At 44.8% G+C, this 144,179-nt stretch overlaps 1 protein-coding gene and 1 long non-coding RNA gene across 7 annotated transcripts; one reads left to right on the top strand and one right to left on the bottom strand.

Moving 5' to 3' along the window:
- Window positions 1–34,111: 34,111 nt before the first annotated feature.
- LOC147113671 (uncharacterized) lies at window positions 34,112–67,482 on the bottom strand. Its single transcript, XR_015079256.1, has 2 exons — window positions 67,094–67,482; window positions 34,112–34,766 (listed from the first exon to the last, which is right to left on the bottom strand). It is a non-coding gene; the product is annotated as an uncharacterized LOC147113671 (long non-coding RNA).
- rhobtb1 (Rho related BTB domain containing 1) lies at window positions 54,832–140,805 on the top strand. 6 transcript variants are annotated; one of them, XM_085994949.1, is made up of 10 exons: window positions 54,832–54,920; window positions 91,025–91,226; window positions 92,428–92,531; window positions 104,085–104,270; window positions 127,891–128,876; window positions 130,207–130,325; window positions 133,666–133,816; window positions 135,575–135,663; window positions 137,884–137,989; window positions 139,734–140,805. In XM_085994949.1, exons 2-10 carry the CDS (start codon window positions 91,035–91,037, stop codon window positions 139,898–139,900), a joined length of 2,100 nt encoding a protein of 699 aa, XP_085851075.1. In that variant the 5' UTR covers window positions 54,832–54,920; window positions 91,025–91,034; the 3' UTR covers window positions 139,901–140,805. The 6 variants fall into 6 exon arrangements, with proteins under 6 accessions (XP_085851075.1, XP_085851074.1, XP_085851080.1 ...); XM_085994948.1 differs by lacking the exon at window positions 54,832–54,920 and adding an exon at window positions 66,903–67,151; XM_085994951.1 differs by lacking the exon at window positions 54,832–54,920 and adding an exon at window positions 87,045–87,106.
- Window positions 140,806–144,179: the final 3,374 nt, after the last annotated feature.

The raw sequence follows: 144,179 nt of genomic DNA, 5'->3' as shown, positions 1-144,179 counted from the left end.
ATACCGATAAAGACCGATTTCGACATTCAAGTCAATGATGAACCCAGCAGGCTGCCAGAACAACATTACTCGGAGCTGACAGAATTCAGCAGGTAGGGCACCACGTCTGTCAGTATCGGAGTCAGATAGTCAGTGTCATGTAGACACATCATAGGCATCAGTTGAAACACGACCGGAGGCATCAGTCGACACGTAACCAAGCTGCAACTCAGCCTTGGCCAACAAACCCACCTCTTCTGTCTAGCGGGCAGAGTAATTCTGGAGAATCTCCTTCCACAATAAAAATAAATATTAATTTTTAACACTGCTCATTCAACTCATCAAAGAGTCACCTCAGGAACAAATCTCCATGAAAACACAATAAAAACATGAAAGCAACACTTAGATTTCTAGAAAAAAACTTGCATTTATATAACACCTTTCCCGACCTCAGGACGTCCCAAAGCGCTTTACAGCCAATGAAGTACTTTTTGAAGTGTAGTCACTGTTGTAATGTTGGAAACACAGCAGTCAGTTTGCGCACAGCAAGCTCCCACAAACAGCAATGAGATAAACAACCAGATAATCTGTTTTAGTGATGTAGATTGAGGGATCAATATTGGCCAGGACAACTTCACTGCTCTTCTTCAAATAGTGCCATGGGATCTTATAAGTCCACATGGCAAACTGGCAGACAGGACATCAGTTCAACAACTCATCTGAAAGATGGCACCTCTGAGAGTGCAGCACTCCTTCAGTACTGCACTGAAGTGTCAGCCTGGATTATGTGCGCAAGTCTCTGGAGTGGAGCTATGAACCCATGACCTACTGACTCAGAGGCAAGAGTGCTACCACTAAGCCACGGCTGACATTAGTGGCCAAATTAGCAAACAAAAAAGCCTCCTCGCTGCGACTCCAACATGACAACAGCCTACAGAATTAAATTTGTGGATGATACAGCAGCCACTGTCTCTCAACGAGGGTCTGAGCTCAAAATAGAATTCATTGCTAAACTGGTTTAAAATGACTGCGCATTAAAATAAAAGATATGTATATCTAATTCATTTTTAAAGTCTGATTTCTGATTCACAGCACAATCAGTAGGTTCTTTAGCGCTCCACACCTATTTCTGAGTAAAGGCTCGAACAATATCTAACTTCACAGCGAGTGGCTAAGAGATTACTGTTTCGGGTATCTGCAGACTGTTAACGCACTCATATGAGATTTCTATGACCACTATTTTAGTGAAGGGACAAAGCCATTTGAAATAAACAGGGTAACACCAGCATTAAAACAACAGATGGAGGAGTGACACAGAAATGTGTAAACTGCTTCTCTATTAGACGTCAGCTGTCAGCCATGGCATAGTGGCAGTGCTCTCACCTCTGAGTCAGAAGTCCGTGGCTTCAAGCCCCATTACAGACACTAGAGCACATAATGTTGCACTGGTAGAGATGTCGGCTTTTGGATGAGACGTTAAACCAAGGCCCCATCTGCCCTCTTAGGCAGACATAAAGGGGTCGATTTTAACTCAGGTGCGGGGAATTGGCGGGTTCCCCGAATTTAGTGATTCTCACACGATTCTAAATGGGTCTGTGAGATTGATGCAATTTTAACTCAATTGGCCAATTGATTTCCAGCATGTGGGAAGCCTTGGCAATTGAGTATTTCCAGTCAGAAAGTCGCAGAATATGACGTCATCATTGCTGCTGCTTTTAAGGTCCACAGCAAGCCTTGCTTCCTCTGCAGGCTCCCAAACTTCACCATTAAGATGGCACAGGAGCCTGCAGGAGCAACGGCCAGCAGGAGGGCCAGATCTGCCCCCAAATTTGATGAGGCTTCACTCCAGGCATTACTAGATGGTGCTAGGGCCCACAGGGAGGTCCTGATCCCTTCTTCAGAGGGGAAGAGGCCTCCCAGTCAGACCAAGGCTGTGTGGCTACAGGTGGCAGGTCAAGTCAACTCCTTGGGGCTCACACGAAGAACGTGGTTGCAGTGCAGGAAAAGATTCCATGACCTTCTTCGCACTGGAAAAGTAAGTACTGTATGAAGTTTCCATCGCCCTCAATCTGATCCCCATTGCCTTTCCTCACCAGCACTCAGCTTTAGCAATCTCTTCCTGCACATCCCACTAGACACTCACATCCATGCACCCTTACCCATTCCCTCTCTCTCTATGCCCACATTCACAGAACTATTCCACCATGCAGCCCTCACACTCCCTCTCACTCTGATGCTTTGAACACAACTGACAACACACAGGGAGGGCCCTTGGTCTTGCAACCTCACTCCATTTTTGTCTCCTTCTAAGTATCTATGCTATGCAATCTCTGCACTCACTCCTTCATTCTCACTCAACCTCCACTTGTCTCCCTCATTGCAGGAAAAGAGAGCTCACAACAGGAGAGAGCGAACCAGGACAGGAGGAGGGCCGCCCTCAGTAGCCCAGCTCACCCCCTGGGAGGAAGGCGTCCTGGAGATTGCCGGGGCTGACCGAGATGTGGCAGTTGGGGAAGGACAGACAGGAGCATCCCCGCAAGCTGGTGACAGAATAGTTTTCCATCTCTCTCATTGGCATTGCATGAGTCGCTGATAATGATTCTGAAGCTACATCATATGGACTTATGATCATCTGCAAAATGCAATGTGCGTGTAACCTTGGCATCACATCTCTAACTTATTCCTTGACTCCCCCACAGGACCATCGAGAGCCCCCGTCCCCAGTGTGCAGGAGGAAGAGCCTGAGCAGCCAGACTCCTCAGAGGAATCTGCAGCCTCTGAGGGCGCAGCGTCAGCAGAAATAAGCGCACCCAGCACCAGCGCAGACACTCACACCTTGGTGGGACCTTCGGGACATAGAGTAGAGTTGTCACCTGGTGTATCACAGCTCATAAGTGAGCATCAGCAGATTGTGGAGACAGGGACAGCAGTGGAGGGTCCTCGTCGGAGGGCGCAGGACTCTGCCAGCTCAGCTCAGCTGCATATCGACCCTCTGCCTCTGGGTCCATCCGTAAGATCAGAGGTGATGGAACTCCATGCACAGATGCAGGAGTCTCTGGCAGGTTTTGTCTCCAGGGTTGCTGCAAGTGTGGAGCAAATGGAGGAGTCCATAGCGAACATGAGCAGAGCCTTGGTGGAGTCAGTGGCGCATGAACGCATCAACACAGAAAGGATGGCTACCTACATGCAAATGATTGCTGCCTCCATGGTAAGGCTGGCTACTGTAGAGGAGAGGCTGGCTATGGTAGAAGAGAGGAGGGCTACGGTAGAGGAGAGGAGGGATACGGCCATGGAGGAGGTTAGTCGCCAGGGTATGGAAAACATGGTGAGTGTTCAGAATAGAATGACATCTCTTGAGGAGCAGTGGGCATCTATTGAACAGAGAAACCAGACCTTCATGGAAGTCCTACTGAGTAGGACTGCCATTGTAGATACGGGTCCCCATGGCCCCCCTGATGTGCAGCAAGCTGCTCTCAAACCACTTGCAGGCACTGAGGGGGACCTGACCCATGAGAGGGAGGTTGGTGGCAGACCTCAAGGAAGTGGGGGCTCCTCTCCAAGCGCTCACACTTCCATGCCACTGCAGAGCCCTCGGTCAGAGCCCCGCCGGAGTCCACACCCAACGGAGATAGAGGTCCCAACTCCTGCACAGCCGCAGGAGCAGCAGACTGCTGGCGAGCCCTCACAGGCTCGCCACCCCAGAGGACGCCCGCCAAAGGTGTCGAGACAGGAGCAGCAGGAAAGTGAGCAAGGGGCCTCCACATCTGCTGAAGCCACAGGGGAACCACTACGTAGGAGCACGCGTAAGAGGAAAATAAAGCACAAATAGTCACAAGGGTAGTCACTTGGGTGAAATGCTGTGCATTTTGTAAAAATGCCATCAGTTTGTTTTTCATAAAAATTCTGATGGCAACTTCTGCTGTTGTGGCGTGTGTCATTTCGCGAATGGGGCTGGAGGTCCTCTAATGCCAAGAGGGGAAGGAAAAAAAGGCCTCCCATGCTTCTGGTAGATGCCTCAGTTGAGGAAGCGCTGAGTGAGGGTGGCGAGAGGGGTCTCGCAGGAGGTCACACTGGAGAAGTGTGTGAGGCTCCAACCTTCCACAAGTGTGGTTAGGCCTGGTAAAAGTTGCCCCAGACCTGAGACAACAAAGTCCTGCCACCTGCAAATGATGACTGATCAAATATCCTCTTTAATGTTGGACCTGCAGCTGATAGTCAGCAAGCCAATAGTGTTCACGCCAGGTTTCACAGGCGTGATCCCCACCAGGCGCGTTTTACGTGGGAAAAGGGTTAAACAGGCAAGCGCCTGTTAAAATGGGATTATAAAGGCCAATCAGTGCTGTTTAAGGGCCCTAAAGACCAGTCCCGCCTGTTGCAGGCGGGACTGATTCGGGTCCATCAGACACACCTAGGTTAAAATGGCGTGGAGGCGGGAACCAGGCGGGGGGGTCCCGACCCCTAGGTTTTGCGATTTTAACCCCCCACACGCCTAAAAGCCCGCCTGTCAGCTGCGTTAAAATCGAGCCCAAAAGATCCCTTGGCGCTACTTCAAAGAAGAGTAGGGGAGTTCTCCTGCTGTCCCGGCCAAACATTTATCACTCAACCAACATCCCTAAAATAGATTATCTGGTCATTTATCTAATTTCATTGCTGTTTGTGGGACCTTGCTGTGCGCAAATTGGCTCCTACATTACAACATTTTCAAAAATATTTCATTGGCTGCACAGCTCTTTGTGAATTCCTGAGATTGTGAAAGATGCTATAGGAGCACAAGTTCTTTGTTTCCAAATATTGTTAACAGTAATTGTGGACTCCTGTCTGTAAAACCAGTTCACACCAGTTGTGCAATTAACAAAGTATATGGCTGACCTTCTTACATTCTAGCTCCGTAACCACAGCAGCTACAACAGGGAATGTAGCCTAGGGATAGAATGCAAAGAGACGGGAACAATGGATCTTATTGTATTGGTAAATGTCGATAGCTGGAATCGGGATCTATGCTGGCACTTCTTTATTACAAATGAGTTGGACATAGGCAAAAGAGGAATGATGTTCCTTAAATATATTCAAGAAGGAGTTGGATATATTTCTTGAGGCTAAAAGGATCAAGGGATATGGGGAGAAAGCAGGGACAGGGTATTGAGTTTGGATGACCAGCCATGTTCTCATTAAGTGGCGGAGCGGGCTCGAGGGGCCGAATGGCCTACTCCTGCTCCTATCTTCTATGTTTCTATGATGTTGAAGTTCACTGCTGAGACTAAAATAAGGGGCATGGCAAACTGTGGGAGGAATGCATAAGATTGCCAGAGGACATTGACAGGTTATTGGAGTGGGCAGATGGGTTCAATGCAGAGAAATGTGAAGTTATGGAAAATAGGATTGAAAGGAAGTATACTCTAAACTGCAGGAGGGACAGAGAGATCTAGGGATGCAGATACAAAGACCATTAAGGGTGGGAGAGCAGGTAGAAAAGCTTGGTTTGATACATAGAGACATTGAATGTAAAAGCAATGAAGCAATGTTGGTTAGGGCACAGTTGGTAATACTGTATGCCGTTCTAGGCACCTCCTCACCAAGGTTCCCTCGAAGCTGCCTGGCTGCGCAGCCGAGTGCCGGTCCCGCACAGCCCGGGATCGGCTTTTCCAGTGTTAAATTTCACGCGTGCATGAAACTGTGAATGGGCCGCACACCCAAAAACAAATTAGAGGGAACATTGCTCCTCACGGGAAGGATATTAAAGCCATGGAAAGGACGCGATGAAGATTCAGTAGAATGATACCTGGGATAAGAGGTTATAGTTATGAAAGGAAGCATGACAGTTGTTACACACTGGAACAAAGAAGATAAATGAAAAGAAAGAAAGACTTGCATTTATATCGTGCCTTTCGTGCACCCTTAGATTGGATGATGCTTGGCTGTCAGTAAAATCAACCTTTTTCCCATCTTCAGTATTTTAATAACTGTTCAAAGAAAATGATAACAAAAACAGTTATTCTTTAGTACCCCTATGATTTTTCTCCCGGGTTTTCTCCCAGCAGTGTCCTGGAGATTAATCTTCAATTCCTGGAGACTCCAGAGCAATTCTGGAGGGTTGGCAACCCGACTTGGGAGAGGTTCGAGCAGGCAGCCAGTGCCTAGGGGACCACAGCCCAGCAAAGGCCAGTGCCTTCGGGAGATAAAAATAAAAAAGCAATAAAAACAAAACTGTACATAACCAGAACAAATTCCAGTGCATCTGTGTGTTCAAGTTTGGTGTCTTCAGTAACGCTTCCAGCAGTGAGTCAGCTATCTGGCTGAAATTTCAAACAAGCTCTTCTGCATCTAAAACACGTCCAAGCTTTAATGATACAGTTGGAGCCAATCTGCTACTTTTGCCACCATTAAATTTGGCTGCAGATAAAATTCGACCAGGGGGGAATACATTTATTGGCAAGCCTGCTCCTTCCAGGCAATATTTCAATGCACTGGTGAGTTTGCTTAATTTTTCAGTTGCCATTCTTACTTTCTCAGTGTGATTTTATAGCACATTTGCTTCTCTTTTTAAATATCTTGTAAACAGTGTAGGGCTTTCAGAGGGTGATTGTACCACATGGAATGGCTGCAATGTCATTTCGACCAAGAAGGTTTCATCCCTAGTTTATGCTGAGTTAACCAATCTCAAAGAAAGATTTGTATTTATATAGCGCCTTTCACGACCTCAGGATGTGCCAAAGCGTTTTACAGCCAATGAAGTACTTGTGAAGTGTAAACACTGTTGTAATATAGGAGACGTGGTAGATAATTATTGGCCAGGACTCCGGGGAGTATTCCCCTGCTCTTCTTCAAATAGTGTAATAGGATATTTTATGTCCACCTTAGAGGACAGATGGGGCTTCAATTTAACATCTCACCTGAAAGACGCCACCTCCGACAGTGCAGCACTCCCTCAGTATTGCACTGTGAGCGTCAGCGTAGATTTTATGCTCAGGTTTCTGGAGTAAGACTTGAACCCACAACCTTTTAACTCAGAGGCAAGAGTCCTACCCACTGAGCCAGAGCTGACACTCTTAGGTAGGGCAGCAGTGGGAATAAGAACATAAGAAATAGGAGCAGGAGTAGGCCATTTGGCCCTTTGAGCCTGCTCCACCATTCAATAAGATCATGGCTGATCTTCTACCTCATCTCCACTTTCCTGAACTATCTCCATATCCCTTGATTCCTTTAATATTCAAGAATCTATCGATCTCTGTCTTGAATATACTCAACAATGAGCCTCCCCAACCCTCTGGGGTAGAGAATTCCAAAGATTCACTAGCCTCTGAGTGAAGAAATTTCTCCTCATCTCAGCCCTAAATGGCCGACCCCTTATTCTGAGACTGTGACCCCTGGTTCTAGACTTCCCAGCCAGGGGAAACATCCTCCCTGCATCTACCCTGTCAAGCCCTGTAAGAATTTTGTATGTTTCAATGAGATCACCTCTCATTCTTCTAAACTCTAGAGAATATAGGCCTAATCTACTCAATCTGTCCTCATAGGACAATCTCACCATCCCAGGAACCAGTCTGGTGAATCTTTGTTGCACTCCCTCTATGGCAAGTATATTCTTCCTTAGGTAAGGAGGCAAAACTGTACACAAAACTCCAGGTGTGGTCTCACCAGGGCCCTATATAATTGCAGTTAAACGTCTTTACTCTTATTCTCAAATCCTCTTGTAATAAAGACCAACATACCATTTGCTTTCCTAATTGCTTGCTATACCTGCATGTTAACTTTCAGTGATTTGTATACAAGGACACCCAGGTCCCACTGAACACTAACATTTCCCGATCTCTCACCATTTAAAAAATACTCTGCTTTTCAGTTTTTCCTACCAAAGTGGATAATTTCACATTTCTCCACTTGCCATGTTCTTGCCCAATCACTTAGCCTGTCTATATCCCCTTGAAGTCTCCTTGCATCCTTCTCACAACTTACATTTCCACCCAGCTTTGTATCATCAGCAAACTTCGATATATTACATTTGATTCCCTCATCCAAATCATTGATGTAGATTGTGAATAGCTGAGGCCCAAGCACTGATCCTTACAGTACCCCACTAGTTACAGCCTGCCAACCCGAAAATGACCTGCTTATTCCTACTCTCTGTTTTCTGTCTGTTAACCAATCTTCAATCCATGCTCGTATATTACCCCCAATCCCATGAGCCCTAATTTTGTTTAATAACCTCTTGTGTGGCACCTTATCGAATGCCTTCTGAAAATCCAAATACACCACATCCACTGGTTCCCCCTTATCTAGTCTGCTAGTTACAACCTCAAAAAACTCTAACAGATTTGTCAAACATGATTTCCCTTTCATAAATCCGTGTTGACTTTGCCCAATCCTATTATTATTTTCTAAGTGCCCTGTTACCACATCCTTAATAATAGATTCTAGCATTTTTCCTACTACTGATGTCAGGCTAACTGGTCTGTAGTTCGATAGCAAAATACTGCAGATGCTGGAAATCCGAAATAACAACAGAAAATGCTGGAAAAACTCAGCAGGCCAGGCAACATCCGTGGAGAGAAATTAGAGTCAACGTGTAGTTCCCCTATCTGTAGAATGGCAACAGTTAGCCACTGAGACCTTGAGCTAGGGAGGGAGCAACAAAAGGCCCTGCTCTTCAAACAGCAAACCCTACTAGAAGAATGGATATGTAAACAACACAGGCTCAGCTGTGAGGCTTTCCCAACACCAAACCGTACTGTCCAGACCACACAGATAAAGAATGGTGACTTTGGGAGAGGGGAGTTGCTGAAGAACAAGGAGTGTTACTGCTATAACGGTGAACCTTGTATCATTCATTGCCCGAGAACTGACTGATGGGCAGCATCAAATTAAACCTCCAGAAAAGCTGACAGCTGCACAAGACCCCTGAACAAAAGCATATGACTTGTGAAAGCAAATCATTACATGGGAAGTGCAGTGGGACACAAGTTTGTAACTCAAAACTGCAGGCACACCCAACTCTAAGTACACAAACCCTGAAAGAGGTTTGTGTACTTAGAGTTGGGTGCTGTTAAAGGCACCAGATTTATTTTCTGAGGGAGGGAGGGTTTGGGACATGTTCTCTCTGAAAATTTGGATGTTTGTCATTTTATTTGATGCATTTTCCAGTATTTCGAAAAAAAAATTAAAATGTGGGAATTGCCGCTTTTTGAACGTTATTAAAAACTACTCTCCAGTTGCCATTTTGGGGAATAAAATCATAGAATCATAGAATGGTTACAGCACAGAAGAAGGCCATTCGGCCCTTCGAGCCCATGCCGGCTCTCTGCAAGAGCACCTCAGCTATCCCACTCCCCACCCTTTGCCCATAGCCCTGCAAAGTTTTTTCCTTCAAATACTTATCCAACTCCCTTTTGAAAGATAAGATTGAGTCTGCCTCCACCACCCTTTCAGGAAGTGCATTCCAGATCTTAACCACTCGCTGCGTAAAAAAGTTTTTTCTTATGTCGCCTTTGGTTCTTTTGCCAATCACCTTAAATCTGTGTCCTCGGGTTCTCGACCCTTCCGCCAACGGGAACAGTTTCTCTCTATCTACACTGCCCAGCCCCCTCATGATTTTGAACACCTCTATCAAATCTCCTCTCAATCTTCTCTGCTCCAAGGAGAACAACCCCAGCTTCTCCAGTCTATCAAAGTAAGTGAAGTCCCTCATTCCTGGAATCATTCTTGTAAATAATTTCAGCACCTTCTCTAAGACCTTCACATCCTTCCTAAAGTGTTTTGTTCAGAATTGGACACAGTACTCCAGTTGGGGCCGAACCAGTGTTTTATACAGGTTCATCATAATTTTCACACTTTTGTACTCTATGGGCAGGATTTTCATTGGGCCGTGGAGCCGGGATTGGAGGCGTGCAGGTGGCTAAAATTGCAAAAACTGGCAGACGGGCCCGACCCCGCCTCCATCCCGCCTCCACGCAATTTTCAAAAATTTGTGTCTGATGGTCCTGTCTCCGTCCCGCCTCCAAGAGGCAGGATAGGCCGTTAAGGCCCTTAACAAGCACTAAATTGCCTCTATAATGCCATTTTGAATGGCCATTGCGATTTTAACCCTTTTCCCACGTGAAACACGCCTGTTCTGAAACACGGCGGTGAAACCTGGCGGGAACACAATTGGATTGCTGACTATCAGCTGCAGGTCAACCATTAAAGAGGAGATTTGATCAGCCATCATTTGCAGGTGGCAGGGCTTTGTAGTCTCAGGTCTGGGGGAACTTTTAGAAGGCATAACCACAGCTGTGGAAGTTTGGAGCCTGACACCCATCTCCAGTGTGACCTCCTGGGAAACCCCTCGCGCCACCTTCACTGAGCGCTTCCTCAACTGAGGCATATTCCAAAAGCATGGGAGCCATTTATTTCCTTCCCTTCTGGATATTAGATGAGGCCAAACAACAGCAGCAACAGCAGCAGCAGCCCCAACAGCAGCAGCAACAACAACAGCAGCCCCAACAGCAGCAGCAACAACAGGCGCGCCAAGCTGCTGCTCACCCACCTGAAGATGCACAGGCCAGAAGGGGCCAGCGCATGGAAGCCCGTCGGCACAGGAGATACCCCCCAGACAGGGTCTACAGACACGGGGTCAGCTATTTCAACATGTCTGAGCAGCAGAGCCAAAGGCGGCTCCGACCTTCGCGAGAGGTAGTGGGTGACATCTGCGCAATGCTACAGCAAGACCTGCTGCCCAGAGGACCAGGTGGACAACCCTTACCAGTGGCCGTCAAAGTCACCACCGCACTCAACTTTTTTGCCTCAGGCTCATTCCAGGGGTCAGCAGCAGACATTAGCGGCATCTCCCAGGCGGCTGCACACACTTGCATCACGCCCTCTTTGCCCTCGCGCACAATCACATCCATTTCACCAAGGATCGAGCAAGTGTCACGGTGCGTGCAGTTGGATTAGCTCATCTGGCAGGCTTTCCAAGGGTGCAGGGCGTCGTTGACTGTGGCCCTTAAGGCACCCCATCGCAATCCAGGTATTTCTGTCAATCGCAAGGGCTTCCACTCCCTTAACGTTCAGCTGGTGTGTGACCACAAGAAGGAAATTTTGCATGTTTGTGCCAAGTACCCTGGCAGTTGCCATGACTCCTTCATACTGCGCCAGTCTAGTGTGCCTCCGCTATTCAGTCCGCCAGACCAACTTAACGGATGGCTACTTGGAGACAAAGGCTATCCCCTGAGGACATGGCTAATGATGCCGTTGAGGAGACCATCCAACAAAGCTGAGGAGAGCTACAACTCCAGCCACATGTCCACCAGAGCCATAATCGAGCAAACCATCGGTTTGCTGAAGATGCGCTTCAGATCTTGGAGAGATCAGGTGGAGCCCTGCAGTACTCAGCAGCCAGGGTCTCCAGAATCGTCGTGGTTTGCTGTGTACTTCACAACATGGCACAGCGTTGTGGCTTGCAGATTCCTGAGGACCAAATGGCTCCTCACATATCCTCCTCAGATGAGGAGGAGGAGGAGGAGGAGGAGGAGAGCAAAAACGAACATCCTGCAGGGCCCATCAACCAGCGGCAGCAGTACGCGAGAACATAGCTGCCCGGGATGCAAGGAATGCACTAATTTTAGCCAGATTTGCTTAGCCTAGCCACTCAAACACTTTTGCCTCGCATCTTCTTACCTGAGCATCGACAATGGCCATGAACCAGCTGATTCCTAGCAATTTGACCACCATACTGACAATTGCAAGTAATCCTAAGCCCTCAATGTGGAAGTCCCATTCGTGAAATGACACACGCCACAACTACAGCAGTCGCCATCAGATTTTTTATGTACATGATTCATATGATGGCTTTTACACATAAAACATCAAATTTCACCCAAGTGATTACCCTTGTGACTATTTGTGCAGTATCTTTCTCTTACGCGTGCTCCTACGTGGTGCGTCCCCTGTGGCTTCAGCAGATGTGGAGGCCCCTTGCTCAGTTTCTTGCTGCTCCTGTCTTGACACCTTTGGCCGGCGTCCTCTGGGGTGGCGAACCTGTGAGGGCTCGTCAACAGTCTGCTGCTTCTGCGGCTGAGCAGGGGTTGAGACGCCAATCTCAGTTGGGTGTGGACTCTGGTGGGGCTCTGACCGAGGGCTCTGCAGTGGCATGGAAGTGTGAGCGCTTGGAGAGGAGCCCCCATTTCCTTGATGTCTGCCACCAACTTCCCTCTCATGGGTCAGGACCCCCTCAGCGCTTGCAAGTGGCTTGAGAGCGCCTTGCTGCGCATCAGGGGGGCCATGGGAACCCGTATCTGCACTGGCAGTCCTACTCAGAGGGACTGCCATGAAGGTCTGGTTTCCTTGTTCAATAGCTGACCATCGCTCCTCCAGCGATGTCAGTCTATTCTGAACACTCACCATGTTTTCAACACTCTGGCAACTTAGCACGTCCATGGAGGTTGCCATCCTTTCCATGGTGATGCGTTCATGCACCAATGACTCCACAAAGGGTCTGCTCAAGTTAGCAAGGGATTCCTCCATTCGCTCCACACTCGTAGCGACCCTGGAGACAAAACCTGCCAGAGACTCCTGCATCTTTTCCTGGAGTGCCATCACCGCTGATACTGTGGATGGACCCAGAGGCAGAGGGTCGACATGCAGCTGAGCCGAGCTGGGAGAGTCCTGCGCCCTCCGACTAGGACTCTCCACTGCTGTCCCTGTCTCCACAATCTGCTGATGCTCACTTGTGAGCTGTGATAAACCAGGTGACAACACTACTCTATGTCCCGAAGGTCCCACCGAGGTGTCGGTGTCTGCGCTGGTGCTGGGTGCACTGAATTCTGCTGACGCTGCGCCCTCAGAGGTTGCAGTTTCCTCTGAGGAGTCTGGAGGCTCAGCCTGTTCCTCCTGGCTAGTGGGGATGGGTGCTTGCGATGGTCCTGTGGGGGAGTAAAGGAAAGAGTCAGAGATGTGATGCCAAGGTTACATGCACATTGTATATTGCAGATGATCATTAGTCCATCTGTTAGAGCTTCCAAAACATTATCAGCGACTCATGCAATGTCAATGAGGGAGATGGAAAACTATTCTGTCACCAGCTTGGTGTTATGCACCCGTCTGTCCGTCCCCCACATGCGCGTTGTCCTCCACTCCTACGATCTCCAGGACTGCCTCCTCCCAGAGGGTGAGGTGGGCTACTGATGGTGGCCCTCCTCCTGTCCTCGCTCATTCTCTTTTATTGTTCTCTTTTCCTGCAATGAGGGAGACAAGTGGAGGTTGAGTGAGAATGAAGGAATGAGTGTAGAGAATCCATAGCATAGATGCTTAGAAAGAGACAAAGATGGAGTGAGGTGTCAAGACCAAGGGCCCTCTCTGTGTGTTGTCAGTTGTTTTCATAGCATCAGAGTGATAGGGAGTGTGAGGGCTGCATAGTCGAATAGTTAGGTGAATGTGACCATAGAGAGGGAATGGGTAAGGGTGCATGGATGTCAGTGTCAAGTGGGATGTGGAGGAAGAGATTGCTAAAGCTGAGTGCTGCTGAGGAAAGGCAATGGGGATCAGATTGAGAGTGATGGGAAATTCATACTCACTTTTCCAGTGCGCTGAAGGTCATGAAATCTCTTCCTGCACTGTATCCAGGTTCTGCGGGTAGCCGATAAGGAGTTGACCTCCTCTGCCACTTGCAGCCACGCAGCCTTTGTCTGCTGGGGAGGCTTCTTCCTCCCTGATGAAGGGAAGAGCACCTCCTTGTGAGCTCTTGCTCTGTCCACTAAAGCCTGCAGGGCAACATCGTCGAAACGGGGTGCAGACCTCGGTCTTTCTCTGGCCATTCTGCTTCCAGCTCAGTGTATAAGCAAATGCCAAAAGGTTGGCAGTCTGCAGAAGAAGCAAGGCTTCTTGCAGACCTTAAATGCAGCAGCAATGATGATGTCATCAGAGGCGACTTTCAGACTGGAGAAACAACAACAGAAAATGCTGGAAATACTCAAACGTTGACTCTGATTCTCTCTCCACGGATGCTGCCTGGCCTGCTGAGTATTTCCAGCATTTTCTGTTGTTATTTCAGATTTCCAGCATCCGTAGTATTTTGCTATTATTTCAGACTGGAGAAACTCATTTGCTATGGATTCCCACACGCTGGAACTCAATTGGGCAATTTAGTTAAAATAGCATCAATCTCCCACATCAAATTAGATTCGTATGGATAACACGAAATGCGGATTACATGACACCAACCCGCACCTGAATGAAAATCCAGCCCTATACCTCTATTTATGAAGCCCAGGATCCCGAAAGCCTTCTTACCTGCTTTCTCAACCTGCCCTGCCACCTTCAATGATTTGTGCACATATACCCCCATGTCCTCTCCCCATTCTTTCTACCAAAATGTATCACTTCACACTTTTCTGCGTTAAATTTCATCTGCCACGTGTCCACCCATTTCACCAGCCTGTCTATGTCTTCTTGAAGTCTATCACTCTCCTCCTTACTGTTCACTCTACTTCCAAGTTTTGTGTCATCTGCAAATTTGAAATTGTGCCCTGTACACCCATGTCTAAGTCATCAATATATATCAAGAAAAGCAGTGGTCCTAGTACCGACCCTTGGGGAACACCACTGTGTACCTTCCTCCAGTCCGAAAAACAACCGTTCACCACTACTCTCTGTTTCCTGTCACTTAGCCAATTTCGTATCTATGTTGCCACTGTCCCTTTTATTCCTTGGGCTTCAACTGTGTTGGCAAACCTATTATATGGCACTTTGTCAAATGCCTTTTGGCAATCCATGTACGTTACGTCAATCGCATTACCCTCATCAACCCTTTCTGGCAGTTCCCTGACTGGCGGGTTAGCTTAAAATTGCTCCGTTAATGTCACATTTTCCTCAGAACTTCATTCCACTCAGAATAGAGACTGGCAGCTCCAGAATATGCTGAGCCATTTCAATATAAAGATTTTTGGAATGAAGGCTCAGGTCAAAGACTTGGCACTGAAGTGAAGTTTGACCAAGACTGTAACCCTGTTAGTCAGAGAAGAGGCCACCTACAAATTCACACAGGTTAAATTGCTGACCTGCATGCAGGACCTCATCAAGCTAAGTCGAAGGAGACAATAATGACCTCCGTTTTAAAAACTGTGGCTTTTATTAAACGATGACAGAGAATTAATTGAATTATGCCTGGATGGTGTTTTCAGCTTGCCACACTTGGGAGATCCAGCCGTGCCAATGAAATCAAAGCATGGACATGGCAGAGGCAGATGCTTTACAATGAGACAACAGCATCTCTACAGGATCTTCTGAAGCAATTCTTACTGTTGGATTTGTCATCTAATGGGTGTCAGTCTATATGTAAGAGCATAGAGATTGGGACACAATCCCCAAAGGACTATGAACCAGGATATGGAGGCTACTTTACAACTACTGAATATTTACCTGAAAAAAATGTTACAATAATAGTAAGGCTCCATCCCATAGCTTGGCAAACTTTATGTTTAAATTATTGGCTCTGAATTCACAGTTGCCTTTGAAACTGCTGCCTTTGAAATTGACCCCGTGCTTGCCCATGCGCTAAATCCTGAACTTGCGTTCTGTCAAGTTCTGACTGCACATAGGCTTCGCTGCACGTTTCACCTCCTCATTCAAATCAACATGCTGGCAAAAAGTTGGGCTAATTGCCCACCTACGGCGAATTAATTACCCTGAAAATGTTTACGTCTGGTGCAAACAAGCGCAGGAAGCCCGTTGCACAGCGTAAGAGGGGGAGGATGAGAAAACTGTATTACAAACCTGTTCCAAACAGTGCTCCTGTCACACAAAAAGCAAATTTGTTTCCAGTAGATTAGGTTATTCATACTGAAAGAAAGAGATTGTGTCCATTATCCCAGCTGTGTTTTGCTTTTGGAAATAGTGGTATTCTTGATTATTGGATAGAAAATAGCTTGAGAAAATTGAATGGGACTAATATCACCGCTACATTTTATTAATGGACAGTTGTTTTATGAGGTGAGCCATGTTCCCCCCTTTTGGAAGTCCGATGGGATCGAACTGGGCCACCTTACCCGATTGAAGGGTGCCCACTTGGGGAAGCGAGTTGATCCCGGCAAAAGCTCTCTGTGCATTTATGGCAGAAATCGGCCGAGTAAATACTTATTTCTATTCAGCAACAGAAGTTGTGGCAGAAAGTAAATTACAGACAAGGACAGATGCTCTTTAGAATCAGTGAGAAGGATAGAAACAACATAAAGGGATTCGCTGAAAAGCGGAAGTAAAACATGTTCCACACATACTGTAACTGTGTGTTCTAAACATGCATTTTGTGAAATAAAGAAGTAAAATTAAGAAGAAAGCTTACAGTGAACATTGAAAAGAAGCAAAGACTTTAAAATAACAGAAACTGGAAGAGTAAAAATAAAGAATTGAGCACTGAGTACTATTCACTTCTGTAACTGAATGGCATGCATGTTTTTAAATAGCCTTTTAAAATGGGTTGTGGGCAAATCAGCAATCTCCTCTGTTTCCTGATTGGCTGAGTTAGGAAGTGAAAGGAGCACCGTTTCATTCGGATGTCGACGGCGTACCCCTTTAGTTACGCTGCCGACTGCGAATTCAGGGCCATCATATAAGTTGTATCTCCACACAGAGGGGCACTTGTATAAATGTTTTTCTGTTGCTGACACTGGAACAACACAATGTCTCCCTAATTGGTCAATTCAAAATAGGCATAGCTTGGTAGCTATTATTGAATGTGCGGTGCTTCAATGTGCAGGTTCGCCACTTGTTGTAAGGGAGATAGCCACTGAAAGCTTCTACCTACAATTTTTTATCCAGTGACGCTTTAATAGGTTTCCTGTGGATCATAACGATATGGAAAGGAAGAATCTAAAAGCCATCAAAGTTGAGTCCTAATTCACACCAAGTCCCGTTCACCCATCACCTCTGTGCTCACTGATATTTGCTCCCGGTTAAGCAACACCTCAATTACAAAATTCTCATCCTTGTTTTCAAATCCCTCCATGGCCTCGCCCCTCCCTATCTCTGTAATCTCCTCCAGCCCCACAACCCCCCAAGATATCTGCACTCCTCCAATTCTGCTCTCTTGAGAATCCCTAAACCTGTCCACCTCTCTACCTCCCTTTCCTCCTTTATGACGCTCCTTAAAACCTACCTCTTTGACCAAGCTTTTGGTCACCTGCCCTAATTTCTCCTTATAGGCAGATCGTGTTTGACTAATCTAATTGCATTTTTTGATGAAGTAACAGAGAGGATTGATGAAGGGAATGCAATGGATGTTGTCTACATGGATTTTCAGGAGGCATTTGACAAAGTACCACATAGAAGACTGGTTAACAAAATTGAGGCTCATGGAATAGGTGGGTCAGTGGCAGCTTGGATAAGAAATTGGCTTAAGGACAGAAAACAGCGAGTTGTGGTAAATGGCTGTTTTTCAGACTGGAGGATGGTAGACAGTGGTGTTCCCCAAGGGTCAGTGCTGGGGCCACTGCTTTTTTTGATATATGTAAATGACCTGGATATTGGAATACAGAGTAGAATTTCTAAATTTGCCGATGACACCAAACTTGGGGGTGATGATCCCAATCGACTGCAACAGGACATAGAAAGGCTAGCAGAATGGGCAAACAAGCAGCAGATGGAATTTAATACAGAGAAGTGTGAGGTGATGCATTTTGGCAAAAGAACACAGAGAGGCAATATACACTTAATGGCACAGTTTGAAAGAGTGTGCAGGGACAGAGGGACCTGGGAGTTAATGTGCATAGGTCCCTGAAGGTGGCAGGACAGAGTGGTTAACAAAGCATATGGGATCTTGGGCTTCATTAATAGAGGTATTGAGTTCAAAAGTAGAGAAATTATGCTGAACCTTTATAAAGCGTTGGTTAGGCCACAACTGGAGTATTGCGTCCAGTTCTGGTCACCACACTTTAGGAAGGATGTGAAGGCCCTTCAGAGGGTGCAGAGGAGATTTACCAGAATGGTTCCAGGTATGGGGGATCTTAGCTACAAGGACAGGTTGGAGAAGCTGGATTTGTTTTCATTAGAGCAAAGGAAGTTGACGGGTGATTTGATAGAGGTGTACAAGGTTATGACGGGTTTGGATAGGCTAGACGGGGAAAGGCTGTTCCCACTAGTTGATGGTACAAGGACGAGGGGACACATATTTAAGGTTTTGGGCAAGAGATACAGGGGGGATGTGAGGAAAAACTTTTTTACGCAGCAAGTGGTGACCTGGAATTCGCTGCCGATGGAAGTGGTGGAAGCGGAGACACTCAGGGGGCTAAATTCAGTTGATTTGTGCCTGCCGTTAGTGCCCTAAGAGGGCGCTAACGGGGCACAAATCAACTAACACCTGGGCACGGCGCCGCTAACGCCTCCCGTGAAATTCAGCAGGAGGTTAGCAGCGGCACTAACCGTTAGCGCCGTGCAGTGCTGCATCGCCGGCGTCATCGCCATACGCAGCGCCCCGCTCGCGCCCCAGCTGTAATATTGGGTGGTGCCCGCTGACTTACCGCCGGATGCTATGTCCGATGGGGTCAGGGGGGCCTACCTGCGGCCGGGGCGGCACTAGTTAATGGGAGGTGACGGGTGGCCATTTTGTTGCTGTCCGCCTGCCAGCACCTGCCCCCGTTGCTGTCCTCAGCCCCCGTGAAGCCCCCCGCAGGGTGCCGGCTGCTCTCCGTGAGCCTGGCACTCCTCTTGAGTGCCTGGCTCATTTGCCGGCACTCCCGATCCCTGGTGGCCCAGCTGTGCAGGCCCCACCCCTTTAAGAAGGGGAGGAAGGCCTGCAGTACTGCAGCATGTAGCATCGCGGTTTTGGCTCGCAGCGCCCCAAGAGGGACGTGGGGCGATTCCAGTAGCGCCTCTCCTCCCTCTCGGGGCGCTACCTGGGAAAATTGGCTGCGGGGGGGCCTACCTGCGGCCGGGGAGGCACAATTTAAAGGCGAGGTGTGGGGCGGCCATTTTTGTTGCTGGCTGCCTGCCAGCACCTGCCTGCGTTTCCATCCCCAGCCTCCTGAACGGACCCCCCAGGCTCTTTTGCCGGCACTCCCAATCCCCGGGGGCCCAGCTGGGCCCCGGGTCGCGCTGTGCAAGGCCCCTCCCTTTTAAGAAGGGGAGGAAGGCCTGCAATACCGTGGAGCTACGTGTCGCAGCGCCGTAGTGCTGCGATATTTACTCGCAGCACCCCAAGAGGGATGCAGGGCGCTTCCAGTAGCACCCCGCTTCCCTCTTGGGCCGCAAACACTCAAGTTCCGGCACGGAGGAGCTCATTTTTCTTAGCACCCTGGCGAATTTAGGGGCGCTACTCAATTTTTAGCCCTATGACGGCTGGATTTTCCTTAAGCTGTCGGGAAGGAGGCGGGTCTACAACTTCCGGGTTTTAGTCCTGCCTCCATCGACGTCCGGCCAATCGACGCGATTTTCCCTTGGTTGACCTTGTTGAGCCCGCCCAGCGGACTCAGCAGGCCAATTAAGGGCCACCTGGCAACAGGTGACGTCACAGACTGAAATTTCATCTGTCAAGAGTTTTTGACAGATGAAATATCAGTGTTTCACAGCTGTTTGAAGCTGTCAAACACTGTCAGACTGACTTCTAACCTGAGTCCTTCTACGCAGACTCAGTTAGAACTGTCACCGGCACTGAAAGCTGAAGGCAGTCACTTTTGACAGATCGCAGCCGTTCGGCTTTCAGTTCCGGCTGAGAGATGGACTCCCGCAGCCTAGAGAAAGAAAGGCTGTGAAGGTAAGTACAGATAAGTAAAACTTCTTTACACACTTTAGACACACCAAACACACTTACCTTTGCACTCATGCACCCATCACTCACCTGAACACCGACATCGCAGCCCCTCCAAGTCCTTCAACCCGACGACCCGCCTGCTCTAACCTGGCGTGGTTTGGAGCCGTCGGGAATCCCACACGACAGCCCTCAAAATAGGGATTAGGCTAAAAACTGCCTGTTAACTACCTGTTAACAGGCAGTTAATTGGCACTAATCCCTTCCCGCCTTGGGTCGGCGGGTCCCAGTGCGGGGCGGGTACCCGCCTCCTCTGAAACTTACGTGGAGGCGGGTTTTGGGCGGGATGGTGTCGGGACCCCCGAATTCAGGATTTTTGCCCCCCGCACGCCTGAAAGCCGGCCTCACGGCACCCTGAAAATCTGGCCCATGACTCTATGTGGCTCGGTGTCAAATTTTTTGTCTTATAATACTCCTGTGAAGTGCCTTGGGATGTTTTACTACATTAAAGGCGCAGTATAAATACAAATTGTTGTTGTTGTTGAGTTAAATCAGCTTAACAGACGAACCTCTTTCGAACGTGCACTGATGTTGGCAAAATTCCCTCAAACTACATTGCTGATGACTAGTTGGACATTCCATTCTTTATGATTTTTAAAGGACTTACTGAGTTGTTGCATGTCTTCCATTGTCTTGAATGTCCTCATTACAAGATGTACAGCTAGCCTTGCAGATGTCCTTGGAATAATCAAAGGACTACACAAACAATTGCAGTCAATTACTCAGCCACAGGTGACACATGCAGTGACACATTCAATCTCCTCTCTGCCTTCACAGAATATGCCAGTGATTTTGCCCTATCTCCTCACATAACCTATTCCTTTTCACAAGTACATTAGAGTCGTACGGCAATCACTACTGACAGACAATACGCTAGCCACATATGCAATTAAATACCTGCTGGATAACTTAACGAATCCCTTGTCAAAGATGTGAAAGACTCAGGCACCTTTAGCTATTCTTTGTTCTCTCCCTGAAATGATACATAACCCTGGCTCAGAAACAGTGTAAACATTCTGCACCCCCAGTCATTCAACGCCTTCTGATTCATCTCAGCTGCCAGTGGCTGGGTCCAGCTTCCTAGCAAATTTTCTTAATAAATTTGATGCTGACAAATGACTCTGCTGAGGCACTTCAAGCTGTCCTAATACAGGGAAAGGGAAATTATATCACAAAAGGAAAGGGAGGTTGGGGTCTGATCAAGAGTCCAGAAAAGCACCATGCTTCTGACAAGAACTAGAATTAATTAACAATCTGATGGTAAGGGAATATCTTGGGAATAAAGACCATAATATGATTGTATTTGAATTCCACTTTTTTTTTTGCATTTGTGGAAGCCTTTTATTTTAGATTGATTGGGCTAGAAATTCATCATAGCCCAAGAATGAACTATGAGTAAAATTAGAAAAGATGGAGAATTAGCGCCAGGCGCTAATGCTTTAGACAGCACGCAAAATTCGTGCTCACTGCTCAAAGAAATGATTGGAGCGCTAATTCAAGTCTTAAAGCCCAAGCTCACTGGCGTTACACCGAAAGGGTAGACCAATATCAGGTGCAGTCTAATCGCAAGTCATGATTTTCACAGGTTCTTTTTAGTTCTTAAAGGGGAAGTTCATTGATGCTGCAGAACCTCATTCTCAGCATTGCTGGCGGTGCAGCTGCCTCAGCAAGCAGCAGCAGGTCAAGGAGAAGGAGCCGGAGAACTGAAGCAGCTGTACTCATGGCAGATCCACGCCCCAGGGAGAGAGCCCGCAGATTCTGCGATCAAGCATTGGTGGCGTTGGTGTTCGATGTGGAGATATGAAGGGCGGTGCTCTACCTGGCAAGTGACAGGAGGCCCTCTCACCGCAAGTGTTCCGAACCATGTGGAGGGAAGTAGCGCAGCACATCTCGAGCAGTACTGTGGTCCCCAGGACCCACACACAGTACAGGAAGAAATTTAACGACCTCACTCAGGTGGTCAGGGTGAGGGAATGCTTCAACAAGTGCTACATACCACCATCTGAACCACAGTCTTCACACACTGCTCAAAGCACCACACCCCCAGCACTCACCTACCAACAATCTCTACCTACCAACACTCACATTCACATCTCACACCTTGCACACAATGACAGCTATTCAACTATGGCAGGCACATCACCCAAACACATTGCTCCACACTCACTCACATGCTTTCCTTTCTCTTGCAGACCAAGGTGGCTGTGGTAAACCACTGTTATTGTTGTTCACCGTTGTTGTTGTTGTTGCACACTGTTGTATCTATGCATGCCTCAGCTGGCTCCGCCCCTGGCTCCACCCACATGCCCAGGTATAAAGGTGACTGCTCTGCAGCCCCCCTGCCTTCTTGGAAACCAGTCAACCACGAGAGGCATGCTCTGTTCTTTGTTAATAAAAGCCTTTTAGTTACTCTCCTAACTCTCCGTCTTTTATGAGTAATTGATAGCGCATCAATTTTATTAACAAAAACAAAATGTCGGCACCAAACGCTGAGCAGCAGGCGCTGCAGCAAATGACGGCACCAAATGCTGAGCAGCAGGCGCTGCTGCATGCCCTCAGACCAACATGCCTGGACCTAGACCCTCAAGAGGCGGGTTCGTCTACCAAGTTCGCACAATGGCTGCATTGCTTCGAAGCCTACCTGGAAGCCTCAGCCGTGACACTAGATGGAAACAAACTAAAAATCCTGGCCTCCAAGGTGGGCCACCAAGTCTACACGCTCATCCAGGACGCGACTACCTATGCAGCGGCTATCGATCTGCTAAAAGGACAATACACACGCCTGGTAAATACGGTTTATGCCAGACACCTCCTGAGATCCCGCAAACAGCAGTCCGGGGAATCGGTGGAGGCATTCCTACGGGCACTACAGATACTCGGCCGAGCCTGCGATTGTAAAGAGGTATCGGCCGCGACACACACGGAGGGACTTATCCGAGATGCTTTCGTCGCGGGCCTCAAGTCCGACTACTCCCGGCAGAGACTGCTGGAGAAGGGCGAAATCGACCTGAAGAAGGCAGTGTCCCTCGCGCTCTCGCTAGACGCGGCCCACCGGAATATGGACGCATTCTCCCCTAACCGCTCCGCACCGTGGACGCCGCAGCCTTGGGTCATGGGACCGCCACCCCCGGCACCAACTGCTGCAGCGATGTCCAAGGGCCCGAAATGTTACTTTTGTGGCCAGGCAAAACACCCCAGAGCACGCTGCCCAGCGAAAAACGCTACCTGCTCTGGCTGCGGGAAGAAAGGACACTACGTCAGCGCCTGCAAAGGTAAAACCACTAACGCCAGCAGCGCCGCGTGTGAACCGTGGGGGCAGCCATCTTGTCCGCCATCTTGGACACCTCCAGCCGCGTGGGGATCGGGATCATGGGCGCAGCCATTTTGTCCGCCATCTTGGACGCCTCCAACTCCAATCGCGGGTGACCCGGACTCAACCACCGCCTCGTCTGACGACCACAGCGACTCGCTCGACCATACGCTGGCCTCCGTGACGCTGGACCAATCTCTCCCTCACCAACTGTCCAGGTCCATGATGGACATTACGGTAAACGGCCGCGCCACTACCTGCCTTTTCAACAGCGGGAGCACGGAGAGCTTTATCCACCCCGACACGGTGCGCAGTTACTCTCTCCCGGTCCTGCCAACGCGCCATCAGATCTCTATGGCTTCCAAATCCCATTCAGCAGACGTCGGTGGCTACTGTGTAGTGACCCTTTCAGTAAGGGGCACAGAATACAAAAATTTTAAACTTCTTGTCCTGCCCCATCTCTGCGCTGCCGTTCTACTGGGGTTGGATTTTCAGTGTCACCTTAAAAGTGTCACATTAGCATACGGCGGACCCCTCCCCCCACTCACAGTCTGCAGCCAGCAGCTTTTAAATCGCCCGCCGCGCACCATTTGCAGCCTCTCCACGCTTAAAGTCTCCCCCCCCCCCTTGTTCGCTAACCTCACCCGCGACTGTAAGCCCATCGCTACCAAAAGCAGGCGGTACAGTGCCGGGGATAGGAGCTTCATTAAATCCGAAGTAGCAAGACTCCTGAAGGAAGGGATTATTGAGGGTAGCACTAGCCCATGGCGAGCACAAGTGGTGGTAGTGAAGACTAGCGAAAAACAGCGCCTAGTTATTGACTACAGCCAGACGATCAATCGCTACACCCAGTTAGATGCATACCCACTCCCCCGCATATCTGACATGGTCAATCAGATAGCACAATACCGGGTGTTCTCGACGATTGATCTGAAGTCGGCATACCACCAGCTCCCCATCAGGGCTGAGGACCGCCAGTACACAGCTTTTGAAGCTGACGGTCGTCTCTACCACTTCCTCCGAGTCCCCTTCGGCGTCACCAACGGGGTTTCGGCCTTCCGAAGGGAGATGGACCGAATGGTTGACCAGAACGCGCTGCAGGCCACCTTCCCCTATCTAGACAACGTCACCATCTGCGGCCACGACCAGCAGGACCATGACGTTAACCTAGAGAAATTCCTCCGTACGGCCCAGCGGCTGAATCTAACATACAACAAGGACAAATGTATGTTTCGCACCACGCGCCTCGCCATTCTTGGCTGCGTAGTGGAGAACGGAGTCATCGGCCCCGACCCCGACAGAATGCGCCCCCTTATGGAGCTCCCCCTCCCCCACTGCCAAAAAGCACTGAAGAGATGCCTAGGGCTTTTCTCTTACTATGCTCAGTGGGTGCCCAACTATGCGGACAAAGCCAGACCCCTCATCAAGTCCACCTCCTTCCCCCTGACAGCAGAGGCATGTGCAGCCTTCACTCTCATAAAAAGAGATATTGCGAAGGCCACAATGCACGCAGTGGATGAGTCCATCCCTTTCCAAGTGGAGAGCGACGCATCCGACTTCGCCCTAGCTGCAACCCTTAACCAGGCGGGGAGACCCGTGGCCTTTTTCTCAAGGACCCTCCAGGGCCCCGAGATTCGACACTCCTCTGTCGAAAAGGAGGCCCAGGCCATTGTGGAAGCGGTGCGACATTGGAGGCATTACCTGGCCGGAAAACGATTTACCCTGCTCACTGACCAGCGTTCAGTAGCTTTTATGTTTAACAATAAGCAGAGGGGCAAAATCAAGAACGACAAGATCTTGAGGTGGAGAATTGAACTCTCCACCTACAATTACGATATCTTGTACCGGCCCGGGAAACTCAATGAGCCCCCAGATGCCCTATCACGTGGTACATGCGCCAACGCGCAGGTTGATAGACTGCAGACCCTCCACAATGACCTCTGCCACCTGGGGGTCACCAGGTTCTTCCATTTCATCAAATCCCGTAACCTGCCCTACTCCATCGAGGAGGTCAGGACCATGACCAGGAACTGCCAAATCTGTGCCGAGTGCAAACCGCATTTTTATAGGCCAGACAGAGCAAGCCTGATCAAGGCCACACGCCCCTTCGAGCGCCTGACCGTCGATTTTAAAGGGCCCCTCCCCTCCTCTGACCACAACGTGTACTTCCTCAACATAATTGATGAGTACTCCCGTTTCCCGTTTGCCATCCCTTGCCCAGACATGACCAGTACCACAGTCATTAAAGGTCTGAATGACCTTTTCGCCTTGTTCAGCTTCCCTAGCTATATCCATAGCGACCGGGGCTCATCCATTATGAGCGACGAACTCCGTCAGTACCTGCTCATGAGAGGTATTGCTACAAGCAGAACCACCAGCTACAACCCCCGGGGGAACGGCCAGGTGGAAAAAGAGAACGCGACGGTTTGGAAGGCCATCCTCTTAAACTTAAAATCTAAGGGCCTTCCGACCTCTCGCTGGCAGGAGGTCCTCCCTGCGGTGCTCCACTCCATTCGGTCACTGCTTTGTACGGCCACCAATGCCACCCCCCATGAAAAAATGTTCACTTTCCCCAGTAAGTCCACATCGGGGACCTTGCTACCGACATGGCTGATGTCTCCAGGACCCGTCCTACTGCGGAAGCACGTGAGGTCCCATAAAACGGACCCCCTGGTCGAGAGAGTGAGCCTCCTCCACGCCAACCCCCAGTATGCTTACGTGGCATACCCGGACGGGTGGGAGGACACAGTCTCCATACGAGACCTCGCACCTTCGGGTGCCCCTGAAACACTACCATTGCCATCCACCACTACCCACAACCCAACCCCTGTAGACGGCATGCCGCAGCCCCAGGACCCATCATTGACCACCCAACCACTCAATGAGACGCCAGATTCAACGTTGGATGCTGCACCATCACCGCCGCCACCATGACGATCAGGACGGCATACAAGGCCACCTGATAGACTTACTTACACGAACCTTTAGTACACTTCACCCCGCCGGACTCAATTTTAAATAAGGGGTGAATGTGGTAAACCACTGTTATTGTTGTTCACCGTTGTTGTTGTTGTTGCACGCTGTTGTATCTATGCATGCCTCAGCTGGCTCCGCCCCTGGCTCCACCCACATGCCCAGGTATAAAGGTGACTGCTCTGCAGCCCCCCTGCCTTCTTGGAAACCAGTCAACCACGAGAGGCATGCTTTGTTCTTTGTTAATAAAAGCCTTTTAGTTACTCTCCTAACTCTCCGTCTTTTATGAGTAATTGATAGCGCATCAGTGGCACACAACAGGAGGGAGGAGGAGCGCACAGGCAGGGGACAAGCCAACACCCAATCACTGCGCTGGAAAATAGAGTGCTGCAGATTATTGGGCACCAGGTAGTGGGTACCGTGGCCACTGGTGACGATGATCCCCTTGGGGACAACAACGGTCTGTTCATCCCTACTCCTTCCTCTCACATCCCACTTCCCCCTCACCCCAAAAGCGTTTCGCACTTTCCAGCTAATCATGCTGTATGCATGCATTTCTCCCTTCCTGCCCCCCTCCCCTCACCTTAACCCAACTCTTGTGCCTTTATGCTTTCAGATAATCAGCAAGCACCTGAGCAGCCTGTCCCTAAGGGCACCGTAGAGAGCGAGGTGGGAGAAGAGGAGGAGGAAGAACACACCGCATCACTGCATGTCTCACCCACAGGCACCAGCTTAGATACTGGCAGTACGCATACTTTAGAGGCCAGGAGAGTAGCGGGATCTGCACGGGGTGAGGCACCGGAGACAAGTGGGCTGCAGCAAGGCCAGGGGAAAGGGTAGCGCGGGGGCCAGCTCCCCGGAGGGCGCGTTCGCGAGCGAGTTCTGCTGCACAGGACTGATGAGGACCTCGATGGGGAGGCGTTTAGAAGAAGGGCGATGGGTATGCACATGGTGATGATAGGTGCAATGGCAAGGGTGCCCGAGAGCCTCTCGGCAATGGTAAGGAGCGTGGAGGAGTCTGCCTCCAACATTGTACAGAGCTCTGCGCACACCATGGAGCCCATCATTTCCAGTCTGCAAAGGATGTTAGACTCCCAGAGAGACCATGGTGACCCAGACCTGATGCCGTATGTGATGGGTGATCTGGCAGCTTCCATTGCAGCACAAGCGGAAGCAATGCAACGTCTTAGTGCTGTAATGCAGTCTATGCTTGGTGGCATCCAATCTCAGACTGCTCTCGTGCAGTCTCAGATTGATGCCGCGCAAGCTCTCACTGCTGCCATTGTGGCTGGATCTACCACTGTCAATCGGGGCTTTCACGGTGTCACAGCAAGCCAGCAATCTGTGCCCCACCAGTGCTGGGACCTCAACTATTTACAATCTATATTAATGACTTGGATGAAGGGACCAAGTGTACTGTAGCCATAATTGCTGATGATACAAAGATAGATGGGTTAGCAAGTTGTGAGGAGGACACAAAGAGTCTGCAAAGGGATATAGATAGGTTAAGTGAGTGGGAAAATATTTGGCAGACGGAGTATAATGTGGGAAAATGTGAGGTTATCCACTTTGGAAGGAAGAATGAAAAAGCAAATTATTATTTAAATTGAGTGAGATTACAAAATGCTGTGGTACAAAGGGATCTGGGGGTCCGAGTACATAAAACACAAAAAGTTAGCATGCAGGTACAGCAAGTGATTTTGGAAGGCTAATGGAATGTTGGCCTTTATTGCAAGGGGTATGGAGTATAAAAGTAGGGACGTTTTGATGCAACTTTACAGGGCGCTGGTGAGACCACACCTGGAGTACTGCGTACAGTTGTGGTCTCCATATTTAAGGAAGAATATACTTGCACTGGAGGCAGTGCAGAGAAGGTTCACTAGGTTGATTCCTGGGATGAAGGGGTTGACACATGACGAAAGGTTGGGCCTATACTCATTGGAGTTTAGAAGAATGAGAGGTGATCTTATTGAAACATATAAGATTCTGAGGGGGATTGACAGGGTGGATGCTGAGAGGATGTTTCCTCTAGTGGGGGTATCTAGAACTAGGGGGCATAGTTTCAGAATAAGGGGTCGCCCATTTAAGACGGAGATGAGGAGGAATTTCTTCTCTCAGAGGGTCGTGAATCTTTGGAATTCTCTACCCCAGAGAGCTGTGGAGGCGGAGTCATTGAGTATATTCAAGGCGGAGATTGACAGACATTTGAACTACAAGGAAGTCAAGGGGTACGGGGAGAGAGCGGGAAAGTGGTGTTGAGGCCAAGATTGGATCAGCCATAATCTTATTGAATGGCAGAGCAGGCTCGAGGGGCCAATTGGCCTACTCCTGCTCCTGTTTCTTATGTTCTTATGTTCTTATGCTGATGTGCTGCCCTGGGGAGTGGCAGTGGGTCAGTGGAGCAGGAACCTGCTGTCTTCTCTCAGGATGACAGCATTCCTGTTCCCACCACTGCCCTCGATCAGCTCTGGGCCTGTCATCCAGCCAGCCCAGACTGCCGCCACCCATGCTGAAGTGGTGCAGTCTACAGCCGAGCCTTCCAGGCCCAGAGCTGATCGAGGGCATCCTGCAAGGCCATCTGAAGTCTCCCGCACGGACACTCAGCTGGCTTCCACCAGCCGTGCTGCAGCCACTAGTGGGCCAACACTTCATAGGAGCACTAGAGTAGGCAAAGGCACAGTAACGAGAGGCACTAAGGGATTGCACAAGAGTGAATAGTTCATATTTTTGTTGTAAATATGTGTCCACTGATTTTTGATAAATTTATGAATTCAGTTTGCATTATTTTGTGGTGTGTCTCATTTCAGCTTTGTGTTGTGATATGGCCTGCGACAAGGATGGAATGATGGGGATGTGGTGAGCAACGGGGATCTGGGGTTTAATTCATTCGAACCGCAGTCTAATGAGGCGGTCACGGACCACCCTTCCGTGAGTAGCTGCCTCCTCCCTCGCTCCTCATCCTCCTCGTCCTCCTCCTCTCCCTCTTCCTCCTCCTGAGGTGGTCCTGCAATCCCTGGTAGCAAGGGCTGGGCCCTCATGATGACCAAGTTGTGGAGCATGCAGCAGACCACCATGAAATGGGGCACCCGCTCAGCCAAGTACTGGAGGGCTCTTCCCGAGTGGTCAAGTCAGTGGAACCGTTGCCTCAGTTGGCCGATGGTCTGCTCAATGATGTTCCTGGTGGCAGCATGGCTCTCATTATATGAGTGCTGGGCAGGAGTGTTGAGGTTGTGGAGTGGAGTCATGAGCCAGGTGGAGAGCGGATAGCCCTTGTCTCCAACCAGCCAGCCGCGAGCTTGACGTGGTGGCTGGAAGAGTGCTAGCACACCGGTCTGGCGCAAGATGAAGGCATTGTGGCTGCTGCAAGGACAGTGGGCATTGACATTGAGGATTAGCTGTGTGTGGTCGCACACCAACTGCACATTAAGTGAGTGGTAGCCTTTGCGGTTACAGAAGATCTCAGGATTGTTATGCGGTGCCCGCAAACCCACGTGGGTGCAGTCAATGGTACCCTGCACTATGGGGAATCCCGCTATCCTGGCAAAGCCACATGTACGCTCGTCCTGCTTCTCTCTGGTGATGGGGAAGGAAATGTAGTCCCTTCTCCTACTGTAGAGAGCCTCTGTGACCTCCCAGATGCAGCGATGGACGGCAAACTGTCAGATGTTAGCTATGTCTCCTGTTGAAGAATCCACTGGTGAAGAAATTGAGGGCGACGGTGACCTTGACTGCCACTGAGAGAATCGTGGTTGCCCTGATCTGAGGCTGGAGGTCTGGTTGCAGGAGGTGGCAGAGTTCTGTGACCACCTCCTTGCTTAATTGGAGGTAGGTCGGAATACCCTCAGAGGGTAAGGCCTTCTTTTGAGAGCCCTGATGGCCCTCCTCCTCCCACTGGGCACATGTTCCAGTCTTTCTCACTGCTTCCGCTCCCTCCGTCGTATATCCGGGAGGGTGAGGTCGACTGCCAGTACAGCCCCCACTAACCAAGTGTAACAGTTTGATTTTTTTAAGAATAAATGTAGCTACTTTTTAGTTGCCACAACACTCTTGATACTAAATAACCTTGAAATTACAGAATCAGACTGCTGGACTATGTGAAACTGACGTCATGTTCCACCTGGCGTTGAGGCTCCTGGCAATAACTATTAGTGGCGGTGCTGGCGCTAATGGGAGGCTCTAAGGTATCGAATTTTTCCCCCATACTGTCTCTGATTGAGAGTCACAAACCAAAGTTTTAAATTTAAATAAGGCAAACTTCAAAGGGAATAGAAATAAATTGACTAACAGTAAACTGGGCTGAATTGTTAATGGGTAAACCTACAGACAAACAGTAAGAAGTATTCTTACTCCTATACTCTAACCCCCTTGCAATAAAGGCCAACATGCCATTTGCCTTCCTTATTGCTTGCTGTACCTGCATGCTAGCTTTCTGTGTTTCTTGCACGAGGACACCCAAATCTCTCTGAACACCAACATTTGAAAGTTTCTCACCATTTAATGAATATTGTTTTTCTATTCTTCCTATCAAAGTGAATAACCTTACATTTCCCTACATTGTACTCCATCTGCCACCTTACTGCCCACACACTTAGTCTATCTATATCCCTTTGCTGACTCTTTATGTTCTCCTCACAGCTTACTGTCCCACCTACCATAGGCAGATGATTCCATCCTGGATATCCCAGCCAGAAAGGGGCTGTCTGGGTTGCATCCTTCCTTCTGCTTCCTCCTCTTCTGCGTCATCTTCTTCTGCGTCTCCCTCTTCTCTCTGCGAGCGGATGCTGCAAATCTGAAATAAAAGCATAAAATGTGGGAAATACTCAGCAGGTCAGGCAGCATCTCGACATGAGACATGAACTCTGTTTCTCTCTCCACAGATGCTGCCTGACCTGCTGAGTATTTGCAGCATTTCTGTCTTCTCAGAGGCCTTCCTTTACCATCCGAGGCCTTGCAAGCATCCAGCAGCACTCTCTGCACACTTTTAACATGTATTGCACCAAGCTACTACTTCAATAAAATATAAAAAATCCAGTCCAAAAGCTTAAGTGCAAACTTGTCTGAAAGATGTGTGTGTCCCTTTAAGAAGTGCTGACAGCGTCTGTCAGTCTGCTGCACGCTCGCTTTTCAGAGTGAGCTTAAGACCCAGCGCCAGAGGCAGTCATTAGAGCAGGGGCTGCCATTTTTTTCCACGATTGCGGCACAAACAGGTGGCAGTAATAGCCAAATTTCTGGACCATAATCTTAAAATTAGAGCTAGGCCAGGGAAGAGTGAAATGAGAAAGCACTTTTTCACACAAAGAGCAGTGGAAATCTGGAACTTGCTCCCCCAAAAGACTGTGGATGCTGGGGGTCAATTGAAATTTTCAAGACTGAGATTAATACATTTTTATTAGGTAAGGGTATTAAGGGATATGGAGCAAAGGTGAGCCTATGGAGTTGAGGTACAGATCAACCATGATCTAATAGAATGGCAGAACAGGCTCAAGAGGCTGCATGGCCCACTCCTGTTCCTAAATTGTTGTCTACACTTGTTGGTGCAGTTTGTTGTAACACCAACATGCTATGACATCTGTCGCAGTTAATTATTTCTTATTTTCTTCATTTTTTTTTGAAGCAGGAGAGAGTGGCCACAAAGAACTACATGTATTTATGAACTAAAATACATCTGCAAGGATGGTGTGGGGAGTGGGTTATGTGGGGAGAAATTTCATCAATTTATTCTTAATCAGAATCCAAAGGGGATGCAGACCATTCTTCGTGAGATTTCTGCTTTTGCCAATTTCTACAGTGCAAAATAACTTTTGAACAATCGACTTCTCTTTAGTATATAGGCTGACTGTGCGTTTTCATGATGTTGATTGTCACTCAATATATTTGCGTTAGAATTGTTAACCCTTCACCACGAGAGCCAGTCTGACTGCATCGATGGCGCCAAATGCTGTCCGTCAACAGCCGCCATGACAAGTATTGGCGGAAAAAAACCCAAACCAAGGTAAAATTATCCCTCAAATCTCCCGAGTGGATTTTATAGCCCTTGAGATTGCAAGAGTCTGTTCCCTGCACAGTGTCTCATTCGACGAGAGTGTTGATTGGTGAATTGAATGTGGATGTCATTGCACCTTTTTCCGATTTTCCGATCACTGATTTTAAAGGCAGGAAAATCAGGAGCACCATGAATCATGCAGCGAGTTGTTGTGATCTGGAACACACTGCCAGAAAGGGTGGTGGAAGTAGGTTCAGTGGTAACTTTCAAAAGAGAATTGGATAAATACTTGAAAAGGAGAAAATTGCTCGACTACGGGGAAAGAATGGGAGTAATTGGATAGCTCTTACAAAGAGCCAGCACAGGCATGATGGGCCAAATGGCCTCCTTTGTGCTGTATGATGCTATGATTGTCGACATTAGTGATTATTACCATGATCTGATGAGGTATTGTTATTGCAACAGTGTGGTTGCTTCATGCGAGAGGATGCTTATCATATCAGATTGGTAGAAGCTGATAATATCATGCTGACTAGAAGAAAACAGACACTTTGACCCCTGTGCAGCAGGCAGGAGAATTTATACTACTGCAGATTGAGTCGAAGGCTGGTGAGCTCCTTCATACACAGGACATGGCCAGTATGGTTTTACCTTGTGTTAACTCTGGGCTGCGCTTGCACCGCACTATTTTTATACTCCAGCTCTTGACTCGATGAAGATTTTAATTAGCAACAAATGCTGATTAAAAAGATGCATCATGAACAGGGATGGAGGTGATAATTTAACTTAAAGGGGTCTTGCCTGCATGAAAAGGTGTTTGGCAAGTCTTTTATTTCTTTACAACAACCACAACTTGCATTTCTCTAGCATCTTTAAAATAGTAAAACATCCCAAGACGCTTCACAGGAACCTAATCAGACAACATTTGACACGAGCCAAAGAATGAGACATTAGGATAGGTGGTCAAAGAGATAGGTTTGGAGTACTGTCTTAAAAGAGGAGAAAGAGGTAGAGAGACGGAGAGGTTTAGGGAGGAAATTCCAGAGCCTAGGGCCTAGGAAGCTGAAGGCACAGCCGCCAATGATGGAGTGAAAGAAATCAGGCATGCACAAGAGGCCAGAATTGGAGGAGCACAGAGATCTCAGCGGGTTGTCGGTCTGGAGGAGGTTACAGAGATAGGGAGGGCCATGGAGGGATTTCAACACGAGGATGAGCATTTTAAAATCAAGGTGTTGGTGGACCAGGAGCCAATGTAGATCAGCAATATTTACACACAATATGATTATGCAAATTGCGACAAAATGTACCATCACAGTGTCACTTGATCCTGTTGTGATAGAAATGTTTTCTTGGATTTTCTCCCTTCCGTTGAAAAGAAAAAAATGGATCTTGCCAAATATTTGTTGATAATAGCAGTGCCACTTTAAAACCGGAAGGGAAGGTTTTCTGTGTATAGTGACCACGTTTGCAAAGAAACCTGTTCAAGATTTTGCTATGCATCATGCACAGTAAAAAAAAATCTTCCTCAAATTCTTTGGAGTTATAAAAAATTGCCAAATAAGTATTGATTTCCTGCCAAACTTCAGAATACAGAGGATGTTTTCTGTGATTCACCAGCTGTCTTGGCAAAGTCATGCAGGAAGTTGCGCCTGTACAAGACACTGCATGTGTACATTTTTATTCAAGGTGCATGGTATGCTGTTTTAGCTTGTAGAGTGGTTATAAATGATTAGGCCAATCAAACCTAAAGGTCCTGACACAATAAAATGGCTCCCACTCACACGGAATAAACTCCGAAGCTCCGGGCCTAGTTATTTCTTTTCTGTCTGACGGATTTTTCCCTCGCCTTTATTCCTGACACATAAAGGGTCTTTTTCCCCCCCCTCCGATACCACCCACTGCGGCGATTTTAATGCCAGGTGGTTGAGGTGTCTCCCTGTGTCAGGCGGACGCCTCATTAATATACACTAATTGGGGTCCTATTGCTCAGATGCAATTTTAACCGCCTACAGGCCGGACCAAACACTGCAGCCGGTTCAACCAGATAAACCTGCCAGACAGCCAGTGGAAACCCCAATAGGTGAGTGAAATAAAGAATAGATTGGCCTTCCAAAGCTAGGCTTTATTAACTTTAAAATCAGCAGCATATCTTTCCACATCCAGTCCCAACTAAAGCTAGAAAAGGACTGAATTTAAGGTAGCCACAACACATCATGTGATCATCAACTACCAATGAGATTACAACACATATCCCAAGGCAGTTAACAAACAACGAATCACAATACTTTTATTAATCAAGGAATAATCACCACATTCACCCCTCCTTTTAAAATATACTCCAACCTAATAACTTTTACAATTTACAATTAATTATTTACAACTAAACTATGCACGAGAATAAAACTATTTACATAACACAATACTAAATGAACAACAACAAATAATAACATTACGCATAAGTATTAAGTATCTCTCAACTAAAACAATATACTATAACATTTCAACAATTTTTAAAACATTACTATCAATTTAAAAGTCCATTTTCAATCGGTCGACTGGATATCTTGTTCGTGTCGACCTTCTTAACCTTGGTGAAATTCCTTGCCCTCCCACGCCAGAAGGCACAGAAGTATCTTCAACAGGAAGGCTATCCATATCCCGATTCTCAACGGTTTCCGGATTAGAAATCCCATCAGAAGATGAACTGGGACGGTCATAAACATCTATCAAAGGCTGACTAATAGAAGTATGATTATCTGCAATCGGATTGGAAATATTCGTAGTATCTGTAACAGCATCCACATTATCCGAATCATGACCATTATTAATATCCTCAGAAGAGGGCTGGCCCCCACAAGGAGCCAAGTCTTTAATTGAAACAGTACTTTCTTTCCCATCTTGGAATCGAATATGAGCATATTGGGAATTTGCCTCCAACAGCTACACCTCCTCCACCAAGGGGTCATATTTTGACAATCTAACATGGCGTCGAAGCAACACAGGTCCCTGCATAGTAAGCCATGAAGGTACCGAATATCCCGTAGTAGATCTCCGCGGATAGTTAAAGAGCCTTTCATGGGGGGTCACATTAGTAGCCGTTGAAAGCAATGATCTAATGGAATGCAGGGCATCAGGCAGCACCATTTCCCACTGTGTATTCTTAAGGTACCGGGATGTCAACGCCAACATAACTGCCTTCCAGATCACCCCATTGTATCGTTCACACTGTCCATTACCCTGGGGATTATACGGGGTAGTTCTACTAGTAGAAATTCCCCGACTCTGAAGGTATTCCTTCAACTGGGAAGACATAAAAGAACTTCCCTGATCCGAATGGATATACGCAGGCATCCCAAAGATGACAAAAAGTTGAGTCAAACATTTAATAACTGTAGCAGCTGATACATCTGCACAAGGAAAAGCAAAAGGGAACCTTGAAAACTCGTCCACAACAGTAAATATATATCGGTTTTGAGTAGTTGAAGGAAGAGGTCCCTTAAAATCGACGCTCAAACGTTCAAAAGGAGAAGTAGCCTTTATAAGATGAGCTCGTTGAGGCTTAAAGAAATTCGGTTTACACCGAGCACAGATAGAACATGATGAAGTCATCCGCTTGACGTCTTCAACTGAAAAAGGCAAGTTCTTACAGCGTACAAAGTGTATCATCCTCGTAACCCCAGGATGACATAAGGCATTGTGAAGATTAATAAGTGTATCTCCGTGAATCACAGAACAATAAGCCCTCGACAGTGCATCAGCAGCAACATTATCCTTCCCTGGACGATAAACTATGTCAAAATGGTAACATGCCAACTCAATCCTCCATCTCATTATTTTATCATTTTTAATCTTTCCAAAATGTTTAACATCAAACATAAAGGACACAGATTTTTGATCAGTTACCAACGTGAAATGTCGCCCCGATAAATAATGTCTCCATTTACGCAATGCTTCTACTATTGCGTATGCCTCTTTTTCTATTGAGGAATGTCTTTTTTCACTATTATTCAAAGTACGTGAGAAAAAGGACACAGGTCTTCCATTTTGGTTCAAGGTAGCCCCAATTGCAAAATCCGAAGCATCCGTCTCAATCACAAAGGGAACCTGCTCATCAATGGAATGCACAACTGCTCCTAAAATATCCTTTTTTAAATTCTCAAAACATGTCCTGGCCTCCCATGATAGAGGATATGTCGTAACCCGAATAAGAGGCCGGATCTTCCGTGAAAAATTTGCAATCCAATTAGAATAATAAGAAAACAGTCCAACAACTCGTTGCAAAGCCTTAGAATTAGTAGGACAAGGTAAATCGATCAATGGTCGCAGACGTTCTGGATCTGGTTTAATCTTATTTCCCGAAATAATATACCCCAATAGATTGACCACAGTAGTCGAAAAGATACATTTCTCTTTGTTAAAAGTTAAACCAACTTTTTCCGCAGCTTGAAGGAATCTTTTTAAATTAGAATCATGCTCCACCCTTGATTTGCCACACACTGTGATGTCATCTAAGTATGAAAAGGTGTCAGAGAGGGAGTTATCACTTATAAAAGCATCCATTGCCCGTTGAAAACAAGCAACACCATTAGTAACACCAAATGGTATTCGGCAAAACTGATACAGCTTTCCACCAGCCTCAAAGGCCGTATATGGTTGATTCTTCTTAACAATAGGAATCTGATGATAAGCACTCTTTAAATCAATAGTGCTAAAAACTTTATACTGAGATACTTTATTGATAAGCTCATCAATCTTAGGCAAAGGGTACGCGTCTAATTGAGTATACCTATTAATAGTTTGGGAATAGTCTATGACCATTCGTTTCTTGTGTCTCTCATTAGTCGTGACAACTACCTGTGCTCGCCAAGGCGAACAACTAGGTTCAATGATTCCTTCCAATAAGAGACGTTGAACTTCAGAATTAATAAATTCTCTATCCTGACTACTATATCTTCTTGACTTGGTAGCAATTGGCTTACAATCCGACATCAAATTGGAAAAAAGTGATAATGGAGGAATAGATAAAGAGGTTAATCCACAAATAGATAAAGGTGGCTTAGTCCCTCCAAATGAAAGACTAAGAGACTCGTGTAACTGAAGCACATCATGTCCAATCAAAATATCCGCACAGAGATTAGGCAAAACAGATAGGCGTATATCAGTATACGTATTACCTAGAAGAACCATTTTCACAAAGCAACAACCAGCTATTGGTGAAGTAAGGGTCGTCTGAGCCATACACACCTGATACGTAACAGGCGAAATTTTCAAATGCTTCTCCTTCGCAAACTGAAGACTTATAAAACTCTCAGTACTGCCCGTATCTATAAGGGCCTTCACTTCCAACCCATTAACTTGAGCCGTAACTATAGCTTTGTTTAGGCCATGAGCAAATGCAGCAGAAATTGATGCAATAAACGCCCTATCTAAAGGCTGAATAGTCACAGAAGAGGTAGTGGAAGAAGACCCTCCCACACCAGGAGAAGGGAAGGTAATTGAACCTGATGATTTACACACACGTGCATAATGACCTCTCTTGCCGCATTTACTACACACAGCCTCCCGAGCAGGACACTTCAGACGAGGGTGCTGGATATTCCCACAAAAATAACACTTCTGAATCCTAGAGGCAATGGCCGCCGAAGTAGAAACTGTTTCAAAATCTAGTAAACCACTCCCATTAAGTCCACATAATTCCTTTTCATCCGAAATTGCCGAAACCATAGTCGCAGGCCGATTAAAAAGAGCATAAGAATCCGAACTTCTCTGAGCCACATCCAATGTAGAAGCTTGCTCAAAAGCACTTTTAAGATCCAGAGTCTTATTTTCTAACAACCGCTGACGAATTGATCTAGACAGTAATCCATTAATAAAAGCATCCCGTACCGATTCGTCCTTATATTCTTCAGCCGTCACAGCCTTATAATTACAGTCAACACTAAGGCACCGAAGTGCTTGTAAATAAGTATCCAAAGATTCTCCCACCTGCTGCCTACGGGCAGATAGAAGATGACGTGCAAATACCTCATTCTTTGGTTTAACAAAAATCTTTTCCAATGTAGAAATAGCCTCTTCATAAGTTTTACAGTGCAAAATATATTTATATACATCCAGGTCAATGTAGTTGATCAGCATATTCAGCTTATTTAGAGCCTCTTGATCCAACACGCCCAAAAAGTTTTTAAATGTACAATACCAATGTTTCCATTTATCATCCACTCCAGCAGAATTGGGGTCAGCCTTGAATCGTTCTGGTTGAACATATCGCTCCATTCTAACATAAAGTTAATAAATTGAAATAAAGAATAGATTTGCCTTCCAAAGCTAGGCTTTATTAACTTTAAAATCTGCAGCACATCTTTCCACATCCAGTCCCAACCAAAGCTGGAAAAGAACTGAATTTAAGGTGGCCACCACACATCGTGTGACATCAACTACCAATGAGATTACAACATATATCCCAAGGCAGTTAACAAACAACCAATCACAATACTTTTACTAAACAAGGAATAATCACCACATTCACCCCTCCTTTTAAAATATACTCCAACCTAAATAACCTTTACAACTTATAATTAATTATTTACAACTAAAACTATGCACAACAAGAGTAAAACTGTTTACATGACACAATACTAAGTGAACAACAACAAATAATAACATTGCACATAAGTATTAAGTATCTCTCAACTAAAACAATATAATATAATATTTCAACAATTTTAAAACATTACTATCAATTTAAAAGTCCATTTTCAATCGGTCGACCGGATATCTTGTTCGTGTCGACCTTCTTAACCTTGGTGAAATTCCTTCCCCTCCCACACCAGAAGGCACAGAAGTATCTTCAGCAGGAAGGCTATCCATATCCCGATTTTCAACGGTTTCCGGATTAGAAATCCCATCAGAAGGTAAACTGGGACGGTCATAAACATCCATCAAGGGCTGACTAATAGAAGTATAATTATCTGCAATCGGATTGGAGACATTCGTAGTATCTGTAACAGCATCCACATTATCTAAATCATGACTATTGTTAATATCCTCAGAAGAGGGCTGGTCACCACAAGGAGCCAAGTCTTTAATTGAAACGGTACTTTCTTTCCCATCTTGGAATCGAATATGAGCATATTGGGAATTTGCCTCCAACAGCTCCACCTCCTCCACTAAAGGATCATATTTTGACAATCTAACATGGCGTCGAAGCAGCACAGGTCCCTGCATAGTAAGCCATGAAGGTACCGAATATCCCGTAGTAGATCTCCGCGGAGAGTTAAAGAGCCTTTCATGGGGGGGTCACATTAGTAGCCGTTGAAAGCAATGATCTAATGGAATGCAGGGCATCAGGCAGTACCATTTCCCACTGTGTATTCTTAAGGTTCCGGGATGTCAAAGCCAACATAACTGCCTTCCAGTTCACCCCATTGTATCGTTCGCACTGTCCATTACCCTGGGGATTATACGGGGTAGATCTACTAGTAGAAATTCCCCGACTCTGAAGGTATTCCTTCAACTGGGAAGACATAAAAGAACTTCCCTGATCCGAATGGATATACGCAGGCATCCCAAAGATGACAAAAAGTTGAGTCAGACATTTGATAACTGTAGCAGCTGATATATCTGCACAAGGAAAAGCAAAAGGGAACCTTGAAAACTCATCCACAACAGTAAAAATATATCGGTTTTGAGTAGTTGAAGGAAGAGGCCCCTTAAAATCGACGCTCAAACGTTCAAAAGGAGAAGTAGCCTTTATAAGATGAGCTCGTTGAGGCTTAAAGAAATTCGGTTTACACCGAGCGCAGATAGAACATGATGAAGTCATCCGCTTGACGTCTTCAACTGAAAAGGGCAAATTCTTACTGCGTACGAAGTGTATCATCCTCGTAACCCCAGGATGACATAAGGCATTGTGAAGATTAATAAGCGTATCTCCGTGAATCACAGAACAATAAGCCCTCGACAGTGCATCAGCAGCAACATTATCCTTCCCCAGACGATAAACTATGTCAAAATGGTAACATGCCAACTCAATCCTCCATCTCATTATTTTATCATTTTTGATCTTTCCAAAATGTTTAACATCAAACATAAAGGACACAGATTTTTGATCAGTTACCAACGTGAAATGTCGCCCCGATAAATAATGTCTCCATTTACGCAATGCTTCTACTATTGCGTATGCCTCTCTCTATTGAAGAATGTCTTTTTTCACTATTGTTCAAAGTACGTGAGAAAAAGGCCACAGGTCTTCCATTTTGGTTCAGAGTAGCCCCAATTGCAAAATCAGAAGCATCCATCTCGATCACAAAAGGAACCTGCTCATCAATAGAATGCACAACTGTTCCTAAAATATCCTTTTTAAAATTCTCAAAACATGTCCTGGCCTCCCATGATAGAGGATATGTCGTAACCCGAATAAGAGGCCGGATCTTCCGTGAAAAATTTGCAATCCAATTAGAATAATAAGAAAACAGTCCAACAACTCGTTGCAAAGCCTTAGAATTAGTAGGACAAGGTAAATCAATCAATGGTCGCAGACGTTCTGGATCTGGTTTAATCTTGTTTCCCGAGATAATATACCCCAATAGATTTACCTCAGTAGTCGAAAAGATACATTTCTCTTTATTAAAAGTTAAACCAACTTTTTCCGCAGCTTGAAGGAATCTTTTTAAATTAGAATCATGCTCCACCCTTGATTTGCCACACACTGTGATGTCATCTAAGCATGAAAAGGTGTCAGAGAGGGAGTTATCACTTATAAAAGCATCCATTGCCCGTTGAAAACAAGCAACACCATTAGTAACACCAAATGGTATTCGGCAAAACTGATACAGCTTTCCACCAGCCTCAAAGGCCGTATATGGTTGATCCTTCTTAACAATAGGAATCTGATGATAAGCACTCTTTAAGTCAATAGTGCTAAAAACCTTATACTGAGATACTTTATTGATAAGCTCATCAATCTTAGGCAAAGGGTACGCATCTAATTGAGTATACCTATTAATAGTTTGGGAATAGTCTATCACCATTCGTTTCTTGTGTCTCTCGTTAGTCGTGACAACTACCTGTGCTCGCCAAGGCGAACAACTAGGTTCAATGATTCCTTCCAATAAGAGACGTTGAACTTCAGAATTAATAAATTCTCTATCCTGACTACTATATCTTCTTGACTTCGTAGCAATTGGCTTACAATCCGGCATCAAATTGGAAAAAAGTGATAATGGAGAAATGGATAAAGAGGTTAATCCACAAATAGATAAAGGTGGCTTAGTCCCTCCAAATGAAAGACTAAGAGACTCGTGTAACTGAAGCACATCATGTCCAATCAAAATATCCGCACAGAGATTAGGCAAAACAGATAGGCGTATATCAGTATACGTATTACCTAGAAGAACCATTTTCACAAAGCAACAACCAGCTATTGGTGAAGTAAGGGTCGTCTGAGCCATACACACCTGATACGTAACAGGCGAAATTTTCAAATGCTTCTCCTTCGCAAACTGAAGACTTATAAAACTCTCAGTACTGCCCGTATCTATAAGGGCCTTCACTTCCAACCCATTAACTTGAGCCGTAACTATAGCTTTGTTTAGGCCATGAGCAAATGCAGCAGAAATTGATGCAATAAACGCCCTATCTAAAGGCTGAATAGTCACAGAGGAGGAGGTGGTAGAAGAGGGCCCTCCCACACCAGGAGAGGAGGAGGTAATTGAACCTGATGATTTGCACACGCGTGCATAATGACCTCTCTTGCCGCATTTACTACACACAGCCTCCCGAGCAGGACACTTCAGACGAGGGTGCCGGATATTCCCACAAAAATAACACTTCTGAATCCTAGAGGCAACAGCCGCCGAAGTAGAAACTGTTTCAGAATGTAGTAAACCACTCCCATTAAGTCCACATAATTCCTTTTCATCCGATACCACCCACTGCGGCGATTTTAATGCCAGGTGGTTGAGGTGTCTCCCTGTGTCAGGCGGACGCCTCATTAATATACACTAATTGGGGTCCTATTGCTCAGATGCAATTTTAACCGCCTACAGGCCGGACCAAACACTGCAGCCGGTTCAACCAGATAAACCTGCCAGACAGCCAGTGGAAACCCCAAAAGGTGAGTAAAAAGCTTTTCTTTGTGGAGCAACAAGGGTCAGCAATGCTTTCTCCTGGCCCCACAAGGAAAGCCTAGGCCTCTCCCGACCCAGTCTCCCCTCCTTCCCACCCATGAACATTGCCGAATTCCTGCCCCCCCCCCCCCCCATCCCCAGGTTTTCCAATCCTCCAGGTTTGAGCTGGAGTCTCCAGGAGTTGAAGATTAATCTCCAGGACACTGCTGCGAGTAACCTGGGAGGAAGATCATAGGGGCGCTAAAAAAATTGTGGGTTTTTCTCATTTTCCTTGAACACTTTTGTTTATTAGCTATAAAAGTATTGGTGATGGGGAGGAAAAGGCTGTTTGACTGAGAGTCAAGGATCATCCAATCCGATAACAAAGAGTCTGGTCGTTTTTCAATTGGAAAGGCGGTGCGCTGTGAGGATGGGCATGTCGGGTGACCAATGGCGTGAGGGTGGGGTGATTGGAGGCAGGAGGTGATGTGCTGGAACTCCAGGAATACATCCAACCAGAGCTGGCAACCCTGCAGCTCCTGACTGACCTGAGTGCCTGTTGGCGGCCTCTGAACCACTGGATCTTCACACGCAGCCTATCTACACCCATTTTTGGCCAGCGGGATAAGATCCGGCTGTTTCAAATCATCCGGCCCTCCCACAGCGACTCCTGGGTGGGAGATTCAGCTTTTCCCCCCGGCTTTCCACCTCAGACTTAAAATTCCACAGGCATCAGTACTTCACTCAAGTGGCTACAATTCATTGGTGAGCCTTGTCAGCAGGCTATTCAACCGCTTAATTATGTCTTGCATAAGGCATTTCTGACAGCATGAGGCTTTCGTGGAAAAGATATTTTTCTTGTGGAAAATTCTGCAGTCAGGCCCTTCCCCGCTAATCACATGTGGTCTGGTAACGGAAAGATCAGATAAAGGTTGCTGGGCATTTTTTTCCAAATGGGTAGTTAATTGTTGGGTTTAGTAACTTGACCTTTGCCCACCTATTCACTTAGGTTTGAGGTACTTCAGTCCATGTTTATATCCAGATTAATATTTTTTAATTATTTACTTGTAATGTCTCTGGCATTGTGAAAAAATGGATAATGCTGGTGAATACAAAACCTATTCACGCTGAACTTACTTAGTAACAGGGTGTGGAAATAAAAGGGGTTTTTAGTGAGTATTTTGGAAATCCATAATCCTCTTGTCAGATGCTTCTCACACTACCTATTAGCAACAACAACAAAATCACGCCCCCTCCATCTACCTCAGGACAGATGGAGGTTCTGGGATCTTCCTGGACTGTGTGGCTCAGTCCCACACCATGCGGTACATTAACCTTAGTGAGCCCACTGGGTAAGCTGCAGTGTCAGACTTTAACCAATCTTACTGAGCACCTTCCTCTCAAACACCCCCTCTTCCTTTTAAAAATCAGCAGACTCAGGATCACATGCTGCTTCTGTTACCTCGGTAACTTTCAAAATGTCATCAGATTTTACCTAAGCTCCTCAAATGACACTGGGCTACATTTAAAAATTCGAATAACTTTATTAATAGTAATAGAGACCTAGGGGTTCACACACATAAATCTTTGAAGTCGGCAAATCAAGTTGACCAGGCTGTTAAAAAAAGCATACGGGATCCTGAGCAGGTAGGTCAAGCTGCCCGAGAGATGTTCTGCTGATCCCCTCAAACACCCACATCTACAGACTGAGGTGTACTTACCTAGCTCGGACAGAAGTTTTTTTATTATTCATTCTCGTGATGTAGGCATCCCTGGTTGCCCTGAGAGAAGGTGATGGTGGACTTTCTTCTTGAATCACTAGGTAGCGGTTTTGATACAACTGAGTAGCTTGCTAGGTCACTTTAAAGGGAAATTAAGACTCAAGTGCATAAGGGCGGGTAAAGATGGCAGGTTTCCTTCCCTAAAAGGACATTAGTGAGCCATGTGGTTTTTACGGCAAGTTTAAGGACTTTACCTTTAAGAAACCAGTGAATTATATGTACTGAGGGTGACATAGAACTTCAAGCATCAGGAAATATTGTACAATGCTATATAACATGTGTAAAATTGCAAAGGAAGAGTGATTGTATATGCCAAATATACTCTAACTCTGCTGCAGCTGTCAGTGTAAGCCTATAAAGACTATGCCATATGCTACTTCAATACTACTGGCATACGATTAACCCTTGCTGTGCTTCTTTATTAAATGCTTTAACTTCACTCTTGGTAAATTTTGTTCATGTAAAGGAAAAAATTGCAGGGCTATGGGGAAAGAGCAGGGAGAGCTCTTTCAAAGAGCCGGCACAGATGCGATGGGCTGAATGGCCTCCTTCTATGCTCTATGATTCTATAATTCTGTCATCTACAAACAGAAGGAACTTGTATAGACACTGAAACATGACCAGAACTTGTAGGCTAACATCTGGTACTCACTATAGATTGTACTTCCCCAAACTATCTCCAAAATGAACTTTGATTGTATAGGGGCCACACGTACTGTACTTAAACCAGCCCGACTACCCATCATTTAGAAGCAGTGTAGCCATCAATCTTCACAGTCAGGTGACACATCAGCCACATCAGATAACATTTGCTCATTATGTCCTTCATCATAGGGAAAACCACCTAACATAACCAGTCATCTGCCCCTGTGGGCTGAGCTTGTAATAAATGACTGTTAGGCTTCAATTTAATAAGAGGCGAATGTAATATTAAAGCATCTAATCTTCCATAATTCCTATATTTGTTTACGAGAGATCTGTAAAATATTATACTTTCCCTTGGCAAAAAATTAGACTTGATTTTTTTTGTTGTTGGCAGGAACAATTTAACCTACAGCAGGCATATTTATAGGAGCTGCAGCAAACGGGTGACTCCTAAGCAATCAAGATGCATTGTTTTCACATGGAAGGAAGACTTGAAAAATCACCCATTTTAATGGTTATGCATGTGTGATCTCCATCTGCACGGGTGTGCCAGTTATTCTGGCTGCAGCCTTTGCTGCAGTTATCAGATTTAGTTATTGGGCTGCTGAATGTAGGTCAGCACAACACTGTTACATCCCCTTGACTTAAGCGGTTATGCTTGAATGCTGTACTAAAAATATACTTGAACTACTTCTAATTTCTTCTCCTATATAAATCATGATGATTTCCTCAACTTTTTTACTTTTACCACCCGATATGGTCAAACTCCAAATACAATAGTATTAAAAGCTATTGCTCATAATTATATCAGAAATTGAAATATGGCAACGAGCTTTTTGCTCTAAAGTATGCTTTGAACACATTTCAGGTGTGCTCCATTAATATCCTAATTGGTAGCACTCTCGCCTCTGAGTCCATTTGCCCTTTCCTCTCCTGCACAGTGTCCGGGGGTTATTTTGGCCAAAGGTGAAAACAGGCTCTAAATGGGTGCTGTGCTAATAAGACACGCCTGTTTAAAAGTCTGGATTTAGCATGCAATTTTGGTCCTAATTGTGATTACCATAATTTGAACTTGCCTGGAGGTGCTAAACCAGACATCTGCAGGTTTAGCACTCAAGTGCTGATTAGACGCAATTTTTGTGGAGCGGTTATATGTGGGTTCCTTGCACCAACTTCCACTGAAGGTGTGGGGTGCGCTGGCTGGCACAGACGGTACGTTGCAGGATGGCTCAGGGACTGAGGGAAAGGGCACACTGGTTCTCAGTCACTGCACTGGAGGTCCTGGTAGAGGAGGAGGGATGTCCTGTAGCCGCAGGGAGGAGAAGGACACCACCTCGCCCTCCTTGCCCTCCTCGCCCCTCTCTCCTGCAGCAGCTGGTGCTGCTCTGCCTGGCTTCATGTGCTCCTCCCATTCCTCGTCCAGGCCAAGGGGGACCCCTAGCAAGGTGCCCATGACCAAGCACTCCCTTTCTCCTGGTGAGTCCTAGAAGGTGTCCAATAAGGCAGAGTAGCACAACACTCACTCTTTTTAGGTGAAGTCCTCAGAGAATTTACAGAATAAATGTTCCTAGAATGTTGGTGAATTCTTGTAAAAGTGTCCTAGAAAGTCTCCCGATGTGCTTCAGAGGTCCTCGTCACAGCTCCAGCACCAAGTGAACATGAAATGGTGAGTATCCCTTTAAGTAGCGCTTGAAATCCACATCAACGCCTCGTTTACTCCTAAATAGCGGGTCGCAGTTAGGAGAGGGCGTTAGGACAAGCGCTAGCCACCAAAATGCCATGCAGCCTCTTTAATGAGCACTAGCAGGCATTTTAAGTGGCAAGCAGCCACTTAATGAGCCTCCGGGCGGCCGTTCCTAGCGCATGCTTCAACTCCACTACCAAGATGGTGTCTTGCGCTAAACATGGGCTAAACCGACGTTTCAGCTCAAGACCCTATCTTGGCCACCTCGGAGGATTGTTAGCATCTGACCGCGCTGCTGAAACTCGCCCCTCCATCTTTTGTTTCACTTGGTTCTGTTCAAGATTTTGGGGGTAAAGGGAAAAGACAATTATAAGTTACTGGAGCAGGTGAGCAGCTGCCAACAGGTATTCCGTGTACAGTGAGTTAGGGTATCCCACAATCCCATATATTCTGTGAGCATGTGACGTTTGTAAACACAGGCTCAGTGGTAGCACTCTTGGCTCGGAGTCAGAAGGCTGTAAGTTCAAGTCCCACTCCAGAGACTTGAGCACAAAATCTAGGCTGACAATCCAGTGCAGTACTGCGGGAGTGTTGCACTGTTAGAGGTGCTGTCGTTCACATGAGATGTTAAACTGAGGCCCTGTCTGCCCTCTCAGGTGACTGTAAAAGATCCCATGGCACTATTCAAAGAAGAGCATGGCAGTTCTCCTGCTGTCCTGGCCAATATTTACCCCTCAACCAACATCATTAAATCAGATTATCTGGTCATTATCTCATTGCTGTTTGTGGGAGCTTGCTGTGCACAAATTGGTTTCTGCGTTTCCAACGTTACAATGGTGACTACACTTCAAAAGTACTTTTAAAGTTTGCGTAGACTGGAAAGGAAGCTAATGTAGACCCCATCTTTAAAAAAGGCAAGATGGACCAGGGTAACTATAGGCCCATCAGTTTGACATCAGTAATAGGAAAGATGCTTAACAGAATCATTAGGGTTGCAATTGCTTTGATAGAGAGGGACATATTAAGGACACCCAACGTGGCTTCAAAAAAAGGAGGCCATGTCTTACAAAATTGATTATATTTTTTGAAGAAGTCACCAAGTTGGTGGATGAGGGAAGCCATTGTCTACTTAGACTTCCAAAAAGCTTTTGACAAAGTACTGCTCAAGAGGCTTCTGTCCAAGATCGAAGCCTTTGGTATTAGTGGTAATATATTGAACTGGACTGAGAATTGGGTGGGAGGATGTAGGCAGAAAGCAGTTTTAGATGGATTTGGATCTGTTTGGAGATTCACCAATGGTGTCCCACAGGGATCGGTGTTGGGATCGTTGCTCTTTACTATTTTTATTAATGATCTAGATGTAAGTGTTGGGGGGCACGATCTGAAAATTTGCAGATGATACTAAGATCTGTGTGAGGTGTTAGGACTATAGACGATGCTCGACTGCTTCAGGCGGATCTTGATGTTTTGGGGGATTAGGCCCGTGACTGGCAAATGATGTTTAATTTGGAAAAGTGCAGTTTTATGCATGTGGGCCGGGCGAATGCTCAACATACATACACCCTTCAGGGAAAAGCATTAAAGAAGATGGAGAAAGAAAGAGATCTGGGCATTCTAGTGCCTAGATCTCTAAGGTTCATGAGCAATGCAGTGAATCAATTGCTAGAGCGAATAGGGTGTTCGGGTGCATTTATAGGACAATTGACTATACGATGAGGCATACTATTTTTCATCGTACAAGATCTTAGTCAGGTCTCAGTTGGAATACTGTGTCCAGTTTTGGTCTCCTCAGATGGTGGGTGATATTGAGACTTTGGAAAGGGTGCACAGGAGGGCCACTAGACTACTCCCCAGTATAAAGTGGAACTCTACACTTTAGAGGAGGGTAGACTTACGGGTGATCTGATCAAGGTTTATAAGATGATGAAGGGAATAGATTGTGTGAGAGTTGACAAGTTTGTTCCAATTAAATAGGTTAGGGAGGATCGGGGTCACAATTTTAAGTTGTGGCCAGATCTAGGTTAGATGTCAGGAGGTTGTTCGTTTCCCAGAGAATAGTGGACCGCTGAATTGCTTCAAGTGAGAGCTGGACCTGTTTCTGGTTGAGGCGGAGGTCACCTCTTAGAAAATGGAGGTACTGCAAGGAATTCAAGGCTGGGGTGATCTCCTGGACTAGTTTCAATCGCCAAGGGGGATCGGAGAGGAATTTCCCAGATTTTTTTCCCCCAAATTGGCCTGGGTTTTTATCTTTTTTTTGCCTCTCCCAGGAGATCCCATGGTTTCGGGTGGGATGGAGTGTATATATTGTGATACACAGGTATCACACTTGTGTGGGACAGGGTGGATGGACCAGAGGATCATCTCCTGTTGGTCATTGTTCGTATGTTCGTACTTCATTGGCTGTAAAACGATTTGGGATGTCCAGGGGTGGTGATAGGTGCTATATAAGTGCAAATCTTTTTCTGTAATTGTGTCATTACAATCCTCGCTTGCAGCCAATACCATGGTGATAAAATGATTGACAGAATGGGAAAGAATGACACAAAGTAATACATGAGCCCTTTGGCAAAATGCACATCCATTTGGACAGTGACTTGCTTGACTCACATTTCCTTAAGATGAATGGCCCATTTATATATCTGCCATTCTTGCCATTTGCTAAGTGATATTAATGTGCCATTTAAACTGAATGTAGCACATAAACAACATTACCAAGGAAGTTATTATATTAATCCAATCTGTTTACTGTGCTAGGCTGTTACATCTGCTTTGATAATGCTGTTGCCTCAGAGATTAACCCTGTTATTTAAAATAAACTCCTATGGAGACTGCATGTAAGCCTATCTTACCCTACTCACTTGTAGTAATTAGTGCGAACTAGTAAGAATTGCCGCTTCAATCACTTGAAATGTGATCCACAGACAGCTCGACAGGTGGGGCCCTGCCTCGCCTAGGCTTCCAGTGTGGAAGTTGTAGTTGTGTCTCGGACTCAGAGTGGCTGACTGTTCCACCTTTTGATGGACAGGTCATTTCCGGTGCAATTGGTTTTCTTGTTTTTTGCCCTTTCATCGCGAAAACGACCCGAAAATGGCAGGCAGATTACCGGCCTGCGTCCTAGACTGTGGCACAGGGTATATAGCCATGACCGAAAAGCCGGTTGCCATGGAAACAAGCTGGCTTGGTTAGATATGCATATACCTCACCTGTCCAAAAAGGTCACCAGCCTCCCCCTTCTCTCTACCCCTCCCCCGTAGCCATGTAATCTCCTGGGAGAGGCAAAAAAAACAAGGAAAAAACCCAGGGCCAATACGGGGAAAAAAGTACTCTGGTCAATTCCTCTCCGCACCCCTCAAGCAATCGAAACCAGTCCAGGAGATCACACGGACCAAGTGTTATCTATAGAGACACTTAGCTTCTATATGATGCAAACTCCGCCCCAGTCAAGAACTGTTCCAGCTCCCTCTTGAAGGCATATGCTGTCGGGGAGACACAACTGGGCCAGCACCAGCACCTGTTCACATATAAGTAAGGTGGGAGGGGCCACTCTCGGCCGACTGCCTCTGTTTCCTGTTGCAGTGTCCATCGGGGGAGGGGGCTCAGACACAGGAGTGTCCCAAGAAGCTGGCAATGGGCTTCTGTCAGGATGTCCCTCAGACCCTCCTGTGTGAGGATTGCGGGGTGGGGCACCGCATCAAGCCAAAGGAGGCTGAAAAAGTCAATCCCAAACTACTTCCCAGCAGATCTTGGGGCCTTCTGGATGCTGTTCTCCAGCAGTAGCCAGAATGCCTTGAAGCCAGCGAGCAGGACCATGGCTGCAAAACTCTACACTTTTTGTTGGCCAGGGCGTGGGCCTGCACTAGAAGTGCAATCGGGCCATATTAATGGCCCAGGACACCAAAATCGGTGGCACCTTGGCCTGGACAGACCTGGGTAGACAGGCCAGAAAAATCACCCTCATGCGCCCCAACTGAGATTCTACAGTGTTGTATAATTTAAACTTTGTCTTTCCCACTGCACTAGAGTGAACAGAGATACCCGGAACTATAAACTGTTTGCTTTCAGTTGGTGGGGATGGGGAGGGGGACTGTGCTGTAGACTTTTCCGTTGGCTCTTAATGCCACTGTGTGATTAGCAGAAAAGAATCATGCCTGTCCGGGTACAGCTAGTCTTACACTGAGATGGAGCAGTCCACTACCACAAAATTCTCCACTTCATCACCTAGACATGAGCAGGTTGAAGTTGAGTAAAGTCTGAGTTAATGCTAGGACTGAAATTTGAACATGGCCCTTCTAAATGGGAATCCAGTCTACACCACATCCCCCTCTCCCTGTGCTTTTCCAAACTGCTGATATGCATAGAACTAGAACTTTAAATGTAGTTTTTTTTCGTTCATGGGATGTGGGCGTCGCTGGCAAGGCCAGCATTTATTGCCCATCCCTAGTTGCCCTTGAGAAGGTGGTGGTGAGCCGCCTTCTTGAACCGCTGCAGTCCTGTGGTGAAGGTACTCCCACAGTGCTGTTAGGTAGGGAGTTCCAGGATTTTGACCCAGTGACGATGAAGGAACGGCGATATACTTCTAAGTCAGGATGGTGTGTGACTTGGAGGGGAACTTGGAGGTGGTGGTGTTCCCATGCGCCTGCTGCCCTTGTCCTTCTAGCTGGTAGAGGTCGTGGGTTTGGGAGGTGCTGCCGAAGAAGCCTTGGTGAGTTGCTGCAGTGTATCTTGTAGATGGTACACACTGCAGCCACGGTACACCAGTGCTGGAGGGAGTAAATGTTTGATGTGGTTGATGGGGTGCCACTCAAACGGGCTGCTTTTTCTTGGATGGTGTCGAGTTTCTTGTGTGTTGTTGGAACTGCACTCATCCAGGCAAGTGGAGAGTATTCCATCACACTCCTGACTTGTGCCTTGTAGATGATGGAAAGGCTTTGGGGAGTCAGGAGGTGAGACACTCGCCGCAGAATACCCAGCCTCTGACCTGCTCTTGTTGCCACGGTATTTATGTGGCTGGTCCAGTTAAGTTTCTGGTCAATGGTAACCCCCAGGATATTGATGGTCGGGGATTCGGTAATGGTAATTCCGTTGAATGTCAAGAGGTGGTGGTTAGATGCTCGCTTGTTGAAGATAGTCATTGTGTGGTGCGAATGTTACCTGCCGCTTATCAGCCCAAGCCTGAATGTCATCCAGGTCTTGCTGCATGCAGGCGTGGACTGCTTCATTATCTGAGGAGTTACGAATGGTACTGAACACTGCAGTCATCAGCGAACATCCCCACTTCTGACCTTATGATGGAGGGAAGCTCATTGATGAAGCAGCTGAAGATGGTTGGGCCTAGGACGCTGCCCTGAGGAACTCCTGCAGCGATGTCCTGGGGCTGTGATGATTGACCTCCAACCACCACAACCATCTTCCTTTGTGCTAGGTATGACGCCAGCCAGTGGAGAGTTTTCCTCCAAGTTCCCATTGACTTCAGTTTTACTGGGGCTCCTTGATGCCACACTCAGTCAAATGCTGCCTTGATGTCAAGGGCAGTCACTCTCACCTCACCTCTGGAATTCAGCTCTTTTGTCCATGTTTGGACCAAGGCTGTAATGAAGTATGGAGCCGAGTGGTATGTATACACTTAGAGCACTTAGCCGTGTGTATATCAAATGTGGGGCAGCCTTGAATGTATCTTGGTTTAGTGATCTATCGCCAGATCTGGCTGGAGCACATCAAGCATTATTGGATCCTGCTCTTCTCAGCGAAAACTGCTTTCTATCCAAGATCATCCTGGAAAACAAAGATAACCCCACTACAAAGATAATGCCTTATTTGCTCCACTACTAACCGTCTCCTTAAACCCCTCCCCCCTGCCCCCATCTCCAACATGTGGGAGAAGCTCATGGACTTGTTTGTCACTAAGATTGAGAGTATTCATTCAGCTGCCTCTGGTGCATCGCCCCCTTCCCCTAGCCCACCAAGCCAAGCCCCCAAGGTTTCCCCCGTCCTAGCCCTGAACCCACATCTTTCTATAGTTTCTCTCCTATCTTCCTTATGTCCTCTCTGAACTCATCTTGTCAATGAGATCCACCTCCTGCTCTCTGGAACTCATTCCCACTAAACTGCTGACCACCCAACTTTCCTTCCTGGCTTCTATGCTAGCTGACATTGTAAATAGTTCCCTCCCCTCAGGTACGGTCCCCATCCCTTTCAAAACTGCTGTCATCACCTCCCTCCTCAATAAAAACACCTTCAACTCCTCTGCTCTTACAAGCTACCACACCATCCCCAACCTCCCTTTCCTCTCCAAAGTCCTTGAATGTGCTGTCACCTGCCAAATCCAAGCCCATCTTTCCCGCAATTCCATGTTTGAATCTCTTCAATCAGGTTTCCGTTCCTGCCACAACACTGAAACTGCCCTTGATTAAACTCATAAATGACATCCTCTGTGACTGTGACCATGTTGCATTTTCCCTCCTCATTCTCCCCAATCTGTTTGCAGCTTTTGACATGGTCAACCAAATCCTCCTCCAATGTTTCTCCTCCATTGTCCAGCTCAGTGGGACTTTCCTCGCTTGGTTCCACTCTTAGCGAGTTACATCAAGTCTACAGCACAGAATAGACCATTCGGCCCAACTGGTCTATACCAGCATTTATGCTACGCACGAGCCTCCTCCCACTATCCAATAATCCAGTGCATTTCCAGCAATAGCTTCTCTTCCCATCCCCACACCGTTATCTTTGGAATTTCCAAGGATCTATCCTTGGCTCCTTCCTCTTCCTCATCCACATGCTGCCCCTCAGTGACATCATCCGAAGACATGGGATCATGTTCCATAGGTATGCTGACAATACCTCACCACCACCTCTCTTGACACCTCCTCTGCCTCTGTGTTGTCAGTCAGCTTGTCCGGCATCCAATCCTGGATGAGTCGCAATTTCCTCCAGTTAAACATTGGGAAGATTGCGGATCCTGCTACAAACTCTGCACCTTCGTCACTAATTCCATCCCCCTCCTCAGTTTCAGGTTGAAGCCAGACTGTTTGAACCTCAGCGTCCTATTTGATGCTGAGCTGAGCTTCCAACCCATATCCTCTTTATCACAAAGACCACCACTTCCACCTCCGTAACGTTGTCCGTCTCCATCCTTGCCTCAGCCCATCTGCTGCCAAAATCCTCATCCATGCTTTTATCACTTCCAAACTTGGTTATTCCAATTCTCTTCTGGCTGACCTCCTATCGTCTACCCTCTCTAAACTTCAGCTCATCCAAAACTTTGCTGCCTGTATCCTAACCTGCATCAAATCCCATTCACTCATCACCCCTGTGCTCGCTGACCTATGATTGGCTCCCAGTGACCCAACATCCCTTGATTTCCCTCCCTAAACCTCTCTGTCTCTTTTCCCTCCTTTGACACCCCCCCACCCCCCACCTCCTAATATCTCCTTCTTTGGCTCAATGTCAAGTTTTGTTTGATTACACTTCTGTGAACCACCTTGGGCTGTTTTTCCACATTAAGGGCACGATATAAATACAAGATGTTATTGTGAATCAGGTTTCACAGATCAATCAGTAAATAGGACTGCTGATTAATGGAGTAGGCCCACTGTCCTAACCTTAGATTAGAAGGGCAATATGTTTCATGAAAAAGAGGACTCAGGTGATCTAAAGCTGCACAACTGCATTCATGATGTTAATTATAAACAGATCTTCTGTTGACTTATTCCTGAATCAGGCTAAGATATTCAGCCGCTTGTTGCTAACTGTTTTGCAAGAGTGAAACAAAAAACCAGTGTCTGGGTCTTGTATTTTTAAACTGTGGTCAGTTCACTTAATGCTCTGCATTTTGATCTAGCTAATGCTGTGGCCCTGTTATGCCCTTAACTCGCTACTACATTAATATTCCTTCTCAAAGCACAGTATATGTCTGACAAAATGTTGAACTGAGACAATTATAGAGCCACAATTATATCTGTCATAAATAGCCACTTAATGGCTTTTCAACAGTTTAGCCCAACCAAAAAAGATTATTACAGCATCCCCATTACCAAGTGTTTTCATATTTGTAATTAAATATCACCTTCATCTCTAATCGTCATTATTATCAGCTAATGGTCTTTTGAGTTATCTTCATTGTGACTGTAAGTGTAGAAATCGCTTCAAACAAAAATTAAGCAGGGTGCATCCTTGTTGCTGAGTCAGAAATTGGGCTGCTTTATATCTGCTTCAAGCTCAAGGACAGTGAATGTGAGACCTAATAAAATGCCTGTTCCGCAGCAATACCGAAATAATAGGGCCACCCTACTTAATCTTTACTTTTATTGGAATGATGGAGTGCAGTAATCTTTTAGCATAAAGTCTAATGTGCAGGTTTTTGCAAGAAGCTGAATAATGGGGGATGTGGTTACGCGTAGAATCACTAACTTTTCAGAAGGCTGGTGCAATCGGGTAACCTCAGCTTTTTGAAGACGAAAAAACCCGACAGCGTCAAATTGTTCTAGAAAAAGAGCAAAAACCTTCAATCAGGACGGTTGGTTTTACAGTCAGCAGAGACTGGCGATTGACGTCACTGGAGGAACTGATGTTGTCCCAGACCACATGTGGAGCTTATGTCCCCAGCTTCAAGCAAAGGAGAAATGACAGGATGGAGCAGGCAGCACTTAACACAAGATGTTTATCGGGAAGCAAAAAAAACCTTCTAACATATTTCAGGTCTGTTCTGGGGATGTAAATGTTTCCGTGGGAAATAGGGTGAAATTGACAGAGATTGTCACAAGGTGCAGAGCACTTGCATATTGATCTCGCAGTTTATTTATATCTCGGCATATTTATCTTTCACTATATTTATCTCTCGGTGTATTTTACTGTATTGTTCATGAAGTGTATAGCACAAAGATAATTGAAAAGTAAATATAGAATTATATCTGCCGGTTTGTTAGTGACATAAAATATAACTGAATTGAAACAATTGTAGGAAGATTTGTGTACATGGGGACATGGTCAGAAACTGACTGAATAATCATTTGGACTGTTTTGGGATATGCTGATTTGCCCTTTTCCGGATCAGTTTAATGCACAAGAGTATTGTATTTCCAGCGCCATTCACATTTAAATAATTAAGGTATCAGCTGGATCGCGTGGAACTTGTAAAAGTCCAAAGAACGATACCATTCTCCCAGGATCAGAAAACAGGCCTGTTCAAGTGCGAGAAAAAATGATTTCTTTTTTACTTTCTCTTCTTCTCCTGGAGTCCAGTTGCACATGCTGGGAGCCGTCCAATGTCTGGTCCCAGGGAGGTTGTTCTTCATTCTTCATTGTTCGACCGAGAGCTATTCAAATCTGGCTGGGGCAGGGGGACGGGTGAGCTTGTCTTCAATCAAAGTGCACGCACACTCTTTTACAAGCAGGGAGACTGGGGCTGGGGCACCTGGCTGATTTTCACTTTCCCTAATGCTGGGGTCGATTGAAGCTCCACTATCCCGGCTCCAGCTGGGATCTAACCTGCGGCTCAGTACCACAGCGGGCGGTGCACCTACTCAAATTCAAATTCAAATTCAAATCGCTTTATTGGCATGATAAGGTACATCTTATGTTGCCAAAGCATCAAAATACATTCACGGTTGAACACATAAACGCAGTTCTATTCATACAGTGTATAAACAGGTATATCCCTGAGTGTATAAATATACATTCGCATTATTTATATATACTCTTTTCTTAGTTTACTGGTTGTCCCTCTGTTCATGGCAAGCTGTAACATAGTGTGCTGCCAGTGTTACACAGCTTCTCTCCTCCCCCAGTAGGAATGGGAGTTTTTGGTTGTCATTCAGATTTCTGAATTCAGGGCATTTTTGTGAGAATTTTTGGTAGAAATTCTCCCTGATGCCCTGATATTTTCCACAGGCTGTGAGGAAGTGCATCTCTGTCTCCACTACTCCCTGGCTGCAGTGAGAGCATATCCTGTCCTCTCTTGGCAGCCTGGTCTGCCTGTGTCTGCCTTTTTCGATCGCTAGGCTATGTTTGCTAAGTCTGTACCTTGTCAAGGTTTTTCTCAGTTTGTTATCCTTTACCATGGTCAGGTAATCAGCTATGTTGTATTGTCTGTTTAGGGCCAAGTAGCAATTGAGTTTGCTTTGGGTTTTTGTTGTTTCTGCCCAATATGTCAGATATTTTTCCTTTTGCTTAGCGACGATTGTGTTGGGTCGGATTCTTTGTGTTACGCTGTCACTGTCCTGGGGCTGGTTATTGTTAGTATTGTTAGTAGTTACTTTACTGAGTCCCAGGACTAGTTGACTGAGGGTATTCTTCTTTATGGTCATCTCTTGGCATTTCAGGGCAGCGTAGTGATAGCATTGGTGGTTGCTCATTTGTAGGTGATTCCAAAATTTGGTGGCTCTTTTTTGGATAGTGATTATTAATGGATATTGGCCTAGTTCCGCCCTGCATGCATTGTTTACTGTTTTCCTTTGAGTCCGGAGGATACTTTTACAGAATTCTGCATGTAGGATCTCAATTGGGTGTTTGTCCCATTTTGCAAATTCTTGTTGTGTTAGCGGTCCCCATACCTCACTGCCATAGAGTGCAATTGGTTCGATTACTGATTTGAAAATTTTTAGCCAAATGCTAATTGGGATTTAGAGTCATAGAGTTTTACAGCACAGAAAGAGGCCCTTCGGCCCATCGTGTCTGCGCCGCCCATCCATCCCTGTCCAGTCTAATCCCATTTTCCAGCATTTGGTCCATAGCCTTGTATGCATTGGCATTCCAAGTGCTCATCCAAATGCTTCTTGAATGTTGTGAGGGATCCTGCCTCTACCACCCTTTTGGGCATTGAGTTCCACATTCCAACCACCCTCTGGGTGAAAAAGTTCCTCCTCAAATCCCCTCTAAATCTCCTGCCCCTTACCCTGAATCTATGCCCCCTTGTTATTGACCCCCCTACTAAGGGGAAAAGTTCCTCTTTGTCTACCCTATCTATGCCCCTCATCATTTTGTATACCTCAATCAGGTCCCCCCTCAGCCTTCTTTGCTCCAAGGAAAACAACCCCAGCCTGTTTAGTCTTTCTTCATAGCTGAGGCGCTCCATCCCAGGTAACATCCTGGTGAATCTTCTCTGCACCCTCTCCAAAGCAATCACATCCTTCCTATAGTGAGGCGACCAGAACTGCACACAGTACTCCAGCTGTGGCCTCACCAGCGTTTTGTACAGCTCCATCATAACCTCCCTGCTCTTATATTCTATGCCTCGGCTAATGAAGGCAAGTATCCCATATGCCTTTTTAACCACCTTATCTACCTGTTCCGCTGCCTTCAGGGATCTATGTACATGTACACCAAGGTCCCTCTGACCCTCTGTACTTCCTAGGGTCCTACCACTTATTGTGTATTCCCTTGCCTTATTTGTCCGTCCAAAATGAATCACCTCGCACTTTTCAGGGTTAAATTCCATTTGCCACTTTTCCGCCCATCTGACCAACCCATTTATATCGTCCTGTAGCCTGAGGCTTTCCTCCTCGCAATTGACCACCCCACCAATTTTCGTGTCATCTGCGCACTTGCTGATCATACCTTTTACATTCTCATCCAAATCATTTATGTAGATCACAAACAACAAGGGACCCAGCACCGATCCCTGAGGTACCCCACTGGACACAGGCTTCCAGTCACAAAAGCAACCTTCGACCATCACCCTCTGCCTCCTGCCACTCAGCCAGTTTAGGATCCAACGCGCCAAGGCACCCTGGATCCCATGGGCTCTTACCTTCTTGACCAGTCTCCTATGCGGGACTTTGTCAAAGGCTTTACTGAAGTCCATGTAAACCACATCCACAGCATTTCCCTCATCCACCCCCCTAGTCACCCCCTCGAAAAATTCAATCAGATTTGTCAGACATGATTTACCCTTGACAAAGCCATGCTGACTATCCCCGATTAATCCTTGCCTCTCCAAGTGGAGACTAATTTTGTCCCTCAGAATTTTTTCCAATAATTTCCCTACCACAGATGTTAGGCTCACTGGCCTGTAATTCCCTGGTTTATCCCTGCTACCCTTCTTGTATAATGGTGCTACATTAGCTGTTCTCCAGTCCTCTGGTACATCCCCTGTGGCCAGAGAGGTTCTGAAAATTTGTGTCAGAGCCCCTGCAATCTCCTCCTTTGCCTCCCACAGCAGCCTGGGATACATCTCGTCCGGGCCTGGGGATTTATCCACTTTTTGGCCTGCTAAAACCGCTAGCACCTCCTCCCTCTCGATGCTAATATGTTCAAGTATGTCACAGTCCCCTTGCCCGATTTCTATGTCTGCATCGTCTTTCTCCATAGTGAACACAGATGCAAAAAATTCATTTAAAACCCCGCCTACATCATCTGGCTCTACACACAGATTGCCACTTTGGTCCCTAATGGGCCCTACCCTTTCCCTGGTTATCCTCTTGCCCTTAATATACTTATAAAACATCTTAGGATTTTCCTTTATTTTGCTCGCCAGTGTTATTTCATGGCCCCTCCTCGCCCTCCTAATTTCTTTTTTAAGTATGCCCCTGCACTTTTTATACTCCTCTAGGGCTTCTTCCGTCTTTAGTCTTTTGTAACTGCCAAAAGCCCCCCTTTTATTTCTAATGCATTTTTGTATATCCCTTGTCATCCAAGGTTCCCTTTGCTTGTTGGTCCCACCCTTGACCATTACAGGAACATGTTGGTGCTGTACTCTCTCTATTTCCCTTCTGAAAGTCTCCCACTGTTTTGATGTGGATTTTCCTATAAGTAGCTGCTCCCAGTCCACTTTGGCCAGATCCTGCCTTATCATATTAAAATCGGCCTTCCCCCAATTTAGAACCCTTATTTCCGGGCCGTCTTTGTCTTTTTCCATGACCACCTTAAATCTCACCGAATTATGGTCACTGTCGCCAAAATGCTCTCCTACTGATACTTCCACCACTTGCCCGGCTATTTGGATTGATTTTTTAATGGCATAGAAAGCCCTTCTTGCTTTCTCTTTCAGTTCATTCACAGCCACTTTGAAGTTTCCCGTAGAACTGATTTTTAAGCCCAAGTATGTGTAGTTAGTGGTTTGTTCAATTTTGGTTGTTCCTATTGTGAAATTTAATTTGGGTCCCTGAGGTCTGGATCTTTGCTGGAACACAACGACTTTGGTTTTTTGGGGATTTATTGTCAGGGCCCAAGTCTGGCAGTACGACTCCAGCAGATCCAGGTTCTGCTGTAGACCCTCCTTAGTTGGAGACAGCAGAACCAGGTCGTCTGCATAGAGGAGGAATTTAACCTTGGATTCATATAGGGTGAGGCCGGGTGCTGTAGATTGTTCAAGTAGTTTTGCCAATTCATTTATGTAAATATTAAAAAGAGTGTCGGTGAGATTGGCGAGCCCTGCGTCACCCCCCGCCCCTGTGGGAAGTATTTTGTTCGTTTGTCTCCAATTTTAACTGCACATTTGTTGTTTGTATACATTGATTTAATTACATCATATGTTTTTCCCCCTACCCTGCTTTCGATAAGTTTCAGGAATAAACCGTCATGCCAGATGGAGTCGAAAGCCTTCTGGAAATCTATAAAGCATGCGTAGATTTTGCTTTTGCTATGGTGAACATGTTTGTCAATTAGGGTCTGTAGGGTGAAGATATGATCTGATGTTCTATAGTTTGGCAGGAATCCAATTTGGCTTTTACTCAAGACATTGTGCTCCTCAAGGAAGTTTATAAGTCTTTTGTTTATGATGCTACAGAATACCTTCCCCAGGTTACTGTTTACACAGATGCCTCGATAGTTATTTGGGTCGACTTTGTCCCCACTTTTGTATGTGGGCGTTATGAGTCCTTTGTTCCAGATATCAGGGAAGTAACCGACACTCAGAACCAAGTTGAAGAGTTTTAGGATAGCCAGTTTCATTTTGTCGTCTGTGTGTTTAATCATCTCGTTTAGTATGCCGTCTGTCCCGCAAGCTTTTCCTGGTCGCAGGTCCTTGAGTTTTTCAGAAAGTTCTTTTTCTGTTATTGTGGAGTCTAGCGGGTTTTGGTTATCTTTTATGGCCATTTCTAGCTTTTCCAGTTTTACTCACTGAGCCTCTAGAGCAGCATCGCCCCCACAAACTTCATGCCTATTTTTGATTGGATCAATAAGGGTGGTACTAGGTTGCCCCAGTTGCCCAAGATGTTGTTGTTAAAACTGTTTAAATATAAAGTCTAAATAAACTAAAACAAACTTATAATTCTAAATCATAATATTATCATGTCAATTAGACATTCTATACTGTGTAGTGCCCACCGGTTGATGAAGGCCCCAAGCATACCAGCGGACACCACATGCTCCCACACCAGGGCCACCCAGGCACGGACAAGGGGTAGGCAGCTAGAGGACCCTCCCCACAGGCCGCGCTCATCCTGGACCTGTGAATGGCTGTTTTAGCCGGCACCAGGAACAGACCCACAGGAAGATCCTCCTCCAACTTACCGCCCCCCCCCCCCCCGCCTGTGCCCAAAGATCAGAAGTGTGGGGCAGAAATTCAGCCGAATCCCCGTCCCCCACGTCATGTGATTTCTCATTAAAGGATAATCTCACCCTACCCAAGTAATTGGATCAGAATCCTTCAGTACACTGGGACTGCCAATAGACCGGGATTTGGTACAGTGAGATCATACTTTGTATGGCATTATTTATTTATACTTTTGTTTTGAATATCCAAATTTTGTTAAAGTGTCGGGTACCTTTTACTGTGGCTTACACTGGCACTTGCTTCGACAGAGGAAACAGCTTGGAGTTATACTGTGCCGCTTGCATCCTTCTCTGGGCAGGGGAAAGCAGAGCTTTGTGCATTCTCACTTGAAAGCATATGCAGAATTTTCTCTGACGTCTGGTGACATTTCTTAACATTGGAAGAGAGCTGAGATCTATTGGACTTGTGCTATAAATTCGGAATTGGTGCGATATGAAACTTGCATTGACTCCATGAAAAATGTGTATTATAACTGGCCTATAAATACACATCAAGTAAGGTTAGTAGTTGATGTATTTCACTGACTCCACTATAACTTACAACTATTCTTTAATCTCACTTCCTTCAATAACAGCAAATTCCACTTATATAGTACATTTCATGTAACAAATGTCCCAAAGCACTTTACAGGAGATCAGAGAACACCAAGCAGAAAATTCAGAGAAAAATGACAGCAAGTGACTGAAGATGCAGTTGAAGAGATGGCTTTTGAGGAGGCTTTTGAAGATTGGGAAAGAAGTGGCAAGCTGGAGGGGCTGAGGGGGAGAGAGTTCCAGCGTGGTGGGGCATGGTGGCTAAGGATCTGAGAATGGACTGGAAGTTGGGATGCAGGGTCACAATAGACCAGAGTCAGAAGAACAGTGGGTGTATGCTGGGATATAGGTCTGGAGAAGGTAGCTAAGGTAAGGTAGATCAAAGCTATGGAGGGATTTGAAAACTTGGATTAGGCTTTCAAAGTTGATGCAATCGGGGGGGGGGGGTGGAAAGCCATTGGAGGTCAATGAGAACAGGGGAGATAGGTGTGTGGACATAGTATATGGATAGCAGAGTTCTGGATAAATTGTTTCTCCGCTTTGGAATTTGCTGCTCATCTCCTCTGCATCTCCATCATTCTCTTCTCCTCAAAAGTCATCTCTTCCACCACACTTTGGGTCACTCATCTTAATCTCTCTTTTCATGGCTCAGCATTAAGGGCATAATATAAACAGAAGTCGTTGTTTATGTAGGATGGAGATTGGGAGGATAGCATGTGAGAAATCAGGAGAAGCCATCTCCTGTAATTTCTCTCCTACTCTATTGCTTGTTGTCCTCCTGTCTCCTGTAAAGTGAGTTGGGACATTTGCTACACAAGAGGTGCAATGTTGTGTGGATGAGGCTTTCAGTAGCAGAGGGGTTAAATAGAGACATAGGCAGGCGATGTGACACAGATGGAAGTAGACCATCTTGATGATGGATCCAAAAGGTAGGGCTGAAGCTCAGCTCAGGGTTGAGGATCCCAAGGTTGCTTCTGGCCTCTTGCGCATCCCCAATTTCCTTCACTCCACCATTGGCGGCCATGCCTTCAGCCAGCTAGGTCCTAAGCCCTCGAATTCCCTCCTTAAACCTATCCACCTCTTTCATCCTCTCTCCTCCTTTAAGTCACTCCCTAACACCTACCTCTTTGACCAAGCTTTTGGTCATCTGTCCTAATATCTCGGTGGCTCAGTGTCAAATTTTGTGGCTCGGTGTCAAATTTTGTTTGATAACGTTCCTGTAAAGTGCATTGGGACATTTTACTATGATAAAGGTGCTATATAAATGCAAGTTGTTGTTGCACATTGTCAGGTTAAGCCTGAATGAGCAGTCAGGAAGAGGGCTGGAATCAAGATCAGAAACACAACGTAACTCCTAGGAGCTTAACAGAACAGCTTGCATATTGCCAAAAAATGCTAAGTAGTTATTTATGCTGCATGTGTAGTTTGAGTTTTTGTTATGGTGCGAGAGCCAGATTCCACCAACGATTTTTACTGGGAGATCTGCCTTGGGCTTAGTTCCATAAAGTTTTTCAGATTAGCGTTGGCCATAAATCATCATATTTTCAAAGAATCATAACATGGTAATATATTGGTTTTATTAGGTCTGGGCATGTTTAGTTCCAAACAATGTAACCTCAGTACATTATTTTAACTGGCATTTAAATGCTAATAATATCATTTCCAGCTGTTCATATTTGATACGTCTCAGTTCATCATATTAAAAGAAAGGAGCGTCTTTCACTAAAATAGGCTCAGAGAGCTGGGTCTTTTTACTGGAAAAAAGTGGTCTTTGGGAGGATTTGATTGAGGTCTTTAAAATAATAAAAGGGACTGGATTGTGTCCATTTTGATAGAGTATTTGAATTAGATAAGTTAGGGAGAACCAGGCGACATGCGTATAAGTTATGTAAGCATTGAACAGGAAGGTATTTCTTTTCTCAGAGGGTCATAGACCTCTGGAACAAGTTGGCGGCTCGGGCACTGAGTCTATATTTGCAGAAAGTGCTCAAAAAGGAGCATGATGAGTTGCTGGCTGTGGCTGATAACACAAAAGGTATGCAGAGTATTAGGTGATGTGATTCATGGTCACTGTGGTCTCCTGGAACTCGTTTTGATTCCCAGATTTTTGATCCCTGAATTGGCCTAGGGTTTTTTAAATATGACTTTTGCCTCTCCCAGGAGATTACAGTGTCAGCCTTAGCTTAATGGTAGCATTCTCGCCTCTGAGTCATAAGGTTGTGGGTTCAATCCCCACTCCAAAGACTTGACTGCACAATCTAGGCTGGCACTTCAGTGCAGTACTGGGGGAGTGCTGCACTGTCTTTCGGATGAGACGTTAAACCAAGGCCTAGCCTTCCTTCTCAGGTGGCTGTAAAATATCCCAGGGCACTATTCGAAGAAGAACAAGAGAGTTCTCCAAGTGTCCTGGCCAATATTCATCCCTCAGCCAACACCTAAAAGGGATTATTTGGTCATATCTCATTGCTGTTTCTGGGAGCTTGCTGTGCCCAAATTTGCTGCTGTAGTTCCTACATGACAACAATGACACTTCAAAAGTACTTCATTGGCTGTAAAGCACTTTGGGACATCCGGTGGTCATGAAAGGTGCTGTATAAATGCAAGTCTTTCTTTTTCTTTCCTAACATTGGCTGCTGGTGGGTGCAGGGGAAGGCGGATCAAGACGCTCAGTTGCACCATGACTGTATGGGACAAGCTCGATGGACCAGCTGGTCTTTTCCTGTCATCATTTTCATATGTTTGCACATCCTCAGGACATTTTAAAATACTCCAGAGCCTATGAATTACTTTTCAAGTGTAGCAACTATTGTTTTGTAGGAAAATGCAGTAGCCAATGTGCATACCTGGTTGCACAAACAGCAATGGGATGAGTGACCAATTAATCTCTTTTTGATAGTGATGGGTGAGCAATGAATGTTAGCCAGGCCACAGGAAGAACTCCCTACTCTTCTTTGACAAAGCACCATGGGATCATTTACATTCACCTGAACGGGGCTTCATTTTAATATCTCATCTGAAATAGGGCATCACCAACAATGCAGCACTCCCTCAGTATTGTCCTGAAGCATCAGCCTGGATTATTTGCTGAAACCCTGGAATGGGCCGTAGAACCCACGATGCAAGAGTGCTACCACTGAGCCAAGCTGACACTTAAAGGTTAATCACATTGGGGCTTGATTTGTATGGAAGAAATTCAACCTTAACTATAGCAAGAGGATTAATGTGTATGAGCTGGTAGTCTACAATAAGCCAATTATTCAACATATTTTATATCATTTTGCAGGTTGTCTATAATGACTGGCCCCTCAGTTCTCCACTAACATTAAAATTTGACAGGTATTTGGATGCCAGCCTGCGCAGCGACACATGCACAGCGCTCTATTTTCCCCACACTAGACAGCGACACAGGACAGTATACCTCGGCTCAAACCAACAAAACGTTCTGATAAAATAAATAACGTTCTTCCATTTGTATAGCACCTTTCACGACCTCAGGGCGTCCCAAAGCGCTTTACAGCCAATGAGGTACTTTTTTTTGAAGTGTTGTAATGTAGGAAACGCTGCAGCCAATTTGCACACAGCAAGCTCCCACAAACAGCATTGAGATACATGACCAGATAAATCTGTTTTAGTGATGTTGATTGAGGGATAAATGTTGGCCAGAACACCAGGGGATAACTCCTTTGTTCTTCTTTAAAATAGTGCCAAGGGGTCTATTATGGCCACCTGAGAGGGCCATAAAAATTCCGCACATCCGACAGTGCAACACTCCCTTCATATTGCACTGGAGTGTCAGCCTTAGAACATGTGCTCAAATCTCTGGAGTGAGACTTGAACCGACAATCTTCCAGACTATTGCCGCCTGAATGATTAGCATGAAATGATTTGACCTGGAAATATTTCTCCTTTCATAATGAACCAAGAGGGGTGAGATACTGAATAAATTAGTAATTACAATGAATCAGAATCACTTCACGTAGCTGTCTAACAGGAGAACAGATCTAAGTATTTGTGGGGAAACAGACTCGCAGTCTATGCGGAAACGGTGTCAGCCCCACATCTATTCTGTAAACACAATGGATTGGGGAGGGGGCGGGGGAGCGAGTCACTGCTCAAATATTTAAGCAATTTATAAATAAACTATACGTGCAGTCTTAAGAATAGTTGATTAGACGGCGTCACTTAATCTTTGTGAATCTCTACAGTTTGATAAAATATGTTTGCAATCTTTGACAGTTTTTAGTGACATTGCCATTTGATAATTGCATTAAGGTTTATTTTTTGCCCTTGGACGTTAATGTTTTTTTGTCTGGATTTTTTTATATAACCAGAGGCAGATGCCATGTGCATTTTGCAAAGTAAATTTAAAGCTGGAAGAAATCCCATTTAAAAAAACTGATCATAAAAGGTGGTGATATCAGTAACAAAATGAAAGAGGTAACAATTTTTGGGCGGAGCGTGCGACATGAAACCTTTACTCGTCTTTCAGTCCAGTCGATCAGACTGAAAGACTTTAACTGAGGAAACACTAATCTTTTAATGCCTGTGGGTGACAGACGTGCTTCAGCGAGTCCACTCCATGGCTGCAGACAGAACGTTGCCTCCTAATAAAGCTCGACATTTATAGCCTTTGGTGATGAGGGTGTCTCTCGGATATTGGCATCATAAGCGAAGGAAGAAATGGGATGCCACGGGATAGCAGCTCGGCTGCACAGAAGGGACAATAGCTTGGGCATTGTTTACACAAATAAAACACATTTGTTTTCTTTTGCGCTCTGGATTTTGCTCAATTGCCCTTGGGAGTGCAGATCAGACAAGGAGCGTTCCGATTTAATTATTTTAAAAAATGTTATGAATTAGTTAAATTCTCTTCTAAATTGGCATAGTCTGGCGGTAAATGTCACAAATTATTAACGCCGAGTAAAATGACAAATCTAACGCAAGGTCCCTCCTATTAATAATCTACACGGATAAACAATAACAGTTTCGCTAAGTTTATGATTGTTCGGCTAACTGGACCCAAACGAAATGTAGCATTACTTTAGAATACATTAATTTGCAACAAATGCGGAAAGTATTAAAGGAATTTGACTTTTGAGAGTTCTAAGTACACCTTTTTTTTAAAAATAGCCCTGAATAACAATATATTGCGCCAGATAAGGATGGATGTTGACGTTCCTTCTGATTTTCAGGACAAGCAATGCTTGACAATATAAGCACGAATTTGCCGATTTATACCCTTGAATTTGTCCATTACTCGGTGCTCGGGTAGTTATTGTTAGACCCGATGGAGTGAAGCGGTAGATTCTGCATGTAAGGCTTCACTTGTAACAAGTCCTAACCGATTAACGCTTTATTAGCACGCAACGCACAAATGTGAGAGCGTAAATCAGGGGAATTTCGGGCTTTAGTATTGCCCAGCACCATTTGCAATACACCCGTCACATTCATGCTTGCCACAACCACTCAGTCCCCCAACAGCAGACCTGCAGCACGCACGCACGCACGCTTTTCATGAATGGAGCCGGGCAGCGGGTTATAAACAAGCGGGCGGCGGGCGCTGACGTCACAAAGAGCCGCGCGCCTGGCTGGCTGGCTCGCGCCCGGTGCTGAGTGACGGCAGGAGCCGCGTGCGCCGGGCGGGAGCGGGAGCTGGTTCTCCCACAGCCGCGCGCCCCTCCCCCCTCCCCCTGTGACAGGACAACAGCTCGCGGATGCCATCCGTCCACCTTTCACTTGACTTCGGCTGAGGGGTGGGAGGGAGGAGAAGGGAACCGAGAGCGGCGGCGGCGGAATGAGCCGGGCACGCTGACTTGACACCCACCCCCACTCCCGCCGCTCATTACCTTGCTACGGTCCGAAGTGGGGGTGAAGAGAGTACATCGCGGACCTGAGGAGACGACGGTAAGGCGGGATGTTGAGGTGGTGGGGCGGCCGCCCGCCGAGAGGAGGAGAAGGACGATGAAACTCGCCGGGAACTACTCGGCTTGGGAGGAGGGGAGTTGATTTGTAAAAATTGATCAAAGTTTGTGCTGTCACGCGAGGCGGTGACTGAGCCGCCCCGATCCCCCCGGTAAACTTGTTGCTCTACGGGGGGTTCGAGGGGCTGCGATTCAAGGCCCTTCCCCCCCCGGGACTGGGGTGTCCGGCCGGCCGGTGGGAGCGGCGCGCGCTGTGTTGTGCGTTACTGTGGCAACCACCGCCGGGCAGCGGTCCTGCAAGCTCGGCTGCTGCAGCCCTGGACCACAGCTGGGGATGGATGGATGGGTGGGGTGGGTGCATTGGAAGCGCTGCTTCCTCAATTTTGGCCATGCCCCTTGTTCGGGCTGTTAACTGCGAAGGGGAGTTCGCGACGTTGCGATCGGCCAGTTTGAGTTGACGGGATATGCCCCGGGGTAAACCCCAAGGCGATTTAAATGAGGCGCAGATAGTTCTTTTTGTAATCGCTCTCGTCTTTTTTACCCCTGGGTTGTCGGCAGATTCGGGGAAATGCCAGACAATTCAGACCCGCCACTTCTTAAACTTTTCAGCTGTCACGCTGACCTTTTAAATAAACACTTATTACAGTAATAACGTTTCTCAAATCTGGAGTAACTTGTTACTGCAATAATTCCGTGTAGCAATTTTAAACACTTCTACTTTCCATTGATATCAAATGTAGCTACCCTATTTATTTTCTTGAAATAATAAGCTTAAAATACCCAAGTTACTTTATTCTGATCCTCTCCCATTTTGGAAGTGGGAGCATCATTTGGGAAACAAGTACTGAATAGAAAGGGACAATTGCATTTGTCACCTTGTGAGATCGCCCACGGTACACCAAGAGTTAAATTAAACTGCAGATAATGTTAAGAGTTGCATTCCCTAGGGGACCTCTTGAAAATAAGCAGCCTCTCAAAAGTTGTGACAATATTCTTTCTGAAGTCATGTTGTATGATATAGATGGAAGTAATTCTGCAAGACAATGTTTACAAAGAAAAATTATTACAAACCAAATCAAATACTTAACAGAAGGCACACCTATAGTTCAAAAAAGAAGGCTGAATAGACGCTTTAATTGCAGTCAGCAAATGTTAATATTAAAGCTGAATCTGTTAATTTAAGAGAGTTTTCATTTGAATCTCACTGTGTATTTTTAGAATTTAAAGTTCAAATTGGCCTTGCTGTAATAAACACACAAGTGTGATGATAGTCAAACCATAGTTTTATTTAGTAAAATTGTTGTCATTAATATATTGGCCTTGAAGTTACTGTGGGATGATGGGTTTGAATTCTTAGTGTTTGGAATTCCTCTTGCTATTTTAGCAGCGGCATTAATCTGTTTGTTTTAAATGGATTAATGCCTCCACTAAAGTTGAGAGAGGAATTCCAGGAGAACATGTTGAGTGTCTGCACCCATTGCCCTGCAGCACAATTTAAAGGCCATTGTTTTTATTTTGTGATACTTTTTTTGATATAGATTAGCACTTGGAAAATTAGGGGCTGATGGAAAATCAGCAAAGCCAATAACGTCCATGAGAAACAAAACAAGGGATTACCGTTGGTGTTCAGTGCTACCTGTGACACCTGTGCTATTGGTGGGTTATTGAGCAGTAAATTTGGGACTGCTGTTTACCACACACTTCCCACCTATTATTTTTCTGCCAAATTGCTCTTCTGTGCTGTTCAACAATAAAAGCTTCCATTAGGGTAATTAATTGTTATTACCGACATAAATGGTTAAAGTTGAAAGCAAGCCATATTCAAGTGCTAATGCATCACATCTAAGGTGCATTGCTTGCCCTCGTGTGACTAGTGTTGCTACAGAGTCTGTAATCAGTTTACTTGACTGATTACTGAAAGGTGAGCTCAAGCCTACACTTTATTTGGATACAATGGGAATTGGATTCAGTGCTCCGCTAGCACTGCAACTATCGAAGCAGCAAGAGTAGGAAATGACTGCACGTGATGTCAGGTGGAAACCAAGTGTACAATACCAGGTGCAGTTACTTGGGAATGAAAGGAGCAATGCCTCAGTCAAGGCTGCGGTTTAGCAAGGAGTTGTGCCATCTCATGTAGGAGGACCCATGGACAAGATGTAACATTAAATGACGCTGCTAGTTACTGTTAAAATCACTGTGGCTGTTAATGCTTGCATCTGCTAGCACTAAGGATATCTGCAGCGTTGACCAGTTTGCTGTCCACAGAAGGTCAGGGAGGTAATGTATGCATTATTGAGCATGGACACCAACCTCACCGCTATCATCACTGTCCAACAGCAGCCGTGTGGTGGGACATTCACATTCCTACAGATCTTTCTTTGGCTAGGTGATCATCAATTGCACCCATATTGCCATTGCCCTATATGAACTAAAAATAAATTTATTCTGTGTCCAGCTGGCATAAGACCACTATCTCATCATGCAGGGGCTCTCTCAAAACCTTTTTTAAGGCAATCATCTGTCACCCTTATTTGAAGGGGAGGGAAAAGAGGAAGCATGGCTCTTGGGAGACCAAGACTATTTTCTGCAGCTATGGCTTACGACATTTTTACATCAACCATGGACAGAAACTGAGCGTAGGTTAAAATAAGGCTCATACTACAAACAGAATGATTTTTGAACATGCTGATGGGATCTTAAAGCAGAGATTAGGATGACTTGACTGAGCAGGAATACCTTACAGTGTAGCCTCCATAACATCATCCTGCACAGGCCTTATCCTGCATGTCAATGAACAGGGTGGTAAAACTCTGGTAGAGCAAGAGAATTCAAGTGACAATGAGGAGTTAGCTACTGAACCAGCAATGCTGCAAGGAAGACTGGTGTGCCTTTTAATAAATGCCACAGCTACAGTATTTCTTTAAAGCTTCAGTCCATAATTGCAATGTAAACTTCCCAACCGCCACCTACTACACCATCCTGTGCAGGTCCTCAAATACCATCTATTCTCATCTTTTGTTGGGCTCCTGCTTTATTCTAACCAGTAACACATAAATATTCAGCATGATGTTTAAATCTATTGTAGTGGCTTTATTTCATCCATTGCACAGTGTGCTAATATAGTCAGCATGATTTTCAATGGTGCTTCCCCTTTCGGCTTGTGCTTTGTTTTAGATGTATCACCTAATCTACTCCTTGCAGAATATTGCGATGCTTTTTGCAGATGATATTGTGCTGGGGATCTAGTGTCCACTACGCACCATCTTGAGCAACGGGCTAACCAGTGGGATGTGGCCGTGGGTACCGGCGATTGCTGTGTTACAGCATTACATCACTCGAGAGAATCTTAAAAGTTAATTTGTTGTAAGATTCAAGAGGCACTAGTCCTAATTGAGGATTAATTTTGATGCCAGTGTCAGCTTGGACACTGTCCTCTGGCAGTGGAGGTCATTTCCTTCAGTGATGGCAAAGTTTCAGTGCAGGTTAAGTTTGTGGCATATAAAGCATGTTCAGACTTTTCTCCTTCATGGTTCAGAACTTGTAGGCATGCAACAAAAGGGCCCATGAATGAGTTCCAGGACCAGAGATTAAGGGGAAAAAGGGAAGCAGTTGGAGGGTGGAGGACCTCTAGCCTACAACAATCTGTCAACAAATATCTTGGAGAGGGAGAACAGCCTCACAGTAAGCATGTCTTTTTGCCAAAGCACCTCGTGATGACCTGTGTTAAGCAGTTAGTGATAAGTAAGGCTGGTATGCAGCACTACACTTGGGCATCCAGAACTTGTGCCTGGCCAAACACAAGCTGCCTGAACGTAGATGTCCATCATTTAGCCAATGAGGAAACTCCGAAACTTGGGACAACAGCTGTTGGAAGAGGCAAGGTACGAGAACACACACTTGTATCTAAGGCTCAACACCTGTCATGACTGGGTCGCAGAGAGGCAAGCGGATGCAGCTATGCACCACACTTACAACTGCTAGAATTGCTGTTCAACAGGGTATGGTTTGTGCTCTTGTGGTCAGGGGTATGGTTGCAATGCACGCTCACATTTTATGGTGAGTTCTGCTGTTCAGCATACCGCTCGTGAGGAGCTCCTACAACCTGCTGTCCACTTGGCGAGGATATGTCAGTTGTCTACTGACCAATTAGTATCACACTCCCTTGGGAAGGAAGTAACTGTGTCTCTTTAGGGTGAAGTTTGGGTCAAAGAGGTAAGTTTTAAGGACCTAAGCTCTGGAATTCCTTCCCTAAACCTCTTCGCCACTCTACCTCGCCTCCTTTAAACCTACCTCTCTGACAAGGTGATAGAAGCCTGAAACCAAGTCAAACCTGCAAAACTTAAATTGCTTTGTCCCATATCTGTTCTCGCCAGTTGAAGGCCATTTTGTCTTGCAAGTAGAACGATAGTACAGAAGTGCTGAAAGTTCAGTGAGGGTGCCATATAGACACACATCTTCACTGCATAGTACATTCCTTGTGTGAAACTCCTTTTAAGAATTGTTGTACGTACTGGTTGTCATATTCTCTTGTTAATTGCCACCATATATTCTCAGTCTACCCATTTAAACCATGTATGCATTGCCCTTGTTGTATTTATATAGTGCCTTTAATGTACAAAAATGTTGCAGAGATGTAATCAGACAAAATGGACGCTGAGCCAAAGAAGGAGGTATTACGTGAGGGGCAGTGCACAAGAGTCCAGAGTCTGAGGACCAGAGAGATCTTGGGAATGTAGGGCTGGAGGAGGTTACAGACATAGGATGGGGGTAAGGCCATGGAGGAGTTTAAACACGAGTGAACATTTAAAATTGGAAGTGTTTGGGGACCGGGAGTCGAAAGTAGGTCAGTAAGGACAGGGATGATGAATGAGTGGGACTTGGTGCGGTATAGAATATGGGCAGTGGAGTTTAGGATGAGCTAATGTTTACATATTTCCTTGAGTTTAGAAGGTTGAAGGGTGATCTAATTGAGGTGTTTAAAATGATAAAAGGATTTGAAAGAATAGATCCAGAGAAGCTATTTCCTCCAGGGGAGATTTGAGCACAAGGGGACACAATCTTAAAATTAAAGCTAGGGCATTTAGGAGTGAAATCAGGAAGCACTTCTTCACCCAAAAGGACAGTGGAAATATGGAACACTCTTCCCCCGAAAGGCTGGGAATGCTGGATCAATTGAAATTTTCAAGACTGAGATTGACAGATTTTTATTAGGTAAGGGTATCAAGGGATTTAGATCAAAGGCGGGTAAATGGAGTTGAACTACAGATCAGCCATGATCTAATTAAATGATCTAATTAAATAGTGGAACAGGCTCGAGGGGCTGAATGGCCTACACCTGTTCCTATATACAGAGCATGAAGGATAGAAGTTTGGCCAGGAGAGAATTGCAATAGTTGAGTCTGGAGGTGAGAAAGACATAGGTCCTGCCAGTAAGATTAAAACCATCTGTACAGCTGCCTGCCAAAGACAAAGCAGCAGATAGGCTAAGGCAGGGACGGAGACGGGCAATGTTACAAAGGTGGAAGTAGGCAGTCTTTGTGGTGGAGAGGGTAGAGGGTTGGAAGTTCAGTTCAGGGTCTATCAGGACATCAAGGTTGCAAACCGTCTGAGAAGGGGAAAGAGGATGGAGTTGGTGGTGAGAGTACGAAGTTTATGGTGATGGTGGTGGGGGGGCGAAGACAATGGGGCAGTATGTAAATGAAGAGGAGGGTCAAAGGATAGATCCTTGGGGGGATTCCAGAGGATGGAAAGAAAAGCCATTGCAGAGGATAATCTGCATATGATTGGATAGGTAAGAGTGTGACCAAGCGAGGACCATCCCACTGAGCTGGACAATGAAGGAGGATGGTGTGATCGACCATGTCAAAGGTTGCAGACAGGCTGAGGAGCACAAGGATGGAAAATACACCATGGTCAGTGTCACAGAGGATGCAGTTCATGACTTTGATAAGGGCCGTTTCAGTGCTATGACAACGGTGGAAACCTGATTGGAGCATCATGATCAAACATGGAGTTGTCGGAAAGGTTGGCATGGATTTGGAAAGTGACAAGACATCAAGGACTTTAGAGAGGAAAGGGAGGTTAGAGCTGAGTTAACAGTTTTTAATGACTATGTGGTGACGATGGTGGGCTTGAAAGGGAGGGGGATAGTACCTGAGGCGAGGGGAAACATTTACAATGTCAGCTAGCCTTGTGGGCCAGGAAAGGAAGTTAGTGGTCAGTGGTTTAGTGGGAATAGGGTCAAGGGAGCAGGAGATGGGTCTCTTGGACAAGGTTAGTCTAGAGAAGATGGGAGAGAAAAACAGCTGATCACGTCTGGCAGGGCCTTGGGGGGGGAAATTTGTCTTTTCTGGGCAAGGTGAAGGGGTGGGGTGGGGGTGCGGGAAGTAGTAGAGGCAGTTGAATGGATGGTCTCAATCTTACTGGAGGGACTGTAACCTACTTTACTGCTTAACATCTTCCAGCATTAAAAGATTAAAATGTTAGTGTTTTTTTTTGCATTTGTACTTGGGACAGATGCATCTAATGTAAAACAATATTATTGGTTTACCTTGGTCCAACATCTTTTTGTTTTCTTTGATGTCTTGCCAGCTCCCGTAGTCCAGTGCATTCACCCTTCCTGTTACCTCCTCCCATGTGTAGTGCATCAGACACTTCTTGGAGGGGTGGGGGGAGAGGGGATGGGTATTAGTCCCATAAAGTGCCTCTACTCTCCACTTCCCTTCCCTTCCTGTAGGGTTTCCAGCACATTTTTAGTAAACGTGGCATTCCTTACTTTAAGCTGCCCCATTCTTTAGTAGTATTGCACAACCAAAAACACCTGCCATGGCATTATTACAGCAGTTAAATGGCTCATAATTGCAGTTCACAACTGATTGTCACAATAATTGTTTCAGTCGCTTCATTGGCTGGCCTGATGTCAGATGTTAAAGTGCATGCTTTAGTTTAACTCTGGAATGCTTTTACACTACAACTGTAATCTCTGTCCGAAGTGGTTTTACTTTGCATTCGCACAGCAGCTATAGTGTAAGTGTAACCTAGATCTGGAGTCGGGCCCAATCTGACAAAGGAGTGAAGCAGAATGAGACTACCTAGAGGAGCGAGGCCTTGCTCCATTTTGATTCGTTGCCAGTTCAGGCCTTAACAGATTTATATTGCACAAGTTGAGCGTCAGTGTGAAGCCACTAAACTTGTAGCGTGAATATACCCTAAAATACCTCTTGACATAACAAGTCATTTCTATTCTTAGAAAACTATAGCCTGGAAATTAGTAAGTGATATTGCACTTGTGAGATTCCTTTCACTGGTATTTTAATGGAGATTCTACTTTAAATACATTAGTACCTCTTAAAATAGAGGAAGTTTATGTAATAATGCTCATAATAACTTGCAGATTTGCAGATTTTTTTAAATGAAAGATGGTTATTTTACAAGGTTAATAGAATTTTGGAGTTCTGATGACAGAACTGAGTCTCAATCATGAAGTTTATGACCTCGGAGTACTTCTGTGTACTCTAAATCTGTAACAATATCTCCATCCATAGTTTATTCTTTGTGTAACATGATCATGTTAAACCCAGAGGAGTTTTCAAAGATGACCTGTCAATTATTAACAATGCAGATTATGCTGATGTTATTGTGCTGCATGACCTAGTCAGAAATAGCTTTCATCAGAGAGAATTTTCCAGAAGCCACTTGGTAAGTATATATGCACAGAGATGAGTTTTATATGATCAGAAATTTTTATATTGTCCAAGTACTTAGCTCTAGGCGGTAAACTGGCTGTACTCTGCTAACCGATTCTAACAGTAATATGTTTGAGCACAGCACACAATACTAGGCTGATGTCTCTATTTAGGACATAGAAGCGACTTTGTGCGGCAATACTCTGAGGAAAAAAGATTATTCTTGGCAGTGGGAATGCAATGAGACTTACACTGTTAATTTCTACCTGGTTATGTCATAATTGAGTTTGTATCTGAATTAATTTCTCATTTGCTTGCATGCAGGAAATTCCCTGATGCAGGTTATAAAATACATTGGCAGCCATTCTTATTGAAATATAACATTATTGTGCCAAACTCCTTATTCAGGGAGGGGGCAGAGTGGTGGTGAAACATTTTGGAGCCCTAACATAACTGCATTCTTTTACACCTTCAAATATCCCAGTATAGAGCAATACTTGCAGATCCCAGTGAGCAGGTCACTTTCTTATTTAAAGCAATACATAATTAAACTTATTTCGAGAAGACATTTAATGTGGCTTTTAATCAAGGATTATGCTTAATTTTTTTTTAGTGTGGCCAAGGTTGTAAACTGAATTAAATGTCAGGTGTAGTTTTATTTTTTTTTTAAAGTTTATCTTTTTTTGAAATTGGCCAACTCCCTCGCTATCAAATTGTGGCACATCCAGGGACCGAATCTTTGTATTGCCCTTGAAACAGAAAATGTATGTCATGAGAATCCTCAGAATTAATACCCATTGTAACAGTTCCCAGTAAAACAGAAAATGAAGCTACTTCCAATTAACTTATAAACAATGAATTCTGGCAACGAAAGGGCAGAACTATTTTCTCACTGTTGACCCTGGCCATTATACTAACTCAAGTTTCACAGCCACACAGACCTAAAAAACACTTTGTGACCCTCCGTGTCATGTGCAAATAATTCATGTAATCCTGTTGGCCGGTGATTTTTTTTGTCCAATGTTTTCTTCCCTCATCTACTAAAGGTAATGACTTCTGCAGGGGTACAGTTTTGTGGGAGCTATGAGCCCTGCAGTATCATGTCTAAGTAGCCAAGCTAGTGAGTGTCTGCAGATTATTCAATTATAGGGGCATAACAGCCAAGCCTGATCCTGTCCTTTCACCAGTAGTTTCCAACAGAAGTCACTGGATAATAACTAGGAGTGGGAAGTCTGCATAGTTTTAACCCTTCCCTAGCCAAGTGACCCAAAACCAATTGTAGCACCCCACCCTCACTGGTGTCTGACTGACTTTGGCTGAACCAGCAGAGATTGAACCTGGCTAAGTGCCACACCATGGAATGCATGTACCCACTGACTTGCTGGATTCTATTTACACCATTACTGCCAACTCCTTCCTGCTGGAGCTATGACTAGACCGCCTGCCCACTAAGGTTCCACATAAGAAATTAAAACTCATGGAATTGACAACAATTTATTGGCCTGGTTAGGAGATTGGTTAGGTGGTAGAAGACAGAGAGTGGGGATAACAGGTTTGTACTCTAATTGGAAGGAAGTGACTAGAGGTGTCTCACAAGGATCTGTGCTGGGGCCTCAACTATGCACTTTATTTATTAATAACTTAAATAACGCAATAGAGAGCTATATATCCAAGTTTGCCGATGACACAAAGATTGGTGGTATAGTAGTGTAGATGGGAGCATAAAATTACAAAGAGACATTGATAGATTAAGTGAGTGGGAAAACCTGAGGCAGATGGATTTCAAAGCAGGTAAGTGTGAGGTTATCTATTTTGGACCAAAAGAGGATAGATCTGAGTATTATTTTAAATGGTGAAAAGCTCGGAACAGTGGAGGTCCAACATGTACACAGATCACTGAAATGGAGTATGATAGCAAAATACTGCGGTTGCTGGAAATCCGAAATAACAACAAAAAATGCTGGAAAAACTCAGCAGGCCAGGCAACATCCGTGGAGAGAGAAATAGAGTTAATGTTTCAGGTCGAAACCCTTCGTCGGGTCTGAAAAAACACAGGAAATGAAACAGATTAAAAGGCCAGTTTGGGGGCTGGGAAATGGGGATGAAAGAACAAAAGAGAAGTGAAGAGTCATTAAGAGGTATTCAAAACGAGACGAGATGGTGATAGGACTAGTAAAGAGACCAAAGATGGCTCTAGATTAGGTGTGAAATGCGCTGGCAGAATGAGAGACAGCTGCCATGTGGGAGAGAAAAAAAGGAGGAAGGGCACAAAACAAAGGTGTGGATAAAAAATATATGTAAAAATGTAATGGGGGCCAAGGTTATGATCTGAAATTGTTCAACTCGATATTGAGTCCGGAAGGCTGTAAAGTGCCTAATCGGAAGATGAGGTGCTGTACCTCGAGCTTACGCTGGGTTTCCGTAGAACAATGCAAGAGCCCGAATACAGTGAGGTCTGAGTGGGAATGGGGCGGTGAATTAAAATGACAGGCAACCAGAAGCTCAGGGTCACCCTTACGGACTGAACGGAGGTGTTCCGCAAAGCAGTCACCCAATCTGCGTTTGGTCTCCCCAATGTAGAGACCACATCGTGAGCAGCGAATACAGTATACTAGATTGCAAGAAGTACAAGTAAATCGCTGTTTCACCTGGAACGGGTGTTTGGGGCCCTGGACAGTGGGAAGGGGGGAGGTTTAAGGGCAGGTGTTGCATCTCCTGCGCTTGCACGGGAAGGTGCCGGGCGAAGGGGAAGGGGTGCTGCGGGTGATAGAGGAGTGGACTAGGGTGTCTCGGAGGGAGCGGTCCCTATGGAATACTGAAAGGGGAGGGGAGGGGAAGATGCGTTTGGTGGTGGGATCACGTTGGTGGCGGTGGAAATGGCAGAGGATGATCCGTTGAATGTGGAGGCTGGTGGGGTGAAAGGTGAGGACAAGGGGACCCCTATCGTGGTTCTGGGAGGGAGGGGCAGGGGTGAGGGCAGAAGTGTGGGAGATAGAACGGACACAGTCGAGGGCCATGTCAACCACGGTAGAGGGGAATCCTCGGTTGAGGAAAAAGGAAGACATGTCAGAAGCACTGGTGTGGAAGGTGGCATCGTCGGAGCAGATGCGGCGGAGACGGAGAAACTGGGAGAATGGAATAGAGTCCTTACAGGAGGTGGGGTGGGAGGAAGTGTAGTCCAGGTAGCTGTGGGAGTCAGTGGGCTTGTAGTGAATGTTGGTCAATAACCTATCCCCAGAGATGGAGACGGAGAAGTCGAGCAAGGGAAGGGAAGAGTCGGAGATGGACCATGTGAGGGAAGGGTGGAAATTGGAGGCAAAGTGAATGAAATTGTCTAGTTCGGGGCGAGAGCAGGAAACAGCACCGATACAGTCATTGATGTACTGGAAAAAGAGGTGAGGGAGGGGACCCGAGTAAGACTGGAACAAAGAGTGTTCCACATATCCCACAAAAAGGCAGGCATAGCTAGGACCCATGCGGGTACCCATAGCAGCACCTTTGATTTGGAGGAAATGAGTGGAGTCAAAGGAGAAGTTGTTCAATGTGAGAACAAGTTCAGCCAGGCGGAGGAGGGTGGTGGTGGATGGAGACTGGTTGGGCCACTGTTCAAGGAAGAAGCGGAGCGTCCTCAGGCCATCCTGGTGGGGGATGGCGGTGTAGAGGGATTGTACGTCCATGGTGAAAAGGAGGCGGTTGGGGCCAGGAAACTGGAAACTGTTACTGTGGCGGAGGGCGTCAGAATTAGCTGCGCCAATAGATGTAAACGGATATGATATAATTGGGATTACGGAAACATGGCTCCAGGGTGACCAAGGCTGGGAACTCAACATCCAGGGTTATTCAATATTCAGGAAAGACAGGCAAAAAGGAAAAGGAGGTGGGGTAGCATTGCTGGTTAAAGAGGAGATTAACACAATTGTAAGGAAGGATATTAGCTCTGATGATGTGGAATCTGTATGGGTAGAGTTGAGAAATACCAAGGGGCAGAAAACGTTAGTGGGAGTTGAATACAGACCCCCAAGCAGTAATGCGGAGGTTGGGGATGGCATTAAACGGGAAATTAGAGATGCGTGCAATAAGGGCACGGCAGTTATCATGGGTGACTTTAATTCTACATATAGATTGGGCTAACCAAATTAGTACCAATACTGTGAAGGAGGAATTCCTGGAGTGTATACGGGATGGTTTCCTGGACCAGTATGTCGAGGAACCAACTAGAGATCAGGCCATCTTAGACTGGGTATTATGTAATGAGAAAGGAATAATTAGCAATCTTCTTGTGCGAGGCCCCTTGGGGTGGAGCGATCATAATATGATAGAATTCTTCATTAAGATGGAGAGTGAAGTAGTTGACTCCGAGACTAGGGTCCTGAATTTAAATAAAGGAAACTATGATGGTATGCGGCGCGAGTTTGGTAGGATTGATTGGGGAATGTTACTCAAAGGGTTGACGGTGGATAGGCAATGGCAAACATTTAAAAATCGCATGGATGAACTACAGAAAATGTTCATCCCTGTTTGGCATAAAAATAAAACAAAAAAGGTGACTGAACCGTGGCTAACAAGGGAAATTAGGGATAGCATAAGATCCAAGAAGAGGACATATAAATTGGCCAGAAAAAAGCAGTAAACCTGAGGATTGGGAGCAGTTTAGGATTCAGCAAAGGAGGACAAAGGGGAAAATAGAATATGAGAGTAAGCTTCCAGGGAACATAAAAACTGACGATAAAAGCTTCTATAGATATGTGAAGAGAAAAAGATTGGTGAAGTCAAGCGTAGGTCCCTTGCAGTCAGAATCGGGGAAATTTATAATGGGGAACAAAGAAATGGCAGACCAATTAAATATATACTTTGGTTCTGCCTTCACAAAGGAGGACACAAATAACCTTCCAGAGATGTCGGGGAACATAGGGTCTAATGAGAGGGAGGAATTGAATGAAATCAGTATTTGTAGGGAAATGGTGTTAAGGAAATTGATGGGATTGAAGGCCAATAAATCCCCAGGGCCTGATAATCTACATCCTAGGGTACTTAAGGAAGTGGCCCTAGAAATAGTAGATGCATTGCTGGTCATCTTCCAAAATTCTATAGATTCTGGAACAGTTCCCATGGATTGGAGCGTAGCTAATGTTACCCCACTATTCAAAAAAGGTGGTAGAGAGAAAATGGGGAATTATAGACCGGTAAGCCTGACATCGGCAGTGGGGAAAATGCTAGAGTCCATTGTAAAAGATGTAATAGCAGAGCACTTGGAAAACAGTGACCGGATCGGACAAAGTCAACATGGATTTACAAAAGGTAAATCATGCTTGACTAATCTACTGGAATTTTTTGAGGATGTAACTGGTAGAATAGATAAGGGAGAACCAGTGGATGTGGTGTATTTGGACTTTCAGAAGGCTTTCGATAAGGTCCCGCATAAGAGATTAGCGTGTATAGTTAAGGCACATGGGATTGGGGGCAAGATATTGACTTGGATAGAGAACTGGTTGGCAGACAGGAAGCAAAGAGTTGGAATAAATGGGTCTTTTTCCGAGTGGCAGGCAGTGACTAGTGGGGTACCGCTAGGTCCTAGGACCCCAGCTATTCACAATATATATTAATGATCTAGACGAGGGAACTAGATGTAATATCTCCAAGTTTGCAGATGACACAAAGCTGGGTGGGTGTGTGTGCTGTGAGGAGGATGCTGAGAAACTCCAGTATGATTTGGACAGGTTGGGTGACTGGGCAGATGCAGTATAATGTGGATAAATGCGAGGTTATCCACTTTGGTGGCAAAAACAGGAAGGCAGATTATTATCTGAACGGCAATATATTGGGAGAAGGGGAAGTGCAACGAGACCTGGGTGTCCTTGTGCACCAGTCGCTGAAGGTAAGCATGCAGGTGCAGTAGGCGGTTAAGAAGACAAATGATATGTTGGCCTTAGTAGCGAGAGGGTTTGAGTACAGGAGCAAGGATGTCTTGCTGCAGTTGTACAGGGCCTTGGTGAGACCACACCTTGAGTATTGTGTGCAGTTTTGGTTGCCTTATCTGAGGAAAGGATGTTCTTGCCATGGAGGGAGTGCAGCGAAGATTCACCAGACTGATACCTGGGATGGCAGGAATGATGTATGAGGGGAGATTTGGTCGATTGGGCTTATACTCGCTGGAGTTTAGAAGAATGAGAGGGGATCTCATTGAAACTTATAAAATTCTAACCGGACTAGACAGACTAGATGCAGGAAGGATGTTCCCGATGGCGGGGGAGTCCAGAACCAGGGGTCACAGTCTCAGGATAAGGGGTAAGCCATTTAGGACAGAGATGAGGAGGAATTTCTTCACCCAGAGGGTGGTGAACCTATGGAATTCTCTACCACAGAAGGCAGTAGAGGCCAATTCATTAAATATATTCAAGAAGGAGTTAGATATATTTCTTAAGGCTAAAGGGATCAAGGGGTATGGGGAGAAAGCAGGGACAGGGTACTGAGTTTGGATGATCAGCCATGATCGCATTGAATGGCGGAGCAGACTCGAGGGGCCGAATGGCCTACTCCTGCTTCTATCTTCTATGTTTCTGTGACATAACCTTAAAATCAGAACCAGTCCATTCAGGAGAGAAATTAGGAAATACTTCTTCATGCAAAGGGTGGTAGAAGTGTGAAACTCTCCCCTACAAAAAGCAGTAGATGCTAGCACAATTAATCATTTTAAATTTGAGAGTGATAGATTTTTGCTAGCCAAGGGTTTAAATGGATATAGAGCCAAGGTAGGTGAATGGAGTTATGGTACAGATCAGCCATAGAAACATAGAAGATAGGAGCAGGAGTAGGCCATTCGGCCCCTCGAGCCTGCTCCGCCATTCAACGAGATCATGGCTGATCATCCAAATTCAGTACCCTATCCCTGCCTTCTCCCCATATCCCTTGATACCTTTAGCCTTAAGAAATATATCCAACTCTTTCTTGAATATATTTAATGAACTGGCCTCCACCGCCCTCTGTGGCAGAGAATTCCACAGGTTCACCACTCTCTGGGTGAAGAAATTCCTCCTCATTTCAGTCCTAAATGTCCTACCCCTTATCCTTAGACTATGACCCCTGGTTCTGGACTCCCCAACCATCAGGAACATCCTTCCAGCATCTAGTCTGTCCCAGCCTGACAGAATTTTATAGGTTTTGATGAGATCCCCTCTCAATCTTCTAAACTCCAGTGAGTATAAGCCCAATCGACACAATCTCTCCTCATACGTCATTCCTGCCATCCCAGGTATCAGCCTGGTGAATCTTCGCTGCACTCCTTCCATGGCAAGAACATCCTTCCTCAGATAAGGCGACCAAAACTGCACACAATACTCAAGGTGCGGTCTCACCAAGGCCCTGTACAACTGTAGCAAGACATCCTTGTTCCTGTACTCGAACCCTCTTGCTACGAAGGTCAACATACCATTTGCCTTCTTAACTGCCTGCTGCACCTGCATGCTTACCTTCAGCGACTGGTGTACAAGAACACCCAGGTCTCTTTGCACTTCCCCTTCTCCCAATCTATTGCCATTCAAATAATAATTTGCCTTCCTGTTTTTGCCACCAAAGTGGATAACCTCACATTTATCCACATTATAGTGCATTTGCCATGTTTCTGCCCAATCACCTAACCTGTCCAAATCGTACTGGAGTTTCATGACATCCTCCTCACAGCATACCCTCCCACCCAACTTTGTGTCGTCTGCAAATTTGGAGATATTACATCCAATTCCTTCATCCAGATCATTAATATATATTGTGAACAGCTGGGGTCCTAGGACCGATCCTTGCGGTACCCCACTAGTCACTGCCTGCCACTCAGAAAACGACCCGTTTATTCCAACTCTTTGCTTTCTGTCCGCCAACCAGTTCTCTATCCAAGTCAATATCTTGCCCCAAATCCCATGTGTCTTAATTTTGCACGCTAATCTCTTATGCGGGACCTTATCGAAAGCCTTCTGAAAGTCCAAATACACCACATCCACTGGTTCTCCCTTATCTATTTTACCAGTTACATCCTCAAAAAATTCCAGTAGATTAGTCAAGCATGATTTACCTTTTGTAAATCCATGTTGACTTTGTCCGACCCTGTCACTGCTTTCCAAGTGCTCTGCTATTACATCTTTTATAATGGACTCTAGCATTTTCCCCACTACCGATGTCAGGCTTACCGGTCTATAATTCCCTGCTTTTTCTCTGCCACCTTTTTTGAATAGTGGGGTAACATTAGCTACCCTCCAATCCATGGGTACTGTTCCAGAGTCTATTGAGTTCTGGAAGATGACCAGCAATGCATCTACTATTTCTAGGGCCACTTCCTTAAGTACCCTGGGATGTAGATTATCCGGCCCTGGGGATTTATCGGCCTTCAGTCCCATCAATTTTCCTAACGCCATTTCCCTACAAATACTGATTTCTTTCAGTTCCACCCTTTCATCAGACCCTATGTTCCCCGGTATTTCTGGGAGGTTATTTGTGTCCTCCTTTGTGAAGACAGAACCGAAATATGTATTTAGTTCGTCAGCCATTTCTTTGTTCCCCATTATAAATTCCCCCGATTCTGACTGCAAGGGACCTACGCTTGACTTCACCAATCTTTTTCTCTTCACATATCTATAAAAGCTTTTACAGTCAGTTTTTATGTTCTCTGCAAGCTTACTCTCATATTCTATCTTCCCATTTTTAATTAATCCCTTTGTCCTCCTTTGTTGAATCCTAAACTGCTCCCAATCCTCAGGATTATTGCTTTTTCTGGCCAATTTATATGTCCTCTCCTTGGATCTTATGCTATCCCTAATTTCCCTTGTTAGCCACGGTTGAGTCACCTTTTTTGTTTTATTTTTATGCCAAACTGGGATGAACAACTTCTGTAGTTCATCCATTCGGTCTGTGAATGTTTGCCATTGCCTATCCACCGTCAACCCTTTGAGTGTCATTCCCCAATCAATCCTACCCAACTCGCTCCTCAGACCATCGTAGTTTCCTTTATTTAAATTGAGGACCCTAGTTTCTGAGTCAACTACTTCATTCTCCATCTTAATGAAGAATTCTATCATATTATGATCGCTCTGACCCAAGGGGCCTCGTACAACAAGATTGCTAATTAATCCTTTCTCGTTACATAATACCCAGTCTAAGATGGCCTGATCTCTGGTTGGTTCCTCGACATATTGGTCCAGGAAACCATCCCGTAAACACTCCAGGAATTCCTCCTCCACAGTATTGTTACTAATTTGGTTAGCCCAATCTATATGTAGATTAAAGTCACCCATGATGACTGCTGTGCCCTTATTGCACGCTTCTTTAATTTCCCTTTTAATGCCATCCCCAACCTCCGCCTTACTGTTTGGAGGTCTATATACCACTCCCACTAATGTTTTTTTCCCCTTAGTATTTCTCAATTCTACCCATACAGATTCCACATCATCAGAGCTAATATCCTTCATTACAATTGTGTTAATCCCTTCTTTAACCAGTAATGCTACCCCTCCTCCCTTTCCTTTTTGCCTATCTTTCCTGAATATTGAATACCCCTGGATGTTGAGTTCCTAGTCTTGGCCATCCTTGAGCCACGTTTCCGTAATCCCAACCAAATCATATTCGTTTACCTTTATTTGCGCAGCCAATTCATCCACCTTATTACAAATGCTCCTCGCATTAAGACACAAAGCCTTCAGGCTTGTTTTTTTAACGCTCTTAGACCTATTAGAATTATTATTTACTGTGGGCGCGTTTGATTTAAACCGTTGATTTCTCTGACTGCCACTTTTGTTTTTCTCCTTCCTATCTTTTGCTTTTATCCTTGTTTCCCTTTCCTCTGTCTCCCTGCTCAGGTTCCCAACCCCCTTCCATGGAATGGCAGGACAGGCTCGAGGGGCTGAATGGCCTCCTTTTCCTAGGTTGTGACCAGTAGTGAGATTTTATGAGCACCAATAGTAAGGCTAATTGCAAATACAGAATGATTACGCTAATAAAAATCTGCTCTGATGCTTTCAGTTAATTATCATTTAGCTGTCTTTCTCCATTACTATTAATTACTGACAATTACCAGTTACAAGTTGACTTTTTCACAATCATACCGATAACAAGGTTACAATGTAATCACTACAAAATTGGCAGTGCCTGCAGATGGGGAGTACTGAGCTCTGCGCTCAATCTTAATCCACATTCCCTTCCATTCACCAAGGTGTGGTGCCGTGAGTGGAGCCTAGTAAAATCTACCCTTGTGAATGAGAGATTCAGCACTGAAGCTCCTTTTAAATGTATACCTAGTTGGCATCAAAACCTTGTAAAGAAAAGCTATTCAAAGAGCAATTAGGCTTTGAAATGATGTACTCTTTCTTCCAAACGAAATTGTAAATAGATTTATATGCCTGTTACTTACCACAAAGGATGTTGCAATTGCATTTTAATAACAAGAGCTTTGCTATGTTTTTTTGCCTGTAGTGAGACCAGTAATGTCCCAGTTTGCAATCATAGCCTTGGTGGCAGATTTAAAGTTAGTACAGGATAAGTGGCAGGAACCAGTGATTCACTGGGAAATAAACCACCCAAAGGATTGTACAATAATAACCCTGGCCGCAATTTTCCCTACCTTGGCGGGTCGGGTCACGGCCCCGCTGCTGTCTCCATACCGGCCTCTGAAATGACTTTCCCCTGATTGAGCTTGTTAAGCCCGTCCAGCAAGTTTCTCGGACAATTGAAGGAAGCAGGTCCGATGACGTCATTTCATGACACGTCATCAGCCGGTTTCCTTAAAGGGACCATGTGCAAATTTACTTTGACATTTGTGCTGTCAGTGTTCTACAGCATTGAGGTGCTGCAAACACTGACAGTCACTGCACCCAGGCTCTCCCATGACTCCCCCAATATGCTTATGGAGGGAGTCACAGCACACAGGGAGGTTCTCTTCCCTTCCAATGGGCGGAAGAGACCTCCCCAGGAGACCAACGCAGCCTGGTCACACATTGCACAGGAGGGCACAAGCAGGGATGTCGTCAGGCGGACCAGGCTACAGTGGTGCACACCTTTCAATGATCTCTGTCGATCACGAAACGTTACTGCCAAGCCACACGCAACCTCATCCTGCTGTGTCACTCATCACATCCCCATCACTCTGCCTTCCCTACCCTGCTCCTGCACATCCTTACTCACACCAACTTACCTTGCACCTCCACCCATCTTCCCCATCTACATTATCACGTCCCCATCTCACTAGCCACCCCCACACTCACCCTCATCCTACCATAATCATACCAAATAACAACACACAAGGGTAGGCACTTGTGTGTTTTAGCCAATGTTTATGTGAAGTTTCTGTTAATGTGGTGTCAAACATTGAAATCTTTATTTTCAACACGCTTAGTAAGTTGCAGTGAATGGTGAGACGTAACCGTACCCCCCACAATGCTGATGAGTGTGAAAGTAATGGCTTGGGTAGTGTAAGGATGCTTTATGTTGTTGATGTGGGGTGGTGCCAACCTGGCGCATCATGTGGCAGCCAGGTTGTGCAGCGTCAAGTAAAGTAAATGTGGCCATGGTGAAGTCATCCCAGGCATCCTGGGCAGCAATGTCGTCTGGTGCTGATGCCCTCTGTCCTGTGCAGCATCAGGTGATTGTGGAGAAGGTTGCTGGTGTTGTTGGTAATGCTGGTGTTGGGGCTGATCGTGGTCAGATTCTGAGGACCAAGGTGAGAGAGTATAAAGTGCACCCATGCTGATGGAATAGATGGCAGGTGAAGTAGAGATGACAGAAGCGATCTGTCAATGGTGGGAGAGGTAATGTGGTCAGACTGGATGGAGACTTGTGTAAAGACTTGCAGCATTCTGAATCTGTAGTGGAAATGCAGTTTAGAGAAGCTAGTGGTTAAGGGAACATTTCTCAATCAGCTGGGAGCTTTGACTTGACATTTGAAGCTGTCAACTTATCAGCTGATTCAATGATTAGTGACCTCCCGCCTCAGCTTCACAGACGAGGTCTAGGCATAGCAGGAAACTGGTGGGCAACCTGTCAAATTCAAAAAGCTGGGAAAAAAGCATTGTTTAGTGGCCACTAATGATTTGAATTGTGTCCCCTGCCGCTGCCTGTCGGGTCTGCTCAGCGCTTGCAGACCCTACATCGGGAAATGCATGTGTGCACATTTTGACAGCAGGTTCCCGACCCGCTGTTAATCATTTTAAATTTCACAGCTGACCCGCCAGCCATCCATCCGCTGAGCGCCAGCAAAATCGCGGCCTTTGTTGCAGCCCAGGTGAGTTATTGCCTGAGCTCTGTGTAGTTTCTAACCTAGTAAACCACTGCTTCCAGTCATGTTTCTTATTTATACCACACACACAACTGTTGTTTGTTTTTTGTTGGTGATTTTTTTTTGTACCCTTCAAGGTGAGGGTGTTAGGGAAAGGATCACTTTTTCCATTGAATCTGGGTTAGTACAACTTCCTTTCACACCTGCGACCTGGGTTCATACCCAGCCCAGACTGAGAGGAAATGGGCAAATAAATTATTTTTTAATCCTATACTTACCAATGTATCTCAGCCACTTCTTGTTGCCCTGATTGAAGCTCTAGAACTGTTGGGACAGGTAGCTTTGGGAACATTTTGTGTAATATTTTTCCTGCTGTGACATCATGGATGATGAACGTCACTGGAGCAGAACTTCATGCTGTCACAGCTGGTGGAATTGTGCACAAAATGTCTGCTAATACGCTGCCTCGAACTCGCAATAAGTCTACAGTTATCTCCAATTGCATTTAACACTTAAGATTATGGGGACATTTAGCAGATCAATCAATTCATAAAATGCACACAAATACTTAATGCTTTTCATAATTAGTGAATTAATTTTAGTGGGTCATTTTTGGAAGTTATTTGAATTTCAGGTGTGTGTGTGTGTGTGTGTGTGTGTGTGTGTGTGTGTGTGTGTGTGTGTGTGTGTGTGTGTGTGTGTGTGTGTGTGTGTGTGTGTGTGTGTGTGTGTGTGTGTGTGTGTGTGTGTGTGTGTGTGTGTGTGTGTGTGTGTGTGTGTGTGTGTGTGTGTGTGTGTGTGTGTGTGTGTGTGTGTGTGTGTGTGTGTGTGTGTGTGTGTGTTAAGGAGATGCGTTATCTGCCACACTTGAGCGTTACACCTTCTAGGGCCTCCTTCAGGCATCTGATTGGCTGAAATATCATACTCAAAATAGCAACAAATCACAACTTCGGTAGGCAGTATACCAATTGAACGAGAGAAAAACGGGTAGATAAATATCCAATGAAAAACAAAGCATATATGAAAACAACCAGTAACAGAATGACAAAACCTCCTCATTTGTGAGCCCAAGAAATAGCTCTTTTTAAAAAAAAAAATTTTTTAATTTTTTGGCTGTCTTGTTTCGCCATTAAAGTGATGATTCACTATTGTAACAGGATTCACAGTAAGACATAAAAATGAGAACTTACATGAAAATGATTAAAAATACCTACCAAATAGTATTTTCTTTTTTTTTAAATGTCTCCCACATTCTATTTCAGCAGAGGCCTGTTCACAATTTCAATTTTCAATACATGTGGTTTCTCATAGCCATTATCCTCAGCTGAAGAGACTTAACAGGATAGCAGGCTACTGCTCTCAGTCTGCATTTGTGTCAAAAATGTCTTGATTTTTTTTCAGAATTCACAGTAGGACTGGCATTTTCAAGTGTGACAACGCTTCTAGTTTGTAACCCCCCCCGCCGCCTCCCTTTTCAAAGTGATGGAATATTACTGCCAATACAAAGACACGTACAAACCAAATTTTTGGGACTTTTGAAAGCAAAAGTAAATTTGTTTCCTTTGTATAGGAACATCAGGATGGTGGGAAGCATGAACTTTGTGTGAGACAGTTTTTGACAGGAAACAATGGATATGCAACTTTGAGCATTCAAACAAAGAGTTAATATTTATAAAGCCACCCTCTTCTTCCCCCCCCCCCCCACCCCCATCGCATTCTCCCTTTCCATGTTACAGCGAATTATTGGCATCACACAAACGGTCATTTTTGAGACCCTTCCTCTTCCTTCAGGTAAATGTTGGGAAGACTGATGCCATTATCTTTGGCACTGCCACACCTCCCTGCCTGCTGTCTTAGGCTTAATCAGACCCTGAGCTGAGTTTCTGCTCCATATCCTTTCCATCACAAAGACCACCCACTCCATTTCCATAACAACACCCCCCTCTGCCCCTACTTCAGGACTTCAGACTCGACTACTCCATTGCTCTCCTGGCCAGCCTCCCACTCTACTCCCTTCATCAACTTCAGCTCATCCAAAACTCTGCTTCTCATATCCTATCCCTTACCAAGTCTCACTTGTCCATTATCCCCATCCTTGCTGACTTACATTGGCTTCTGGGCCATCAGAGTCTCAAGTTTAAGATTTTTGCCTTTGTCATTAAATCTCTCCACTGTCTCGCCCCTCCCTATCTCTGTAACCTCCTCCAGCCCTTAAACTTCTTCGAACTCTCCGTTGCTACGACCTCTGCCTCTTGTACCTCCCTTCCTCTCATTGACTCACCATTGGTGATGTACTGTCAGCCACCTAGATCCATTTCTCCAGAATTCCCTCTCCAAATTCCTCTTGCTACTTAAAGACCTTCCTTTAAGACCCTCCTTAAAGCCCACCTCTTTGAACAAATCTTTGGTCATCCCTCCTAAAGCTCTCTTTCTTTGGCTTAGCATCTGTTTTTCAACAAGGCTTTTGTGAAGCACCTTTGGGATATTTTCTATGTAAAAGGTGCCAAGTTGTTGACCAGAATTGAAAGAGTGACACAAAGGACTAGTGGGAAAGAAGCAACAACCATTACAGGAGGAAATATTTTTTTGTCTTGAGCAATGTTGCAGGAAATCAGTACTTTGTGTGGTATAAATCACTCCTATTGTTATAAATAGCATTTCCTCTGACTCACCAAGCAATGCCATGGACAATCTGTTTGTAATAAAGACCATGAGGGCATCTTCGATTTCCGCCCGAGACGGGCGTGATTTTGGTGGAGCGGCTGCCTGCGTGAGGCCTGAGCCATTTTGAATTCCAAGCCTCATTATCATTCTGCTGACTAGCTGCCCGTACCCGGCTGCAGCTAGTTGTGGGAAGGCAGGGAATCTGCTGGCTTCCATGCCAAGCTGACCAGCAGGCTAGTTCTTGGCGAGGGGATGGGGAAAATTCCAGGGAGAGATCTCGAAGGAGTTGGCAGCGAGCTGGAGGTTTTTTGGAGTCCCAGAAGGAACAGAATTGCTCCTCTTGAGTCCAGCAGAAAAGGAAAATTAAAAGTTTTTGGGCTGTTTGTTGTGCGGCCTTCAGTGGTTCACTGAAAGACCGCTGGTTCGGCCATTCAGCTCCTGGTACAAATGGGCGGAACATGAACACCACACACATCGCCAATTTGTACCTGAAAGTTGCTGTTGGGGTCCTACAACAGCAAAGGACCCTGAATTGCATACTTAAACAGTGGTGGGCTGATCTCCCATTTACAGGCCCGCCTGAAAATCGCATCTGTTGGGCCTTGGGCATCAACAGCTGAGGTGCCCCCCCCCCCCCCCCACTCCCCAGTGTTCAATAGCTGGCCATCCATTATTCAAGCGAGAAATGGGTGACCGCGGTTGAAAATTGCCCCCTCCCACCCATAAGAAAATGCACATGATTAAAGCCACAATTAGTTGCCATTGACATGGTTGATTATTATATTGTGGGCCTTTTACATGAGAGTCCTTGAATGTAAGACCAGCTTGAAGAGGTTTCCCCTTCTGTGTTGTGGTGTTTCCATTCCCAACACAAAATCATAAAATCTGTAGACTGATATAAACAGAGACTACAGGTTTTGGTCAGCAGGATTTGGTTGGAACCTATATCTATCTGGCCTTTTCCACTTCCAGGGTGACAACTAATCCAGGCTAGTTAAACAGTGGAGTTTTGTTTATGTATGACAGGTTTGTTTTTATAAAGACTAGAGATGTCGGCAGGATTTGACTTGAATGCACTGAAAAATACCAGAGTAGTTGTAACATTTGCCTATGGATTAATAAGAGCCACAGTATAAATGGAGTGACCGAGTCCAAATTAGATCGCATTTGCTGTGTTCTGGTCGTTTTGCTGAATGAAGTAGCTTTTCTTCAAACATGGTTATGTAAGTGCTCGACATCCTTTTGTTTGTTCCGATGCAGTTTACTGTAAATGGACACTGCTATGGATTATGAAAGGCCGAATGTTGAAACTATCAAGTGTGTTGTTGTCGGAGACAATGCTGTGGGAAAGACACGACTCATCTGTGCAAGAGCATGCAATACCACCTTGACACAGTACCAACTGCTGTCCACCCACGTTCCCACTGTCTGGGCAATTGACCAGTATCGTGTTTGCCAAGAGGTAAGAATGTTTTTCTTCAAAAAATGTGACTTAATAAACTCTTCACTTTAAAATATTAAATATACACTATACATAAAGTCCCACAAGACCGTGCTTTGAATATACTCCAATGTAAATATTATTCATTCATTGTTACTTGGTTCTATGATTAGTCCGGAGAACCCACACAACATGACTGTCCAAAAAAATATATATTTTATTGAACAGTGCAGTTATTTCATTTTTTTCGAACGTAGGTCTTAATGCCATTTTAGACTCGCTCGTAGAAGTAATACAGGTTGAGCGTCCCGAATCCGGCAACCTCGAGGCCGAGCCGGTTTTCAGGTTTTTCCGGACTTCGGAACGTGTTTCTGATGTCTGAAGTCCAGAAACGCCCAAGCCCAGGTTGCGATATTTCCGGACTTCGGACATCAGAAACACGTGCCGAGTCCGGAAATGCCTGGGCCCAGGTTGCGCTATTTCTGTTTTTTGGTAAGCCTCCCTCAGGGTGTCCGGATTCTGGAACATTTTACAGATTCCGGACCCCTGCCACCAATCGTCCGGATTCCAGAACATTCCGGATTCCGAAACTCCGGATTTGGGACGCTCAACCTGTAGTTCTAAACATAAATTTAATAAAACATTTAAAAAACTATATACAGGTAGTGTGTAATTCATTTTGAACTGAATAAATTCAGGTTTGGATACAAATTGAGAAAACTGGAAATTGAAAATTCATTTTGGAAATAAACGATTACTTTTCAATTTTTTTTGAAGGTTTTGAATGTTTTGAATATTTTTTAATTTTAATGATGTGACGTAAGAGCCGTGCAAGTATGTTTAGTATTGTAACTGAACTATTTGAAGATACTGCAGTAATGTGACTAATATGTTTACAACTACCTTGAAGTTCTCAAAAATAAACACCTCTTAATCCATGTAGTTGATAAATTGTTGGTTGCACTGCTTTTAAAAGATATTATGCAAACTGCAGCAATCAAGCTGCACATTTTAACCTCAAATATAATGAATTCTGTTCTCTGCTCAGTTACAACTATAGCATTGTAGTTGTGTTCCCTGTGTTTAGTGAAGTGCGGGGTGATATGTTTGAGTTATTCTCTCTAAGTGACATAATGTAACACATTAAAGTTTGGTGTTGAAAATGCCACAATCGGACTTTTAATTGTTTCAATTTATTACATTAAATGTTGGTTACGTTTAGGTGCTCGAACGTTCCCGCGATGTTGTAGATGAAGTTAGCATATCACTCAGGCTGTGGGATACGTTTGGTGACCACCATAAGGACAGGCGTTTTGCATATGGCAGGTAAAAAAAAATACAAGTGGAAAAAAAAAGCCACATACACAACACGTGTGTGTGTGTGTGTGTGTATATATGTATATATGTGTGTGTGTGTGTGGATATAATATTTTTCAATCTTGCAGTAAAAAAAAGTTTGAATATTACATTTAAAGAATGAATTTGATAAGATCTCAAGTGTAAGATGAGTATTGTACATGAGTGGCCTGATGTACCAATACTAAAAATTTGAATGTTTAAGTTTAGGTTCAGCAAACTTTACAATGGAATACAAACAGTTACATATTACAAAATGGGATTGCTGTTTGGTTTCTAGAAACAGCTTTTAAGTAGGCTTAAGGAAGCTGCTGCAGATTTAACATAGAATGTTGGCAATCAGCTTGAAATTGTTAGATATTTTGATTCTACAAACTTATCAGCCTTTTAAAAAGCTGTGAATAATGTACAAATATTTAACATTCATTTTCCCTGTCAAAAACCAATAGCTTTTGACTTGGCTTTTAGGATGTATGTATTGCCATCATGTGGTTACCAATTGCTTATTGGGCAGACATATGCCTTCATTTCCAACCCCTTTTTGCTTGCTAGTGCTGTCTAATATTTTAGTTAATGGTTGCCAACATTTTTTGTGGGATTAGGATGTAAATAATGCTGGTGCGTGGAAGGCAGAGCAATGACTCCCTATAATTTTTTCCCCTTAAATTACACAGCAAGTCAGACAGCATATGAAAATAGAAAAGAGAGAGCTTAATATTTAGGGCAGAAACCCTTCATCAGAATTAAATGAGAAGGTTGGTGAGCCCTTTTATAAGACTTGAGCAGAGGAAAGATTGGAGGGGAGAACATTAGGCAAATACAAGTACAAAAATAGCCTATGAAGAGATTTTTTTCTTAACAGCTGGAAAAAGATGAAAAGTGCTTGATGATATACAACGGTTATCCAGCCGGACAGTGAAAAGGAGCAGAACTAAAAGGACCAAAGTGGAATGTGAACTGTCAAGAAATGGGGAGATAGCTTGGGTCTGAATTTGCAAAAGTCAATTTCTCAGACTAGAAGGCTGCAGCGAGGCCAGGAGGGAGAGAGATCTGGGAGGTCGTTTTAAGAGTTCATGTTACAGCGAGGAGCCTCACCCACTGGTGGCGCCAATTAGAAATTCAGACAAGCGCTGCCCGTGATTTCCAACCAAATGGTCAAAAAAAAGCCAATGGGCAGTGCCTGCCCAAAATTTCAATTTGAGCTGCGGGCTTGTGAAGCTTCCCATCGGCATCTAGACTCATAAAATTGCTCCTACTGTTTCTGGGGGTTTTGCTTGAACTGGTACACTGTGGGAGATTGAGGAGGGAAAGGTCGGAGTGGGAATGAGGAGTGGCAGAGACGGAATAAAGAAAACTAACAAATGTACGATTTAGTTATAAAAACAGAAAATGCTAGAAATACTCAGCAAGTGGAGAGAGAAACAAAGTTAATGTTTCAGGTTGACCTTTCATCAGAAAGTTGTTTAGTTGTTCTGAAAGAGCTGAAATAATTAAGACTCTCAAAGTTCTAGTAATTAGTATTAAATCAAAGCAAGATGTATCGAATTTTCAATTCTGTTCAGATATTTATGAATAAGGTGCTTCATCTAGGTTAAGGGTTTCAGTGGAAGGACTATATATTAGAGTTCTGACGAAGGGTCATTGACCTGAAACGTTAACTTTGTTTCTCTCTCCACAGATGCTGCCTGACCTGCTGAGTATTTCCAGCATTTTCTGTTTTTTTTTCAGATTTCCAGCATCTGCAGTATTTTGTTTTTGACTATGTATTATATTTGTACCTTATTTGTTAGTTGTTTATATTCATCTCTGCTGTCAGCCTGCCGCCATGCAGTTCCCCTTGAAAAATGAGGGTGGAACCATCTGGGCTGTGACTTCTCTAGAGCTCTTGGGAATGCTGCTAGCTGACAGGAGCTGTGCATTGCAGGGCTGGGTATTATATGATGGCTCCTGCTATAATTTCTTTGTTCCATCCATCTAACATGTCAGTAAAATGTGATACTTGCTTATAGCTGAGCCAGGCCCAAATTAGTAAGATTGGTCAACTGTTTGCATTTGACTTGCTCCTTTTTTTGAAGAGTCTCTATGTGGGTGTGCGTGTGTGCTATGTCTAAAGTGATTCAGAATTTGTGTATATGTATGCCTGAATAATATTAAATTGGTTACTACAGAATGCCAATTCTTAAAACCCCATGAATGCAGAAGACTGAATAATGAGGTCAATCTGAGAGCTAGCCTATGAATCACAGTGTACTTGTGACAATTTATGCCTTAAAAAGCTGTTGCCAGTGTAACAAGACCAACGTCATGGGTTGATTTGGGCAAGTAGCAGTAAACCTATAGGCAGGCATGAGCCCAAACTCCCCTCTTCCCTCCCCATCATGGTGCAACAGGCAAATTCCTCTGTTCCATCGAATGCATGCTCCCCCCTCTTTAGCTCATTGGTATTACCTTCACCAGACTACTAGTCAAGCTTATCACATTACAAAAATATACATTTTTTCCTTGATTATTTTTTTCCTCATCCCCTCCTCTCCTGAAGACATCAACTCATTTCTGTATGCAGCTCCATGAATGTCACATAATCTCTAGTAACTTGCACAAGTGCCTGATATTCGCGTGTAAGCCTTGATAATAAAAGTTGGCAGGCTATTTAACCTTGTGGGGGTGAAGGGGGGAACATTACACCCAAACCTGGCCAGGTCCTCACCCAGCGTCCAGCATACTTTCAACAGGGATCGCTAGATAGCTATCCAGAACCGAACCCGTTTTTCCCACTATCCCAAATTATGAGCACTGACACAAATTAGAACATAAGAACTAGGAGCAGGAGTAAGCTATTCGGCCCCTCGAGCCTGCTCTGCCACTCCACTTTCCTGCCTGTTCCCCATAACCCTTGACTCCCCTGTAGCTCAAATAGCTGTCTATCTCGGCGTTGAATATATTCACTGACTCAGCCGCCACAGCTCTCGGGTAGAGAATTCCAAAGATTCACGACCCTCAGAGAACAAATTCCTCCTCATCTCCGTCTTAAATGGGCGACCCTTATCCTGAAACTATGCCCCCTAGTTCTAGATTCCCCCACGAGGGGAAACAACCTCTCAGCATCTACCCTGTCAAGCCCCCTCAGAATCTTATATGTTTCAATAAGATCACCTCTCATTCTTCTAAACTCCAATGAGTATAGGCCTAACCTGCTCAGCCTTTCCTCATAAGACAACCCTTTCATCTCAGGAATCAACCTAGTGAACCTTCGCTGAACATCCTCCAATGCAAGTATATCCATCCTTAAATAAGGGGACTAAAACTGTACGCAGTACTCCAGGTGTGGTCTCACCAACGCCCTGTACAGTTGTAGCAAGACTTCCCTACTTTTATACTCCATCCCCCTAGCAATAAAGGCCAACATTCCATTTGCCTTCCTAATTACTTGCCGTACCTGCATGCTAACTGTGTTTCATGTACAAGGACACCCAGATCCCTCTGTGCCGCAGCATTCTGTAGTCTCCATTTAAATAATATTTTGTTTTTCTATTCTTCCTACCAAAGTGGATAACCTCACATTTTCCCACATTATGTTCCATCTGTCAGTTTTTTGCCCACTCAATTAACCTATCTATATCCCTTTGCAGACTTTTTGTGTCCTCCTCACAACTTGCTTTCCCACCTATCTTTGTATTGTCAGCAAATTTGGCTACAGTACACTTGGTCACTTCATCCAAGTCCTTAATATAGATTGTAAATAGTTGAGGCCCCAACATTGATCCCTGTGGCACCCCTCAAGTTACAGTTTGTCAACCTGAAAATGACGCATTTATCCCGACTCTGTTTTCTGTTAGTTGGCCAATCCTCTATCCAATCTAATATATTACCCCCAACACCGTGAGCTCTTATCTTGTGCAGTAACCTTTTATGTGGCACCTTATCGAATGCCTTTTGGAAATCCAAATACACTACATCGACTGGTTCCCCTTGATCCACCCTGCTTGTTACATCCTCAAAGAACTCTTAATAAATTTGTCAAACACGATTTCCCTTTCATACAATCAAGCAGAGCCAACATGGTTTTATTATGATTTTCTAAATGTCCTGCTACTACTCCCTTAAAATTGTAGCTCAGTTGAAGTTGGCAAAATCAGCACAGAGCAAGCTCAAACCTAGAACCTTCCTGATCTCTATGGCTTACTGAATGTTTATACATTTGCATTAAAAATATTTTTTAAACTGTGGACGTGTCATGCCAAGATCACACAGGATAATCAAGGCAGAACCACTTCATCACAGATTCAATAGATCTCCGTACAACCACAGTATTGAGCTGATAACATTGCTAGCTAGTACCAAATTAGTTCAGTGATAGCTCTCTTGCCTCAGTGTAAGAATATGGTGCATCAAGCCCCACTCCTAGGACTTGAGTACATAATCTAGGCTGAAACTTTAATGCAGTACTGAGGGAGCACCGCATTGTCACAGGTGCAGTTTTTTGGATGTGACGTTAAATCAAAGCTCTATCTGCCTGTTCAGATGGAGCAGAGGAGTTTCTCCTGGTGCCCTGGCCAGTATGTATTCCTCAACAACCACCATCACCACCAAAGAAAGAAGAGAAAGAACTTGCATTTCTACTGCCTTTCAAATCTCATGACATCCCAAAGCACTTCTCAGCCAGTGAAGTGCCTCTGAAGTTTAGTCACTGTTATAATGTAATGAATCACAGCAACCAATTTGCGCACAGCATGGTCCCACAAACAGCAATGAGATAAATGAGCAGATAATCTGCTTTAGTGATGGTGGTTGAGAGGTAAATATTGGCTGGGTCACTGGGAGAACTCCCTTGCTCTTCTTCCAATAGTGCAATATGATCTTTTACACCCACCTGAGAGGGCAGACAGGGCCTTGGTTTAACATCTAATCTGAAAGACTGATTAACTGGTTTTATATTTTATTTGTGTGGAAATTGGCTGCTGCATTTGCCCACATAACAGTGAAGAAGTTTGTGGGTTCAAGTCCCACTCTAGAGACCTGAGCACAAAATCTAGGCTGACACTCCAGTGCAGTACTCCGGGAACACTGCACTATTGGAGGTCCCGTCTATTGGATGAGACGTTAAACTGAGATCCGTCTGCCCTCTCAGGTGAACATAAAAGATCCCATGGCACTATTGGAAGAAAAGCAAGGGAATTCTCCTGGCGTCCTGGCCAATATTTATCTCTCAACCAACATCACTAAAACAGATTATCTGGTCATTATCACATTGATGTTTGTGGGAGCTTGCTGTATGCAAATTGGCTGCTGTGTTTCCTACATTACAACAGTGACTACACTTTATAGGTACTTCATTGGCTATAAAGCACTTTGGGATGGCCTGAGGTTGTGAAAGGTGCTATATAAATGCAAGTCTTTTTTTCTTTCTTTTACACACTTCAGAACGAATTAATTGGCTGGGAAACACTATGGAAATTCCTGAGGACATGAAAGTCGCTATATAAATGCAAGCTCTTCCTCCTAACTACATGAGTGAAATCTAGTGAACTGTTAGATGACACGCAATGAAATTAAATGTTGAATGACAACAATGTGTGAAGTTTAAACTAGTCAAATATGGTACATAAATTGTATCGGGTGCTGATCATGGGAGAAACTGAAATGTACCAACAGTTCACATGGACACATGATTGTCATCTTCCAAAATTCTATAGATTATGGAACAGTTCCTGCAGATTGGAGGTGGCAAATGTAACGCTGCTATTTAAAAAAGGAGGGAGCGAGAAAACAGGGAACTACAGACCGGTTAGCCTAATATCAGTAGTAGGGAAAATGCTAGAGTTTATTATAAAGGATGTAATAACAGGACACTTAGAAAATATCAATGGGATTAGACAGAGTCAACATGAATTTATGAAAGGGAAATCGTGTTTGACAAAACTACTGGAGTTTTTTGAGGATGTAACTGGTAGAATAGATAAGGGAGAACCAGTGTATGTGGTGTATTTGGATTTTCAGAAGGACTTTGATAAAGTTCCACGTAAGAGGTTAGTGTGCAAAATTAAAGCACATGGGATTGGGGGTAATATACTGGCATGGATTGAAAATTGGTTAACAGACAGGAAACAGAGAGTAGGAATAAATGGGTCTTTTTCGGGGTGGCGGGCGGTGACTAGTGGGGTACCGCAGGGATCAGTGCTTGGGCCCCAGCTTTCACAATACATATCAATGATTTGGATGAGGGAACCAAATGTAATATTTCCAAGTTTGCTGACGACACAAAACTAGGTGGGGTTGTGAGGAGGATGCAAAGAGGCTTCACGTTGAGTGAGTGGGCAAATACATGGCAGATGCTGTATAACATGGATAAATGTGAAGTTATCCACTTGGGTAGAAAAAACAGAAAGGCAGAGTATTATTTAAATGGTGATAGATTGGGAAATGTTGATGTACAAAGGGACCTGGGTCTCCTTGTACACCAATCACTGAAAGCAAACATGCAAGTGCAGCAAGCAGTTAGGAAGGCAAATGGTATGCTGGCCTTCATTGCAAGGGGATTTGAGTACAGGAGCAAGGATGTCTTACTACCGTTATACAGGGCCTTGGTGAGACCACACCTGGAGTACTGTGTGCAGTTTTGGTCTCCTTACCTAAGAAAGGATATACTTGCCATAGAGGGAGTACAGTGAAGGTTCACCAGACTGATTCCTGGGATGGCAGGACTGTCGTATGAGGAGAGATTGGGTCGACCAGGCCTGTATTCACTAGAATTTAGAAGAATGAGAGGGGATCTCATTGAAACGTATAAAATTCTGACAGGGCTAGACAGACTGGATGCAGGGAGGATGTTTCCCCTGGCTGGGGGGTCTAGAACGAGGGGTCACAGTCTCAGGATACGGGGTAGGACATTTAGGTCTGAGATGAGGAGAAATTTCTTCACCCAGAGGGTGGTGAACCTATGGAATTGTCTATCACAGAAGGCTGTGGAGGCCAAGTCACTGAATATATTTAAGGAGATAGATAGATTTCTAGACACAAAAGGCATCAAGGGGTATGGGGAGAGAGGGGGAATATGGTATTGAGATAGAGGATCAGCCATGATCATATTGAATGGCGGAGCAGGCTCGAAGGGCTGAATGGCCTACCATAGCTCCTATTTTTCTATGTAGACAGTCTATGCCCTTAAAGTCTTAGATATCACTACATCATATAAAGTTTCATTATGCTCTTGTACTACTTCAGTACTTTTCTTTTTTCCTCCCCTGAAGTAACATCTTTTAACTTACCCTTAGGGGAAAAAAAGCCTAACATATTACTTTAAATAAGTAGTGACAATAACACTTGAGTAAAAGGATGCTACTAAAGACTTTAAAAAGTACATAAATAAAAACAGAAAATGCTGGAAATACTCAGCAGGTCAGGCAGCATTTGATGAAAGGTCATCGACCTGAAACATTAACTCTTGTTTCTCTTTCCCAGATGCTGCCTGACCTGCTGAGTATTTCCTGCACTATCTGTTTTTATTTCAGATTTCCAGCATCCGCAGTGTTTTGCTTTTGTATTAGAAGAGTACATGCCCCTTTTAAAAGTGAGTTTGATCCAAAATCACTTGCTCATCTTTCTAAATCAGCTATAATTGAAGGTTTCTTTTTATGGCATATCCTATGTATTCCTATGGACAAAATCGTACACAATAATCCACACTCTCAAGTTATTTGCTTCATTTGCAGCAAGCTGCTGTGAAGCCTTTTATACAGTTTCCTTGGATATCACTTGACTTCTACTGACCTGCAAGGTTTTAATTGAATTGCTTACTATAAATAAGCTGGGACACAATCTGCAGTCCATAGAGGAGAACAGAATATAAGAGGATTCAGTCATATGCCTCTGGTTTAAGGAGTTTGGATGGTTGCCCAAAATGGTAGATAAAAATATCAATTGTGAATTTGTGCCTAGGCTGCAGACAACCAAATGTGTGACAGAAGTCTGCAGGAAATAAGAAGCCCTAAAGCAGAAAGCTGTTGGTAACTGCAGATCTTCATTTGATTATTAAAACAACTGACACTGATAGTTGCCAGTGTTTGCAGATGACTTTGAATGCAATCAACTTTATCAAACCTAAAATCCCCCCCATAACCATTACTGTGCCATGACAATTTACTGAGTGATGACAGGCACCTCGGGTATATTTCTTGGGCCATACGCACAACTGCACTAGACACAACAGTCAACAATTACTTCATATTGTCTTCATGTATATACATATATATATAGTTTAATATTTCAAACAATATTTCTGAATATTCTAATGTTACAACAACAATAATAGCATACCAATTTTCACAGCAGCATATAGTGGGCCCTCACTATAATGCTATCTGAGATGTAGCATTCCTCTTTCATAAATCCTATTTCACCTTTATTATGTAAATATGTAAAATGTCTCTTCAAGGGGAAGCTAAAGTTTTAGACAATGGTTCTTTACTGTCAGTCATACTAACATGTCTTGGCATACGTAGTATCCCACACCAATCAAGTCCTAGAAATAAGCATTCTTAATAACCAGTGTGCCTGAAGTAATTGCTCTCATGTCAAAACTCCTTAATTCCAGTTTTATTTTTAATTTTCACTTGTAAGTTATTGTAGTGGACGTGGGACAGTGAACAAGGTACATAGAGGACCGAGAGATGTCAGCAAGTAAGCCAGAACTGAAAGAATAGTTAAATAAGGTGAAAAAGGGCAGTGATGAAATTAGCCAGAAAGAAGGGAAATTATGAGCCTGGACTGAAGATCATTATGCCACTGTGGGAGTCACTGTACCATGCAATGTGAAGTGAAGTTGATTGGTACAGATTCCAATGTGGTACCGCTCCAAACGGTCAAAAGCTTTTCATGGTTAACGTATCAGTAGTGTTATACTGCTCTGGAGACCAAAGCTATTGGATAACCAAAGGCACTTACAAATTTTTATGTAAAGTGTTGGGGAGGGTAACTTCATGTAACCCTCCCCCTTTTTACAGCTGATGGAGGTTGCTGGTCTCTACAGGTCCGAGCTCCACTGTGTGTCCCGCATGCAAGATGTTTGGCTGTTTGTCCTTCTCCAATGGACTTCCAGTACTGAGACTCCACACATCTTTCTGATGAGGCCACAAAGAAATCCATTCTTCTAAGAGGCCACAATAAGAACATTAGCAGATCAGAGCCAGATCTGTTTCTGTGAGATCACATAATGAGAGTGATTGCCCGTATTTACTCTGCTGATCTTAAAGTGACAGCAAATTCAAAGACACATTTTTTCCTACTGTCGATTCCTTGCAGCTTCAACTGTCAACATTTGGAGTCCAGCTGATGGCACAGAACCACACATCTACAGTCGGGTGCACTCCTGTAATATTTAATACCTTTACACTTCAGACTACAGTCAGCAAATTCAGTCTACCAAATTACCTCATTGTATAGTGTGAAATGTACTTTTTTGCAGCTCAACACAGTGAGCAGCCATTCCTAATAAGGAATGATCTTTGATTCCTATAGACAAAATCTTGCAAAGTCGCAAAGCCCTGGGAATCATTTGAGAGCAATATTTCCATCTTGGGCTTCAGGTGACATTTCTAATTCTCTGAAGGTTTACTCTTGCTGTTTTATGATTTCAGAGAAGTCTCTTGTTGCAATTACTACCTTCTAACTTTAACTCCCTTTTTATATATAATTGAACCACTCTGTGGATTCGGCATAACCGGGAAATGCGTGCGCGTGACTTTACCAGTTTGGTCAGGATATTTCCTGATATTGGGGGCGTATTCCTTATTGGGAAGCAGAGAGGCCAGATGCAAAATGGCAACCAGTACCTATCCTCTATCATATTTAGTTGGAAGTCTCCAGTAAAAATCCAGAAAAGTTTTGCTGCCTGCAATTCCAAGAGAATCTTGTTTCATATTATAGGGCAACCCAGTATAATAAAGGGGGCTTTAATTTAAATAGAGGCCTCGCTACAGGTCAATTTTAGCACATTTGCATGACAAAAAACATTCAAGGGGAGATTTACTTCAAATTTTCTTTCTTTCTATTTTTCATTTATTCTGAAAATTTAATCTCAAGGAAAAATATAACAGTTTCTTGATTTCCCCCCCCCCCCTCATCTACATGTCAAACCTTTCTGAACAAACATTTTGCATGAATTTATTGCTGAACTGTAAAATAAATTGTCTGTCATTTTGTCAACAATCTGTAGCGTTTGTTGTCCCTGTTTTTGTTTATAGGGTTTCCTCTGACCCACATTCAAGATATGGCAAATGAAACACTGTAAGTTGTGCAGTTGTAGATTTCATGAGTCATGGTCTCTTCTTGCATTTTGGATTTTTTTTTTTTAAAAGAGAAACTCTTTGAAGCAGTATTAAAGAGACAGCATCCATTTTTTTGGGAGGGAGAATAGTTAGGTTTTTGTATCTGAAACTTTCAATCTGATCAAAGTGAGTTAAAATGGGACACTCCTCACTACTCTCAGTGACGGCAACGAGTGCTCACAGGTCCTTTGCCCTGATTCTTGGACAAGCACTCGCTATTGCACGGGTACAACATCTCCATCTCCCTCACTATCCAGCAGTATGGATTTTCTGAGCGAGCTTGCACAATTAGTGTTGAATTATGGGCAGTCGTTTGTTTGGACTTGTGGTCACTGGAAAATGGATTGAGAGCCTTGACCTGAGCATCAGGTTGTGGGGGCGTTCATCACATCTGTCTAGGCAAGTGTTGAAAACAGGTCACAGGTGAAAAGTGTATTCACCTATTAAGCTACACTGCGTCACCTTTAACACATTTTTACCTGTGTTTTGTTCAAGGTAACTGATGTCAGAAGTGAAACTTTGGAAAGGCATTTAAAAAATGAAAAAGAAAACTTCTCATTTCTGAATGCCTCTTTTGGTCATCAAAAATGATACTGATCCTAAAGTTTTTCTGTTGTAGCTTTGTTTTAAATATATTTATTTTATTATATATTTTATCCTGGTTATATAATGCTTGATTAGCTTTAAATGGCTTAAGAGTATGATTATTATTGTCTGCTTTTTATTTTACAGAAAAATACTTAACTAAAACTTACTCCCCAAAATAGTAGAAGGTTGAGGCAGAACTAGCATACAGAAAATATATTAAAATAACCATAACATGTCAAAAGTATTTTCTTCAAACTAAAATAATGGAACATTAAATATTAATTTTCAAACCAAAAATATAATCAAAACATTTGTTTTTATTAACGTTTGTACAGAGAATGAGACCCAAAGTAAATACTGCCTCGGGGAAACTAACTCATACCAGCATTGTGGACATACCACATGAGGTAATGTAGCAAAGTTAGTTCTGGTACTACCAGGAGGAAGTGCATGACTAGATATTTATGTTTCAGTATTATTTTCTGCTCATGGCACCAATTTTGCATGGAAGGAAATGATATGCACTGCTGAAAGAAAAATGTTAATGATCTTAATGATAAAGTGAAGTGTATAAACATCCAAAAATAACCTTTTGTAATCTTTCATTTTTCAGGTCTGATGTGGTGGTCCTGTGCTTCTCAATTGCTAACCCCAATTCCCTTAACCATGTAAGAACAATGTGGTTTCCTGAAATCAAGCACTTTTGCCCACGAACACCTGTTGTCTTAGTTGGCTGTCAGTTGGACTTGCGTTATGCTGATCTTGAGGCTGTAAATCGTGCACGACGCCCCTTAGCAAGGTACTATATGACATTGATGCAGTAAATAGCTTAATGAAAGGCACGTGCATCTCAGTGCAAGTGCACACAGTGTAATTATAATCCTAATGTAATATTCTGGCACATGCAAGTTGTTACACGTGCAAGTGAATTTTGCTCCTTTATATAGTCACTAATAGTCAACCATACTTTATATAGCTCTGGTTCTAATTGTTACTACATACCTAGATTTGAATCTTCCAAGTTGCCTATGAAAAGATTGTGGGCAGATTTTTGACTGATTTTGGGAGGAGAGGATAATAAAATAACCAGCTGCCACTCTTTGCTGTATTTTTCAACACAAACCTGTTTTTCTGATGGCCGAAAAATAAGATGCAAATTTAGAACTTAACTGTAATAAGTGGACACAGTAGACACAATACCAGCCACTTGGCTTGTGCATGGTGATTTTTCTCCATTTGTAAGTTGGCAAAGACAAAGAATGGCACTGAATACAGACACACAAAGGAAACCAAAGTTTCCCAATGTCCCACTGAAATTACCTGTTTATTAACTGCCAAGATTCATTCTGGGCACCAAATCCCCCAAAAAATCAACTAACGATGGGTGCACTGCTGCAAAGAACGCTAAACTTACAGAATCACAGAATCACAGAAACCCCACAGTGCAGATAGAGACCATTTCGGCCCATCGAGCCTGCACCGACACATATCCCACCCGATCCCCGTAACCCCTACACCAACACATATCCCACCCTATCCCCGTATTTAATCCCCCTAACACTAAGGGTCAATTTTTATCATAGCCAATCAACCTAACCCGCACATCTTTGGACTGTGGGAGGAAACCGGAGCACCCGGAGGAAACCCACGCAAACACGGGGAGAATGTGCAAACTCCACACAGACAGTCACCCGAGGCCGGATTTGAACCCGGGTCCCTGGCGCTGTGAGGCAACAGTGCTAACCACTATGCCACCGTGCTGCCACCGTGTTAGTGGAACAGCTGAAGATTGTAGGAAGCGCTAAAACTTACAACAAATGGCAAGGCAAAAAAAAAATTGAGTTTAATAACAAGAGACTTACTTTGAAAGACCCAGCCTGGGCAAAGAGGAAAAAATGGCCTGTGCAGAAATGAAGGTGCCCAACAATTGCAGCCTGTAGAACAAGGAGCTGCCCCACTTGACATCTCTGATTTTGGTAAGTTTTTCATTTTATTTTTAATAGCTCTGCCTCGATCACTTCACATGTTGCTGTTTCACCTATTACCAATACATATTGTATAATGTGCATCCCAATAATGTATGATGCTAGTTACTAAATGTCTGGTAATCATTTAACTAGTTATTGAGTATTTTTCTTGTTTGTTCCTTTCATTTTCCATATAGTCCATCAAGAATAAAGCAAAACATTGTTTATACATTTCCGCATATGAATCATCTATGTCTTCACCTTTTGAGCTGGAGCAACAGCAAGCCATTGTGACGTAGGAGCTGGTCTCTGCCCAACACGAGGATACTGGTGTAGCTAAGGGAGGCTTCAAAATGGAAGATGTGCAACAAAAGCCATGGAAAAAGACCCTCGTATGGAGGTATCCTCCACAGGGCCATAACAGATGAAAGGGACTCGTCTGCCACAGTCCACAGATGAAGTCCCTGTGTGTAACTTACCCGTCATCCACCCAAGCCTCATTTTACAGGAAACTTATGAGCCTCATATGTCACAGAGATGTTATGCTTTTGGTATCATTGTGCACCATGTCTTCAACCAAGTGCATAGTTATGCAAGAATGTGCAGAACTGGAAACGACTATTGTGGCCCATCAAGCCAGTCTCTCAGTTCAAAAAATACCATACTTTACTCTGTTTCCTCTCAATTAGTTATTTCACCACAAAACTTTCCAGCACAATCTTGTGTTTATTAATACTACATGTTTATCCTTCAGGCTGTTACACAATGGTAACTGCAGGCCACAGAGACCCATCTAGCTCATCCCTCAATAGAAATCTAGTTTTCACCATCAAAAGTATTCAACTGTCTCTTTAATGATTCCAGATTTTGTCTCTACCACCCTACCGAGAAGACCCCATTCCACCTATTGATCACCTCTTACACTGAAGTACTTCCTGACCTCAGTCCTGGGCTTATCTTTTACCTGTTAGTACCTGAGACCCTTGTTCTACAGTCATGATTTAACTGAAGTAGTGCTCCAGATTTTCCTTATCTATTCTACTTAATATAGAATCATACAATGGAGAATCATAGAATGGTTACAGCACAGAAGGAGGCCATTCAGCCCATTGAGCCCGTGCCAGCTCTCTGCAAGAGCACTTCAGCTAATCCCACTCCCCTGCCCTTTCCCTGTAGCCCAGCAAATCTTTTTCCTTCTGCCTCCACCACCTTCTCGAGCAAGTCATTCCAGATCTTAACCACTCGCTGCGTAAAAAAGTTTTTCCTCATGTCACCTTTGGTTCTTCTGCCAATCACCTTAAATCTGTGTCCTCTGGTTCTCAACCCTTCCGCCAATGAGAACAGTTTCTCTCTATCTACTCTGTCTAGACCCCTCATGATTTTGAACACCTCTGTCAAATCTCCTCTCAACCTTCTCTGCTCTAAGGAGAACAACCCCAGCTTCTCCAGTCTATCCGTGTAACTGAAGTCCTTCATCCCTGGACCATTTTTGAAAATCTTTTCTGCACCCTCTCTAAAGTGCGGTGCCCAGAATTGGACACAATACTCCAGTTGAGGCCGGATCAGTGTTTTATAAAGGTTCATCATAACTTCCTTACTTTTGTACTCTGGGCTGGATTTTCATTGAGGAGGCGGGACTACAACTTTCGGGGTTGTAGTCCCGCCTCCATCGAGTTGTAGCCAACCCACGCGATTTTGACTTGATTGACCTTGTTGAGCCCACCCAGCAGGCTCAGCAGACCAATTAAGGGCCACCCAGCAACAGGTGATGTCACAAATTAATATTTCATCTGTCAAGACCTTTTGACAGATGAAATATCAGCGTTTGACAGCTGTTTGAAGCTGTCGAACACTGACAATCTGTACTCTAAGTTAATTCCTTCCTCTCAGGATGATTTAGAGATCTCTCTGGAACAGAAAGCTGAATGCTGCAATTTTTGACAGATCGCGGCCATTCTGCTTTCTGTGCCGGTGAGATGAGGGACTCCCAAGACCTGAAGGAAGGAAGGCTGTAAAGGTAAGTAAAACTTCTTTAAACACACCAAACACACCAAACACACTTACCTCTGCACTCATGCACCCATCACTCACCTGAACACCGGACATCTCGACCCCTCCAAGCCCTTCAGCCCGACAGCCCGCCTCGCTAACTTGCCGTGGTTTGGAGCCGTCAGGAATCCCACACTTCAAGAATAAAATTAGGGATTAGGCTAAAAACTGCCTGTTAACTACCTGTTAACAGGAAGTTAATTGGCACTAATCCCCTTCCTGCCTCGGGGAAGCGGGTCCCAGTGCGGGTCGGGTACCTGCCTCCTTTGAAACTGGCATGGAGGCGGGTTGGGGGCGGGATGGGTTCGTGTCCCCCGATTTCGGGATTTTAACCCCCCACACACCTCCAATCCCGCCTCCACGGCCCAAAGAAAATCCTGCCCCATACCTCTATTTATGAAGCCCAGGATCCTGTATGCTTTTTTAACCACTTTCTCAACCTGCCCTGCCACCTTCAATGATTTGAGCACATATACCCCCAGGTCTCTCTGTTCATGCACCCCATTTAGAATTGTACCCATTAGGTTTATATTGCCTCTCCTCGTTCTTCCTGCCAAAATGTATCATTTCGCACTTTTCTGCGTTAAATTTCATCTGCCACGTGTCCGCCCATTCCACCAGCCTGTCTGTGTCCTCTTGAAGTTTATCACTATCCTCCTCACTGTTCACTATACTTCCAAGTTTTGTGTCATCTGCAAATTTTTAAATTGTGCCCTGTACACCCAAGTCCAAGTCATTGATATATATCAAGAAAAGCAGCGGTCCTAGTACTGACCCCTGGGGAACACCACTGTGTACCTTCCTCCAGTCCAAAAAAAACATTCACCACTACTCTGTTTTCTGTCACTTAGCCAATTTTGTATCCATGCTGCCACTGTCCATTTTTATTCCACTTTGCTGGCAAGCCTATTATGTGGCACTTTATCAAACACCTTTTGGAAGTCCATGTACACCACATCAACCGCATTGCCCTCATCAACCCTCTGTTACCTCATCAAAAAACTCAATCGTTAGTTAAACACAATTTGCCTTTAACAAATCCGTGCTGGCTTTCCTTAATTAAGCCACACTTGTCCAAGTGACTGTTTAATTTTGTCCCGGATTATAGTTTCTAAAAGCTTTCCCATTACCGAGGTTAAAGTGACGTGCCTGTAGTTGCTGGGTTTATCCTTACGCCCTTTTTTGAACAAGGGCGTAACATTTGCAATTCTCCAGTCCTCTGGCACCACCCCCATATCTAAGGAGGATTGGAAGATTATGGCCAGTACCTCTGCTATTTCCACCTTTACTTCCCTTAACATCCTAGGATGCATCCCATCCGGTCCCACTGACTTATCTACTTTATAAGTACAGCCAGCCTTTCTAGTACTTCCTCTTTATCAATTTTTATCCCATCCAGTATCTCAACTACCTCCTCTTTCACTATGACTTTAGCAGCATCTTCTTCCTTGGTAAAGTCAGATGCAAAGTACTCATTTAGTACCTCAGCCGTGTCCTCTGTCTCCATGCTTAGGTCCTTTTTGGTCCCTAATTGGCCCCACCCCCCCTCTTACTACCCGTTTACTATTTATATGCCTATAGAAAACTTTTGGATTCCCTTTCATGTTAGCTGCCAATCTATTCTCATACTCTCTCTTTGCCCCTCTTTTTTCTTTTTTCACTTCCCCTCTGAACTTTCTATATTCAGCCTGGTTCTCACTTGTATTCTCTGCTTCATCTTGCTCTCTTATCTCTTTCGTCATCCAGGGAGCTCTAACTTTGGTTGCCCTACCTTTCCCCCTCGTGGGAATGTACCTCGGCTGTACCCGAATCATCTCTTTAAAGGCAGCCCATTGTTTGATTACAGTTTTGCCTGCCAATCTTTGATTCCAATTTGCCCGGGCCAGATCCATTCTAAACCCACTGAAATTTGCCTTCCTCCAATTAAGTACTTTTTACTCTCGATTGCTCCTTGTCCTTTTCCATAGCTAATCTAAACCTTATGATACTGTGATCACTGTTCCGTAAATGTTCCCCTACTGACACTTGCTCCGCTTGACCCACCTCATTCCCCAGAACCAGATCCAGCAATGCCTCCTTCCTCGTTGGGCCAGCAACGTAATCAAGAAAGTTCTCCTGAACACACTTAAGAAATTCTTTCCCCCCTCTGCCCTTTACACTATTACTATCCCAGTTTATATTAAGATAGATGAAGTCCCCCATTATCACTACTCTATAGTTCTTGCACCTCTCTGTAATTTCCCTGCAAATTTGCTCCTCTATATCCTTTTCACTAGTTGGTGGCCTATAGAATACACCTAGTAGTGTAATGGCACCTCTATTGTTTCTCAACTCTAACTAAATAGATTGACCTCCAGGACTTACTTTCTCTCCAGCACTATAATATACTCCTTAATCAATACTGCCACCCACCTCCTTTCTTTCCTAAACACCTTATATCCAGGAATATTTAGTATTCAATCCTGCCCTTTGTTGAGCCAGGTCTCTGTTATCGCTGCAACATTATATTCCCATGTGGCTATTTGCACCTGCAGCTCCTCAACCTTATTTACCAAGCTTTGTGTGTTTACACTCATGCACTGTAAACCTATCTTAGACCTTCTTGTATTCTTTCTTAGTCTAACCCCACCTAATACCGTACTATTTCTTACACTAGTGCTATCTGTCTCTCCCAATCCTTTGTGCACCTTGTTTCTCCTTTCTAATGCTACATCCTGGTGCCCATCCCCCTGCCAAATTAGTTGAAACCCTTCCCAGCAACACTAGCAACCTCCCCTCCCCGCCCCCCAATCTCAGCGATCTTGTATATCTCCATACCATTTCCCTCTCATCTGGCTCCTCTTGCGGCTGAAATGTTCAAGCTTTTCCAGACTAGTCTTATGTCATTATGGGCAAACATGCCCTAATCAGTGCGTTCGAAGCAGTCCTGAAGCTCCGATACTGCCCCCTCTGGCCATACTTTCACTGCTCTCACTGATGTTCTCCCTCTTTTGATGAGCGGTTTGTATGCCGGGGCTAGAAACAGGGAGACTACTCTCAAGATGGCGGCGCGCATGGACGCAGCGGCTTTGTCTCTCCCGAGACTGAGCGTTTTCACCCTCCTGAGTCTCTTCTGGACTCTGCTGATTCGGGAATTAAAGGCTGACCTACCGTACAGCCGGCAGACGCTCCTAGACATCGGGGCCGACTGCGTGCGGCTTACACTCGGCGACATCGATCTGCCTCCCGACATCGCCCGACCCCTGGGACCAGCGTGGCGTCCTTCCCCAGCCGGAAGTCAGCGCAGACCGCGCAGAGAACGCAAGCAGAAGCGGGGTAAGAGGGCAGGTATCCAAAACAGGCTGAAGAGGGCCCCACACAAACCCTCCCAAGTATTTTCCTGGCCAACGTCAGGTCACTGGAGAACAAAATGGATGAGATCAAACTGGATCTCTCCACACAGAAAAGGACAAAGGAATGCTGCGCCATGATCTTCACAGAGACCTAGCTGAACAACGGCATCCCTGACACCACCATCCAACTAGAAGGACGCACGGTCTTCCGCGCCGACAGAACTGCAGACTCCGGTAAGAGCAAGGGAGGCGGTTTGTGCATTTACACTAACAATGCCTGGTGCACCAACACTGATATAATTGATAGATCCTGCTCGGCTGATTTGGAATTCCTCATGGTAAGGTGCAGACCCTTCCACCTGCCTCGGGAATTCACGGCTGTTATCATCACTGCGGTCTACATCCCACCACACGCTAATGCCAAACTAGCACTGAAGGACCTCTACAGGGCCATCAGTGAACAACAAACTGCGCACCCAGACGGAGCTTTTATCGTCGCGGGGGACTTCAATCACATAAACCTAAAAACTGTACTACCGAAATTCCACCAGAATGTCTCCTGCCCCACAAGAGGGGAGAACACACTGGATCAAGCCTACACGAGCATTGTAGATGCTTATAAGGCCATTCCCTGCCCCCACCTTGGGAAGTCTGACCACCTCTCCCTGTTTCTAGCCCCGGCATACAAACCGCTCATCAAAAGAGGGAGAACATCAGTGAGAGCAGTGAAAGTATGGCCAGAGGGGGCAGTATCGGAGCTTCAGGACTGCTTCGAACGCACTGATTGGGGCATGTTTGTCCATAATGACATTGAGGAATACGCATCCACAGTGCTATTCTACATCAACAGCTGCGTCGAGGTCGTCACGACCCATAAAAATATCAGGACATACCCCAACCAGAAACCCTGGATGAACGGAGAGGTCCGCTCACTGTTGAAAGCACGCGACGCAGCATTTAAATCTGGCGACGCGGCGGCTTACAGTACAGCTAGGACCAACCTAAAAAAGGGTATCAGGACTGCCAAAAAGGAAACAGACACTGCGGATAGAGGATCACTTCCGCAACAACTCGGACCCCCGGCGCATGTGGCAAGGCATCCAGTCCATCACTGACGACAAGGGCAAAAACACCAGTCCCCCGGTTAGCGATGCCTCCCTTCCGGAGGAGCTTAACAACTTCTACGCTCGTTTCGACAGGGACAACAGGGAGCCGGCTACCAAAGCCTTGCCACCCCCAGAAGACCAGGTGCTCACTCTGTCGACCTCCGACGTAAGGGGTGTTCTACGCGGAGTGAACACACGAAAGGCTGCTGGACCGGATAGCATCCCTGGACGGGTACTCAAGGAATGTGCTGATCAGCTGGCTGATGTCTTCACCGCCATCTTCAATCAGTCATTGGCCCAGGCAGTAGTCCCTACATGCTTCAAGACCGCTACCATTATTCCTGTGCCAAAACAAACGGCTGTGACGTGCCTGAACGACTATCGACCTGTCGCACTCACACCCATCATAATGAAGTGTTTCGAGAGACTGGTCTTAGCCCACATCAAAGCCAGTGTTCCTGCCTCCCTTGACCAACACCAGTTTGCCTATCGTGCAAACAGATCAACGGAGGATGCAATCACAACTGCTCTACACTCGGCACTGAATCACCTAGATGGTAAGGAGACCTACATCAAAATGCTGTTCATAGACTACAGCTCAGCATTCAACACTATCGTCCCCAACAAGCTGGCCACCAAACTCCAAACTCTTGGCCTGAACACTTCCCTCTGCAACTGGACCCTGGACTTCCTAACAAACAGACCCCAGTCTGTCAAATTAGGTAACCACACCTCCCCCCCCCCCCCCCCCCCCCCAAACCCTGAACACGGGGGCCCCACAAGGATGTGTGCTGAGCCCCCTCCTCTACTCCCTCCTCACCCACGACTGTGTGGCTGTTAATGGTTCCAACACCATCATCAAGTTTGCGGATGACACCACGGTAGTAGGCCAGATCACCAACAACGATGAGTCAGCCTACAGGGAGGAGGTCCAGCATCTCGTGAAGTGGTGCGCCGATAACAACCTGGCCCTTAACACCAAGAAAACAAAAGAAATCATTGTGGACTTCAGGAAGTCCAAAGGCGGAAGTCACACCTCCATCCACATCAATGGGGCTGTGGTGGAAAGGGTGGACAGCTTTAAGTTCCTCGGAGTCCACATCACGGAAGACCTCTCCTGGTCCCTCAACACCTCCTCTCTGGTGAAGAAGGCCCAGCAGCGCCTATATTTCCTAAGGAGGCTGAAGGGATGTAATCTGTCACCCCTGATCCTCTCTAACTTTTACCGCTGCACTATAGAGAGCATCCTGACAAACTGTATCACAGTATGGTATGGCAGCTGTAGCTCCTATGACCGGAAAGCCCTGCAGCGGGTAGTCAAAACTGCCCAACGCATTACCGGCACCCAGCTACCGACCATAGAGCACATATACCAGAAACGCTGTCTACGGAGGTCACGGTCCATCATCAAAGACCCTACCCACCCCAGCCACAGTCTGTTCACCCTCCTGCCATCTGGGAGACGCTACAGATGCATTCGCACCTGTACGACCAGATTTAGGAACAGCTTCTTTCCCAGGGCTGTCATCCTACTGAACTCCACAAATAAACTCTAAAGCCTGCACATCTGCCAATGCACTTTATTATGGTTATATTTATGTTAATATACTACAAGCCAAATGTATGTTGAATGTTTAAATGTCTTAATCCAAATGTACACTCTCGGGAGCCGCAAGCCTACATTTCGTTGTACTGCACTTGTGCACTAACAATGACAATAAAAGTTGATTTGATTTTGATTTGATTTAACTCAGTCCTCTGATGCTGGAGATCAGTCTTGTGGAAAATCTCTGCATCTGCTTCAGGGCATGGATGTTTCCCTTGTGCCTTGGTGGTCAGAACTGAATGAAAGACTCCAGAGCAATGTACAGTTTCACCATGGTGGTCTCAAACTTGTATTCTACTGACTTGGTGCTGTAAGCTGCCCTTCTATTAGCTTAAATCATTCCTGCTTCGCAGTATCGGGACCAGTTAGGGGCAGTTTTATGATGTTGCACTTCTGGTGGGGAACTTGGCTTGTATATCGAAAATTAGGCCGTGTACTAAGCACAATGTTCCAGTGCATGCCGAAATTTCCAATATACACTCCCGGCAGGTAAGGCTCCAAGTTGGGAGCATAAAGTCGGAAGATTCCCTGTTAAGTATTGAGTCTACTGTCACTCCAAGATTCCTTTCAAGCTCCCCCTAATTAGGTCAACACTATTGACTGAGTAAGTGTGCCACCTATTCTTTGTTGCAATGTGTAATATCTTGCAACTAAAAACAAAATATGCTGGCAATATACAGCAGATCTGACAGCATCTCGAAAGAAAAAAGGCAGATTAACATTTCAGGTGTAGACTCTTCATCAGAATTGGAAACTAGAAGACAAGTGAGCGCCTTTATCGGACTGAACAAAATAGAAAAGGTGGAGAGAGAACAACAGAGTGGCAGTTAATGGCCTGCAAACAGAATTTTACAAAAAGCTAGAAAGAAATGGGAAAACTGTTGGATGACGTACAAAGGTCATCTCAGTCAGGCAGTAAAAAGGGATTAAAAAAACAAAGATTGAATGAGAATAGAAAAGTAAAGCAGTGAAAAGACATGGGAAATATGAGCCCAAAGAAAAACTCTAAGATGGAAATGAGTTAAGTTGAGGAGATGGGAGAAATAGGCAAGAAAACAGCAGCTGCTGAGTGAAGAGAAGGAAGATAGGATACTCTTGCAGAAATTGTATTCTGCTTGATTGGAACAATGTGGGAAGCCAAAGTTGGAAAGATCAGTTGGAAAGGCAGGGGTTTTATCACCTCCTTATAGTCACAACATTTTTGCAGTCACTTAATACCGCAATCCAGTAGCTACCCTCCAGAGTTCTGTAACCCATAAATCTTACTCCTGCTCAATCGTATTCTGGACAGTATATTTAAGGGCTGATTCCCCAATTTGGCGTACCACTAACACCAATCAGACGTTGGGTCTATTTCAAATCTGATGTTCAGAGTGTGGCATTTTTCTTTTACTTGGATGTGCTGAAGACATTTGAGCACCTAATCTGAAATGCTTTACCAGCCCATTTAAAATGGGTGCTGGAGAGAAGCACTGGTTAGCTGTTTTGGTGAATGAGTTCCATTAGTAACTTTGCAAATTAGTTTTCCTGCATTAAGTAGTTTATATAGTTTGTTTTTGTATAATTTTAGTTGCACGGGTTTGCCTTTAGGCCTACTTTTTGCATTTTTCCCAATTTTTGTGGGGAAGGGTCATATTTTGCATCTAATGCTTGTTGGCAGTTGTAATTTAAGAAGATTGACATCCCATTGGACATTTTGAAGGAGGATATGAGGAGGAATAAGAGGGAGGTGCATAAACGCCTGAGATGGACTGCCCACACCCATCTTTGCCCAACCTCTCATGTATACAGACCAAGGCACAGCTACCATGACTTGTTAGATGAGATCTGCCTTCACTGTTGTCACTTCATAGAGGCAGTCAATTAAATTATACCATCAACTTGATCACAACCTACAAATAAGTCCCATGACAAGTATGACTCTGGTGGCAGCTGTTACGGTGAACTTCTATGCTACTGGGTCCCTTCAAGCAACAGCAAGTATCTCAAACAGCAGTTTTATAATACTACCTCGGCCAACTCGCTGATCAGGTTGCTCCTCTGTGGAGCTGAGCTGGAAGTAAGCCTTTAAAGGGGGAGGGAGGCAACCCCTGGGGGGCTCATTTAGTAGTGGGTGGGAAGATTTTTGTGGGGGCAGGAGGAGCATTCATGTTTTTTGGGATATTTCAGAGCAGCCGGCAGCAGCCTAGAAACAGCGTGGGACCCAAATTTTATACATTTTATGAAGGCTTCCCACCTGTTCCAAATCAGGCGGTCAGTACGCATTAAATTTTAAAAATTTCCATCTGCCTACTGCTTTGTTTTTCAGTCTGGGGTGCAGGAAGATGAAAATCATCCCCCATTGTGTGTTAATGCTGCTGCAGTGCAGGTACACCTATACGTTGGTGATTGATTGAATGAGCAAGTAGGAAGAGAAAGAATAATGAATAAAAGAAGGTACTAGCTCTGAACTTGGGTGACATCTGACCTCTAACCCCAGAATTTGGAGGGTAGTGATCTCATAGCGAGCTATTGGGCAATAGTTGTGATGGCCAACTATTTCCCAGCTTTCATAAGAATTAGGAGCAGGAGTAGGCCATACGGTCCCTCAAGCCTACTCCGTCCACTGTTGATCCCACCTGTTGTGTGACCTTTCCCTGTAAGCAGATACAAAACCTACGTACCCTGAAATTTGGGCGAGCAGGGAGAACTAAATGCCCAGCCAATGTGCTACCTTAAATGAATTATACAAGAGGTAAGTAGCTTCTGTTCATAGCATGTTTGGTCGGTTTAGCTTGCAAGATTTATATGCAAGATTAGAAGCCTTTTTTTTCTGTGCCAGCAACAAAGTCTGTCATGCTCCAACAGGCATGCATGTGCATGTGTCAAAGAGCTGAAAGGTTGCTTGACTGCTTTGCATGCTGCCTTAGTAAAACTTAGTTGCAAGTGAACTCTTGTTGACATTCATTTATATACTCAAAAATGGACAAACTGTATTTACTCTTAGCATGGCAATATTTGCGAGTCCAGAAAACTTTCTTCTCATCTGCTCCCACGATCTATGGAAGTGTTCTCAAAGTCCCCAGATCCTGTGACAAGACTGACCATCTGAGACTGCCAAAATGATCGCCGCCAACTGCATTCTGCAATTGACTAACTCAGCAAACAGCCCTGGCAACGCCCCAAACACAACAAGGAACGCTGGTCCTTCGCTGGAACTAGGAGCTTAACCATCCTGCCTTTGAATCGCTGCTGAGCTCCCAATCAGTTAGGAACCTCTTCTATTAACTGTCTCCACAGTGCCACTTCTCTGTGCCCCTTCCACCCCAAACAAACCTGCAATAAGTGTGAATAATGATCTCTTCCACACAACTGCTGACTAATGGACACAGACAAACACAGCAATGCCCAATTTTGACCTCATTGTACAATATTCCAAACAGGAAAACTACATAATTTTCAGAAACGCTGTTTTTTATTATCCTCCAGTACATCTTTTTAACTCTTTTATATGGGAGAACTTTTCCTCTGTGCATTTGCTGTAGAATAATCATAAACTTGCACATTGTCCTTGTACTTTTACCTCTTCTTCTTCCAACACTGGAATGATAGTTTACTCTGAATACCAGTGCAGTGAAGCCAGGCGGTGTGAGACCATCTCTTGTAGGTAGTTAAACATTGTTTGAGTTTTGCACCAGCAGACTGATTTTACAAATGTGCTGCTACTGGCAGGGAGCCATTAAAATGAATGAACGGAGGATCGCAGGCAGCAAGCCCATGATTTCCTGATAGGCCCAGCAGCCAGGCAAGGATCCCTGCCAGTAGCACACCTTTGTAAAATTGACCCTCAGATATAGCAGCTAACTCTAACTCCATGCAAAACCATCTTCAAAAAGTACGCTGGGGATCTGTTAGCAGAGGAGTGATGCTCTGCAGTTTCCTAATGTTAAGAATTAACCAGCCAGAGAGGGGAGCACTGGGCATTCCAAACACCACACATGCAGTACAAAAGCAAAATACTGCGGATGCTGGAAATCTGGAAAAAAAAACAGAAAATGCTGGAAATACTCAGCAGGTCAGGCAGCATCTGTGGAGAGAGAAACAGAGTTAACGTTTCAGGTCGATGACCCTTCATCAGAATTGGAAAAAGCTGGAGATGGAACAAGTTTTTAAGCAAGTGTAGGGAAAGGGGGGAGGGGAGGAAAGAACAAAAGGGAAGGTCTGTGATTGGATGGAAGGCAGGAGAGAGTAAGAGACAAAAGGGATGATGGTGCAAGGCAAAAGGAAAGGGATGATGGTGCAAAGCAAAAGGAAATGGTAATGGGACAAGTTAAGAAACAAAAGATGGCTCTAGATGAAGTGTAAATGGCGATGGCAGAATGAAAGACAGCTGCCATGTGAGAGAGAAAAAAAATGGAAAAAAAAGATTGGGGCAGAAGTTATGGTCTGAAATTGTTGAACTCGATGTTGAGTCCAGAAGGCTGTAAAGTGCCTAATCGAAAGACAAGGTGCTGTTCCTCGAACTTACATTGAGCTTCATTGGAACCGTGTAAGAGGCCGAGGGCGGTGAGGTCTGAGTGGGAGTGGAGCAGAGAATTAAAGTGACAGGCGACCGGAAGCTCGGGGTCACCCTTACGGACTGAACGGAGGTGTTCCGCAAAGTGGTCACCCAATCTGCGTTTGGTCTCCCCAGTGTAGAGGAGACCGCATCGTGAGCAGTGAATACAGTATACTAGATTGCGAGAAGTACAAGTGGAACATTCTTTGTTCCAGCCCTACTCCGGTCCCCTCCCTCACCTCTTTTTCCGGTACATTGATGACTGTATCGGTGCTGTTTCCTGCTCTTGTCCTGAACTAGAAAATTTCATTCACTTTGATTCCAATTTCCACCCTTCCCTCACCTTCACATGGTCCATCTCCGACTCTTCCCTTCCCTTCCCATCCTCGACTTCTCTGTCTCCATCTCTGGGGATAGGCTATTGACAAATTTTAAAATCGAAGCATTGCCGGACCAGTAGCCAATGTATGTTGGCGAGCACAGGTGTGATGGGTGAACGGGACTTGATGCGAGTTGGGATACGGGCAGCAGAGTTTTGGATGAGCTCAAGTTTACAGATGGCGCAAGGTGGCAGGCTGGCCAGGAAAGTATTGGAATAATCGGTCCAGAGGGTTTCAGCAGCAAATGAGCTAAGATGGGCAATGTGATGGAGGTGGAACTAGGCGGTCTTGGTGATGGAGAGGATATGGGGTCAGAAGCTCAGCTTGGTGTCAAATAGGATGGCAAGGTTGTGAACGGTCTTAGTGCCCAGGGAGAGGGATGGAGTCGGTGGCTAGGGAACAGTTTGTGGCGGGGACCGAAGACAAAAGCTTTGGTCTTCCAATAAATGTAATTAGAAAAAATTTGTGCTCATCCAGTACTGGATGTCAGACAAGCAGCATGACAAATCAGAGGCTGTGGAGGGATCGAAAGAGGTGTTTTTGGATGATGTTGTCGAGGGGGCAGCATGTAGATGAGGAATTAAATTAAGATACTTGTCTATAAATTCTTCCACAGTCTTGCCCCACCCTCCTTGGCCCAAGCTCCTCCATCCCTTTTAACCTTCCTAAACACTCCATTTCTCTGAGTCCAGTTCTTTATTCATTCCCCCTCCATTCTCCCCACCAGTGGCAGCAAAGTCTTCAGCAACATTTGCCCCCTGGAATTCCCTCCCTAGATCTCCACTTTTTAAAAAATCTTCTCGAAACCCCCAATCAAGCTTTCCATCAGCTCTCTTAATTTCTCTCTTCCTGGTTTGATGTCCATTTTTTGCATTTCCTACACCCATCTATGAAGCACCTTGGGAGATTCCTTGTGTTAAAAGTCTCAGATTTGGCTCAGTGGTAGGACTCTTGCATCTGGGTCAGAAGGTTGTTGGTTTAAGCTATGAGAGGGAGGGAATCGAAAGAATGGAGGAGGCGATGTAACACGACGGAGCAGAAGAGACAGGGTTGGATACATGGGGTGGATGGAAGGGGTAGAAGGCAATTTCACCAAGGCAATCATGGGAAAGGTTGGGGGAAGAGAAATCTGGCCTTCAATGGTGTGAGCTGTGTCTCTGGTAGCACTCTTGCCAATGAGTCAGAAGGTTGTTGGTTTAGGCTCCACGCCAGAGATTGGAGCACATAATCTTGGCCGACACTTGAGTGCAGTACTGAGGGAGTGCTGCATTGTTGGAGCTGCTGTCTTTTGGATGAAATGTTAGATCGAGGCCCGACAGCCCTCTCGGGTGAAGACAAGGGAAAGGAAAATTGGGCGGCGATCCGCAGCTGCCCGTTTTCCACCACTGCCGAAAGTGAAAATATGCTGATGGTGAAATAGGCAGTGCAAAGCAGGGTTCCGAGCTACTGCCTTAATGTATGTCTGCCTTTTCTTTGATGTTGAATCAAGCTTATTCGAAGATCAAAGATTCGGAGCAGGCTCGAAGGGCCAAATGGCCTACTCCTGCTCCTGCTTTTATTCTATCAAATGGAATCCTTTCAATAGTCGGGCAGTTAAGATGTTTAACTATTTGTATTAATAGAAATGGGTACGAACAGGATCACTTGAGTTTCTGGTGACTTGATTGCTTTTGCCAGCTGACTATAATAGAAGCTTTTGTTAATGTTATTTAGAGTCCCCGAATAAAATACCCTTGTGTCCTTCCAGAGATTACTAAGTCAATTATCCTCTTAAAAACCAAATTACTATATCCTGGCTGACTTACAACCTGCCTGCTCTCACGTAAACAACTGGCCCCCGCGAAACTGGATGTTATCTGGGTAGTTTCATGTACTGACTGCTCCCGGATCACAAAGTCAAAAGAATTCCCTTAAAGGTACAGCTAACCAAAGCCAATTTTCATTTTGAGTTTCTCTATCCATCTAAAGTCATATAAAAAAGATATAGGGGCCGACTTGCATATCGCTACTGCCCCGTTTTTCAGATGGAACAACGCTATAGCAAGATAAAAATTTCAAAATTAAAACTTCCTGCCAACATCCCACTATTTTTGCTTCAGCTGCAATATTGGAGGGGGCTTTGAAATAGGTGACCAGTGCTCCTGACGGAAATAGGCAGGAGCCTCGTCAATATGCTTAAATTAGGGTCCTATGATGTACTTGGGATGTACAAATGCAAGGTGCCCAAACAGTACAAGCCCCGCCCACTCGCACTGGATGGAATGGGGCCAAACCAGTGTCCCTTAAAGGGATCGCTGCAGGCTGCTCAGCCAAGGCCAAAAAAACAAGTTTGTGGTGGATTTTGTTGGGAAGCAGGAGAAGCATGAATGTATTTACTCACGATACTCAACTTAGCTGAGGAAGCTGAGTTGAGCCTTTTAGAATCACCTGAGGAGAGAGGTTAGGAGAAATTTCCAAATCTAAAATGGTGAAAGTTTTTACCGAAGTCTAGATTTCAACCTAAAGCTCAATCATTAGCTTGTTCAAGACCAGGCAGATAATTTAGTGACAGATGTATGATCCCTCCTGAGGAGCTGCTTGGAAAGCTGTATATTGTTATATTGCCAGTTTATCACACTGGCTGATGTGAGTCCTACACTGGTGAGACTCCACTAGTCCTTCTCTTTACTGCTCCAGGATGTCACAATTCAGACCTTCCTAAGTCAGATGAAGCTCACTAATGAAAATCTTCAGGTGGTAACGTGCCTGATTCTGTACTGAGGGCATCTCCATCGATGAATCCTCTTAAAGCTTCTTTGTGTTCTATCTGTAAATAAATACCTAAAATGTACATTTGTGGCAGTCTAACTTCCACAGTGTTATTGTTTATCTATCTATCTCAGTACTTGTTAAGCAAGCTATTTTATATTTAAAGGCACATTTTTCAACTTTGATTAGTATAAAGTAATATAACACTTAAAAATTTATTTTTGGATATGCATATGTGTTTTAAGCTTAATTGTTATATAGTGAATATAACTTCATTTGACTTTCACAGTTTCTAATCCAAATATGTTACCACTTGTCATAACACTTCTCTGTTTGGAATAATTTATTATCCTGTGTCTCTTTTTCTTTGAGTATGATGACTTTTTCTTCCCATTTTATTTATAGATTGTGCATTAGTCCCCAGTGTTGCAGTGCAATCTGAAATGTTTTTTGAAGAGATTCTGGAATCATTTGTCCCATGTGCACTTCTTTATCTTGTGATTCTCCCTTTGCCTAAATATTAATGTAACATGTGCTTTGGATTGTATGAATCCAATAAATATACACTACTTGTTATAAGCATATATATATTTCCACGAGTATACTTTGCGAAATATGCTCTTTCCATTATGTAATAGTACCCATGTAGGAATGTCTAGTTCCTATCAAGAGACTGAGGTTGACTCAGGCGATCAACAAACGATGTTTAATATAAAACAAATGTAAGAAGTCACACAACACCAGGTTATAGTCCAACAGCTTTACTTGAAATCACAAGCTTTCGGAGCGCTGCTCCTTCGTCACTCCGAAAGCTTGTGATTTCAAATAAAGCTGTTGGACTATAACCTGGTGTTGTGTGACTTCTTACATTTGTCCACCCCAGTCCAACTCCGGCATCTCCACACCATGGCTAATATAAAACAAACTGAGTTTAACAAACCAATGCACGAGAACTACGAATACAGGTCTAGTCAGTTCGGAGGCTCCACGAGGACTGCTTGGGCGGTCCCGTGGCTGGCGTCATGACGTCATCGCGTTTTTCCCGCCGATGGGGGATCACGTGATGAACAGCGTGACGTCATCGCGTTTGCCCGCGCTCTTAAAGGGACTGCGCTCTGTACATGCAAACAGTATATACAAAGATACAGACTCAGGCTGTAGTTAACATATTGTTAAAGGGAATTATATACATTTGATCAGAGTCCCTTAGTGGCTCCGCCACATGCGCCCCCCCAGAATTGTCTTTAACAGAAAAAGTGAAACGGCGAGGAGGCCTGACAAGCCTGTCAGAGCGAGTTCTGTACAGTTGGAGTGGAAGCTGCTGGACGGCGGGCAGGCTGGCGGGCGGTGGCGCTTGATCTGGCACGGTGACTGTGGGCGGTCGGCCACGTTTTGGCGGCTGTGCGGTCTCGACCGGGCGGTCAAGGTCCAAGTGTGCCGGCTTCAACTGGTCAACCGAAATGTGGTCCGGTTTACCTCCGGTATCCACCAAGAAAGTTTTGTCTCCCGGCTCTAGCACGCGGAAAGGACCAGTGTAAGGGGCTTTGAGCGGATCCCGATGAGCGTCGTGGCAGATGAACACATATTCGACGTTCTTCAGCTCTGCTGGGACGTGGGAGCTCTGAAAGCCATGATGCGACGTTGATACTGGTGCAAAACACCTGGCTGCCTCCTGGTGGCTGATGAGTTGATTGGATGCGGACCATGGCTCTGTTGGAGTCGGAAGGAAATCACCTGGTACGCGTAGCGGTTGGCCATAGACGAGCTCTGCCGAGGACGACGAAGATCTTCCTTGGGTGCTGTGCGAAGACCCAACAGGACCCATGGTAGCCTGTCCACCCACCCAGCGCCTTGGAGGCTGGCCCTCTGCGGCTTTGAGCGACCTGTGAAACCGTTCGCACAGGCCGTTCGCCTGTGGATGGTAGGCTGTGGTGCGATGGAGCTTGATGCCGAGCCCCTGAGCCACTGCGTTCCAGAGCTCAGAGGAAAATTGCGGTCCACGATCAGAAGAGAGGTCCGCCGGTACCCCGAAACGGGCGACCCAAGAGGAGATGAATGCCCTGGCTACGTCTGCCGAAGTGGTGGATGACAAGGGAACTGCCTCTGGCCATCTAATGGTGCAGTCTACCATCGTAAGGATGTGTGTAAACCCATGAGAAGGTGGAAGTGGCCCCACCAGGTCCACATTCACGTGATCGAACCATCGCTCTGGAACAGCGAAGGTGACCAATGGAGCTTTGACGTGACGCTGCACCTTAGCCTTTTGGCAGACCACGCAGGTGTTGGCCCAGTCGTGGACATCCATATGCATGCCCCGCCAAATGAACTTGGATGACATCAGCCTTTGCGAGGCCTTCATGCCCGGATGTGACAGCCCGTGTATGGCGTCAAACACTTTTCGGCGCCAGGTGACCGGCACAATAGGGCGAGGATCTCCTATGGAGACGTCACAAAGTAGCGTGGTGCCTGCGGCGTGGAATTTGACGTCGGCCGCTTGGAGGCTAGAGGGGCTGGTTCGGTAAGCTTGCACCTCTGGATCCGAGGCTTGATCCGCAGCCATGAGGGCATAGTCGATGCCGAGCTGGACTGCCTGAACGGTCGCGCGGGAGTGGCAATCTGCCACCAGGTTGTCTTTACCGGCCACGTGCTGAATATCAGTAGTGAATTCAGAGATAAACGTCAACTGACGTTGTCGGGCTGACCACGGTCCGGCAGTCTTGGCCATAGCGAACGTTAGTGGCTTATGGTCTACAAAAGCAGTGAAAGGACGTCCCTCCAGCAAGAACCGGAAATGGCGGATGGCCAGAAAAAGAGCTAGCAACCCCCGGTCGAAGGTACTGTACTTCCGCTCGTTTCGCCGTAGTTGACGGCTGAAGAACGGCAGTGGTTGCCACGTTCCATTTACCCACTGTTCCTGCACTGCACCGATGGCGTAGTCTGACGCGTCGGTGGTGAGGGCGATGGCGGCACCTGGCAGCAGGTGCGCCAGCATGGTCGCGTTGGCGAGGGCACTTTTTGTGTCAACGAACACCCGGTCCATGTCGACCGTCCAGCGTACCGGATCCTTGCCAGACTTGCCCTTGAGGGCCTCGTACAGGGGCTGCATGAGCAGAGCTGCCTTAGGCACAAAACGGTGGTCCCGAGGAACTCCTGCAGGGCCTTGATGGTCTGCGGGCGTGGAAAAGATGTTACTGCCTCCACCTTCGTTTGCAAAGGAATTGCGCCGTCCGATGTGATGCGATGGCCCAAGAAATCAATCTGTTGCAGGCCAAACTGGCACTTGGCCGGGTTGATGATCAGGCCGTGTTGGCTGAGGCGTCTAAAGAGGGTGCGTAAATGGCAGATGTCCTCCTCTTTGTTGGAACTGGCGATGAGGATGTCGTCGAGATAGACGAATATAAACTTGAGGTCCCGAAGTACGGAGTCCATCAGGCGCTGGAAAGCCTGTGCAGCGTTCTTCAGTCCAAACGGCATCCGCAGAAATTCAAAAAGGCCGAATTGGGTGATGACTGCAGTTTTCGGGACGTCTTGCGGGTGCACGGGGACCTGGTGGTAGCCACGGACAAGGTCGATTTTGGAAAAAATGGTATTTCCTGCCAAATGGGCAGAAAAATCTTGGATATGAGGGACCGGGTACCGATCAGGAGTAGTGGCGTCGTTTAGGTGTCTGTAGTCGCCGCATGGCTGCCATCCGCCGCCAGGTTTCGGGACAATGTGTAGAGGCAAAGACCAGGGACTATTCGACCGGCGAATAATCCCTAGCCGTTCCATCGTGGCGAACTCCGCTTTCGCAGCCGCGAGCTTGCCAGGTTCGAGGCGCCGGGCCCGTGCGTAGACCGGGGAGCCAGTAGTGGTGATGTGATGTTCGACACCATGTTTCGTGGCCATGGAGGAGAAGGTGGGTCTGGTCAGGTCTGGGAAATCTAGCAGGTGAGGGAACTCATCCGGAGGCGGGAACGCACAGGAGAGGCAAGGGATGGAGTGGAACATGGCCGCATTGATTAAACGTCGGTGCTTTACATCAACCAGGGGGCTGTTGGCGCACAAGAAATCCGCACCGAGGATGGCTTGCGAGACCTTGGCCGTGATGAATTCCCAGCAAAACCGCTGGCCGCCGAAACACACCTGGACCCGCCGTCTGCCGAAGGTCCGAATAGCCCCGCCATTAGCCGCCTCGAGGCAGAGGCCGTGCCTCCCAGCCTGTATATCAAGATTTGACGCGGGTAGGATGCTACATTGCGCCCCGGTGTCACATAGGAAACGTCGACCAGAGAGGGAGTCGGTGATAAACAGAAGCTTTCCAGCATTTCCGATTGCCATCGCAGCCGCGGGGCGCCCGTTAGAGCCGGTCCTCTTTTTCCAGAGTTGATGGGTTTTTTTGGGCGAGAAGCTGCAGGGAGGGCGGCAACATCTTGCTTTCGCGCCAAAACGGGCGTGGTAGAAGCACAACCCCGCAGGTTGAGGAGCTGGGGCGTCGTCTGTGGGGGATGGGCGCCTCGTGGCAGCACAGTACTGCTGCGTCACCGCGAAGATCTTGTCCGCTTCGGCAGCAAGCGCTGCACAGTCTGTGACTTTAGACCGGGCCAGGGCAGCTTTTACTTGCTCCGGTAACTGACTGAGGAAGAGCTCCCTAAAGAGGAAGCATTCCGGTTCGGAGCCAAGGAGCGTGAGCATTTGGCTCATGAGCTCAGACGGCTTGGAGTCCCCGAGGCCGGGCATAGCAAGCAGTCGGCGGGCACGCTCCGACTTCGTGAGCCCGAAGACCTGTAACAACCGTGCCTTGATTGTTTCATACTTGCGGTCGTCCGGGGGTTCTCAAGCAGGCTGACGATCCGCGAGGCGGTGGAGCTGTCGAGTGCGGAGACCACGTAAAAGTAACGGGTCTGATCCGCAACAATGTTCCGAAGTGCAAACTGGGCTTCGACCTGGACGAACCACGAGGTCGCTTGTTGCTCCCAGAATTGCGGTAGCTTCAACGCAATGGCGTTTGTTTCCATGCTTCGTTCCTTCTGCGAAAATCGTTTGCAAAAGTCGGGGTCACCAATGTAGGAATGTCTAGTTCCTATCAAGAGACTGAGGTCGATTCAGGCGATCAATAAACGATGTTTAATATAAAACAAACTGAGTTTAACAAACCAATGCATGAGAACTACGAATACAGGTCTAGTCAGTTCGGAGGCTCCATGAGGACTGCTTGGGCGGTCCCGTGGCTGGCGTCATAACGTCATCACGTTTTTCCCGCCGATGGGGGATCACGTGATGAACAGCGTGACGTCATCGCGTTTGCCCGCGCTCTTAAAGGGACCGCGCTCTATACATGCAAACAGTATATACAAAGATACAGACTCAGGCTGTAGTTAACATATTGTTAAAGGGAATTATATACATTTGATCGGAGTCCCTTAATGGCTCCGCCACACCCACATAGTTTGTTATAACATTGTATCATTCAACAATGGAGACCAGACTTGCGGCTTTACCACTGTAAAAATGTACAATGCATTATATTACAAATGTAGCATTGTATTCCAGAGAACATAAACACTTTTCCATTCCATTGAGAGAGGAGAAACTTTTTTTTAACACAGGGTTGTGAGGCTGTGATACGCACGACCAGAGATGGTGATTGAAGCAGAGGCCATGAGCATAGGTTCAATAGATGATTGAAAGAAAGGGAGATAAACAGGAATGGGAACACGGGCAAGCACATGGGATTAGGACCACTGCTTGTGTAGAGGATAAACACCAACAAGGACTGGTTGGGCCGAATGGCCTGTTTCTGTGTTGTAATTTGTATGTAATTCTGCTTTGCAGGCAATATCATTTTTACATATATTCTGACTTGATCTAAATTCCATACATGATGCCCAGTTGCACTGATTCTTGTTGAAATTGAATTGAACCCCCCAATAATTAGCTAAATTGTTAGATTTTGTGACCATAAGAAATGTTTTTTCATCCAATTTAACATGGTTGGACTGTCAGCCAAAATCTAATTCTCTGCCCAATTTCCAATTTCATGCCTGGTAGAAACAGATTTTTTTTAAAAATCTGAGTCTTCTATTGGTTGATACCTTTTTCCACTGTGGTCTCCTGCAAGCACAAAGTTAATTCTGGGCTCTTCCGTTAGTATTCTGCTGGCACCGTAGTGTACACAGCACAAGACAAAACCAGATTAAACCACTTCTTAGTGGTGACACAACAGTGTGGGAATGGCACTGGGACTATTATTATTCACATTTCAGAACAGATTTTGGCTGATCCAGGCACAGTTCTGACTGTAAACGTATTCTCTGTTTATATTAGTTCTATGGAGTTTGTTGTCAGTGCTAGAGAATAATACACCATTATGGCACAGGCAGTCTGCCAGTGACCACCAATGCAGAATGACTTCCTAACAAAGACGTATATTTTTTAGAGGATCGATAACTCGTTTGACACCTTTATAACTCTGGCACACTGAAGCGGCTTTCCAATGGATTTGAGATTCACTTAGCTTCCATTGATGAAGTAGGTATCCACTATTATCAGTAAGTTTGGGTCATTGTAAAGAAAAGAAAGACTTTCAATTTACACAGCCACTTATTATATCAGAAATGTCTCAAGCACCTCACACAAATTACAGTGCAGTCACTGTTACGTTGACAAATGTACTATATTTCAAATAGTTTACTTTGTTGTATTTATACCCTAGACCAATAAGACCCAATGACATTTTACCTCCTGAAAAGGGCCGAGAGGTAGCCAAAGAACTTGGGATCCCGTATTACGAAACAAGCGTGTTTGATCAGTTTGGCATCAAGGATGTATTTGATAATGCCGTCAGAGGTGCACTGATTTCGAGGCGACACCTTCAGTTCTGGAAATCTCATTTAAAGAAGGTGCAGAAGCCTTTACTCCAGGCACCATTCCTACCACCTAAACCACCGCCTCCAGTAATGAAAGTTCCAGATAGTCCTGTGAGTGCTTTTAGCCCTAGCCATCTGCTCGACAATCCACTGTGTACTGATGTTATGTTTGTACTTCAGAACCAGGTTAAAATCTATGCTCACAAGGTATACCTGGCTACCTCATCATCAAAATTTTATGACCTGTTTTTGTTGGATCTAACTGCTGAATCTCAGACACATGGTGGGAAAAATGAGAAACCGGCAAAACTTGGCAGAGACCATTTGATGAGAACTTTGAGCCTCAACACAGATGATGACAGCAGTGAGATCAGCATTAGTTCAACGCATTGCACTCTAAAAACATCCAAGAGTGATGGCATTTTGAAAATGAACATGCACGAGGATGAATCCTCAGCAGTAAAAGGAACACTGGCAGGAAGACCGCTGTCTTCATGGAGCAAGGCCTTTAATTATATTCACGAAGAAGTCCTGGAGAACCCCGTAACAAAGAGGACGGGTCTTATGACAGTGGTTAGAATGGACCATTCAATCCAGCCAGGGCCTTTTGAAGCTGTATTACGATTTCTCTACACAGGAGAGCTGGATGAAAATGAGAAAGATCTGATGAGAATTGCACAAATAGCAGAAATTTTGGAAGTTTTTGACTTGCGTATGATGGTTGAAAATATTCAAAATAAAGAAGCCTTTATGAATCAGGAGATCACAAAAGCATTTTATGTCAGGAAAGCAAACCGAATAAAGGAATGCTTAGCGAAGGGAACATTTTCTGGTAAGTTTTTCAACTTCTAATTTCACTGCACATTTTCTTGTAACAATCCTTTTTTAATTCATAGTCTATTCCTGCCAATTTAAAATCAGTTAATTCAAATCATTTTTTTTCAGTGCATATAACAACTTTAACGTGACTACATTAACTGTTAATAATAAATAACTCTGGTAATCGCAAACACGCAGCAAGAAACCATACAGTTTGATTTGAAAGAGAATCAGCTTTTGAAAAATCTAATGTGATTTGAAATTTAGCCAGCTACATTTGCATTTAGGTATTCTAATTCTTAACCTCCTGCATAAACAGGGGCTCTGTGCAGTGAGGTACAACAAGATGCCGTGACTAACATTGGAAAGGTTAAAGAGCGCCAATGCCAACTTCATTGTTTCACTCTTAGCCAGTAACAGAATATATGAAGCTTTCATTTGTTTCTCCTTGTACATCACACAAGATTTTTGTTCTTGCTATTCCTTGGCCTGTTTTCCATGTGATTTCCCATAAGAATTGTGCTATCAGACAGTGCATTCACACTCCAAGCTTGGTGTTGCTACACAGTAGTTTTGAATTGACACCAAAGTGAAGTGGAGCAACACTCCCTCCTCCAGTCTCGCTCTGCTTCATTCTGGTGTAAGATCAGGCCTTGTCTCCAGATCTTAACTACAGCTTCAATGCAGAGAAAACTGCTTGGGAAATAAACTTGCAGGGCTACAGGGATAGAGCGGGGGAGTGGGACTGACTGGATTACTCTACAGAGAGCCGGCACGGACTCGATGGGCCGAATGGCCTCCTTCTGTGCCGTTATGACTCTGACTCTGCTTGGCACCAACACTGCGGCTATATTGTAAATGCTCCCAGAGGTTTGTAGCAATTGGTTTGACATATTTGTCTCCTGTGCAAAGCCTCTTGCTTTTGATAAGAGGATGTGAGCAGCGTATGACTTTATTTGGATCCAACAAAATATTAGCAGAAACTGAACAAACCAGATGAAATCATGTTGACCTTTCGCAAAATAAACTGTTCAGTTATCAGAACACCTGTGTATATGTAAAACGGCATTTCTCACGTATTAAGCATAGTATCAGATAACAGTCATGGTAATGGTTGGAATGTTGAGTGGGTAATTGGTTTAAATAATTTTATTCTTGGTGCCATGTTGTCTGCGGACTAACAATCTGAAGTATTTATAGCATGTACCAGATGCAGAATTCAATTATCTCCTGTCACTAATGCTTAGAAGAAAGTAATTAGTATGTGGTTACAGCGCTGTTTTACATTTAGATTTTTACAGTTACGATGTCAGAAACATTTTTTTTCTACTTTTCAATGGCAGATGTAACGCTTAAATTAGAAGATGGGAGTATTAATGGCCACAAGTCTTTGTTGATTTCTAGCTGTGAGTGGATGGCAGCTATGTTTGGAGGGTCTTTCCTGGAGAGTTCAAACAAAAAGGTTGGTAGCTTCATATTCTTAGAGAAAAGATATTAGATAGTTATGAATTATATTGTAAATTATGTAAAAGATTGAAAATGTAATGTCTATGACTTGTCTCATGGCTCGCCTGGTTAATACAGTGAGCACCTGAGCCATATAGATCAGGAAGGCGTTGGTCTGCTCTGAGTTAGCTGATCTCCGCTGGGGCAGTGATGGGCATGCCTACAATTAGCCTTTGTGCCTCTGTGGTGGGGAGGACCAGGAATCCCTTTCCTGATTGTTACACAGTGACCCCCTTCTGTCGGCGTTTAAGTATGCAGACATCAGGTGAAGATGGGACCTGGCTCGGCCGTGGTGCCCTTACAGCTGAGTATTTCCCGATACTCGGCTGGATTTGGCCTAATTGTTTTCCTGTCTGTTTTCAGACGGTGTTGGGGTGCTAAAACAAGTAAAATAGGGCAGTATGAACTTACTACTTCAAACAAATTGCACCAAAATTCTCCTTATTAAAACCTGGTAGTCTGGAGTACCATCCTCTCAGATTGCCCCCCGTCCCCCCCCCCCAATGTAAATGGGTGTAGGTGGACATGGCTTCGGTCTTGATGCAGTTTTCCCTAATTATCGCCCTTAACCCGACCTCAGCACCACTGAGTGAGCAGCACAACAAGGCGGGTATTACATGGAGGAGGCCATTTAGGATTTCCTGACTGGAGCCTGCAGAAACTGCTTACTCAGTGATTTCTTTTGGTGATTCTTGCTCTAGAGCTCCTCTGACGACCTCTCCTGACCGGTTATAATGAGTACTTGAGAAAGTAACTTCCTGAGCTGGGGAAATGGATTTCCAGATGGGAATCCCTCTGTTCCTGCACTTTGAAGAGGAAGATGAGGAGGATGTGGAAGTGTCTAGATTGGAGGCTTCCAGAAAGAGACAACACAGAAGAGTTTTGTTTCCTACACGTCAATACCTTCTCCTCAGGGTTTACAGACCTAGACGGCCTTATAGGTTTGTGTCTCAGAAGGCTTCACTTCCCCTGGAGCTATTGTCAGCTGCTGGCTGAATACCTGCAGCCCACTTCTAGCCGGAGAACAACATGGTCTGTAGCACAGAAAGTGACCACTGCCTTGATTTTTTTTTTAGCACTGAATCCTTCCAGGCAGCCTCAGGTGACTTTTGTCACATTAGTCAGGCACCAGCGTACCCTTCTATAAAGAAGGTCACTGCCCGATTCAGGCGGGCCTTGTGGTTTATTACCTTGTCTGTGGAACTTGGGAAACAATATAGTGAGAAGTCCACTTCAGTAGATTGGCAGGGTTCCCACAGATGCAAGGAGCAATTGACGGAGCATGTGTAGCCTTGAAAGCCTCGTACGACAACCCCTTCAGTTTCATTAACAGGTAAAGCTTTCATTCGATAGATCTCCAGGGAGTATGTGATTCCAATAACCTTGTCATATATGTTAATCCGCACTACACTGGAAGCTATCAGGATACTTCCATCATATCAGTCCTCATAACTCAGAACCGTGTATCGAAATGGTTCATTGGTGATCAGAGTTTACCCTGCAGTCATGGCTTATGACTCCAGTAAGACTCCAATAAATGCATTGAGGCCCTTGGGATTATATGAACTTCAGTGGAGCTGACTATAGGCATTCTGAAGTCTCATAAATCTGGGGTAGTCCTGCGGTACAGCCCAGCCAGAGTCATTGTGGCTTGCTGCATCCGCATAATATCACATGACAGAAAGGGTTGCTACTTCCTGAAGCTGAAGGAGATGACAATGATGAAGAAGATTGGAGAGGGCCCTCCAGTCAGGAGGAGGGGGCACAGGAAGGAGAGGAGGTGGAATAGGAGAGCCCTCCTCCTGCAGCCAGACAAAGAAGGCAGCAACTTATAACTGAGGACTTTAATTTGAGGAAAAAAAAAAAAAAATTCCCCTCCTGTCGTTCCCCTCGCCTCATTCACAACTGCCTCACAAAGACATGCATTCAGCAACAACAACAACTTGTACTTATATAGCGCCTTTAACATAGTAAAACATCCCAAGGCGCTTCACAGGAGTATTATAAGACAAAAATTTGACACCGAGCCACGTAAGTAGAAATTCGGGCAGATGACCAAAGAGGTAGGTTTTAAGGAGCAACTTAAAGGAGGAAAGAGAGATAGTGAGGCGGAGAGATTTAGGGAGGGAACTTCAGAGCTTAGAGCCTAGGCAACTGAAGGCACGGCCACCAATGGTTGAGCGATTTATAATCAGGGATGCTCAAGAGGGCAGAATTAGAGTAGCACAGTTGTCTCGGGGGTGGGGGGAGGGGGAGCTGTGTGGGGGACGGGTGGTGGGATTTGTGGGGCTGGAGGAGTTTACAGAGATAGGGTGGGGCGAAGCCATGGAGGGATTTGAAAACAAGGATGAGAATTTTGAAATCGAGGCGTTGCTCAACTGGGAGCCATTGTAGGTCAGCGAGCACAGGGGTGATGGGTGAACGGGACTTGGTGTGGGTTAGGACACGGAGAGTTACTATACCCTGTCTCCACATGTTATCAGCCAAGCCCACTAAGCAGTAAGCATCCACAGAAGTGGCTCCAAAGTCTATGTGCTTTACTTTCCAGAACAAAATTCAACAAAAAGGTTCCAATAATTCAAGGGCACAACAGCAACAACTTGCATTTATATAGCGTCTTTAACATAGTAAAACGTCCCAAGACACCAACTTAGATGCACTGCAAGTTGGTGTCATTACAGACTGAATACACTCAATGAAGTCCTGGAAGCTCTGTGAAAGCATTGTGTTCAGCTGACCCTCAAAACAGCTGTTGAAGCAGTGGTAGCTGCAGGAGCCACCAATGTCCTTGGAATCTCTTCCTGTGATTGCCACAACAGTCTCCTGGACTGTCACTCTCTGGGGTGTTCTGCATGCCATGAGAAACTTACTGCAAAATGTTGCAGATACGTGTAGTTCTCCATCATCACAACCATATGAATGGGAACTGTCTCCACTGTCTGCATATGAGATCTATGCTCCCAAATGATGAATGTCAGTTCCTATCTTCCTTTTTCTTACAATTGTTTGTAAACATTAATAAAATAAAAATGTAATTATCAAATGATACCAAGTTGGTGAATGTAATAAAGTAGGAGTACTAAATGTTTCATGGAGCAGAATAGATTGATGATGGTCTCTTGTCATGACCATCCAAATTTAGATTAAAGTGATTTTAATTCACATTTTGGGCACAATTTCATGTATGCAATTTTATATTAATATTTAATAACACACTTTTTATTAACCATGAATATATTATACAGCAATTGAGAACAAGTTCTGGTCATATAATAGTACTTTGTCTTTACCTACAGGTCTACTTCCCTACCACGAGCAAGGCTTGCATGCAAGCAGTTCTGGAGTACCTGTACACCAGCCAATTCTCATTGAATTCAAAGCTTGATCCAATTGAGCTGATTGTCCTGGCAAACAGGCTGTGCCTTCCACGTTTTGTGGCTCTGACAGGTAAGTGTTGAAGAAAGGACATGAGGCCGTGTAGCGCATCAGGCAAGAATAAATCCTGACTAGAAAAACAAATATTTTACCACTAGTTTTCCAAAAGAAAATTAAGTAGCACCCTGTGTTGTTTAGTAAAATATTGCAAAAAAAATCTCAGAAATTTAAAGAAATGATATTGCTCTGGCTGTGTGACCAATTGTTAATGCATCACAACAGGGGTCTAGGTTTAGCTTTTTCCATCTGTAAAGTGTAACACAGGAGAGTGGTTCTTTGGTGAATAAAACACTTTATTACTGTGTCTTTCCAGATTCTTTCAGTGGCCTGGTGTGTCCCACCCCACCCTAACACCCCCGCTTGCAACAGGATAACCTCTAATTCACCAACCTTAACTCTAAAGCATCGGCCAGTGGACACTTTGAGTTATGCTTCTGAATTACGTCGAATTTGCAACACAGAAACAGGCCATTTGGTGTTTATGCTCCACACGAGCCTTCTCCCACTTTATTTCATCTAACCGTGCCAGCAAGTCCTTCTATTCCTTTCTCCCTCGTATACTTATGTAGCTTCTCCTTAAATGCATCTATGCTGTTCACCTCAACTACTCCTTGTAGTAGCGAGTTCCACATTCTAACCACGCTCTGAGTAAAGAAGTTTCTCCTGAGTTCTTTTTTGGATTTATTGGTGACTATCTTATATTTATGGCCCCTAGTTTTGGGCTCTCCACAAGTAGAATCATCTTCTCTACATCTACCCTATCAACTCCTTCATAATTTTAAAGACCTGCATCAGGTCACCTCTCAGTCTTCTCTTTTCTCGAGAAAGAGCCCCAGCCTGATCAGTCTTTCCTGGTATCATCCATATAGATCTTCTTTGCACTTTCTCCAATGCCTCTATATCCTTTTTTATAATCTGGAGACCAGAATTGTGCACAGTACTTTAAGTATGACCTAACCAAGATCCCACACAAGTATAACATAATTTCGCTGCTTTTGAATTCTGTTCCTCTAGAAATGAACCCCAGTGCTTTATTTGCATGTTTTATGGCTGTGTTAACCTGTGTTGCTACTTTTAATGATTTGTGAATATGTAACCCTAAATCCCTTTGCACCTCTACCCCATTTAGACTCTTGTTTTCTAAGGAGTAGGTGGCCTCCTTATTCACTAATGCTTTTGTGATTCCCAGGCACTTGGGGCACAGTTTTTGCCCCATGATAGGTGGGAGCAGATTTTGCCACTAAGCTGAATTTACATGATATAGTGGCCCCCCTTTTCTGAGTCATCAGAACATTGAAAAGCAGTGGGGGTAAATTTGATGTTGAATTTTGAAGTTAATGGAAATGATCTGATAGCGCCCATTTTACAGAATCGTCCAAATCCAAAATTACCCCCAGTGAATGTTAATTCCAATTATGTATTAAATATTTCATTTTAGAAAGTTACAAAATTACAACCTTTTCACCAGACATGACTGAAGTCACATGCCTGTAATCATGTGTCAGTAATTTGGAAAGCTCAATGCTTTGGTGGTGGTGCCGATAAGGCCAGCTTCGATTTGGTCTTACTTCATCACTGTTTGTCCCGAGGGATTTCAGAACATTTTATAAACAAATGACTTCCTTAATATCATGTGCCAGATGGGAGCATTGCAGATTATTCTGATGAAAGGAATTCAGATATATTTTGTATTTAATCCTAATTTATGAGTAATTTTGTGTTTGTTTTCCATTTCCTTGTTATGTAATTGTGTACATTGCTCCTTTACAGAACAATATGCTGTGCAGGAGTTGTTGAAAGCAGTAAAAGAAGGTGTTGATATTGATGGAGAAGTGTTGACGTACCTGGAACTTGCCCAAGTAGGTCATTTCCATAATGATATACATTAATAAGCTTTAGGCTGACAGCTGGCATTAAAATGCCTCCTGAATTGGTATGTAAACCAGTATGAAACCATTTATGATACAAGTCTAACTTTAACAATCCTTCCCTGGCCTGTTTCTTAATAATACAATTAGATGGCAAAATGAAGAAGAACACTACATGGGATTTATTGACAATGGGTGTATTACTATGTGGAATTAAGAGGGCACTGCAATACTGAGGGAGTGCTGCACTGTTGGAGGTGCCGTCTTTCAGATGAGACGTTAAATCGAGGCCCCCTTTGCCCTCTAGATGTAAAAGATCCCACAGTACTATTTCGAAGAAGAGCGGTATATAAATGCAAGACCTTTCCCTTTAATAGTTGCATGTTTCTTTAGTGATAGCGGTCTTGAAATTCTTCCGGGATTCTGCAGTCTCTTGCTAGGGGAACCCTGCAGACCGTCGGGGCCAGTGTGTTGCAACAATTACATTAAGTGTGTAAAAAACCAAACTCATAAGCACCAGAGACATGAGTGACTTACGAGCCCCAAATTTCCTTTGATTTTTCACCTCAAAATCTCTGCGGGGGTGTGGAGGGGGGGGGGCAAGAATCTGGGGCACATGCCTATTCCATCCAGAATGATGCAAAATTACAATGGGTGGGAAAGGGGCAGGCCCATCACTCTACCCACCCTCGTTCCCCGCCCTCCTGGTCCCAACGTTACTGGAAGAAGCAGGACTGGCAGGAATGGTATCATCCAGCAGAAATCCTCCAATCCTGCGTCCAGTGTACATGCAGGTGTACTTGCCGTGCATGAGGTGTACGTTGGGCCCACAATGTAATTTTGCAATGGCACAGTCTCTGAGCGATCGATTGCCATGAGCAAGTGAAAACAGAATACCTGAGGAGTTTTTAAGGCTTAGATGAAAGCCATGCCTGCCCCCATCTGACAGAGTGGCAAGGTGCCATAGGATTATCCATCTCCTCCCTTTTCCCCCCCCCCACCACCCCCCCCCCCCCCCCCAATGAGGCAGACACCCAAGAAGCACAGTAAATTGCAAGGGCGCCTACCCCTTTTATGTTAATGTCCCTATCCTTGGGATTTGGGGGCACCACCAACACTGCCGGGTGGAAGCCCTGCCCTGCCCTGCCCTGCCACGCATCAGACGGCGAGATGACTGACCGGGAGTTTTCAGGGCTACGATCTTTTAACAGCAGTCAGAGCAAGTGGAAGAACAATAGCAGTTTTCCACAAGTGAAAGAACCCGCATTGTACATTGGCAGTGGTACAGTGTCCTGTTTATTGTGCAGCTGTGCTTTGAAATGTGTTGTAGAACAGGTTCTGTAACGAGTGGTAACTGTAGAAAGACATAATTCATGTTTATCCTGCGGCCGTTATATTCCTTGGCAGTTAAACTATTTCCTTATACCTTATTTTACGTGGCATTTTTCTGTCATGTAAATGGTAAGCTTATTTTAGAATAACACATTAACCCCGTTTCTCAAAAAAATATTTGGAATGATTTTGCTCTAGATACAATTGACCTGTGTTGCCTTGGTTTTGTCGAGAATGGCATTGCAGATACAGTGTTTGTTTTACTACACTGCATCATGTACATGTTCTTAAGTAATTAGACATGTCTGCACACTCTAATTTTTTTAACCACATGTATGATCTGGAAATTATTGCTCTAACCACCCCCCACCCCTGCACATAATGATGTCAGCTGAGTGGACTAGGGCTTTTTCCTATTGGCCTGTCAACTCTTCCAGCTGCTGCAGATGTTGCCATTAAAAAAAATAGTCTATCAGTGAGACTGCTATATAGTTCAATCTAAGTTGAATGAAACAACTGGTGAAGTAAAATATAAATTACAGTTTAAATGAAATGTAAAGATTTAAGATTGGCTCTGTGGTAATAGAGACTTTCTCTGCCCTTTAATTGCCACAAAGCAAATAGTTAAATAAGTTGTCATGGAGTTAGTTTCAATTTCTAGCCAGCTCGCTAACATTTACAGATTGTGGTCTTACTGGTGCTGCTCACTACTCTAGTTCCACATATTCAGCAACTGAGGGATGACCATCATTCATGGGAAAGCTCCTGTAATTCATTTGTGACATAATGAAGCACTATTATATAGGTATCCTATATATTAAACATATTATAGCAGATCTAAAAAAAAAAACACTCTTTCTCCACCCCCTATACTTGCAGTTTCATAATGCACATCAACTGGCCGCTTGGTGTTTGCATCACATCTGTACGAGCTACAACAGTGTTTGCTGCAAGTTCAGGAAAGAGATAAAGGCAATATCGCCTGGTAAGAAACTGAATATTTACGCTGATTTACTTATATATCATTATTACATCTCGGAGATAAAGTAATGCAGTGGATTAGCATTCCCTTCTTCTACCTCGGAGGCCTGTATTTGAATCCAACCCAGACTGATGGAATAAAAAAATCTCTTTCTGCTGATCATAAGACTCTTGCGTGACAATATAAACCCAAAATTCTCTGAGAGCCAAGACGATGGCTGATGTCGGATTGTTACAGCATGGACGATAATCTAAGCTCATTGCAGCACTTCTGAGGTTCGGTTGGCACAATGTTGGACCAGAGTCGAGGGGAACGTGACTGCATCTAGTATGTGCTGTACCTTACCTAGGAGTGTTCAGCGCACATATGGGATGCCTGAAATTGGATGTTTATTCCACTTCCCAGTATCTTGATGTACATGAAACATTCACAGAAAATGTGGGCATCAGAGCTTGAAGAATTACCCGCCGGCACAGTAGTCATGGAGTGCAGGATATTCCACAGCTATTCTCTCGCCCCAATCCATCAGACTCATCTCCATGATACCCATACCCTGCCCCCTTCACTCCCTCTGGAACCAGTTCCCGACCCCTCAATTACTGTTGCAGACATGTGTGCTGTGGTGAGTAAGTTATTCTGGGCCTCTCGCTAGCACCTTGTAGCATTGGGCTCGAGCAACTCTGGCAGAGGGTTCAAAGCCAGTATGCTGCTTGCTGCCTCGGCTAAGGGATGGCTCACAGAATAAGAGGAGGGGAGGATTTCTGTTAAATAGGTAATAATATCTTTAGTGTATTTGAAATAGTACACATCATGACTAATAGCAAACAGCTGATAAATGTTTCAGAATTTCTGCACAAAGCCACAACTTCCCTGTAAAATCCAGTGGACAAGTACTACCTTAATGTATTTAATGACCTTCGAACCTGGCGGTACAATAGCACGAGTGACCTTTTATTATTCACATGCCTTTACAGTTAAACAGTAAGTAGAAGAGATACTTTTGGAAAAGCTGGCAGCTGTATCTTTCTATACTGGGCTCATGTTTATTTGACTGAAAGTTTTAATTGTATGGAAGCTGAAGGTGCCTGGGGCACCTGCAAAGGATCATTTTATGCATCTCTGAATGGTTACCCTGGAGATGATTTCTCTCTTGTTGGTCGATGTGTGTAATATCAACAATCTAATGTACACTATAGACTTGTCGCATTGTTCAACTGGATTTAATTGTTTTCTGTAAATTCAACTGCAGAAGTCAACTGCCTCCTTCACCAGTGGGCCAACAGCAGATATGGTCTAATCCTCGTCATTCGAATTATCTGCTATTTTGGATTGAAATTATGCAACAAAAAAAAAGTCTCCTGCGCTAATTCATTAAACTTGCTTAATTTGTACTACTGGATAATTCATTTTTTTGAGTAAGAAATGACTGAATTAACAGTAGACTGTAGTTTGTAGCACTGAAACAACCTAATTGTATTCCATTTTCATCAAAGTTTATTGCTACACAGGCTTTTTTTTTTAAGTGTTCAACCTAGATTATTTAGACTGACAGCAATTTTTGTGTACCAAAGCTGTAAATATTTGCACTATTTAAAGTTGTTCTTATTTGCTTTCTCAGCAGCTTGACTTTTAAAAACTTGTGTTTTTTTCAATCTTTTAAATTGATTGGAGTATTCTAGAACATGGGGGAATGGTAAATTTGCAGAGCGATAGTTCAGATTTGTAACTCTACCGTTTAAATTACCAGAAAACCAAGAGTATTTTGAAAAGCACCGTTGGCCACCTGTGTGGTACCTTAAAGAAGAGGACCATTACCAGCGAGTGAAAAGGGAACGCGAGAAGGATGAGGTTGCTCTTCACAAGCATCACTCGAAACGCAGGTGGTGCTTCTGGCACCATTCTGCTGTTGCCTAAAACCTCCGTGAGAAACCAACTCTAGTAATCGGCCAGAGCATCCTGTGCATTATTAGGTAGATTAAAAACCCACAAACGTATTTGTCTTAACTCTGTTTACTGTAAAAATGGCTGATTTGTCTTGGGATAATCTGCCATGTGTATTTAAACAATCATTGTTGCGTTTGAAGCACAACCCTCTTGTCCAAAAATCACAAATGCTTGCTGTAACAAACTGGTCCCTGCGTGGTGCCTATAGATTGGTTTAAAATACTTTTAATATAGATTAACTGTCAACAGTGACATTTCTTTTGTTGTGAAAAGAATTGCCACGGTTGCGTTTTAATTCAAAATAAAATATTTAATTATTTTTGTACCGGTGTTGGCTATATACCTTTGTTGTAACCAAAGTAGAGTCAAAGAAATAATTTAGTTTTTAGGAAACTTATATAATTAGAAGGGCTTAGTAACTAATCCATGAAAGAGGTGATGTGCTTCTATATGGACCTAAACACACACAAGTAACTAGGAGCAGTTTGCTGCTCTCTCTATATATGTATCTTTACAGTCACGCTGTTTTATCTTGCTATAGTTATCATTATTACTGCACAGTTACTGTATACCCCAAATATTAGCGTACAAAAATAAAACTGAAGCTATGTGTTATTTAGCAGTAAAGTTTTGAAGTGTTAGAGATTGATTCAATTGGATTATTTCGAGCAGTGGGAAAGTAATGTACTAAAGTTGTGTTCAATCCTATTTTTGCCAAAAGTAATTATATTTCGGTACATAACTTAACATCAATCTACTGTGGCTGTCAGCTGCTGACACCAAGTGGCTGGTTCATTTGGTTGCAGTTTCTTTAGCCTTTGATCTTTGTGCTTATTACCTTTCTTTTTATGCATCAATAAAATTAAATAAATGTTGTGACTGTGTCGTGGTAGAATTGTAAGGTGGCATAACACTTTTTTCAAAAGATTAGTCAGTTTTTTTTCTTACTTTCATTGTACAATCCTTACTGTATACAGTAATATATATTCCACAAAAGTAGCAATTGTTCTGTAGCTTCTCTGACTTGGAAAAAATGAATTTTCACTAGGATTTACATGTAAACAGGCTTCCGAAGTAAAATACTTTGTATCTAGTTAGCATAATCTGACAGAAATAACTGAGTATCAATAATTAATTAATTTTGACAGGTTAATTGCAGATCCAACCAAAGTGCTGTCATCTCACTGAATGAATGTCAATGCTTAGATTGCATTGCTCAAAACACACATCGCTCAACTAAGAAAACAACATACGCTTCTATATTTATTTTGTTATTTGTACAACGGCAGTTGTCATCTGTAGATCGCAATCTGAAATACTGGATGTTATGCCATACAAAAGTGACAGCCTTGGCTCAGTTGGTAACACTCTCTCCTCTTGAGTCAGGAGGCCGTGGGTTCAAGTCCCACTCCAGGATTTGACCACAGAATCTGGGTTGACATTTCCGTGCAGTACTGAGGAGATGCTGCATTGTTGGAGTTGCTGTCCCTGAAACTTTGCAGCGGTTCAAGAAAGCGGCTCACCACCACCTTCTCAAGGGCAATTAGGGATGGGCAATAAATGCTGGCCTTGCCAGCGACGCCCACATCCCATATACGAATAAAAAAGAAAATTCCACAGCAGGTTTCCCAGTCTCCTGCTGTAACTCTAGTACCTCACAAAATGGCATAGCTAGGTTCCCATCATTTCTTGGGAGGGGGTTGCATTGAGAGACTGGGAGAATCCATGCAGAATTAGAGGGGTGCTCTCTTTAAAGTGAGACATTAACTCCACATATAGATGTAAAGTATGCCATGGTAAAAAGAAAGAACTTGCCTTTTGTGACCTGAGGACATCTCAAAGCACTTTACAGCCAATTAAGTACTTTTGTAATGTAGGGAAACGCGGCAGCCAATATATGCACATCAAGGTCACACAAACCGCAATGAGATAAGTGGTAATCTGTTTTTGGTAGTGTTGGTTGAAGGAAAAATGTTGGCCAGAATAACTGCTCTTCAAATAGTGCCATGGCATTGTTTTTACATGCACCTGAGAGGATAGAAAGGGCCTCTTTTGGATTCTTTGTGATTTTAATCACGTCCCTTGCAGACAAAAAAAAGTTGTGTGAATATACAATGTCAGTCTTTAAAACTCCTTGGGCCCTCGATTTAAAAAAAAATAGAGCCCAGATTCTCAAGGTTCCCAGCAACACCCCTCAGAAACCAAAGCATTCTAACACTTGGGCTTCACAGACCTCAGATCTCCCCACAACAACCAGAAAACACTACAGAATTCACAGAATAGAAAACAAAAAGCAATGGAAAACTGTCACAAACAGTGGAACTGATTCATACTGTCCTAGATTTGATCCTTGGTCTTTGCTGTGTTAGCTGATTTTAGCCGAGGGGCACTATGTTTGGCTTAGGCCAGGGAGAGGAAAAGTTAATTAGGGTTTGGACTCAGTTGTGATGCTCCTACAGTCAAATAGCCTGGTGACACACTCACTGTCTAGCTTATACAAAGGATGTTCTTTTCCATTAGGCACCAGAGGGTCCTTGGCATTCATAGGACCAATGCCCCAGCTGAAAGTCAGCACTTTCAGGAGAGGGTGGGTGAAAACTGAGAACATTCAAAGTAAGCAAAAAATTATATACAGTGAACTGACAATACACTGCGGACTTAATAAACAAACTACGTTTCAGAAAACAAAGCAAATATTCACAGGATTCACAAAACAATGGTTGAATTATAAAATCCTAAAGAGAGACGCTCTGTGAACAACAGCTTGATAATAGCAAATTCTAGATGAAACTGAAAACAAGCAAATAAATTTCACATTATTGATACAAAACGCAAATACAAAACAGTCTGCAACGCCATCATCATCACAACAACTTGCATTTATATAGCATCTTTAACATAGTAAAATGTCCTAAGGCGCTTCACAGGAGCGTTAAACAAAATTTGACATCAAGCCCCATAAGAAGAAATTAGGACAGGTGACCAAAAACTTGGTCTAAGAGGTAGGTCTTAAGGAGCGTCTTAAAGGAGGAGAGAGGCAGAGAGGTTTAGGGAGGGAACTCCAGAGCTTAGGGCTTAGGCAGCTGAAGGCACAGCCGCCAATGGTGGAACGATTAAAATCGGGGATGCGCAAGAGGCCAGAATTGGAGGAGCACAGTGATCTCGGAGGGTTGTAGGGCTGGAAGGGTTACAGAGATAGGGAAGGGTGAGGCCATGGAGTGATTTGAAAGCAAGGATGAGAATTTTAAAATTGAGGCGTTGCTATACTGGAAGCCAATATAGGTCAGCGAGAACAGGGGTGATGGGTGAACGGGACTTGGTGTGAGTTAGGACACGTGCAGAAGAGATTTGGATGAGCTCAAGTCTGTGGCGGTGGAAGTTGGGAGGCTAGCCAGGAGAGCATTGGAATAGTCAAGTCTAGAGGTAACAAAGGCATGGATGAGGGTTTCAGCCGCAGATAAGCTGAGGCAGAGTCAGGGATGTTGTGTATGTACCTTTAAGAGAAGAACTGATTTTATACTGCAGTACCGGCAGTGACCACCCCTGTATGAAAGGCCCTAGCAGGCTTCTGTACTTCAGTCTGACGGTACCCTCTGTTTCAGCATTTCTGGCTGTGCAGCTGCCTCAGTCAGCAGGAGGAGAAGGAACAGCCAAACCAGGAGAGTGGAAAGTGGTGGTCTCCTGACCAGGAAGAGGAGGATAACGATAGGTCACCACCTCCACCATCATCATCACAACAGCAGAGGTGCCTGGAGAGAGAGGACAGAAGAGGAGAAAGGAGGCCAGCAACATCATCAACCAGGGGCGAGGCCTTTCCTATCACTGCCTCCCCAAATTGGCCTCCAATTCAGGAGAGGGGTGAGAAACAACCAACTGTTTGGAAGGAGGGAAGGAGAACATCTTTCTGAAATCTACAGGTGGGTGTTATTTGGGGCACTCTCCCAAAGACTTTGTATTTTAGGTGGGGGGAGAAAAGAAGAAACAAGGCCGGATCATCAAGGGATGTCTGTGTGTGTGTGTGGCTCTTGTTAAAAACTAGGCCACACACACCACTAATAAGCACCCCTTCTATTGCCTGACCTGGAGCTGCCTAGGTGAAGTCCAATTACATCGTTAAGACCTGGTGTGGGACTGAGCCTGGGGCATCTCCAGCTTTCCCAGGTGAAGACATCTTCTCCCCCTGCCAGAAGACCACCACCATCAAAGACTTTAAATTCCCATCGGAGAGTGCACCCCTGCCAACACCCAC

This window comes from Somniosus microcephalus, chromosome 8 (genome assembly GCF_052327205.1).
Source record: "Somniosus microcephalus isolate GS21.2 chromosome 8, FLI_Smic_1.0, whole genome shotgun sequence".
Classification (NCBI taxonomy): Eukaryota; Metazoa; Chordata; class Chondrichthyes; order Squaliformes; family Somniosidae; genus Somniosus; species Somniosus microcephalus.
The sequence above is the reverse complement of the archived record's forward strand: the minus strand, read 5'-3'. Positions and strand labels throughout refer to the sequence as shown.

Bases quoted from the DNA above. Each gene is read 5' to 3' on its own strand.
- rhobtb1 (XM_085994949.1), top strand. From the start codon at position 91,035: ATGGACACTGCTATGGATTATGAAAGGCCGAATGTTGAAACTATCAAG. The intron at 133,817-135,574 runs GTAAGTGTTGAA...GCTCCTTTACAG, and splicing joins ACGTTTTGTGGCTCTGACAG to AACAATATGCTGTGCAGGAG. The intron at 137,990-139,733 runs GTAAGAAACTGA...TTAAATTACCAG, and splicing joins GATAAAGGCAATATCGCCTG to AAAACCAAGAGTATTTTGAA.